We start from the raw sequence: 111,959 nt of genomic DNA, 5'->3' as shown, positions 1-111,959 counted from the left end.
TATTTATACAGCACAGTGCTTTACAGACAAAGAGAAGACATTTCTGTCCTAACCTTAACTGTAAGTAGGGAAAGAGAGCAAAGCACACACACACTGGCCCAAAAAAAAAAAAAAAACCCACAAAAAAAACAACCAACCAAGGTTGTGCTGCAACAGATCATGTAGTTTGGTTAATAATTCAGAGAGATGCACACTCAGGGGGAGTATATTTGACCGGAAGGCAGACAAAGTCAGTGCAGTGCTGAGGAAGGATACTTCCAATCAGTCCATCCATGTTTTGACTAGGTCTGTAAAAATATCTTGATATTACTATTTGAATAGCGGTAAGTATGCTAACAACTGTCATATATGCAGACAGTTATTAACCAGACATTGCGACACATCTGTCTTGTACCTGTTCATGCTCTATCCATACCAGGTCTTCCCTCCCCACTTTGGCCAGTATTGTATGTAGTGCCTCAGGATCCCAGCCCATGGAAGTGATAGCTTATATGATGAAAGATTAAACAAAATACAGACTATAATACAAAACAGTTACAAAATTCATCTACCAGTAATGTTGCTGTTCACTTTCTTTTTAAATAGCTATGAACTGTGCAGGGAGTGGATGGCTCAGGGACTGGCAAAAGGCTACATGAATGATGTTAAAGTCAAGCCCAAATCACTAGTAACCAAAAGTCTTGGTCATTTGATGACTAGCTGGTATCCTACATAAAGTGAGATTGTTCCACACTGGTTCTTAAAAGTGACAACACATCAAAACTGACATGCTTGGAATAGGGTTGCCATGGATGTAGAGGTCAGGTTATTGCAGTGCAGAGTTACATCTGAGGTACTTGTGGCATTTTAAACACACGAAATTTCAGGCACTCAAGATAACGCATCTTCTGCGATCTCAAAGGTGGTAGCGTGGATCTTTGAACTGACTGGTAAAATGATGAAAACCCTCTGCTTTAAAATAGGGGGTAGTTCGTGTTTCAACCTTTACCTTTTAAAAGTTTGTAAACAGAACAATGGATAAGTAACTGAGCGGGTGGGGGGCGGGAATCTATGTCTATTGCAAATGGAGGGCTCAAACCTACAATCCTAATGGAGACAGAATTCAGTGGTCAGTAATTTTTTAAATTTTAGCATGCAATTACATCTAATCTTTCAGACATTTAGTCATTTATTATGAGGGAAGGTTCTGACTTTGTAAGAAAGTCAGTGGTTTTTAAAGTCATTTAGTTTGTGCACTAGAGGCCTGAGGGAAGTGTTCCTTCACTTAGACATCCAACTTGGAAAGGATTTTAAATTTGAAATGAGCAATCAATCCATGCAAGTCCACTTGAAACAGTTTATGAATCCATCCAAAAATATATGTACATTAGGTTTCTCTTAAAATGTCACTACAGTATATAAAATATTACAATCTTGAGAAAAACAAATAAAATTTAACTTATTTACATACTTTACATCAATACGTATGGCAAAAAGAACACCACCTTCCTACTAAAAGTGTATTAACACATGGTTATTGCAGGCTTTTACCAATCAATATGGAGATAATACTGGAATGTGTATTGTACATTTGGTTTTGCAATTTGAGTATTAGCTTTTCTGCACTCTGATCTGATACCTTTGAAGGACAAGCTACACAAAAGTGAAGGCCACTGTTTTTAAGAGAATCAGGTCATTCCTTCATAGGATTAAAAATAGGTTTAATCAAACAGAATATTTTATTTTTCTTTGAGAAAGACCATGGATGCTGTCATTTTAATACAATAGAAGATCCTCTTAGAATGGTAAGTTTAATAGCAAAATGCCTGCTAGAAGTACTACACTCACCTCACACAAAGCCATTTACTTTCCTATATTTATGGCTTTAGTAGAGATGGTTAGCCTGTACACCAAAAGAGCTTGCGCATGGCTGCAGAAGATTGCTGAAGGGTGTACCAGGCCTCATCCTGCAGTTTTCTTGCATGCAGTAATTACTTACTACTTTCAAAAGTTCTGAGTGTGTGAAATACTGAAGGATCGATCCTTTTAATTCGCCAAACTGACACCACTCCATCACACATCTCTTTTCCTAGAACCACTTTGCTATGGCTAAAAACTGCCATTCATCACAAGGCAATTTAGCGTTAATCACTTTGGCCTCAAGAACACTGATTTTTAAATCCTATCCAGATGATAAATCAAGAGATCTTTTGCATTTAGTGCTTTAGGCTCCTCTCATGTTTAAGTAAGCAACATTAAAAAAAATTACTAAAGGTAATTGAGCAGCATTATAAAGTTCTTTAAGAAGAATGTGCTTTTGCAGTATTAACATTTGTTGAAACTTTTTAACCAATTTCAAGACTTTTTCAAAGTCATCCCAAACTTGTTGGTACAATTTTTTAAAAGCCGACTTATCTGCAAATGAATGCTTTAATATTTTGAGAGTTGCTGATCTCATCAACTCAAACCTTGTGCAGTGGTTTGAAAGTGAGTAAAATGATTTTTAGTCTTTGTCTAGGACTTCATGAAACTGCAGAAGCAATTTAGAGTGTTTTTTCCAGTCTTCTCCATGCTGTTCTTTAGGGAGTTTATTGCATCTTGCTTTGCAAGACACTGTTGCAACTGTCTGTTTGGGTTAATGCTTTTCAATCCCAATTTTCCCTGCATGTTTTTCTCTTACCCACCATGTCTCTGCAAGATGGGAAGGCTCAACATGCTAAGACAAACATTAGGCTTACTTCACAGGCTGCTTTTTTAAAGGGTGTTATATGAAAACATTGCAGGTATTCACAACCTAACTCCACTAGAAAGGTCTTCATTTAGGACCACCACTCAAGGCAGAGAGACTTTCAAAGGAAAGCAGTGCAGATCTCCTTAAGAATTCTCCTCTTTAGACAGGATCAGTCCACAACTTTGTGTAGAATCCAACAAGTGAAAGATACTACTGGTTCCAATCCAATTTCTAATTCCACTTTGGCAGTTGTTACCAACATTAGAAACTGTACATCGTACTTGCTGTAGTCCAACTTCATTTCTGTTTTTCCTAAACTCCACTAACGCTCATGTTAATTATTTCAATGATGGTCCTTTCAATACACTGGCATAACTGAACATCAGGGTCCATGCTTCCTATGTTCTTTAGTCCACTCTTATAAAATGAATCTTTACAAAGTCCTGATTCTTCATTTGGTTTCTCCTTTAGTTGCTGGAGACCTATGGAAAATTACATAGAAACATAGTTCAACAAAAACTGTTTCTTCTCCTATGTACACAGACAAGTGTGCATGTTTTCAGATGGTGAACTGGAAACAAGCTACCACCACGGGGACAGATTAAGGCCCAAGTATGCACTGGTTTAATTCCATCACCCTTTCTGGAGATACTGAGGGAACATTTCTGTTTGAGTCTACCCAATTTTATTTTTGGTTGGTTCTTTTCTGACAAGGACAATGGTTTTAATAATTCCTAGGGGAAGGGGACCGAAGCCTCACAGCACCCTGTGAAATGGGCATCCAGTTTGCTTTAGAAAGGGGAGGAAGCGCAAACCTTGAGTGACTTGCCCAAGAGGACATAAGTCAGCAGTACATCTGGGAATAGAACCTAGCTGTCCTGCGCCAGCCATTAGACACTTCTTTACCCCTTACAGATGCAGCAGACATCACCCACCAATGACATTCCATGACAGGCACATATATATTATTTTTTTGCCATTTTAGAATGTGAAGTACAGGCACTTATACTTTAACTTTACACACCTTTTCACTGCGAGTTACAAGCTAGTCACTACACAGAACCAGAATATTCCTTCTACAGTGTCCATCATTCCCTTTCCCCAGACTATTGTAAATGTTATTTCACATATCCCATAGGACACAGAGTTACAACCCTAACCAACCACTCCTTTCCTGCACACCATGATATTCTCCTTTAATTTCCAGAAAGATATGCATATTTGCTAGAGATATATAGTAAAACTACTATAAATTTGTACCTAATATGTGGATCAGCTTGATTTCAACTCATCTCCACTCTAACACCCCCCGCCCCAGGAAACACTGTTGTGATGGAAAAAGTCAGATAGTATATTAAGAAAACATAGCAATCTGAAGTGCCCGTATGAGATTTCTAAAAGTTTCAAGGCCAATAATTAAAACAACAACAAAATGCATGGAGTGAACTTTTGCTGTTGTTTTGGTTTATATAGATTAAGGAAAAAAAAGAAGCCAGGACTTTCCACACCCTTTAATTCATGACAATACGGAATAAATCTGCATCAGTCATGGATTCTGTCAGTGAACATCAAGAGCCAAGAGCAACAAATTCCAGCCAGGAAGATGAAGATACTTATTCTAAACCCAATGAACTTCTATAAATACAACGAAATGCACCTGGATAGAGAGGCTCTCTCAACAACAAAAAGTAAATTACAGATGCCATCGTAACAGTAAACAAGGAGATAACTGGCCTTTTTGGTGAAATTAAGTTTTCTTCAGGGGTGCATTAAATATAATGAATACTCATATCTCCTAGACAACACAGCTTGATACACAAAATTCTATCAAGTGAAACAAAGTTTATAAAGTTTGATAATTTAAGGGCAAGAAGAAAAGGGCCTAGTTCACAAGAAACAGTTCTCTTGATGTTACAGTTTCTTGTTTTCTTCTGCAAGATATACTTATTAGCTGAAAGGTCCCTTCTTCCTGGGATAATAACCATCTCCTTCCTGTTTCTAAACAGCGCACTGGAAAACTGAGTAAGAATCCAACTTTGAGGCACATTTTCAAATCACTGCATAAGGGTTTAATTGCACCTCATTAAATTAAAAGGAGTTGCACAAACAAACCTCACACAACTCTGGAATTTTACTTTGTAGAACAAGGATAACACTGTGGACTTTATTTCTTAGCCATGTTTCAAAGTGAGATACTCTACCCTGTTTCAGCTCATTTGTACCCTAGAAGCAGAACATCCAATTTCATTTATTCTTAAGAATGAAATAAGCAGTGCAACAGGTCCCTAAAATTTATTAGAAGCCAAAAGCCTCTGCTTATCCCTTTCATTCCAAGTCTGCTATAGCAAATAGCATATATCACATCCGCTTATGGCCCCATCTGCATTTAAAAAACCTGGGGGTGGGGGGAAGGTCACTTTCACAGTGACCTCAAAAATCCACTCTAACTTTTCAAGGTGTTAGAGATACAGTTGTCTTGAATTATACCATTAGTTTTGAAATATGCAGTGTCATTACTTACGTGTAATAATTGGATCAAAGTCTCTTGTCTGTGTAGCAACATCAGAGGCACAAACTTGTCCTATCTGTATCAGCAGAGACATAATATCATCATACAGCGGAGGAAAGGCTTGGCAGAAGGAGACCAAACAAGGCAGGGTCGGCATGAAGAAAGCGTAGCGTTTTGTCTGGGTTAAAACTGGTAAGGAAGGAGAAACAAAAGAATCAAGAGCTGTCATTACATTTATGATTGCAATCTATGTCCTAAAATGCCGTTTCATGTTATAATTAAACATATGTATTTCTTATAAAGCCAAAAAATCTTAGCAAACATGCAACATTATTCCATGCTACTTCCTGGTGCATTTAAAAGGCATAAAATGCCAATTACTAGGATTCTTCTGTGACATCAGCAAGATAAAGAGGATAAAGTTAGGCAATAAGTTTCGTTCCTGTTTTGTAATTAGGATGGAATCCAAATTTCCTACATGCTAGTCTCTTAAATGTTACTTAATTCTAACAACTCATTAGGAACTCATAAGGGATGATAGAACAGTTAAGCTGTTAGTTTGCATGTTTCTTTACTGTACCCAGCCCACCTGTCTAAAACACACTTATATAGAGATGAAAAATTAGGATGAATGTAAAGAACTTTTTTAATCTTGGTGTTTTCATGAAAAGACAGATTGGGATATCGAACGAGTGTAGCGGAATGTATATTTTCTAGAGCAGCAGGTCTCATACTGTGGTTTGGGACCCCAAAGTAGGTCACAACCTCATTTTAATGGGGTTGCCAGGGCTGGCTTGGACTTGCTGGGGCCTGAGGCCAAAGCCCAAACCTGAGGGCTTCAGCCCTGGGCAGCAGGGCTCAGGTTACAGCCCCCCTGCATGGGGACCTGTAGTAATTTTTCTTGTCAGATGTGGGTTAGGGTGCAATGAAGTTTGAGAACTCCTGCCTTAGAGTAAAATTTCAACCACTTCGCCACAAAAGTATTCCAGTGTTTTGATGTTATCTGGCTGTTCACCTGTTAGCAGTGTTCCCATGACATTGATAGCTAAGCGAGCCACACTGAGAGATTTAGGTAATGCATACTGGATACACAAATATGAAAGCAGCTGGATGGCAAATATCTGTGGGGGTGGAGAGGGAGAGAAACAGGTAAAAAGTTATTTTTAAGACAGATTTGCTTTGCACTTTCACTCCAAAGATCTTTACAAAACAATTAATTTGGCCTCTCCCCTCTGCACGGTAATTTGTCCCCATTTTACAAATGGAGAAACTAAGGCACAGACAAATGCAGTTACAATGTTCGTAAAAATGTTTTACTAAAATTAATATTAAGGAAAAACCATGTTCATGAATTTAGTATCAATGGAAAATGCAGGCCAGAGAAAGGTTTCTCCAAGGTTAAATACTTCCAATGCCTCTCAAACTTCATGGCCATACAGTACCTGTTTTTCAAGTTCAGGTTGAGCAATGAGCTCTGGTATGAAATCCAGACAAATATGCATGGAAGGAATACCTGCCACTGTCAGTGACAGAAGTTCACATGGATAACCCTATTTGAAGAGAAGAAAACTTTATTCAACTTCGTAAAGTCATAATAGAAGCTTAACTGCATTAAGTTTTTGGGTTTTTTAAAGCCCTTTGTTTACATTGTTTTAAACATTTTACTCATAACATTTACTCAGTCTTAACACAGACCAAGATAAAGTGTCATCCAAGCCGTGTTTGCTTCAAGACAATTAATTTGCTTGACTTTCCAGATTTTTACAAGTACCACCAGCAACTTCTGCAGAGACAATCTTTCTCCTCCTGTTCCCATACTCTCAGCCAAATTCAGGCTTCTAGCAGAGACATATATTAACAGGTTTAAAAACCACCATTAATGCGAGCCAATACACAGAATGTGGCCCTGAGCATAGATAGTTCCTGCTAAGGAAAAAGTAATCTGCACAAATGGGGGAACAAGTGGGTTGGTTATGGGCTGAGCACATTATAACATGGATTAGCCCCATTCCCCTGTAGCGGTGCATGGATACATATGAACACACGAGTGGTAGGGAGCAAAAGTTGCACCTAGCCATTTCCCTCGACCACTGCTTTTTAAATGCCTGTATGAGCACTGGAAGCTGGGTGTAAAATAACTACTGTACTAAGAAAAGTTTTGCCTTTGTTCTCTTTCCAATGCTGCATGAGTGCACCGGTTTTGGATTCATTCTGCATTGCCCTCGCCAACTATCACTTCCTGAAGAGCCATTACAAAAATGTGAAAATAAGATGTAGCCAACAAAAAAACTGACCTGAAAGTGAACTAGTTTAACAATGTTGGGATCTGCAATGTACATTTGATGCAGTAGGCAGCAGATGAGACACTGAACTTCTCGAAGATTACACAAAAGGCTATCTTCTTCCTCTTCTAGACCCTTACTCTGAGGTCCAATGGCAGCAGCACTTTGAATATTCTTTAGCAGACTGTGAGAGTTGCTGCCCTGAGCTCTCTCCTCTTCTGTAGGTAAGCAAATCTCTAAAAGGATCTGCACAGCAGCACTGTCCTGGAAAGGAGTCAAGCAGCGCAAAAGTTAATAAAACAAAATGAAGCATGAAGTATATATATGTGTACTCATGGAGTAACTTACATACAAACACACTGTGCCCATGGAAAAAGTAGATTAATGAATGAAACATTTGCTTGTTACATGCTCTGCCCATTCTTCAGATATGGTCAAACAATGTAACCACAGCAAGGCTGTTATCCATCAAATGTATGTGTTTTGAATAAGTTATGTATTCCAGTTCTCTCTCCTCGTTGCTATAATGTTCAGCTTTTGTTCACTGAAACTGGTAGACACTAGGCAGCTACCAGGGACTATTATATTATTCCCTAAAATCCTAATGTCAGTATAGGACGTAATCAATGCATCTTTACATAACTATATGCTGTCTGACTGTGTCAGTTAGTGGCAATGTAAGAAACTAAGGCATTAAAAATAGCTACAATTGTTCCCATACAGAAGCTGTGGATTTGCTTGTCTAAGACTGGAATAAAGGGTAATGAGTTATTTTAAAATAGAGAACAAAAAAAATTCATTAAAGTTTCAATGGACTAAATCATTCTCTAGAAATCAAATATTGTTCTACAGTGCACACATAGACTAAGGAGTTTTAATATTAAAACTTGTACACAGACTATACATGCAAATACATGTGCCTGGTATGCAAAGTATACAAATATCCTGGCTAGTGTAGAGATCTATACTTACAGCACCACTCTATAAAGAGGGAATCCAATCCTGATCTAAGCTGGTTCTAGATCAGAGAAGGATACACAAATGGTCATGCAGTATACTGCATCCGGAGGACAACAAGCTAACCACCCAAGCATGAAAACTTCTTGCTGGCTGATCAAAAACTATAGTGCTTGTGAAACTGACTGCTCGATCACTCTCCCAGCTGGAGGCAAGTTACAAGTGGTTAATTACACTTTGAGAGAGAAAAGAAGCATGTGTGTAAAATAAAAAGTACTCACAACAAGAGCTCCCGAGACATAAAGATAACCAAATCAACCATTGCCAGCCTTGCACTTCGTAAAGTTACTTAACAGAAGCAGCTAACATTGAAATGGCCTTCAGGAGGCTGTCACATTTTCTCATGCTCTGTAATTCCAATGCTGTGAGGGTATAAAAATACTCCTCTAGACAATGGGAGGGAGAAGATAAAAGGAGGTACATAAGCAGAACTCTTTTCTATTCTACTGACAGAGAAAGATGCTGTTATAATGGTCAGCCATCAGCATGATGCTCTGGGCTAGAAAAAGATGAGAGAAAAAAAGTTCAGGCTATTAGATCCAATCTGGAAGTTGAACAGAGTGTCAGTTTTCTACTTATGGTAGGACAAGTCAGTATAAACAGTCTCTCTGCTTTCGCTACTGTTTATAGTGCTTACATATTTTGGAGCTATTGTTAGCTTTGTATCTTCATTACTATCCATTTCATCATCATTACCTGGGCAGCAAGCAATGCATTTTTCAGTTCCTCTCTTGTAACTTCTGGGGCCTCTGGGCCCATCATATTTTGGGATGGCCTAATGTCCTGCTCAGCCGTTTCCTTTAGGTGGGAACTAAGGTAGGCTTTTGAAGCCAGGAGATATCCATTCAGCATGTGCAGAGTAATATCCATCAGAGGAGGACACCTAACAGATGACCAACAAAAGGCAGTTACTGGGTAGAACATGCACACATGCTGGATAAAGTTAAGTAAGGAAAGTGTGAAAACCTCTCTGATTGACAAGGCCCCTATAGGCTTTAACTCAAGCTGCTAACCCAAGTTAAACATCAAGTTGCCATGTCTTCACAGCTATTTTAACTCAAGTTAGCTAATCCGAGGCAAGAACACTTTTTTCCCCTTTGCGCACTGAAGACGTACGCTTGGTTGCAGGCTGATAATATTACAGCTCTTCCAGATGATAAAGCACAGCATGTTGTCAGCCAAAATTCCCCTTTAGAAGGCTGCCATTCGACTTTGCCTTCCACACACACAAACAAGTATATGAGTAAATTGCAAAAGAAACTGACCTATGGCAGCCTAGGAATGAAATGGAGCTGAAAAAACACCATTCATATGTGAGGCAGCCCACAGTTTGATGGTGGCAATGCCCTACCTGTATAGGCAAACATGGCTGACACCCAGCTCTCAGCAATTCCTCTCCAAGTGCTTGGGCATTAAATCCAAATTTGACTGAAAATTAACATAGGCCACTATTCTCCCTTGCATTTTTAGAAATGTGGCATCTTTAAATAGCACCTGGATAGCCAGGCAGACAGCAGAACGGGCTTCTAATATCTCACTCAATGGATGAGATTAAAAAATGATGTTAACACGAGCTTCAATGCCTGCAGAGGAATATTGAAGAGCCTGGAGTTAACTGGAAACTACTTACTCCAGTGGAATAATGGATCAATTACTAGGGAAAGAACTGAAGCTGGAAGAAAGGGGAGAAAAAAAACATACAAAAACCAGAGAACATTAAGACAAAACAAAAGGTAAGTAATGAAATTTATAAATAAGTGAAATGGGAGGATGGGGTGATGAACAACAAATTAAAGCTTGAGAGGATTTTAAATATTACAACATTTTACAGAAGTCATCCATGGAATACCATTACATGGTAATGCTTTAATTAAACTCAATGAATAATCTTATTTGCATTACCATAATGCCCAGGGGCCCTGGTCATGCACCAAGACCCTGTTGTGCTAGATGCTGCACAAAGAGATCAAAAAGTCCCTGCCCCAAAGTGCTAACAGTGTCTAAGTTAAGGTAAGAGACAATAGGCAGATGCCGACAGATGGAAGAGTACAAGGAAACAATAAGTCTATTGGTCAGCATGATAGGCGATGGTCTCAGAACACATGAGTATTATGAAAAGTTAGCTGGAGTTCACTTACCTGTGAACTCTCTGATCACATCTTAGTACAATCAGAGGGTCAATCATCAGATCATTCTGAGTGTACTTTTGCTGTCGGACTACCTTTACGGAAGGCTGCAACGCATTAACAGTCATCACCCACAACCTACAAGGACATTTTTTTTTTTTAAATCTAAAAGCTGCTGCTTAAGTAAAACAGGATCACACAGATTAACAGACAACAGCTGAAATAAACGAGTGCCAGCTAATTACACATTCTCAGCCTACAGTTAAAATCTTCAGTTTACTACACTGATTATGAAGTATTAATTAAATTAAACAAGACATCGTCTTCCAATATGCATTTTCTGGAAAGCCATCCATCCAAGATGTATTTTCAGAGCAAGACAGAGAATCTACTTGTTCTAAAAAGCAAGCTGTCATTAAATATATTTTTCAGCACCTGGGTCCTAAATTTTATATTCAGCCAGCCACCATAAATGGATGCATGCTATAATCCCATTCTTAAAGTGTATGTGAAGACAGTTGTAGGTTTCTACTCTTTTTTTTTTTTAATGTGACCTTTGTTCCTTTTTACTTATCTGTGAAGTCTTTTATAATGGTAAGAGGTACTTTTCTTTGGAGAACAGGTACAAGTTTAGCTCCAGCAATGTTGTTATAATAAGGACCTGATCTCAGGAGGTGCCGAACTAATTTCTGGGATCAAGTCCATAGCCTACCACCATTCACAACAGCAGTGTGTCAAAACCTAGGAAACAGGAGGTGGCATTCTACCATTTTACCTGCTGTGTTAAACTGAACAGTAAGCTGAATCTACCTTCTAGGCATCACAGTGTTAAGGACCATCCAAAGCTTATTGACTGTCTGAAGAATTCTCCGTGGGACTCCAGTATTCAGCAGTTGGTTCATATTTGATGTCAATACCTCTGCATAGGGAATCAGCTCACCAGCAGACAGCAGTGTTAAGTGTTCTAGAATCTGCATCACCTGAGTGTGATTTCCTGGGAGCATGGAAAATGCTACAGAAAAAAGCAGTGGGAAATCTGATCAAACTAGCCTTCTGCCATTTTCCAAATCCATGTTTAAACTGAACTATTTCTAAACCTCAGTGCTAACAAGCTTGCTGCTGTACAGTTCTAACACCACCACCCAAGTTTGATTAGACATAGATTTGTGCATTTTATTTTGCTTGGTGACTTACTTAGTTCTGTCTGTTACTCTGTGGAACCACTTAAATCCTACTTTCTGTATTTAATAAAATCACTTTTTACTTATTAACTCAGAGTATGTATTAATACCTGGGGGAGCAAACAACTGTGCATCTCTAGCAGTGTTACAGAGGACAAACGATTTATGAGTTTACCCTGTATAAGCTTTGTACAGGGTAAAACAGATTTATTTGTGTTTAGACCCCATTGGGAGTTGGGCATCTGAGTGTTAAAAAGAGGAACACTTCTGTGAGCTGCTTTCAGTGAAGCCTGCAGCTTTGGGGCAAGTAATTCAGACCCTGGGTCCTTGTTGGAGCAGACAGGAGTGTCTGGCTCAGCAAGACAGGGTGCTGGGGCCCCAAGCTGGCAGGGAATGCAGGGGTAGAAGTAGACTTGGTACATCAGGTTGCAGCTCCCAAGGGGGTTTCTGTGATCCAACCTGTCACAGTGGCTCATTTGGGAATCTGATCTAGGGGTGTTTTTCCTATCTAGCTATTATAATCCTCAAACACCATGCACCTACAAACACAAAATGAAGGGAGGGAGGAAACAGCTACATTGTATATCACATGCACATTTTCAATGTTTATGTAGGCCAGACAATTAAACTATTAGGAAAGAAACCAGGAACGGCCTAGTTCACAGATGAAGTTATTATTTACCTTCTTGGAGTTGTTTGGAAGAATGGTTTTTGGCAGTGTTGGTAAGAAGCATCCGTCGCAGCAAGGCATCAGTACCCGTGATTTGCTCCTCACAGATCCAATCGTCCACAATACATAAGTGTGGGTAGTTAGTAGCAAGGAGGCGCAGCAACGCAGAATGCAAGCCTTCAAAAGTTAAAAAGAGCTCAGAGACTCCAATCTAAATCCCAATATATTTTTAGCTAAATAAATTGTGTCCTTATCACCTCAATAACAAAGTTTCATTGAATGAGTTATTGGAATGTACTAAAGTACATGTAGTTCATCTCATCCATATTAAATAAGCTTGTGTATTTACAGCCTCAGATTAGAACTCAAGAATCTACAATACAAAGGCAATTATGATGGTATCTTCTACCTTTCCAAAACGTCTCACGCTGTGTCAGGTAGATTGAGGGAGACAGTAAATTAAAAACTCACAGTCACTTTTACAGAACATTTGATGTATGTCAGGATCCACTGAAACAAATGGAAGTTTGTTCCACAAGTTTCAGACAGGCGTACCTTACGGTTATTGTTATATGGTAGCTTTCTCTAAATACGAATTTATGCTCACTCTAAGCTGTTGGCAGATTTTAAGACAGGTAAAAGCAAAAAGATAGCATAAATTTGAAGTCCTAAAGATAGGAGAACTGCAAGTTATCCAAATATTATTAAAAACATACCACAAAGCAGAAGAAAGCTACTCTCTTATAGTGCTGCCCAACAAACGTAGGACATCAGAAAACAAAGATTATGCTCAGTTTCCCTTCTTATATGTTAGGTACTCAAATATACCTCCCAGTTCCTGCTGCAGTCCTTGTGCCTGCCGGATAAGGTACTTGATTGGAATCTGATCCATCAGTGCTGAAGAGTAAGATTTGGGCTTTTTTTGCATGGCAGCTGTAAGGAAAGATGTTTAGAAACTAATTAAGAATTCCTACCACTATCAAAATCTTATGAGTTAGACTAGAAGGCAAACGCAAATTGAGAGCTCAGGCTGCCAATCTACTTGCTTATACTGCAGTTCATAAAGACAACTGAATCATCCTGTTTTAAGGACTACTGATAAGTGGCACTATTTAAATAGCAATATGGAGATACATGGGGATGAAGTCAGAATGAACTTTTAACCCAACCACATTTTCCTGCTCTTTAACATGAAAACAGAGCCCTACCCAAGCTCTCTCTTTAAAAAAGAGAAAAAAAAATAGTAATAAACTCACCACTTCCTTGCATTTTCATAGCATTTCTCCCCCAGCCCCACACCTTGAATGACCACAAAGTGCTGTACAATTTGTACATACAGAGTTTTTGACCCACCAATGAAACGCAATCACTTCTGAGGCAGCCATTTTGTGCCAGGAATATTATACAACAATTACTGCTAGTAAACTATAAGCTTTGTTAGCTGAAGTTGCAATGAAAATTTCAAGAACCAGATTAGAATTATTCAAGATTAATTTTGACCAGGACACTTAAGGTAACACTCCTAGTCTTGTGAAAAGTATCAGGGGATCCTTAATGACCAGATTTCAGAGCAGTAGCCGTGTTAGACTGTATCCGCAAAAAGAATAGTACTTGTGGCACCTTAGAGACTAACAAATTTGTTGTAGCTTATGCTACAATACTCCTATTCTTTTTAATGACCAGAGGACCTCAGCTCTGCAGAGAGTTTCACCTACCACCTCTCCCTTCAGTTCATGGATTATCACTGGATTTCTGTGTCACTAGTTTTGACCAGATCCAACCTTATCTTACAAAATTACAGCCCAAGTCTGAATGTTCTTTATTCAAAGAACAACATGGAAAGATGGTACAGTACTACATATTCTGCCAGTACACACCATATTCTACAGCAGTATGCAAGCTATCAGCATGGGAGGAAGCTTGATGAATTTTAATATGCCATTGTATTCTCACATAATACTAGATACCATAACAAACATTCAGTTGATATGCATATTGATAAATGCTGGAAGATTTGCAAGGTAAAATGGTGGCTGGAAATGCACACCATGCTTACCAGCAGGTTTCCACTGAAATCAAATGCGAGTTCATGAATTGTAGAACACTCAGTAAGTGTTGGTTTTAACTCCCTTTCCTATGAAAGACTATCACCCATGTCCACATTTGGGGGGCAGGGGGGGAAGAGAAGAAACACGACACCCACAAAGCCAGAAAATAATTGCCAATAATATAAATTCATTGCCATGTGAAAAGAGCATCCAAAGCTACCAAAAATGTTTTGGTATTTTCCTCACTTGGAACACAGTTTATTATAGAAAAATTTGAGGTAACTTTTCTGCCAAGTTTCACTCTGGCTAGATCTGAAATGGATGATTCAGAATACAGACAACAGAACCATGGGTTTATAACAGAACCTATTCTGGCTCCTACTCCTGACCTCGAGAGTCTTCTGACCAGCTACATAATATTGTGTTAGATACAACAGTCAGTGCTAGCTCTGCCAGAGTGAATAGGAACACCAGAAGGTTCTTACTGCTGTGGTCATTACTACAGCAACTGAAACTGATGTCATGTGATCTGTTTTAGGAAGTCTCAGTTCTTGTTGTAGTCAGATTCTGACATTTGTTCGCACAAGTTCTCTTTAGTTTCCATTTGACTTTCAGTCACAATGATGTCCGCAACACTCACCCACACATACCTAATGTCTTTGTGTTAGCCAGGAGGGCCTCTTCATAAGAAAGGACATAATAGAGGACAAGCAGCTGGGCTGTGATACTGTAATGCTGATTAACACGAGCATTTTCTCCCTGCATATAAAACCATACAGAGGTCATGTTGTTATATTGCCCTTATTCTTAAAGGAAATGTTTGGACTCAGCAGAGAACATAGGGGGGAAGCAAGGCAGCCAAGCTTAAGTCAAAGTGACATTGCAAAGTTAAATTTGGCCCCAAGGTTAGGGTATTTTTGTTTTTAAAGAAGTAATTTAGAAAACTTCAGACCTCTAAAAATGTTTTGACATCTCGGGCATTTCTACAGTTAGAAGCAAGTGCTGATTTGCCTTGGGAAGCCTGGAACAAACCCTTTATGAAAGTTTCAGCCTCCCATTCTCACTCCACATGTAAACAACTGCTTCCCAGAAATGTAATATAGGGCCCTTCTAATTAAAATTTGATCTTTAACCTGGGAGCATACAAGACAATGCAAGGATTGTTACTGTGAACACCAGCTTCATTTGCCACTTTAATTTTTTGCTGGAAAGAGAAGTAATTATCTCAAACTCGCGTATTTAGCAAAGGCAAAGGTTGGTGGTGCTGCAAAGACAGCAAGTTCAGCATTTTCCAGGGAGCAGGGCAAAGAGTGGCAACAATAGGATCTGAAGGGAACCTTGTCTGACCATCTTTGCCAGAAAGGTACACTTTAGGACATGGGGAGTAAAAGCAGGGAAACAAAAAGGCAGTGGTCAGATTTTCTAGCAAGTTTCCATTCAACATATTGAAGACGTTTCTGAATTGACACTTCTGAGAACAGACATGCAAGAAGTAACAAAAAAAAATTTACCCCAGTGAGTCCTTGAAAAACATTCAAGATTTCCTGTTCTGTGACTGGCTGATTTGTGGCTTCTGGGTTGGATTTAGAAGCGGGAGTAAGAATAGAGTTAATGTAGACATCAATAAGAGGAAGTAACTGAGGATGAAGTGGTGTGGTGGTTTCACACAGCTGTCTATAAATCCAGTCCTGGAACAAACATGTTACACTTAATAGCAGCATGTGAAACTAAAAATACTGTTCCTACTTTTAGGTGCAATTACAACTTTATTTTAACTAAATGAATTTATTTAGATCCACTGGACAGTTAAATTCACACTTTCAAAATTAACACTTTGGAAAATAAAGGAAAAGCATCAGCTCTGGACTGAGTGAGACATCGTATCTCAAGCAGTGGGAGAGTTTCCCCATGCTGCATAGCTCTAGTAATACCTCTTGGTCCTATTCAGCAACATTCTTCCTCTTCCTTCTTCCTGACTAGGATTTTAACAAGTGTACAAATGGAAACTGGGATAAACTATAAGTGACTTAATTAGGTTGTGAACACTGGTTTACAGAGCTTAAAGCCTTGCACGCCAACTCAACGTACTCCACAAACCCCAGTTACCAGATAATGGTCACTCACTAGCTCAAAGATTTCACTCAGACTGTAAATTTTTATTAATTGATAATACACAAACAGTAGAAATCCGTATCCCTGTACATTCCAGTTAACAGCAGGAACTATAAATGGAACCTAAGCCCAATCATCATGTAGTTTTCTGGAATGTGAATGGAACAACTCTCATACCTTTATGGACACTTTGTGTTTGGTGAATGACCGGCTCCTTAGAAGCTGGTAGATACAGTGAATGGGCAAAAACCCAGTGATGGTGGCACTCAGATTTCCTGTTACAGGTACACGAACTGCATGGGCTGTGACAACCTATGGGAAAAATTATAACAATATTCAAGAAAACTATTTTCTTTCCTTCTCCATCAAATGATTTTCTAGAGTACTTGCATAAAACCAGTTTATATAAACATTACATATAAAGAACTCTGTTAAAAGATTACAGAATCAAGCGTTCAACAGTCAGGAAATGCCAGAATTAAAATTGCCTGTGAAATTCTAATTTGGCCACTTTGTGCGTATGCAATATGATCATGTAATTAATGGCAGTATCACAATGCATATGCACAATGGACCCAAATTAAAGTTTCACAGACCATTTTAATTCTGGCATTTCCTAAAATTTGAAGGCTTGATTTTGCAGCCTTAATGTTCTTTAAAGCCCTGTGTGTATGTGTAATTTCCTAGGTTTTTAAAAAGAGAAAACTATTAAAAAAACATGCAGAAATCCATCATTTGGCATAATAATGGCACCCACATGATTCATCAGCAGGGCTGGAACCTACAGAGCCACTGCACAGACCTCATCAGCTGAAGTGGCAGGAGTAACTGATAGCAATAGTAGGTTGTCATCCTCTTTATGGACCAACACTAGCAGTGGACGAGACTTGGCCAGTGGGTTTCAAAGATGTGTTTATGGTGGAGGAACAGTGAGATTCAGGAATCTTAGGTTCCATTCCAGGCTCAGAAGGGAGTGTGCTCAAGTTGACAAACTCCCAAAGTCCATTTCCTCCCTCTGACCCCAAGATCCAAAGCATGAGAAGCTCCAGCACCTCCAAATGTCTTAACTATTTTGACTTAAAGTTTAAAAAAAAACCACCGGAGGCAGAAACCCAGGATATAACATTTTAGTCCAAACAGTTAATGTTTAGCAGTTATAATAATCTGAACACAAGGTCTTAAAATGAGAAAAGTTGTACCACGTTATGAATGGTGCAATCAGCTCTGCCTATGATGTTTCAACCAACGGCCTCCTTTAAAAATGGTTTGCTCTTTGAAGAAAGATATGCCTACAGTCCTTTTTTCCACCTGTGATGCGTTTGTGCAGACATGGATTACCGTAGGTTTTGGGTTTGTTTGGTTTTTTTTTTAAAATCATCATCTCCACAAAAATAAGCAAAAAATTTAAGATCCAGTTCTGCCAGTCCCACTCATGGGAAGCAGGGCCACACTGAAATCAGTGGAACTAATGACAGAGTAAGATACTATTCAACAAGGATAAGGATGGCAGAAACTGGTCCTAAAAGATCTTCCTACTCTATTAGATATGCTACAATAACTCTGCAAAAAGAGTGACTAGTCCTAGGTAAATTTTTAAAAGTTCATATTAGCCTTCAGAAGAAACAAAGTAGAAAAAAGTGTGATAGATTAAGATACCAAAAGCAAGTGCAATAGTTGTTCTGAACCTTTTAAAGCAGTTGCATAGTACTACAAATAGAAATTAAAATGAAATGGTTTAAAAAAAAAAAAACAAAAACCCGAAGATTACCTGTTCAGTGAAAATCTCCTGTGTAAAGATGGTCTTCATTCTGCTCAGTGAACTGGGCTTAATAACAATCTGAAACAAATAACGAGGTGTTTGCTTTTAGGCTTCAAGATCTGGCTTGTTCAAATGTGTAAAACATTATAAATAGCTTTTAGTGTTGATCCTATTTCAGCCTGCGACTATTGGAATCTCCCACTGCCTTTGGTAAGGCCATATTTCACACATTAAAATAATACATTTGCAATTCAGTTTCTTTTACATTCCAGTGTCACAAGTTCAAGATTATGTGCATCTTCCCCACTCTGAGAATTCATTGCTGGTTTTAAATTTAGTGAAGTCAGAAGCTCACATAGGGGAAAAAACTGAATCCAAGACTCAGCTGATAAGTAAAAGAGGCCGATTTTCAGATATTGCTTAAGAAGTTTACATGATATGAGACTTCTCTACGTTTTTTTAAATGAAAATTTACAGTCCCTTCTAGAAAGGACTCTGCATTAAAACTTGCAAAAAATGGAGTCTGTTAGTGCACACAGTTTTCGTCTGAGAACACACAGTTCATTCCAATAGGACAATTCCTTTTGAAAATACTTAGTTTGATATCTTACACAATTTTTAGCACACAGAAGGCTATTATGTTAACAGGCATTCATGTTTCAATTCTACTACTCGATATACATTTTGCTTTTATGCTAAGGAAATCTATTTATGTGAAGATGCTTTATTTAAGGATACATTTGTTCAAGAAAACAGTAGAAACAGATTTTCAGTTGTCTTTAGGTATAAAAGTCAGATAACACTGGAATAAAATTCACTTATTGATGTATTTATAAAGAGAAAAAAATTCATTTGGAGGAAGGCATTTAGAAGTTACCTTCATTCCCAAAGTAGAACAGACCAAATCAATGATTGCACTGAGCTGATTGCTGTGGAAATACATGGCAACCAGTAAGAGCATCTCTCCAAAGGAAGCAGACACCCCAGAAATGCTGTTGGAACAAAGATGAACAAGTGAGTTTCCAGAGAGGACATAAAACCATGGCTTATCAGGTTATTTTGAAAATTAAGCTCTCACCTTTCAAAGTAGGCTTCTTCTTTTATCATCCAGCTCAGCCACATTACCATCAGCTGCTCCTGTTCTGGGGTACTAAATAAAGAAATCCCAAAGCTGTTTCATTTCTGGAGCCACACATAATTTTACTAATAATCAGCAGACCCAAGGAGTTAATATTTAAGAACATATAATGTCAGCACAGTGCTAATAAACATGAGTACTTTTAAATTTGATAGCACCTACAGCACAATCTGTATAAAAGTTCATCCTTATTAGGTAATTTCCTGTTTTGAGAGCATACCAAGGGACCCCCAAATACAAGAATTCTTGCTCTACCTTTATTAGAAGGCCACTTCCATTAAATAACTATTTTTTGTCAACCCTTTGAGTGGTGGCTTAAGATGCTCACCAAACACATTCAGTGGAAAAGGAATACAGAAGGCCTAGTCCAGGGGCTTTATAACACTGCAATATCACAAGGCAACGCAGCCTAATGCCTGTACTCCACTTCCCAAAGCACTTTGCATTAGTGAGAGATGGAGCATCAATCGATTTATTAACCCCACTAGTGGTATAATCTCTTTCTGAAGAGGCTCCATGTCCATAGAGAATTGAAAGAGGAAGAACTGGTGGAGAGCCCACATGCTTCTGTCTGGGTTAGTGCTGCCCTGGCCATGCTCCACTAATATCTCTTGAAGGCTCTGTCTCTATTGTTCCAGGTACCTGACAAGTGTGGAGAAAGCCAGGAGCATGCAGAACGAGAGCGATACAAAACGAACACCAGCTGGAGTCGCAGGAGGACGGCTTGTCATTAGCTGAAGTAACTGCTCAGCTTCCTCATCAGTTGGTCTAAACAAGAACAAAAGAAATAAAAGATGTTTTCCCCCCCTTAAAAAGGGCAATATATCTTAAGACAGAACGCATTTCCAACCTGGCTACACTGGTTAGAGACTATCAATATATGGTTATAGAAATCACTTGGAATTAAGTCCAGAGAGAACTTCCAAGGTCGTTGTTCTAAAGCAGAGATTTTTATAATGAAATCTTTAAAAGTCCCAAATAACTAGATCGCTATCTTATGTACTCACAATTATATACTCATACAACTAGAAGCCACATAAGAAGATACTGTGTTATCATTAGTCTAGCCACAGAAACAAACCAATATAAAAAATTAATTCGAAGTGAAAGCAATGTATTTTGTGACATGACCCAATATAACCAGGATTTTCAGCAGTTTTCTGACTTAAATACTGCTCCAAAGACAGATTTCTAATTTTTAAATTGATTCTATAGGAATTAATTTTATTACAGAAAAGGAACCAAGAGATTTCTCATATGAAACTCACTTTAGACAGTGAGACTTCTCACAAATGCATCCACCCTCACCAGTGGACAGAAAGCTTTCCTGCCAAGGACGTAGCAAGAAAGGGAATTACACAGCTGTTTCTGTGGATTTTAAGCTATATATTTGTTCTGTCCAAAACAAAGATAAGGAACCTTTCAACAAGCTAGAAATTTCAACTCCAAAATAGGTGAGGAGACAAAGCAGGACAGAGCAAGCAGAGGGTATTCTCAGTCTTACGAAGGCAAGTCCCACTAGGTATGGACCCACGACATTATGGCAGAGAAGGAAAGCCCAGATTGGAACTGCCTGATGTTCCCAATAGTTGAAAGGTCTTATTTATTTTCAGATGGATAAACAGCTAGTAAGAATACCAATAGCAAGAAAATATTGATTACTTCAGACCAGCAATCCCCATCAAAGCACAATAGAGACGTAACAACGCGCTGGCTTTCACTACATGCTCTTCTTTCAATCCAGAATACACAGATACGTTTGGTTCCATGTCGGCATCTGCTTCTTCTACAATGTGTGTGCTGCGAACAGTGGGAAGGATCCCCATTAATTCCAGGAGCAGCTGTCTTCTCATTTGCCAAAGCACAGAACTGACATTCTCCTTTTTTCGCTGTGGGAAAAGGTGAAAGAAGCAACAGTAATTCTAGGAAAACACATCAATCTGGCCATTTTACTAAAAAGTACATTCCTAGTAGACTACAATTTTAGTGAAAGTTCATGCAACCAAGTTAACAACAATCATTTAATTGGGTGGGCTGCGGCCACAACAAAACTGCATTACAATGCTCTATTTCAGTGCGGTACAGGCATTAAAAAATTGCAACAAACCAATGCATGACATTCTACTGCTGGGTATGAAATAAATTGTGTGAGACTGACAATGGGACTATGGTCTAAAACCATTTATGATCTAAAACCTTATTAGATCTATGGTCCCGCAGTCCATGTCTATGAGACTACTGTAAAATCACTGAGACAGCAGAGAGGGACCACCAGATGGCGCTCTTCAGTGACCCTAGTCTAGAATTGGCAGACCCAAGGAGTGGCATCCAGTCCTTTTCAGCTAGAGGAAGGTTTCCCATAAGTCATGCCTTGCAGCAAGGTGTAAAAACAGGATTACTGGGAACAAAATACACACACAAAATCCAAACTGTTGAACTTTATTTTTACCAATTCTCCAGGAATTCTCAGATTCTTACCTGTTGTCCATTTCGGATAAAAGTCCCAAACCACGTCCGAACTTTTGCATTCGTTCCAAGAAGTAATCCACTCACAAAACATACCAGGTCACTCACTCCATCATCGGAAGAGTCATTCTTTGTGTGATCCAGTGTCAAAGCCACCCCAAGGCCTGGTAGATGGCACTCTTCCACCTAGCACACAGCCAAAGAAAGCCAGTCTCCATTTGACAAGTGATCCTTAATGAAATATTAGAAAACAATTAGGACTCGTGCCATTTCATAATGAACTAATCACAGGCTTACCACCATGCCTCGGATCCTCAGGGCCTGGGAAGGGTTCATTTTACACAGGTGACGAAGCGCCTCTGTCCTACGACGGCCTCCAAGGCTTTCCTCATCTTGTCGTTCACCATTCTTAATCAAACCTCTACAAACTAAACATTACAGGGGGTCTCAAAAGCCATATTTTGCACTGGACAGTCACACAGACAAAGCTCTGAGGAGCTATTTTGCTCATCATTATTTACTATATGTATTATGGTAGCACCTAGCAGCCCAAGTCATGGACCAGAACCCCAGTGTGTAGGGTGCCACACAAACAAAGGACAAAAAGGCAGTCCTTGCCCCAAAGAGCTTATCGTGTCACTACAAATTTAGGCATGATCCAACTGACCTCAGTGAATCATACCTGTATCCCCGCTCTCAAACTGAAGTCTAGTGATGTGCAGCAGAACCCTGTTTATCTGGTTTAATCGGGACTGGGGCCAGATCAGATCATCAAAACTCCAAATAAAACTGGAGAATGGGAAAATGTGATGCTGCAGTGCCATCTAGCAGCCACAGGAGAGATGGCCGACTTCTGGTCCTGGAGTCCTGGTTGTTCAGTAAATGCAGAGAGCCAGAGATAAATGGGGTTCTACTATATTTGGCAGTCCTGGAGTCTCCAACAATGTAAGTGATACAGAATGGACAACAGCAGTATAAGTTTCTCCTCTACTCCCACCTCACTATGCCTCAGGCTAACCTGAAAGGAAAACTCACAGAGGCAAAAGGGAACGACCACACATTCCTTGGCCTCTCTAATCAGCATGAACTTTGATGAGAGCTTTCTGATAGCGATGCTCATATACTAGGAACTGGACTGATTTAATCTACTACCTACCAGTGGTGTTTTTGGTCACTATTGACTTGGGATTCAAACTGGCGATCTAAAGATAAAAGGCTGCATTTTAGGAACGCTGTAACAGGCAGAGCAGTGAGTCCCAATTAGGCCTCCTTGGAGAGAAGCAGTGGCCATACCACAGGAGAGTGTGAGCATTAAGTGAGGGAAAGTAGCAGGACAGAAATGCCCCTAAGACAGACACAGATGTATCCAAACTAAATTTCTGCATGCAAGTGTCTACTAGAACGTATACTACTTGGAATGAATTTGAGCCTGGAATGAATTTTTAATGCTCAAGTTGTTATTAACTCCCAGAAAAAATAAGGTGAACACCATAAATTACAGCCTACCTTCATTAAAGCTATCAGGAACGTTGGCCACTAGGAGACACAGGAACCAGGCTCCATTTTTAACATGTAGCAGAGCTTCAGCCACATCCACTATGGGCAATAGCGAAGGCAGTTCTGAATGAAAACAGGGTTTTAGAAGGTCTAAGGTTCAATCTCCAGTTAGCATTGGGCTTTTAGGATTAACGAATGGGCCATTTCTCCTTCAGAAGAGCTGGCCATTAGTTTTAAATCAGTTAAGATGACTCCAGAAATTAGGGTGGACTTTTAAGTCTAAAACCATCTAGGAAATTAGAACCAATTTAGTGGTAGAGTGAAACACTGACAAATTTAAAAATAGCATTACTCAAAGCTTCAGAAATACAGAATAGCGCACCTGCTTGTAAAATACAGAGAACATCTGCTGCTTCCTCCAAATAGACAGGACTCTCGAAGAGTTCAGATGACTTGAAGAAAAACTCACCATTTGTCTCCAAAACCTACAGTAAGAAGTTGTTCATCATAGAACAAGCTTAATAAGGTGACTAAATAACACAGCCATTGGTTTCCCTCAAATTCACACGGATTTAAACTCAATAGATTGTGTATGTTAAGAATGGTCAATAATAAATTGAATATTTTGTCAGTAATCAGTTTTGCTTTTACAAAATTTCTCAAGAACCACAGAGTTGCTCATAAATATTTGAGCACGCAACTGTAATTAAGTGAACAAAAGCAGCCTCTGAATTTTCACATGAAAAAGAAAAGGTACCAACACTCTTAGGTGGTTCTTAAACTGGGGGTTCATCTTTTGAGAACAGCTTATTAGTCTAAAAACCACAGCTGTGATTAAAACCAACAGCTCATCATTAAATCAAAATGACACATAGGGTATTAAAGAACCTCAAATGCCTGAAACCTTGTATACTAATATATATTTTATCTTGAAAAAAATTAGTTTTCTATTAACTCACTATGCTTTCTGTTAAGTGTTCTTAATACATACACTGTAAGTACAAAATATTGCAATGTGGTCTAGTAGCACAAAAGGTAATTAATCTGCTTATATCAACATCAATAAGGCTATGATTTTGTCATGGATATTTTTAATAAAAGTCAGGGACCGGTCACGGGCAATAAACAAAAAAATCACGGAAGCCATGACATGTCCCTGACTTTTACTAAAAACATCCATGACTAAATGGGAATGGAAGAGGATCTAGCATCCTGCCCCACACCCTGCAACAGCTGGGAGCTGGAGGGACCCCATTGCCCAGTGGTTGGGAGGGGTCCCCCGCCCGTGGACACTGAGCAGCTCCGGGGGTGCCCCGGCTGCTCGCAGAGGCTGAGATGCTGAAAGGGGAACCCTTGCCAGCGACAGCGGCTAAGCAGCTCAGAGGTCACCGCTAGTGGTGATGGCTGGTCAGTTGCGGGGGATCCCGCCACCTGCCGTTGCTGAGCAGCTGCTGGAGAGTCCCCCACCGTGCACGGAGGCTGGGCCACTGCGGGGTCCCCAATGTCACAGAGGTCGCTGGAAGTCACGGATTCCATGACTGCTGCAACTTGCGTGACATAATCTTAGCCTTAATCATCAGTTATAGCACAACCATCTGCTGAATTTTGGATCAATCGTGCTGCAACGCTATAACAGATGTGTGCATTTTTTATGAGAAGATGGAAAAATTAATTTATAGGAGAATAATTACTGTACTAGTTGAAGTAGAGTTATAGAAATAGCAATAATGCCTGCTATATATTTCAATTGAAATTACTTTTTCAAACTTAAGAGCACTGTCCACTGACAGTTGTATAAATCTGATAAATTCCCAGGTGGAAAAGTAAAATAAAGACCAATATGGAGGGTGGGAGGGGTCATGCAACATTTGCACAATAGGCTATGAGTAAAATTTTCAGGAGTGCCTACATCACTTCAGAGCTTAACTTCCATTTTCAAAGGTGACTTAGGCACTTAAAAGCCTTCGGGCTTTTGCTGTTAAGTGCCTAAGTCACTCAGAAAAATCTTATCCTTGGCCTTTCAGTTCTAGAAAGCTGGATTCACATGGGGTTTAAATTACCAGCAGAGCTAGTCTAGACAATTTAGCATGATTGACAGTTTCTGCTTGACAGTGGCCTGGGATTGGGGGAGCTAAGGGATTGGATGTCAGTATTCAGATGCACCGGCAAAGCCAAATGCAACATGCACAACATTAGACTGCTTTTTGCCAGGTTCTCAACACTGCCATCTATCAGGGATCTTCATTTGCACCAATACCAAATTTACAATCACTAAGAAATTAAAAAAAAAAAAAAGAGACAAACATTCACCTTATTCATAATCGCCAATAATTCACTAAGCACAAGACGAAGCCGACGAGGGGAATCACTGTGCTCGAACTCCAACGTCAGACCATGCTGAAGTTGTGACACCAAGATGCTTTCTCCACCGCCTCCTCCAAGTTTGTGTCTAACAAATAATTAAAGGCAAAAACAGCTGTTTAAAAAAATAAGGCATAGAAACCAGTAGCCTTTCTAGTTATTCTGTTCTGTATAGGTTCTTATACATTCTCATCACCATAGTATCTCAGCACTTTAAATATTAAAGCAAGAAATAAGACAACAATCTACACTTGTTTCGCCGATACTATGAAACTTCCTTGATAGTCTTCTCAGGCCAACAGAAGAGTTATCATTACTTTATGACATTTTCAAATCTCTTTCAATAGGGGAAAAATGCACATGACAAATGCTCAAATGCACTGTAAAAACATAGGCGCCTCTATCCCCACTCAACACACAGACCACAGCCAAAAACAACAAGAGCATTCTTATGGTTCCAAGGGATGCCATCCACATTGAGGATGTCCCTATTTCCCATACACCCTCAAAAGCCTTGAATTCCAACACTTAGTCCTTCTGGTTAAAGATGATTGGATAGAACTGCCTTTGGAGGGCATCAGTGCCCCCTTGTCTAGCTTTGGAGTGGGGAGAGAACATTAAGTTACTGAGAAAAGCAGTAAATCCCACCTCCATTGCTACATGCTGACCAATTAAGCCCAAGGTACAAGAAACTTTCATGGGATGTGAAATAGCATTTTAGCACAGTGCCACTTGAGCATCAGGGCAAGTCAAGGGCAACATTCAGATGAAATAGTCGTACATACACATTTCTAAACAATCGTGTTTTTTTTTAAATGTATACTTTTTGCTACCTAAGCTGCTGCTCTTTGTTCGCATCCTGCTCCAAGGCATGAAAATCCACAGACAACAAGGCAACAATTGAGTTGACAGCTTCCACTCCCGAAAGGAGTCGAAGGATAAGTTTTTTATCCTGCGCCCAACTTTGGCTCTGATCAGCTGGGGCACAAAGAGCCATTCGTACCAGGCAAGGCAATAAAAGCCTTAGCTCTGGGTCACTTAGTGCTGCCAAGCGCACAACATCCACCTTCTGCATTGCTTCAAATGCATAGGGGCTGACAAACTGAAGGCCAGAACACTCTGCCATTTTCACCACCAGTCCTAAAGACAAAACAAAGATACAATTATCAGCAGAAAAAAGATAACTGCTTCATTTGCATGGGGTGCATCACAGCTTTTGACAGCTCTAGGCAAGTAAATGTAATCTAACAATTAAAGCAAAGAACTAGGCATCAGGATTACTGGGTTCTGTTCCTGTCTCTGAGGGTCCGTCTGGGTCTAGAGGTTGGAAGAGGGAGACCACATCAGAACTCCTATATTCTATTTGCAGCTCTAGAAGGGGAGGAAGGTCTAGTAATCAGGGCTCCCAGATGCTATTTTCAACTGTTATTAAGAGCTCACATGAAGTTAAGTTTCTGAGCATCTCCAAAATGGTTTGAGATCCGGGGGCACCAGATCTCCAGAATGAGACATGCCTCCAACACAGCCAAGAAACCCTTAGAAGCCAAAACAGTGATTTACTATAACTGCATTCATCTCTGCCGCTTCCATGACAGCACCCACACTGGGCTGCTCAGCAGCCCCACCTCGGGCCCAAGGCAAGGAAAGCCAGAGGCAGCAGCGCCAGTGCCGTGGGAGGGGAAGTAACATGACTTGCCCAAGGCTGCAAAACGAGACAACAGGGCCGGACACCCTCCTGCAGGGGCTACGGGGCTCCGCTCTTAGCCCTTCACTGACAGCAGAAGCCAGGCGTCCAGCCCCCAGCTCTGAACCGCCCTCCTTCCAGAGTGGAAACAGGACCCCGGCGTCCGGGCCCTTGGGGGGCTGAAGAACCTTCCTCCTCACAACCAGGCCCCAGGCGTCCGGGACCTCCCCAGTGGAGCGGGTAAGAAAATCCCCGACTCCAGCTAACCTGTGACTCGTCCCCCCCTCACACCGAGGCCAGGCCAGACCAGACCAGACCGGCTCGGCTCGGCCCCGCCCACGCCGCCGCCGCCGCCGCCGCTGCTACTACCGCTACCTTCCGGCGGGGGAAGTCAGACGCTCGTCCCCTATTGATGACATCACACTCGCCCACTCCAATTATATTGTACGTGTCACAGGCGCTCCTAGCTAACGTCAGGACGTAGGAGGAGGAGCCGTGGGCGGGAAAATATTGAAACCAGCGGCGGGGCTGAGAAGCCGCGAATGGGCGGGACAACTGGCAGGCGCTCAGGAAGTGACGTCAAGCGGCAGCATCTGCTCTAGCTTCAGTGGGGGCGGTGGTGACGTCGGCAGATGCCGTTGGCGGGGAGGTTCTCAGAGGGGGCACGAGCCCAACTGGCGGATTTCCGGGGTCGGTCGGAAAACGCGTCTCCCCCATCGCGTGAAGCCCGGCTCAGCGCTCGCCTGGTCGGCGACCCGCCTCTCCTTAGCGTCTGGCATGACGTAGAAAAAGAATAAAGTAGCGTCAGGGCCCACGTGGCGTGGGGAAGTGAAAGCAAGACTCCGGTTTCACATGCTCCCCCGCCGCCCCCCCCCCCGTTCTAAATGTTAAAAACGTACCTAGTACTTCACTCGTTCGGCACCCAAGGAACCAGGGTGGCAGGAATAAAGTGACCAGCAGCTCTAGGTGCTGCGTGTTGTCTACGCCCTTTTTAACCTCGATAGTAAACTGTTCCCCCAAAAACGCTAAAGAGAAAATGTTTTGTAAGTGAAGTGTGGTGGCAGTAGGGCAGAACCAGCCCGGCCACCGAGGGTAGGGTTGTTCTTTCAAACTTTTACGCCTGAACACTGACTTAATACAGTTTTGAAATTTCATTAGGCGGAAGAAAAAGGGTACTTTTAATCAACTTAAATTTAAATGAAACAAGCACAAAGAGTTTCCTTACTTGGAAAAATTCAGATTTGCCCCTTTATTTTTCTAGTAGTTTACATTTAACACACTACAGTTTTTTGGCCTCTGCTGCTACCACATTACTTAGTTCTGGTTCCACATGAGGGGGGTGGTTGACCAGTCAGCTTGTAATGCTGATCTTCATAACACTGAGGTTCTACTATATAATGTGTCTATGCTACATCTCAAAAAAGGCCATTATTTTGGTCATTTTCAACCCAAATAATAAAAAGCTACAGCTCTTCTCTGTTGCATAAAGAAAGGAGAGTGTTGGAAATAAACAAACAGACAGCACAATCAAGGCTTCATGAATAATTTATTCCATTTGATTTTTTTTTTAAAAGTATAAACTTTTTCATTTCCTCAATCACAATTTGTACAACTCAGTGTTTATGGCATTCGGCAGCAATAGTGTTTGTTCCTTATTTGATTTTATGTCATATTAAATAAGAAGACTTGGACCATTAAATGTCACTGCTGAGTGAGACCTTAAAAACTCCCCTTAAAGTGACCCAGCTGTTTTGAGAAGATTGATGAAACTGACATGTCCAGTAATGATGCCACAATTTGCAATTTAAACCCAATAGCTTTTCAAGGTCCTCAAATCCAGTTTATTTGGATAACCTAAAGCTACATTAAAACTTCCTGAAAAAGTGACCCTGAGGATTATTGTAGGTCCCAAATCCAGTTTTACTGTAAATGAAGTTTCACTTCATTGAAAATAAAGAGTAACCCACAAATAAGATTTTCTAAATATAAGACATAGTTCTGAATCCTTCAATTAAGATGGAGAAAATTAATTTTCCCACCTTAGAATTTGTGTCAAAATAGTTAGTCACACAATTTCATGAAAACTGAGAAACTGAGTTCTCAGAGGAAACCCAGCCCAAAACATTGTTTCATGTAACATTACATGGATATTAACAGACTGATATGCTATACCATAGACTGTTGCGCAGCAAATTATATGGTGCAATAGCATTTAAAAAACCTTTTCATCTATTAAATTTGAATGTTTTTAAATAATGCAGCAACATAATATTTTGATAGTACAGTATTAACAAATAGTGCTTGATTAAAGACATCTGCAAATCTTTGTAGAAACACATGACGTTAAAAGTCACCATAGAAGGTAAATATGGAGATGAAAAGAATATAGTAAGAGTAATCTGTGCCATACTGACAGCTGAGCAAGAATATAGCTGAGGATTTTAGTGATAACTTTAATTTTAGCCATTTCAGAAAATGTTAGAAAGTTTTAAAAATTACAACTACTTAAAAATTTAAGGATTGTATGTAAGTACACTTGGTGGCCCACTGGCCAAACAATAACGTGTACAAGAATCTAATTCATACAGAATTAAGTCCAGATGAGTGAATGGCTTGCATAAAGAGAGTATGGCTAGATTTTTTGACTGGCTGGAAGGATACCGTATGTGGCTATCATTTGAAATCCAAAATACTTAATAGTGAACTTCCACAAAATACTACTAAACAGAGAGCTGCACAGACCAACACCAGGAACAAGCATTTTGAGAAGCTGCTGCCCAAACTGTCAATGATCTGTATAAACTCTGCTATAAAGCTTGCACCTTCTGATCAACTCTGCTGTTAACAGGCTGTGACAATATAATTGTTGTCAGTAATTTGTCATGTCCACTTTAAGAGAGGAAGGGTTAATCATTCCAAAGGAATTTGATTCATAAAAGGTGAAAGGAACTTATTTAAAAGTAAGCCAAATATGATAGATAGCTCCTTGGCGCCAGCAGTTTTGATATGTACATTGCTGGCAATGAATGCCACTAGGAAGATACAGTCTCCTAGTACAAATGCTTTCTAAAAAGAACATTTCAAAAAGGGGGCTTCTGATATTTTCTAGTGGTTAATTTATCAGTTTATATTTCTGACTGCATTTGAAAAACTTTTACTGGCTGTTTTTCTATACAGTTGAGGAATTTCAGAGTACATTCATTTAGCTATATAGTATGAACTGGACCTCAGCATTCAGGCAGCTGGCTCACTTATGAATACAAGTCACTGTCAGATTTTAAATAGCCCACTTCCAACAAGTTCCAAGCTAAAGAGGTGTGTTAACATTAAGACAGGTTTTAAAATCAGCCATCTGGCAACACTGAGCTAAAAATATTGGATGTAAGCTTTGAAAATTCCAGGCTTAGGAGCATCTTTTCCCTCAAAAATCTCAGCCACATTGAAAAGAAAAAGCTGCTATTGAACAAAATATGCTAGTCAATATGTGGTGTGTTTTAGCATAATCAAGAAAAATTAATGCAGAGACCCAATTTTTTTTTTAACTTTAATATCAAAATAGGCTGACATCTGATTGCAGTACTGTTATTTTGAAGAAATGATTGAAAAAAAAAATCTGTCACCAATTGTACATTTTCTTTATACAAAGTAAGACTGCTAATATTGTATATAGAGAATATTAGCAAAGAGGTTATGTTTGTTCACATGAAGTGATATTTCAGGAAAATATTTTGTAGTTACAAAACATGATTTTCAGTAAGATACTAAATTTAGTTTTGTAAATACAAGTGATTTTTTATCCTTGTAGAGGATTAACAGTGGGTGCACAAAGGGATTTTAAAACTGGCTCCTTAAAAACTTTATGAGCAGGATGGATAGTTTAAGTTGTCCAGTGAGATCCAGGTGCTAAACTAACGTGGGTTCTCACATCAGACTGACAAGGGCACCGCAAGAGTAAGTTTTCTGTCCGGCAGTCAGGGGGTGAGGAACAAAGGAAGGAATTGCTCACGAGCACCCGTAGGGGCCATTTTAGAGCATTATAGATTTGGCATGTGCAAGTCAAGGAAGGAAGTGTTAGGTGAGGGGGAAATGGTGATTGTAGAGGAAGAGGCATACAGAAGTCCCATGACTCCCGAGTCCCTTCCTTAGGGAGGCTTGAGCCTCATTGGCACATGCCCTGGCTAGAATCTGAAGGGGAAAGTCGATACACTGGTGCCTGGGACCCTCACCACAGTGCCAAAAATAGATTAAAAAGGAAAAGGAAAATGCTTCTTTCACCAGTGGAATAAAATCTGAATACCAGAATTCACTGAAAATCTATATACACCACATTTTAGTCAAACACACACCAATCTTAAAGTCAAGATTGACTGTTTTTGCATTTGTAAAATGGCTAGAGCTGGGCGAAACTTCAGCCTACAGGAGGATTCTTTGTGGCAATTTCATTATAATGTTTTTCTATACCTACATGTTCCATCTGATTTGTGATGAACACAAGTCTTACAGAACGTGATGCAATTCCCACTATGCCAAAAATTCCTGGTTACCTACATTGGGTAGCAAAGATTCTTGTAGTAATAAATCTTTCCACAATAAATGGAAAAAGGTCTGAAAAATTGGCCACAGCCCTGAGCCATAACACAAAATTAAACTGACGAGTTAATTCATTTTATTCTCACTACAAGTTAAACCACCTACAATATCACTTATATATTGCCATTATGTTACTCTGTAAAGGTGTGATATAAAATGCTGTAAGACCCGGTACCTTTTCAATTTATATAAACACAGTGAACTTCATTACTGTACATGTACTCTGCAACTACAGCTTAGCTGTAAATCCCCCACACACAATGGTATGGACATTAACCTCTCTATCCCCATTAAACTGTACATCAAGACAATACAAATTTACTGTCCCCACCCACTCCCTTACAAAAAAATAATACTCTAAAAGCAACCTACTGCAACTTTTAATTAAGACGATTACATATATTTTAGACCAATTGCTTTAAAGCAAGAAGGCAGTATAAACCTTCTAGGAAAATTTTTATAAAAGAGGTTAAGAAATATAAGACAATTTATACATTTAAAAACTTACAATAAATAAGAGATGCAGGCATTTTCTGAATACTAGGTACTATAATCCGATACAAGAACATCTTGATGTTCTGAAGCCATAGGTTGAAACCTATTGTTCCTCACGTCTCTTCTCGTCTCCATGCTTTTAGTATTCATTAAACATGACTGGGTACTATGGCTCATTACTTTTCACAAATACTGTGACTGGGAAAAAAGGGTCAATTTTGCCACTAAAATGTTATAATACATTTTGACTGATCAATCATCATTCTAAAAAGAGTCCTGTAGAGTCAATGAAACAAAGACAGCAGGATTATGTGCCCCTCAGAAGTCAAAACAATATTTGTTGGAAGTAACAAGAATTATACCCCATCACAAATAACTTGAACTGAGAAGAATTAACTTAGTCCTGCAGTGAAATATCCCTTTTCCTTGTTCTCTTCTTGCAAAGTTCAGATGAAGATCACAGCATATTCATGATAAAGTTATACAACTGATTCAGCACCACAAAATGAACTGGGAGACATGACCGTCTGTCCTGGGTTGCGGGATCACAGGTTAGCCAGGAGAGTGCATTGTACTGTTCCAAAACAAACCTGTAAAGCAAAAAGACTTCCATCAAGCTATACATTTTCCATTACCATAATTTTCAGACAGTGTTCGACACAATCTCACAACAAACCAACTTCTCCAGCAGCTAAACAGTTAAACTAGCCAGGCTTATGAAACAGCTAGCCTTCAGAGTCATTGTTCTCGAAGCAGATCAACAAGGCTAGGCAAAATTGTTTGCCATACAGACAAAAAACATCATGCTACCCAGATGTTCATGTCATTATGTTTAAAAAATAAAATCCAACAAAACTAGTTTATCTTCTATAGATGTCTTCCTTCTATATGATTACATGCCTGCTCATCTCTACTCTGAGCTCTTCCTATTCCTGCAGCACCTCCAAGCCTCTTGCCTAACTGCTTCCTTGTATCCCTTTCCATTCATCAATAGATCTTCTTTCACCAGGACCCATACACCTGGAACTCCCTTCCATTAAAATCCCACTTCTTCTAATGAGCCTACTTACAATATGCTAAAAAGTGATGCTCTTTAAAAAAAAATAATACCACTACTTCATGACTAAATGCATATTTTAGCCACTCAGAGCACTGCGTCTGATTTGTGTTGTCCATGAAGTACTAAGCATACTCAGCATTCAATTAATAATGAATAAACCTTACAGAAAAAGAGCCAAGTTGATATGCTGCAATAAAATGTGGTTATGCAGTTATATTATTAAAAATATTCGGTTTCATTTTTAAGTAATAAAGCATCAATACCTGAGAACATCAGAAGTTTGATTAGAGTCAAGTGGGTGGGAGTGTTTACTGTGGAGTAGCTCGTCTGATTGCACTGAAGGCACATGGAGGTGCAAAGAGGCCTAAAAAGAGAACAGGCACATCATCAGCCATCCTTGCATTAGTTACAATTTAGACATCCCTGTTCCTTTACAATATAACCACACCTTCCTTGTAATTACTTCCTAGTATCTGACACAAAGGGAAACAGTGCATTCAGCTAGAACAAGAATCAGAAGAACCTACATATAATTCTGGTATGTTTTATTTTTTGATTAATGCATTCTGCTAAAATTATACAGGTATCTTAAGATAGGACGTAAGGAATCTCTTCCCCTAACTCATTTCATTGGGTTGGGAGATATGGCCAAGATCACCATTTAAAACAAAAAAAGGGACTGAAAGTGGATGCGACTCCACTAAGTTTATCCACTTACACCAGGGAAGTATTTGGCCCAGGATTTCTAATTGACATCTTACCAAGACTTTGTATTACTGTTGCTGCCAGTAAAGTACCAATATCTTTGTAAATTCTAGCAAACTGAAAGTAGCACAATTTACAACAGAAAACAACTACACACATTAGGAGGTGCAAAAAAAAAAGCCACAAAATATTCTAACCTTCAGAGTTCTCATTAGATCATATTTTGGTACAAAGTTTTGCATATTCGAGTCCTAAACCAAAAGTGAAACTAGCCTATTAGGAGCCTTCCTAATCCAACTGTTTTTTTAATTAGTATACCACACAATGTGCGAAAAAGAAAAAACAGCAGCAGCATCCATATAATATAATGGAACTTCTGCTTAACACATGGCATGGGGGAGAGCTACTTTTATTCATCTTTGTTTCAGGTTAGACATATCTGTCATAACAAACAAAATTATATGTATAATCTTAGATTTGAGCAAATCAGAGTTTGAAGGTACAGCAGAACTGACTTGATTGTGCCAGACAAGAAAATGGAAGTGACAACATACACATGATGCGAGAACCTCTTCTGGATAGATGAGTCAATGTCTACCTAGGACTATTCCCCACTTAAACTCTTCCTTGAGGAAGACCAAAACAGAACATATGGATAAAGCATAACACCTCTCTCTGTACTAGACTATATTTTCCAAGTTTAACCAGGTAGTTACACGATACCTTTCTTTTTTGCATTGTTTCTAAGTAAGAGGCAGAGGCAAATTTGAGCCAGTAATCTGGAGAAGTCTAGCCAAACATTTAGTGTAACAACTCCTTGCAAGATACAGCAGCATACACTTATTAAGAGAAAGAGTAAGCAAAGCTTCAATTGTAAGAGGAGGGGGAACATTATTCTTGTGAAACAAATATGTAAAGAGGCTGTTCAGAAGAGACCACCACTTCTGAACTTTTCCTGTTCCTGTTAAAAATGCCTCATTTTTGTAGAAAGGGAACAAAAATATGCAAATTGGACCGGTTTCAAAGGAAACCGGAAATTGTGCGTGTCTCTTGGAATACAGTTAAAATTACTGTATTCATTTGTTTTAAAAAGAGTTCAGAAGTCTAAAATGTTGCTATTCAGATCCCACATTACACATTTATCTCTAAATGCCCACAATGCTCAGGAAAAACACTGTACAAGTTCCTGAAGTACAGTACCTTAAGAAACAGGGGACACTGATTTTGTGCTTGAGGACATGCTGACCAAAACCACTCAGGCAATGGACCGGCTTTGGCAGTTGATACAAAGTAACCAAGGGCCAATGGCTGTTGCAGGATATTTGTTACTTCATCATGAGATTCTGTTGAAAGCAATCTATCTGTACCTTGACCCTAAAAGTTGACAAATATCAGGAAGAAGCAGAGTTAGTGACAAAAATGGAACATTTAGTTATGCTATTAAATCTGCAGCTTTCCAAATTCTTGGATCTAATTGGATTGAATAGATGAAGGGCAAGAGGTCAGAAGAACCTGGTATTCTACAAATGAAATCCTAATCTGAGAAACCTAAACTGGTAAATTCTGGTATTTACTTTGCAATAGTTACCTTGCCCATTTCACCTCCATGGGGGTAATGGGATCCTGGTGAATGTACAGGGGATCCAGTAGGGGATGCAGGAAGGATATTAATAATATCAGGATCAAGGTCATCTCCAGTGTCTAACAAATCAAAGATACCCATTCCATCTGCTCCATCTTGAAAAAATGAAGAACAGTCAATTTCTATACCTCCATAAACAGACAATATGAATAGATCTTGTTTTGAAGTCAATAGATTTGCATTTAGTAACCTTACTCCCCAACATACACTTTTTCCCCATAACACACACACACACACTAACCATTGTTTGTATTGAAGGCCAAGTCCAAATTTTCAGTGGTATAGGTCGACGATGCTACTTGCACAGAGGCAGACGTAGGAAACACAAGTATATGAGTGCATGATGTGTCCTGTGGGGTATTCAGCTGAGATGTCTGCATATTTAAAGTAGTGCTGCGTCCAAATACAGAACCTGTTGACACCGAATCTTTAAAGAGAGGAAAGAAGAAAGAAAAAGAAAAAATATTTTTCTTGAACTTTATATTGTTAAAAGAAACAAAGTCCCAACAACCAAAAGAAAGGTGCAGTTTTACAAATACCTGGCATAATAACAAAAGACCCTTGTGGTTCCATTGCCACCAAGCAAGCACTGAGAATGCTGGGAGAATCTGCAGCAGATATACCACACATCCTACACATATCTTTCAGTCTCTTGCTGAGTGACTGGAGGTTTCGGCGACTCAGCAAACAGCTCCAATCTAGGGATATTAAGTGATATTAATTTATCTACCAAGAAAATAGTTTGTTTTGAACTTTGTTTCATAGAGTAGAAAACACAAGACATTCAAAATAATTCATTTACATAATGACTTTTCGTTTATACTAATCTTCAGAACCATTCAGCTGCGAATTTATGAAGGAATTGTCAAAAGATGTACTTATGTTAGTTTCAAAGGGTGGAAAAGTCAAAAAGTCAGACTTTATTTATCTTTGTGAGTTAAACAAAAGTCAAAGCTTTTAAACCAAGTTTCTACACTCAACAGCTCTATTACCTTTTAATTCTCCATGACCTATCCTTCCTAAACGGCCTATTACAACTCTCCAGGGCAATGAACTCATCTGCACAAGTCCCAAGCACCATTCCCAGAGTTTTTGGAGACCAAGCCTGCGGGCAGAACCTTTTTTCCTACGAGCTCTAGGATTGTGAAGGGGGGGAGGGGTTTGGAAGGGGAGGAGAGAGAGAGAGAGAGAGAGAGAGAGAGAGAGAGAGAGAAGGAGAAAAAACAATAAATGAAAGATTTCTACTCACACTTGGACTTAAAATGTTTACACATCTAAAACACTACTACTTATTTGGTGTTAGCCTGAATATTATCAGCAGACACAGGAATGGTGGTGTTCAGCCACAAGTTTATTTTTTTGTATATCCTAAAATATTAGGCAAAGTTTACCTACTGAATTATGTAAATATTAAATATCAGTATAGTATATAGTTTCTTTACTGGATCAGTGTTATAATACTGAAATCAAAGTGAGAGAAAGCTTGTTCTGGCTTTCCTGTATGATCAGCCTTCTCTTTATATGCCAGTAAAAACAAGAAAAACAAAAAAAACACACCACCACAGAAAAACTGCATTAAATTCTTCCAGAAATGTAGTTCCACAACAGTACCCAGATAATATTGCTTATATTCAGCTGCTTGAGTTAGTTTTGCTAGATACTGGCTCCACAAAATTAATCAGAAGTATCTATACAGAACCACTATACTAGAAGAACTTTGATCCAGGAGAGAGTGTTGCCAAGTTCTGGATATATTCAAGATACAGGTGCTGAGTGAACAGAAAAGCTTTGGTTCTTACCTGTTTGGTACATCGATATTAATTATGCAAGTTTCTAGCAGTTCTCCATAGAGATCTGTGCATGACGCAAGAAGCCATCTTTGATCATGAGATAAACAATAGCCCACAAAAAGCACATTATATTTCTGTCCAGCCTCTCCAAAAGTTTCTCCTAACTCTGTTTGCTTGTCCTTTACAGGAGCCAATATAAAAGGGGGTGTATAGAGTCGAATACACTCTGGTCTCTGTAAGAAATGCAACAGAAAATTTAAGTACCAACGGACAGCTAATCATTAAGAACTATGATTCTTTAATCATTAAAAACAAATACTATTTACCTAAAAAAAGATAAAGTCATGGAAATGTACATGCAATTCTGCCATTATTCCCTAAATGTTTACCAAAAGATCAAGTTAATCTTTAGCACTTTTTGTAACCTCCAGATACTCACATCAGGGCTCTTAAGAGCAGTTTCCATTGCTAAACCTGGGCCAAAACCAGTCAATGTTTTGACATTGGTTGAAGTTGGAAGTGGTCTCCGACACTGTGTAAATGCTGAAAATGCTAGAGATTTTAAGTGTTGGGTGTAGATTTGCCTATCTTCATGTTTCACAGGTTGTAACAGGTACTGACAAGGGACAATCTAAAAAAGAGATTGAAAAATAAAACATTACCACCAGTGTGTAATTTACACTGAAAAATTACCACTATCTCCTCTTCAAATTTTAAGTGCTTTTTAAAAAAGTTCTTTGGCTAATGTTTTTAATATTATTCTCCACAATCTGGCGTCTCCAGTTCCATACAACTTTCTGGCTTTCCTCCCTCCATTCTGTTACAGGATGTGAGGCCCTTTTAAGCAGTCATCTAACTGGATGACTCAGACCAAGAGAGTGTAAGCACTTTCACAATAAAAGCCTCTCTCCATTTACAAGCCTCCCAGCTGCCTAAGGTCTTTTATCGCTACAAACGTCTGATGTCTGGAAGTCAGGAGTGCTGGATAAAGCTTCTTAATACAGTCAGTCTGGAGGTAGGAATTACTAATGAAGGGACATCCCAAGGCTACCTTTCTCCCCATTTCCATTGGCAGAATGGAGCACGAGCTCCATTGTCTAACGCCAGACTAAAGTTAAAGGCGACTGTTACAAGATTAACTTTTGATCAGTGTAAGATACTAAAATGCTCTTGAAAATTTTATTGATGACACTTCTTCCCACAAATTTAAACAGCAGAACAATGATAGATACTGAGTTCTTTGGATTCAATTCACCATGAGGAAAATACTATCTTCTTCAAACCCAGCTGAAATGAACAGTAATTTTTACCTTAAATTTTTTAGTAAACATGTTAACTACTTACCTGCACAGAAACTGTACTCCTGATATTAGGAGGAAGAATCTGAACCATCTCTAGAAAGCAACGAAGAAGCCCAAGGGTCCACACATTGGATGAGTTGCTATGCTCATCTTTCTTTTCATACGTAAACGGATCAATTATATAAACTACAATTGCAGGTGGATAGGAGACAGCATGTGAATCTCCATCTGTAGGGACTCCAACTTTATCACGATCCATAGTGCTGGAAGTTAATTTGAAACCAATTGCTATAAAATTTTTCTGGTTTATAAAAAGTATATCAGATTACACAGTACGTATTACATTTAAAGTGGAATTTGATGGCACCCTCTAAGTGAAAAGAGCTTCTTTGCCTTGAGTAAGATATGAGGAATGATTCGATCACATCTTTACTGATTTCAGTTTAGTGCACAAACTCATCAGCTTGTCAGTACCATTAACTTTTATTTTGTTATTTAGCTCTGCAGTTCACCCCTCTCCATCACATGAGTTCATAAGCAATTTGCCCCATTGCTTTAACTGGTAGAAGAAGTAAGTAAGGTATCAACCAGTTCCCAATAAAAGCAGTCTTATCAGTACAGCTTTAACACGAAAACCAGACTTTATTCAACAATGCAAGTTTTATTCTCTACTTTCTTTCTTCCTGAACATATAAAAAAAACCTGCTTATTAATTTGGTTGGAAGTAAACTTTGTGAACATAGTTGCAGGGTACAGGGTTTGCTATTTTTTGCACCCCAGCAGCTTTTCAAACCTCTTACAAAAAGGTTAATTTTTAGAGTTGGGACCCAACCTGAAAAACTGGGTTCCAAACCTTCAGAGAGTCTTAGGGTTGTAATTCAGGCCAAACTTTATAGAACAGTTCAGGCCAATCTTTCTACAATACCTGGCATCTGAAAAACAGCAGCTTACATCTAACTGTCATCTTCAATTTTTGAAGTGAAGATGTGAAAAAGATTAAAATAAAAACAGAGCATTGTGATCAGTTGTTGTGTAGGCTGTTTTTGTTTTTTAGATGACAATTGCACATTAAATACAACAGGTTACCTACCTTTCAGAGACTTCTGGGTGTGGCTGTGGAGGGGCAGATGAAGTTTCCCCAGATATCGTAGCTGCTTGAAGAGCTGGTTGTTGCTGCTGTCCCCCTGTCTGTCCATTCGGGGCTGTTGGAGCCTGTGTAGGCAGGGAGGCAGAAGTAGTACTGTTCATGCCACTAAAAGGTGGAAATGAAGGTTTGTTTGTTGATATCCCGCTGCCTATGTTGGTGGAAGAAGATGAGGGGGCAGTAGTGGTCAAAGTTGAATTAGTTGTAGTAGCTGCAGAAGACATGGCACTGTTTGAAGTCACCGTCATGGTACTACTGGTAGCAGCTGCAGTACTGGACAATGGAGTGTTGGAATTTCCAGTGTTACCTGCAACCAGTGGCTGAGTGGATGCAGACTGACTCGTGAGGGGAACTAGATTTGGCTGAGAAAGTAAAGAATTGTCTAATGGCTGAGAAGCAAGATAAGGACCTAAAACAGAAGAAGTAGTAGTAGTTAATTAAAAAAGTTGGAATTTAATTCTTTCAACCTGATATAAAATACCAATAAGAAAATCTAATAATAATTTTAGCATTGATTTTCCTTTGTATCTTACTCAAAACAAATGAGAACACCAACACTTAGTTTTCAGATTCAATTTCTAGAATAGGTTCACTCCACTCATCCCTTTTTCATAGAAAATTCACTAACAGACTTCAGGGACTAATACAGAACTCTGGTTGCAGTTACATTAAAATTGATCCAATAGCTGGGCAGCAAGTCTAAATGCATTACCATACAAATGGTCAGCAAGATTTATCATGAAGTAGTCTGACAGACTTGCCCTAAAGATTTTACCAGTGGCTAAGAGTGTGTCTATATGCATTTTTGTCCAGGATTTTTGCTGACAGTATTTGGACAGTGTGCTACACATATGCTTTCTTGCCTTTCACCTCTATAATATTCCTATAAATAACAGAATCAGATGAAACAGGGAGAACTAAAAATATGCAGTACCCAGGTCATATCTGCAAACTTGAGCATAGAGCTTGAGTTTGGAAAATGCTTCATTGTTGGCATTAGTTGCCTGAGAAAACCAGTCTGTGACCGACTTTTCAGAAAGTTTCTTTGAAGCAGTGGATCCAACTCTCATGATCCCATCAGAGAGCAGTTTACAGATAGGTCTATGCTGACCGAGTCTGCAAGCCTGAAAAAAAGTTAAAAGATAAGATAAAAATAAGACAGTAATGAGTTCACAGACTTTCAAAGTTGCAAGGTATGACGCATGGAATTCACCACAAAGAAATAGCTTTATGTCTGTTTGGGTTTTTTGCATGTTCAAAAACACACACTACAATTTGGTTAATCACATAAATTGAAATGCTGCTTTATAATTCTAGGAAGCTAAATGGTTCTGCAATATGCATAGCCTGTTTTAAAAGGTTATCAACAGGTTTACTTAAGTGTAGGAAAAAAACAGGGCCCATCATATCTAGCCTAACCTTCTTAACCACAGCTCAAGGAACGCAAGTGTTTAACTGCAATGAATTAATATTTGGTTGCACTTATTAAAAATAGTAGTACACAGTTTACCACTTGATGGCATTGATAAAATAAGAAAATAGCCGCTTGAAAAAAAAAAAGCTACAGCCAAATAAGATATTGATGAGCACCAGGATGTGCCTTTATCTTCCAAATGTCTACTTCTAACATCCATTTTAGAGGACTCATTGAGATGGTACTCTGTGCAGGAGTTTCCACATAATTTGGGATCCAAGTTGACAAATGACTGACTATATCAGAGGTAGGCAACCTGCGGCATGCAAGCCGGTTTTCAGTGGCACTAACACTGCCCAGGTCCTGGCCACTGGTCTGGGGGGGGGGGGGGGGGGCTCTGCATTTTAATTTAATTTTAAAGGAAGCTTCTTAAACACTTTAAAAACCTTACTTACTTTACATACAATAATAGTTTAGTTATATATTATAGGACTTATAGAAAGAGACCTTCTAAAAACATTAAAATGTAATACTGACCAGTGAAACCTTAAATTAGAGTGAATAAATGAAGACTCAGCACCCTACTTCTGAAAGGATACTGATCCCTGGACTATATACTAATAATATTCTTTATACTATCCCATTATATTGCTGTCCCTCACACATATTGTACCTCATATACTGCAGTCAGATCTCTAAAGAAGCTTTTTGCTCCATTCAGCAGGGCCTCATTCTCAGGACACACCACAACATAAGCAATGTCTCTTTGAGATCCATAAGGTTCCAACATCAGCCTCTCCCAGTATGGCAAGGCAAATGGAGACAGCACCAGAAAATCATAATCGTATCCCAGCAAAAATGTTGGAATTGGCAGTGGTTCTGGGGACTCATCAGTTCCTAGATAAAGAAAGATACATTTTCCAATATATTAAAAGGAAAACAGGAATATGGCGGAATCAATATTTTGCTTTTGGAAAACAGGAGTGAATAGAAACACTCATTTTTATCACTATCAAGAGTGAAGCCAAAATTGATAATAAATCAAGTTCTCTTTGCCTTAATAAACTTGTGTAAGGCATGCATGATCTAGCCCTACATATATGAGTCAACAATTTTTTATTGCTAGCTCCCAGGTCCACAAGAAATGCTTTTATATTATTATTAAATATTGGTATCATTGTCAGGGTGGATAAAAATCAATGATTTTTGTAAAGAAATTGAAAATGAATTTTTTGATTATTTAATTTAAATACATTCCTTCCTTTAAACAATAAGCCTATATAAAATTTAAATTTATGACAACCTATGTTAAGACCTCAATCTACCATAATCTGTTAAAACAATTTAAATTAAATAAGAATATTAAGCAGTACATGTTTGCAGCCAAAGTCAAAGCCACTGAATTGAGCGTTACTGACGAAGCACCTGAAGCATGTTGAAGTGCTAACCCAGGCTTTGACAGCAGCAGCTTCTCCTGCAGATGCAGAGACAATATTTTTGTCATTTCACTTTATTCAACTAGTTCAGTTCAATGACTAGTTCATTGAAAAGTTAAGAAACTGATTAGGAGTCGGGGGGGGGGGGGGGGAGAGGAAGAGAACATGAAAGCTTTTTTCCTCTTCCAATCTATGAATCAGAACTGTGTGTGAATGGAAGAGATCTACTAATTTTAAAATCTTGAAGGACATGATGACCACAAACAAATCCGTTTAGTTTACTAATTACAAATAGCACATCCTTTGTTTAATAAATCAGTTAGTTTTAAATGCAAAATGTGTTGACAAATTTTTTCTTATTAAGTATCCAGCACACTTACAGCAGTTTTAACTAATGAAGTCACAATGCTGTTTTTGCATTTTTAATTTAAATTCAATTTCTCTCCAAATACAGCTTGACAAATCAAAAGTTAAAAAAAAAATCTAGTAAATATCAATCCACCCATTTTCTAACAATAAAAATATAAAATTTTAGAATCCTTATATACGTTAAGCTATATAATTGCTTAAATAAATGTGCACAAATATAGTGTATTTTCCTAATTAGAAAAAGTACTACCAAATTTAGCATAAAAGCTATATTTAGTTGCAAATCAATATGTTTTAATGGTTACCAACCACTGAGAATCAATTTTTCTTTATGAAAGTACAAATGCAAAACAAGATTAAAATCACTAACTTTAATCAGAGGTTCCTGCTTGCCACTTAAATCGTAATTAAAATTGGTTATTTAAATCACTTTGATTTTAAATCAATCCACCCAGATTATGGTAGTTAATAGAGGACCTTATCAGGAGCAGTCTTCCATCCAGCAAGGCATTCTAGAAACCGTTAAAAGCAGCCCTCACCTCAAACAGTTTAGAATCTAATTAAGATATGATGCAACAATGATGTGTGCATCAGTCAGAGAGAATGGGAGAAAGAGGACAGGGATGCAATGCATATATCTATTATTGTAAATATCAAAAGTCTCTTGATAAAAGGCCATCCCTCTTCCTTATTAATGAATACAGCACTGTCTGAATGATGCATCATGGTAACATGCCAATATGCAAAAGGACATTAATAAAGCCACCAGAACTAAGATACTGGGTTGAATACTTAACATATATAGTATCTCTGTACATATGGATTTCAAAGCAAAGCTGTTCTGTGCGTTTGTTTTTCTGACTTCCAGTCCATAACTCTACCACTATGGATAAGATTCAGTGGGATTTAAAAAACACACACAGAATTACTTTAAACATTCTGGTTTCTTAATGTCAACTGTTCATTCCAGCTCCAATCCCATCATCACTTTAAATAACAACTTCATGTAATCCTTCATTCATAAACTTTACAATTAAAGCAACTGAGTGAATTCAAATATATTGATATTTTAAAACCACTCCTCGTATATTAGAAAGGTAAATATTTTCTGTGTGTTGTAAAGGAAATAATACCTCTAACCAATGGTTCTCCCTATTTTAAATTTCTTTTGGTTGAATCACATCTAGAACATACAGGTTTGGTAACCTATACCAAGGACAAATTAACCAATGGGAATCTATACAAGTGGTTTACCATAAGAGCCTCGGCCAGCCATTTTGTGAAACTGCTGCCACGTGAGGGGGCCCTGCACACCCCAAGATCGGACTATTCGCTTTTTCTGAATAGCATCCTGAAGAACTGGCTGGAGCGACAGAAGCATGCGAAGGATGTCCTGTGAACACTGCATGCTCACATCCACAACTGAAAGCGAACAAAAATGTAGTCACAGCTTAAATAAAATTATCTAAGAAAAAACTTCAAAGAGTTTAAAAGGTCCTAAGTTTAGGTGAATTTTGGGGTTTAAACAAAAAGTCACTTTCTTGAAACATATATTCTGTTCATGTAGGCCAGACAACTATTATCTTCAAGTCTTTCCCATAGTTAAGGGATAGCAATTAGAATCATAGTAGCAGTTCCACTATGCTTTGATTTTCCAGTCTGTACAATAGTCCCTTCCTTGAAAACTTCAGCTCTCCATCTTCTATCTTTGTATAAAACCATAAAACTAAAAACCACACCTATAACTCAATTGTTAAAGTATTCAAAATATCAGGACTTCTCCCGCCACATAGATGTTTAGAGGGAATGCCAACCATCACTGCTTTCACAAAGTCTTGGGGGAAATCCTATAAACAGTATTCGTTATTTAGCCAAATTTGTCACACTTCTTAGCTGTCTGTGACATTCTAATACGCACAGTTTATGAGTTTAAAAAAAAAAACTAAAGCTTTTAAGATGAGGGTTAGAATTTTGTAGCCTTCTTTTAGTGAAATGCCTCACCCCCTTCCCCTTTATCAATATTTTCCAAAAGAACATAAGCCTCAGTATTACTATGTGCCTCAAAAATATTTTGATTTGTCTACAGGAAAGCTTTCCAAACTTGAACGGCCAGTGATCACACAGCACCTGGTGGTGGTCTGCAGAAAGTTGGCTGTCTTCCTCCTTGCTAGCTACTTTGAACTGCATTCAATATTGCCAGAATACCACTTTTCTATGTGAAAAATTGCTGTAGTCACCACAGAGACGTTGCAAGATCATTAATGGAAGAAGCGGTGGGTCTGTGATTATGACTGTGAGGAGAGGTGGTCCATGAGACAGTGGATTAACATGAGATCTACTCTTAGAAAAAGCTTCATGATATATTATATAAAAGCTGCATTGTTTTAAAAAAAATGTGCATTTCACAAACACCAAGTTTGTTACTGAATTTTCAACATTATTAGTGTTAAGGGTTTATGAAAGAAGTAGGCAGCAGAAACGATAGCAGCACCACATACTAACAGTTTTGCTACTGACCAATGGCAGCATGCAGATTAGAATGTGTGAATGGGTTGAAACAAAACCGAGCTTTCATTAAAAATAATTTCTGTAGGAAGGGTCATGAGGGTCTCCAGCATATGCAAGTTATTCAAAATTCAGGCTGCACAGAAAGCAAAACAAAAATGTCTGTGCCACAGAGAAACAGAGTATAGGATTTAAGTGTTCAAAATAGGCAGAAATGTTGTGATATTGTGACCTCCAAGTATAAGCAGACCTCAAATTTATTTATGATTATTAATCATGACACTAGAAATGAATGATAAAGATGCAAAATAAAAAAAGTTACAGATTTTTTACCGCTGTAGATAGAAGTGAACACTTTTTAGAGAGCAATTGTTTGATTCTTTACAGATGCCATTTAATTTTTGCAAATCCAAATTCTCCTACGTTACTTTAACTTCAGAAGCCTCTCACCTCCCTCCCTCCCCCTTCAAAAGTGAGATTTAAGTACCATATTTCCTTGTTATTTCTATTTAGGTAGCTTTTTATTCAATTTCTACAGAAATTTAATGCCCAGAATCTGTAAAGTATCCATCATATGTATCCCACATGTAGCTAAAAAGACCTTCAAATTCCAATGAATCACAGATACTGCACATTCCAAGCAGAGGTAGTATTAATACTACAACAACTGCTCAGTATTACCTAGGTTTCCTAAGATTCTGCTCAGTACTTCATAGGTAAGTTCCCAGAACACCAAAGAAAAGACTACACTATATAAAATGCCTACACTGTGGGACACCCAGACTATGGGCTTGCGCAACATTTCAAATCCATATGGCAAAGAAAACCTAGTTAGTATATTGATTTAGTACCTACAAGGCCAGAGGCTAGGAACAGAGCAGCAATGGAAATTTACTCAAGTGTATATGTAATGGAAATAAGTCAATTGGCAATCTTAACTCCCCCTACTCTTCATGCTATCAGATGCTTAGAAGCAAGACAAGAAAACAGATTTGCAGAGAAAAACAAGTATATTTACCATTTCTTTTTGACCAGTGATGCAAGCAAGTACTTTTCACAAGTGCTTCATCAACTTTTCCTCCTGACATATTGTCCATGAACTGGCGCCCATGTTCTAACGCTAAGGAGCAGTCATTGCAACAATCCCTTTCTTCTACACGTACCAGGTTGTTAACTGCACCAAATTTGGCTACAGGATCTTGATCTGCTGCTCCAAATGGTGAAAACAAGTTGGTGCACTGATCTTGCATCAACAGCATCAACTCATCAGGCAATTTCTCAGGTTCTTTCAGTCCTCGCTCAACAGAAGTAGCTCTAAGAGCTTCAAAACGTTTCTCTGCTTCTTTGCCACACTCTGTATTACGCCCGAGGATATCCAATTCATCTTCAAGAAACAATCCAGAGTTGTTGCCAAACTTTCTATTCATGACAGCACTGAAGCCACAGGTACACCTATATTGAGCCTCTTGTGTTGGATCTGGAATGTAAACTCCAACATCAGCACCTTTGATGTTCATGTTGCAGACACAGATGCAGCAGCTATCAAAGTTACAGTCTTTGAACAGATTCATTACTGACTCTGAAAGGATGAGATTCACATAAAGACTGTGTGCCTCAGGGATGGATGGTACAGTTGCAGGTTCAACTGAATTTAGTGGTCTACATGTTGATGGTGTGGACGCTGGTGAATACAAATCAGAATTTTCGTATTTGACTGAACCTTGAGCACTGGCAGGTCCACCAGCTCCACGAGGGGTACGAGGTGTCCTTGGTGTTCTAGGAGTTGGGAACCGAGGAGTGGAAGGAGATGGGAGAATTCCTGTTCCACTATTGCTGGGAGGTGCACTACTGGGCGGCATCCCAAATGGAGTATGAGTTTGTGGCGTGTAGGCAGGGCCATACTCTTGATCCATAGTGCTTCCATCACTAAAAAAAGCAATAAGGAAAATATTTTTAAATGAAGTATGTTTTTGGAAATACAAGAATATCAAATTTCAAGTAAACACTGTTCAGATTCACATTTTAAAACAAAAAGGTAGTACATATTAGTGCAAAAAGTGCAATCAAAGTAAAAATGTTTGGGCCTATTTGTTCTAAATGACTTTTCACTCTTTGTTAATATTAAACAATATGGCGATATGTATCACTAAGAAAATACACTGGCTTTACCAGCAGCAAACTCTGCTGGATCAGTGAGGGAAGTATCACTTGGAAAACCTTCAAATTTTCCTTCCTAGTCACTGAAACATCTCCAAAGACTTATCAGGCTAATGAGACCTGAAAACATTGTTTCTACACAGATCTGACCCAAATAGAAGCAGCCCGTTATACTCATGCTGTGGTTTAAATCATAGCTTGTGAACCAACAACCGCCTTATAAATATATAGCCCACGTCTCCTAATCCACCTGCAGAAGGTGCACGGCAGAATAAATATTCCTCAAGGAGGAGAGAAATAAAACGTGATTTTCTAAATAACCAGTCAGTACTGAACACACAACTACTGTTACTAAGGGTCTGTCTACACTGCAATTAGACACCCATGGTTCACCGTGCCAGCTGACTCAGGCTCATGGGGCTCAGGCTAAGGGGCTGTTTAATTGTGGAGATGTTTGGACGTGGGCTGCAACCTGAGCCCGGGGACCTACCCAATGTGCAAGGTCCCAGAGCCCAAGCCTGAGCCAGCTAGCACCGGCCAGCTGATGGTTTTTAATTGCAGTGCAGACATATCCCCTGTCATCACCAGCAGATGTCACATCAAGCACTGGTTTCTAATTGTAAAGGACAAAAATGAACATGGGAAGGGAACGTTTTTAAAAAACTAATTAACTAACTAACTAACCCACCCATCAGTAGAAAAGCTGATACTGATTAAGAATTGAATTCTAGGAAACAGCAAGAAGAGCACCTGCTAAGCCCTTGTAGTAACTATGATACCACCGAAAGAACATGGAGTCCCAGGCTTGTATTTAATTCAATTGTTGCAATCTTCATTGCTTATTACAATTAGATTTATACCATCAGGCTTCCCTAGGAAACCCTTTAATGAGACATGAATAAAATTTACATAGTAAAGTAGCTATTTTAAAAGAGGAATTTTCTCTATTTAGATACAGTTTTTAGTCAATTTTACTTTAGTTTATCAGTAATTTAACGAGTGTTTTTAAATATTTTTTACTATACTTTCTAAATGGAAAAAACTATTTATCTCATTTAAAAATATTCTAGAACGTGGCTAATTTTGGTAGTTTTATACAACTTTTTAAAAAATAATGAAAACCTATTCATCATTCACTAGCACAAAAGCATACCCCTCTTTGATGAATGGCATGGTGGGTCCTGGAGGAAGTAACTCCAGTTTTCCAACAGTCCAACTCTGACGGTAAATGCAGTCCTCTGGCAGCTTGACAGGAGGGAGACATTGGCTGGGGAGAGTCTTTAGTGGGGCAAACATGGAACACCCCACAAAAGCCTGACTATTCTCAGGCTTATAGACATAGGAATAATCCTAGAAATTAAACAAAGAAAAAACACTAACTAGTAAATACAGTCGATTATATAAATCCGGCAACAAAAACGCTACTAAGATTAAAGTAATCAATTAAAAACTTGTTACTAATTTGATATTATTCTACATCTAGTCCATGCAATTTACATTTTTACAATTAAAGAACTACATACAGCATTGGTACTGCAACTGATTACATGCTGACATACACACAAAAGCCAGAGCTTATAATTTTAATATATTTCTTTAGTTTACTAGTGACTAAACAAAAGAACAGTTCACAGTAATTCAGTATATTTCAGAAGTGAAATAATGGGTTTCACTTAACAAGATACTTCATCCACTTCTATGTCATGTAATAAACAATTAGTAACACAGGAAATATGGCGAGAATTCTAGAAATATTCAGTTTATTGCTTGAATTTGAAAAAGGCATTTTATCAAAGTTACGCAACATTGCTTACCTTGATTTCAGAAGGTTTTGGACTGCAGAATCCTTCATCTACTTCAATTCTAAACTGAATGCCTACACTAGAGCTATTCCCTTCAAGTATAGTTCCTCCAAGCGTAGCATCCATATTCCCATATTCCTTATTGTTCATATTCATTGGTGAAAACCCCATAATATGTTGTTCCAATGATGGTGGTGTTGGATACATTTTATGAAGATCTGCAGTACCTGTTTCAGATTAAAAATGTACTTCAGAGGATACTCCAGGAACACGTGTTTATTATTTATTTCTTTCATTTGTCTTATACAAATTTCAAAACTTAAATTTGCAACTGTACACAACATAATTTAAATGTGCCATTTCTGATATTAGTAACCTAATTAAGGGAGAAAATGGGGAGGAGGACTTACTTATGCATGACAACGGGTCCAAATTTCCTGCTTTTGACTCTTTGCAATTGGATTTATCATCTGAGCCATTCACTGTTCTTTTAGATCCAGGCTATAAAAGAAAAAAAAAAACAATTAAAATTCCCATCTGAAGCATTTTAACTAACTATAAACAAAACTGAACAGTAACAGTACATAATACCTCAAGCTTGAAAAACAAAATTCCCCCCCTTATTGAATGCCTACTGTTTGAACTTAAATCTTACTTAAGGAATCATAGTCTAGTATTTCATTTGTTAAAAGAACAAGAGCATTGACCCAATAGTAAGAGGCCAACACTTACAAGAAAATGCACTATATTTCCTTATCTTTGCCAAGAAAATAATGAAAAGTGCCAGTTAAAAAGATCTTCCTAATTGTAACGTTTACATGTAATTAAAAAAACAAAAACAAAAACAGGACTATGCTGAAACCCTTGTTTGAGAAGTGATATATTTAACCAGCTGCTTACATCTTTATGCTCCTAACACATAGTTAATAGCCATCTGCACTTTTCATTATGAACCTTTATTTTCAAGAGATTCTCTCAAACGTATTCATGTTCTCAGACAGGCAACGTTTTTTCCCTCCCCACAAAAATGTTAGAAAAGTACTCTCCAGTTCAAGATAAAGCTTGTACTAGTTTCAAATGCTTTTAGAGGTTACTGAGATCTAGTCTACACAAAGACTTTGTATTAGTACATGTCAAGTAGGGGTGTGATTTTTCTGTAAAAGATTCAGGTGCCACCTGAGACAGCAATAAAATTATTCCAAGATATTAACAGCTACACTGAAATGATTTGATAGAAGAAAACCCCACTTTAAAATTTCCCAAATTTTTCATTGTTTTAAATATTTAAAAATATATATATTATAGTGGGTATGTTGCCTAATCAAGTAGAGTCTGGGCTGTAATAAGAATATAGCACTGGTAATAATTATAATGTGGTAGGTTTAGCTCTATGTCAAAGGCAAGTGCATTCTCATTGCCCAATAAGGATGTAACGTGAAAGTCAGTTAAAAGTCTTATAATATATTATACTTTTATATTATATAATAGACTTATTATATACCAGTCAGTTACCAGGAAAAAATGTATTTTAAAAGTACACTACATTTTTTTTTTAATTTCTCTGCCACACAATGTACAAGTCTGAACAATTTTTATCTAGCAGCTGATTTTACTTTTACAAACCACTTACTGTTAGTTCATCTTCATCAGAGTTGAAGAGATTGTCAAGGTCAGTATAAGAGACTACCAGGTCTGTTTCATGAAACAGGCTAGTTGATGCAGTGCGAGCGTGAGCAGCAATGCGTTGTGCATCTATAAAGAATATGAACATTTTATGCTCGCCATTTATTTAAATTGGGTATTTATTTCTTTTTAAATACTATTCAACTGGAGAAACCCAGATGCTATGAGCTCTTACTGAACTAGCATATGCATAAGTGAGGCTCCTTCACTTTTTACTAACTTATTTTAAAATTTTATATCCAACGTATTTTTGAAGGTACAATACTGAAAGTTACCTTCCTAAGTAGCTTCTGAATTCTGAAAAAGATATAAATACACTTTGGAAGTTGCATGAGATGTTACTAAGAACTGCTCTGAATTCTGTTATCCATTCTGTAAGTCATTAATATGTTGCATTTTGAAACAAACATCTTTACCTTGCTTGACAGAAGGACTAAACAGTGACATAGCATCTTCTCCTTCATGGGATAAAACTGTAACATTAGAAGTCCCATCTTCAGCCTGCAAAAAGCAGCACAGGTGATATATGGAGGAGTTGTTTGTGTTTAAAAAAAAAACAACACCTATATTACTGTATTCTTCTCGAAACAAAAGCTCACTGTTGTAAATACAATAATCCTTACATGGCAAGAACCTGTAAACTTGTTAAAACTTCCCAAATAGTTCTTTTTAAATCTACTGCACATAAAAAGTATTGAAAATGTTATAAAAACTACCAATACTATATAATATAGTTCTATCTTCTAGCATAATTAATACCAAAAGACACAGCACAGATACCAATGTAGTTAATAAACTATTACAGCATTAACATGTGTTCAGGTAAATAAGCAGTCCTATAAGCCATTCAATCTTTACTTCAAAAGCAAAAAAAACTTACAAATCAGGGTTTTTTCTGTACTGTGTACTTTTACTTATCATTTCTGCTTGAATGCAAGCATTTTTAATGATAAAGGATTTGCTAGAGAAAAATTACATACTACCATCTATGCTCAGCATAGTTTCAGAACCATTTCATTATTAAAATTAAAGCAATTTGTTTTCATCCAATTATTGATTTATGCCATCATTCCTTTACTCACCTTGTGTTTTCTCCCAGCTTCTCTTTCACTGTTTTGCCTATCCTTTTTGTTATCAGGAAAAAGGAATTCCACGTCACCATCAACAAATGCATAAGGATCAATTTCAGGTTCTTGGTCAGCTTCAGACACTACTGCTACTAGGTATTGGTTTTTACTCTGATATTGCTGCACCAGTTCATCTGAAACCTTTAAAGGCTTCCTACACTGCACCATTAATCTGCACGGAAGAAAAATATAATTACAAAGCTGTATCACCATCTATGGCCTAGGTTAACGTATGAAATATCATCTGCTTTTATACAATTCTAAAGAACTTTATAGTTAACACAGATTCTCTTAAAAGTTTTCTGGGAGAAGGGTTAAGCAATCACTTGCACAACTTAGTCTTTTTATGACCAGGTCATACATAGTACTGCAGCCAGCATAATTTCTTCATTGTCCTTTCCAGAAACCTTAACCCAGACAAAAAATGAGAGATGGTTCAAAGTCTCACAGCAGATTAAATGTCTGCCATTTCTTGAACAAGTACAAAATTACCAAACCAACTACAGTAGCATCTGCTGAACTGCAGTCTACTAACAATGACCAAGATGAAATTATCAGAGTAATTCACTAAATTGGTTTAGCAAGACTGTATGTTTTTATTAGAGTCTAAAGTTCCTGAGCATTTCACTCAAAATCACACAGAGAATTGTGAATTTAAACTCTCTTCGGGACATGGGTGGATCTGAAGAGTAACACATGCAATTACTGTACGCAAACAGTCACAGATGGCTAGTCTTTGCTTGTTTTATGAAGACATTGAGGTATTAAAAAAAGAGAAGACTCTTACAGCATGCATGTGCCACTGGGTTATTAGTTTAAATAATAATGGAGCTTACAAAGCATGTAGATAACACAAATAAATTTGTGATAGGAGTAGCTCAGTAAACATTAAAATGTTCAACACTCTGTTGCGTTTATACACAGTAGTGACATTATCAGCAATTTTTTTTTGCTGGCACAAACAGTTAAACCTATGAAATTCATATTCCTGAAGACAGAGAGTAAATAAGCCTAACTTCAGAAATTGAAATTCATGAGCATAGAAAACTTCTATCTTGAACTTAAAAAACAAAAAAGTAGAAAAAAGTAGGAAACAAACAAATCTGTAGTATGGTTATATACACATCCCCTTCTTTGCACTGTCTGCCCCAAAATAGGTGACAAACTTAATCTGGCAACCATTCACCAAAGACAGGAGAGGACGTGAGCAAAATACAACCTTCAAACGGCAGGAAAGTACCAATAACCTCAATACTAATGTAGCTGTATTATGTCTGCGCCAAACTCAGATACCTTTTCTGCTTGAAAGTTGTTTCTTCTCCAAAGCTCGATATAATGGCCAGTGAGAAAAGTGGGTGCATCTTCAAGAACAGGTTTGCATAAACCTCTATTAAGTCCCAGCTGCACGAAGATCACGGAGATATGCCTTGTTGCTGAATTCATTCATGCCATATGCTCAAATGGTATATGAGCTGACAAGGATATTCATGGTACTTAAGTTTCAGAGCAAAATCACAGCCCTGTCAATAAAAATCTTCAACGCACTTCTATCTTCCCATTTTTCAGTCAATGCTATCACATAAGAAAAGCCAAAGAGACCCCACAACTACCATTGCCTGTTTTGATAGCCTAGGTTAAGAGTAATTCGAGTGTGGAATAGGATAAATTTGTGAGACACCACAAGGAGGCCTACAGAAATGAATAGAGGATAGGACAAGCCATTTCAGGAATTACGTTTATTTAAGGGAGGAACTACCTTAACCTCTGTACCTGAGAAGACACACTGATACTCTCAGGCTTCCCTCAGCACCTTAACATCTTCTCAGCATAAGACAAAACAGTGGATTGGATGCAAAAGCATAACTTAGCAATTTTCTTTCAATCAAGACCATTTTGAAATAGAGCACAGTCCAACCTGACTCTCAATCCCATAACCCTGGCATTATTTAGAATAGCTTCTGTGCAGCATCTTACAGCTAACAGGGACTTCAACCCATCCTTCTCAGGCAACGATGATATGCTTGATCAGATCTTGTATCTCCAGGATTATCCCCAGGCAGGCAATGAACTTGCTGTGATTGTACGTCAGACAGCTGGCATTTACTATTGGAGCAACACTTGATACAGCTGGAGTGCTTTTCCATTTTCCAACATCCTATATAAACTAACACAACAAAAAGACTTGGAAAACTAACTCGTTAGAAACAAGCAATTTGAGTAACAAGACAAACAGCTAGAAGAAAGATTTTAAGTATTTGCTTTCTTTTTTAAGCATCCAGAGGAAAAAAATATATAGTAGCAAGCTATTCTGGAATAATTATAGTCAATAAATTGTTAAACTAGGGCTATAAAAAAGGAAAGATGAAACTTCTTACTCTGACAAGAGTAAACCTTGAATTAGAATATATATTTCTTTACTGTCTGGAAGGGTGGAAGAAACTGACAATTGAATGTTGTAACACTACACAGGCTACGTCTTGAAAGAATTCCCAGACCCTGCTAGCTGGAAAACTAAAACTATCAGCCAAAGGCCAGTATAAAAGATAGAGAGAAGAGAAGCTCCAGTACCTCTGCTGCTGCTCTCAGCATTTCAAAACAGCAAAATAGTCATGATAGTTGTCAGTTTGACTATTACACAAAGGGTGTGAATAGCCAGTGAAACTGACAGTCTTAGTTTCACTCTGCTGCTGTGGTAGAAAGCTATAAGCAGTAGACAAACTGGCTACAGTAACTCCTCACTTAAAGCAAATTAGGAAACATGCTCATTTAATGTGGTGTAATGCTCCCTTCTAACGACATTTGGCAGCCACCTGCTGTGTCTACTGCTTGCAGGAAGAGCAGTCTGTTGCAGCTAGCTGGTGTGGGCTTGGAACCAGGATGGACCAGCAGCCTCCTATCAGCTCCCTGCTCTCCTAAGTTCCCTGTGCAGCAGCTGCCTGCAGTTCAGCTGTGTCCCCACCCCTCCACTGCCATGTGCTGCTCCTGCCCTCTGCCTTGGAGCTGCTCCCTGAGACTCCTGCTTGCTGTGCGGGGGGGGGGGGGAGAAGAAGGGGGGTAATGTCAGAGTGTCCCCCTCCCCCCTGCACCCCACTTACCATCTTCCATAGAGCAGGGTTCAGGACAGAGGGAGCTTGTAGCATCTGTGGTCTCAGCAAGCTGATCTAATTAACAAGGCAGTGTACTTAAGGGAAATGTGCATATCTCCCTCCATTCCTGCTGCCTTGCAGAGTGAGAGGGTTAACTTTGAGGGCTCAACCAATTGCTAGTTCATTATTTAGCAGTAAGGGATATATCCCACCCTCTGACTCCTCCACCTCAACCAAGCTTCACAATCGTCATCACTATGTACCAATATTAAACTGTTTAAAACGTATAGTGGGGGGGGGGTGTCTTATCTGGTGAGGAAAATTTCCCTGGAACCTAACCCCCTCATTTACATTAAATTCTTATGGGTAAATTGGATTCGCTTAACATCATTTTGTTTAAAGTTACATTTTTCAGGAACGTAACTAACTACAACATTAAGTGAGGAGTTACTGTATTTACAATCTCAGCAAAGAAAACGGCAATTGTTTGCATGCAGTTCACATTTGAAAGGTTTTCTTTTCAACTATATGGGCTACAATTTGAAATTTTATACACACACACACGCTTAAATTTTGCTGACATGGATGGATCAGGCACCTTCTTTCACCAGGAGAAGCTCCCTACAAAGTGGTGAGTAAGTTTTCAAGCCCTGTATTTTATTTAAATGAGTACAACAATTAGAATTAAAAAAAAATTTAAGAAGATTAGTTTAAGTCCTTTTGGTGATTTATTTCCTGGCAATACTTCCTTCTGTGAGTTCCAATACCTATCCTTTTTTAGCAAGCCAAAGACAAAATGCTTGTATGACTGCACATCAAGAAATTGGTACATTTCCATCAAGTTAACACTTCACATAGTAGTAAACACTGGAAGAATATGGTTCATACTGGAAATAATACACAATCAATCAACAGGCTGTTCCTCAAACACACTTCTCTACTGTGAAAGTCATCAATACTTTCTAGAGTCAGTTTCTGCTGCTACATGAACTTGTAGCTACTGAGTTTACAGGAAGGAAACATTTCGCTTTCTGCACCATTCTTATATCAATCTAGGAGTGTTTCTGAAAGAAGCAAGTCCACAAAAGAAAAAACTGGCATAAAAGAGTATGTAAATATATCCAGAGGACTAGTTTAATATATAAAGAGCAGAGATGCTATTATTTTGACTCAATCAAATTAACTTTAAAACTAAAAGCTATTGCCTCTAACTCGTTCCATAATTTATCAAAACTATGGAAGTCTTAAGAGGGCGAGGGGGCAGAAGTGATGAAGTGAGCTGCAGACAGACTCAAATTAACATTTTGGGCAAAATGTTAAAAATCTCACTACAGCTAAACTTCTAAACCAATTTATAAAATCTGAAAGAATCTGTACCCTTTTATCTATTTGGAACTGAACACAGTCTTTCTTTAAAAAACCCACATAGCTCAAGCTTTCTTACAGTGCTAAAATACTACAAGGAGGTAGCTTATGGTGGCTTGAGGATCATTTTACAGAGGGCTGAAAAACCAGTTTCCAAAAGAAACCTAGATTGAGTCTTATCCAAATAAGTTTGTCTGCCCTGAAGAAAGATTATTTAAAAGTAAGCATTTCCATGAGATTTGTGGGCTATTAGCACCAACAACAGAAATCTCAATAGTTAGCTTTCTTTGACTGATAACCTCAATCTCTTTATTAAGGCATTTTTCTGCAATACACAAAAGAAGTGTCACATTGAATAAAAAAGCACTGATTGGAGCACTGCAACAGAGATAACTGAACAGTCCCTTGACCTCAACAACCAGATTGCAGATATTTTACAGTAGCTGTGGCTCCTCTCAAAAACTGATGTCTTCCAGGCAGCATGACTGACTCCTCTTCTGCTCTCAGTAATAATACCAAGTATGTACTTTCTAAAGGTCACTCAAAACAATTGCTTTTTCTCACCACAGCTTCTGAAACACTTGAAACAAAGGTAAAACAGAGTATATGAAGCTTCTAGAGTTTAACAGAATGAGGCCAATCAATTATCTTCTACGAACCTACAGATATCTTCTTTATTTTATACATACAGAAGACTCAATATGAGAAGAGGAAAAAAAAAATGAGTCTCTGGCTCACACTTTTTCTTTGAAAATGGAATCAAATGTCCTCAGACAAAAATTCCCAATACTTAGCAAGTCTGATCTGAAGCAGAGCTGACCTTCCAAGCTGAACTGCTGTTAAAAATCTTTCAGCTATTTCCCTGTCCAGTACAAGAGAGTTTCCATTGCTGGCTTCTTGCTCTATATCCCTTCAATGTGTAATACGGGCTAATGCAACTATGTTGCTACCTGAGACTAATATTTTTAGCCCCCCCAAAAAACTTCCAGCATTTTAGATAAAACACTAGTTTAATGTTAAGGTAGCAGCACGGAGCAAAAGCCATCTTCAGCATGCTTCTCTGATCAAGTATTTCTAATTATACAAACAGTGGGATGAATCTGGATCTCCACCTAGAAAGGACTATCAAAGCAGTCCTACTTGCAATATAACTGACTATAGAATTCTAGCTTACAGACAGATCCAACTATCAAGAACATGTTTTCCTCTTCTGTGCTAGGTTCTTCTGATCACAAAGGAAGAGGCAGAAGGACACAGAAGGGTAGCCCATTATGAAAAAAAGAGGCAACGCTAGAACACAGGCTGGAGTTGCTCTGAAAATGCTCCTGCACACATTTATATGGAAAATGATTTGAGCTTTTCAAAAAGAGTCAAACAAGAGGGAGAATTAAACAGGTATTCAAAGGAACATATATTACAGCATATAAAAGCTAGTCAGACACATGGACAAACATATACTGTTTCTATGTATTCATCTATTAAAACTGGAACTACAAGCATGTTCCCACACCTACAGGATTCTCTCGGTCTGAGACCTTCTACAATGCATATGATGGAAGTGGGGGCAGAATGGGACTTACAGTGGACCTGAATCAAAGACTTGAAGATATCATGACCACAGAACTCTTATCCTGTGTTCACTTAAAAGCAGCAGATGCCTTTTTGTCTAACAGGCTAATTTTTTACTAATGTGCCTTCTAGTGGCCTGGATCACACACAGCTAAACTCAGTAATGTGGAAAAATCAGAACTATAAAAATAATCAATCCAGTTTTAAAAGGAGAATTTGACCAAATAGGAAAGTCAAGTTTCAGTTCAGTCTCTTAAATCATGAACTATTAATTAAGATTTGAAAGTTGTTACAAAACTCAAGTCTGTTAGAAAGATACCAATCCTTCTACTGGACAACTAGGAATCTATTTGGGTCCACTGGGTGGGAAGGAGTAAATACACTTTACAGTCCCAAACAGGCACAATTCATCTGCAGAAGAGAGATTAATGATGGAAACATGAACAGTACCCCTTGACTGTGCTCTTCAATTCCTCCTAATTTAAGCTGTGAGTTAGCAAGGTCCTTACTCATGTGCCTAACTTTATGCAAGCAAGTAGTTGTAGTAAAGTCAATGGGACTACTCACACTCGTACGTTTAAAGTTAGTTGTGACTTTAAGGCCATTATATCTTGGGCTCCAGGTCAGCAGACAAACTTACAGTACCAATTCTGTTTCATGACATATTTCCACATGGTAAAAAACTCTTGACTTTTGATTATAAACATACACCAACCTTTCATTTTGGAGATTCAGCTCTGTGATAAAGAATCTCAAATTATTACAATGCACTTTTAATGGTTTTTCTCTAAGGACACCAACATTTTCCAAACTCAGACAAATGAATGCTCTCTCTATTGCATGAATGGAGTCCCTAAAGGTTTACTGTGAAACTCAAATGTCCTTTCACAAAAATCATTGACATTTTGAATGAGATTGCAGTTCAAATACCACATACTGTATTAAAGAAATTACATACTAGTCTGGTTTAAAAAAGACTATTTGGCAATTTTATAGTGAGTTACATTATTGAGTGCTTTAAAAAAAGTACCTACTCTGTAACTGATGTTATGTTGTCCTGCCCAGTTGGTCCTACTGGATCATCTCTGAATTTATCACTTGGAAGTTGTGGTGGTAAGAATTCCACATCCTTTTTCTTTGGAACTTTGTAAAACTTCCAAGTAGTGTTAGCATCATCTTCCTCCAAATTCATTGCAGTACCAACATACATTGTAGGTTCTATAACTTCTGGGAATTGAGGTGGAAAAGGCTGAGACAAGGGGTCTATCCTGTCTTCCATTGTTTTTGTGGGAACCAAGGGATCTGGTGTTGGCATCTGATAGAAATGCTGGCTCTGAGGAGTAGAAGGAGTTTTAGTTACCCCTTCATCAACTACATCACATGGGTGGGGACTAAGTGGTGGTGGTTGAGGTGAATTTGCCATTTCACTGCCATGCATCTGAGGAGTCTTTGCTACATCATTATTAGTTCTGATATTTGAAAATCTCACTTGACTGTCTGGTGCTGTGATCACAAGCCTCTGACTTGCTGAATCTGCCTCCATGGCAACATCGTCACTAATAGATGCACGATGGTGAAAAGGAGTCAGAGGGCGTTTTTGTGGCTTATCCCCCTTCTCTTGCTTCTCATTTGTCTTGTGCTTCGGAGCTGCTTGTTGTTGTTGGCCTACAGGTGGTGCCTGCCCCTGCTGACCCGAACTTCTTGGTTTAAGATTTTTGTGCCTGGAAAACAAATGGACAATAATATTTCAATGAATCCCTGAAGTATATCTACACTTATACTTCATTTTATATGAACTAGATTTTTCTTTAAAAATAAATACATCACTTTGAGAAATTTTAAGTATTCTAGAACAGTGCTTCTCAAAGCCGGTCCGCCACTTGTTCAGGGAAAGCCTCTGGTGGTCCGGGCCAGTTTGTTTACCTGCCGTGTCTGCAGGTTAGGCCGATCGCGGCTCCCACTGGCTGCGGTTCGCAGCTCCAAGCCAATGGAAGCTGTGGAAAGTGGCGCGGGTCAAGGGAAGTGCTAGCCGCCCTTCCCACAGCCCCCATTGGCCTGGAGCGGCGAACCACAGCCAGTGGGAGCCGCGATCGGCCGAACCTGGAGATGCGGCAGGTAAACAAAACCGGCCCAGACCACTAGAGGCTTTCCCTGAACAAGCAGCAGCCCAACTTTGTAAAGCACTGTTCTAGAAGGTATTAAAAAGAGTGAAGCAAGAAAAATATGGTAGCCTAGTTTTGAGAGAGAGAGACAAGTTGGGTGAGGTAATATCTTTTATTGGAAGACAAGCTTTTGAACTACACAAAACTCTTCTTCAGATCTGGAACATATAATTATGAAAACCCAAGTAATCCACTATTAATTCACACTTTTAGTTAATTCAGATTAACTTTCCTTTGTGCCTGTGCAGATAAGCTCTTAAACTTAATCATTAACATCACAGCCACATAACATTTGATATTCTGTGTGGTGTAACAACAAAAAAAGTCCAAAAAGCCCCAACCTAGGCTACCACTGGGATTAACAGTACTTCAATTACATTTGAAACACAACTGTTAGTATGTTCTCGAAACCTTTTCCCCCACACTTTTCAAAGCAAAAAAAAAATATAACAGAAATCTGGAAATTAGAATACAAGGTTTTTCCAGTGGTCTCTAGGTATTGTGCGATGTTCACTGGAAGCAAGTGCTGCTTAATACTGTTAATCAGCCATAACAGGGGTTTCCAATCCACTCACCTTTCTGGAGAATGCAGATACTGCCCCAACAAAGGGAAAAGTATCTCCTTCCCAAATCCTCAAAGCCCCACACCAGCTCTCTTTCTGACTTCTTCCTCCTATGCCTGCCAACACCACATTAGGATTCTTTGGCTAGTGCAAAGATTATGGATGCTCCCTCCCACTAGGGAAGGAGCATATCGCATCTCTAGTCCCAGGCCTTACGTGCCCTCAGAACTCCACATTTGAATTCAGAAATCCACATTAGCTGCCATTAGATCACTGTGCTGATCCATGCAAAGAAAGAAAAATCCACTTGTTAGTCTAACTGTAAGTGTGAGCCCTTCACCAAGAGTCTATAATGGAGTTCAGGACTCAGGATACATGACCTAATAAATCATCATGTAGGTCCTGCACAGTACTGACAGTTATGGTTTAGTATTCCCAAGTCCGTCATTAAAACCCTTCCCGCATACTTCACTGTGTCTACATTATTGGACAAGTCTACTAGGTACTATACCTTGAGCAATTGCAATTTGTCCTCTGTGTGGCTTCAACAAAATCCCAGGATGCTACTTTGTCAGCTGTCTCTTCAACACATAAGCCATTTGACGTAGCAGAATACTTTCTCCTACGATTCAATATTGGGGAGTTATTGTTAACTAGAATGTATGTTATCTCGTAGTTTTTACCCTCTGCTAAATGTTAATAGATACAAGAGTCAGGAAAGATAATAAACGTTATACTGAAGAAATAAGCCATGTGAGCTAGCATTTGCAGTAAGTTACTTCTTTAAAGTGTTTCAAAAGTAACACACACACTTTGCTGATTAACAACTGGCTTTAGTAGCCTTGCTTCAAACTATTCTGTGCAGCAAGAAGCTATACAATATTTATATATAATTAAGGCATATATTTAATAACAGCTTTAATGTCAGTTTCAGAAAGGAGTACATACTTGTTCTGTGCTCTGTTCATATTGCATTCTTGCCAAACTCGATCCACCACCTGATTGGCTAGTTTTCTAGGGATTTTGCCACCGTGGTGGCTAGTACTGTCAGAGCTAAATCCATCAGAAACAGAAGAAAATTTCACCCACTTCTGGGCTGACTGAGCATCAACTGAAAATAGAAAAGCAACATAAAAGTTAAAAATAAATAAATAAATAAATGATTTTAGCCAATCGGGCAACATGACTCTAGAGGTCCATACAACTAAAAAACTGTTCCAGTCGATGTGCAAAACAAAACACCATCCTTTGAGGGATGTATTTTGTTACATATTTTAAAATTAGGAATAAAAAAAGTAGGAAAAAATGTAGGTATACATGGTGTACAGTGAGACAGTGTCATGTCATACAGAAAAACAGCATACAGATTTAAACTGAAGTGAGTTCCCATGCCACCTCAAATTTCTTTAGAAGCTACATTGAACGTTTAATAGAATCTCACTCCTGCAATAGGAACACTATCGAACCTATCCAAGAACAAATGTATTTTGCATTTTGTGATCATATTAAACAATCTCTGCTGTTTCCCTCTTTCATGTGTTATCACAAGTAGAATGACTCTCTCCCCCCACCCCCTAACAAGGTGTATTACTCTGTAGTCTCTGGTCAATATTTTTCTTCATGAGCCAAATATTAGAAAGAAAGACCTCCTCCCCTAGAAGAAAATATATCTCTAGGAATACTGCACCTCTTTTTCAAGGAACAAGTTTAAATATACATTTCAAACTAAAAGCAGCACCAACAGGACTTCTTAAGCATATATTTGTGTGCAACTTGTGTGTGCGCACGCGTACTTTATATAGATATAAAAACACCCAAAAACATGTAAACTGTATAAAAATAATTCTTAATCCTTCACCATATACAGTTTGATCCAAAGGCCACTGAAGTCAACAGGAATCTTTACAGTAACTTCAGTGGGTTTTAATTCCATCCCTTAACATGGCCTTCTGCAATTCCTATTGCATTCTGATATTCTCCAATTATCTAATATACTATTCATTGAGGGAACACAGATGAATAATTAAGTGCAGGTATATAATGTAACCATTTTGAAGGATGTAAATTCCAAAGGAAGACGACTTATGTAGAATGGTACAAAGGGCATGATGCCTTCTGCATTTACTAAATTATATTTTTACTTGTGATTTGTGTCGTGCCTGCATTTGGATGAAAATTGGAATTTAATTAAAAATGCACAAACACACCAATATTTTATTAATTAAATACCTTAGATGTGCTGGATATGTACATATCAAAAACTTTATTCATGCGTTGTATGTAAAACGGATTTTTTGAAACAAGAATTATTAGTTGGGAGTTAGTAAATTGGCTGATTAAGAAACTGGCCCATGACAACCCAAAACAAAGGTATTTAGGTACCCAAAGATGCAGTAGGAATTTAAGTGCCTAATCCCCACCGGAATCAATGGGAAAGAGATCCAAACTTGTTTAAGATCTTCTGAAAATCTCACTAGACACCTATCTGCATCTTTAGGCACCTAAGTATTTTTGATAATCTGTCCCTATGTGCTTCAAGTTTTTCGAATTAATAGAACTCATCCCCTGGTTTTTATTCACAGATTGGAAGAGGAAGGGGGGGGAAAAAAAAGGCAGCTTTCCCCATCGGTTTCTCAATTCTGAATCAATTAGTCCAAAAGAAAATATTCTCTCTGCACCTGTTAGCTAGACTGAAACCATAAGTAATGAATGTGGAACCTTCTCTACACAACAAAAAAAAACAAAAAACCCTCACAGTACTTACATTTGGAAAAATGTAAATATCAGCATTTCCTCAACCGTAAAAACTGAAAATACAGATGCTTAATGCAGTACATAATAGTGACATTTATAAAACTTGAGCTGACCTCAAAAACAAAAATGTTTTCCTCTAATTCTGTATGTAATCAGAAAAGCAACACTAACTCATTAAAAGATGCAGAGGTTTCATTGACACAGCATATTTTTTTATTTGTTGTTTCAATTATGTTCATAGTAAATTTAGGTCCTTAATATAGGCTAAAATTAAGTTTATCATAATTTCAAACAGCGTTATTTTTAAAAAGAAAAAATGCAGGACTTAAATTTAAAAATATCTATTTTAAAAATCATTGATTTTTATTGACCCTGGCTAAGGAGGTATTCAAAAGTCTCAAGGCAGTGACTAGACTTTCATTAGAAGAGCTCTAGTGCTAACACTAAGACTTTCCCGACTCTTGAATTCTGAGATTTTTAGCCTGATACAGATTGACAACTGAAAACTACACCTGTGATTGCTCACAGATGAGAAAGTAAGCGGCCTTCTCCAACATTATCAAAATGCTCTGGAATCAGCCTTTAAGCAATGTAAAGAGGCTGGGAATGTCACCTTTTCACTCGCAAACCAGAGTTTCTGCATAACAGTTACAAGCACTGTCCACCCAAACCAACATTCAGGTTTTAAATTACTACCATTTTGCAAATATCATTCTTGTACTAAATTAATATTTTTATAAAAAATTCAAAAGTGTGAATGATAAAAATCTAGTATATTATTACAATTCAAATAGTTTTAGGATTAAAGTGACAGTTAAAGGACAACACACTGGAGGTTACAAATCAATTGTATAGAGTGCTCTGAATACTATCTAAACATTCAGAGAGTTTATTTTAAGCAGAAACCTCAAGACAGTTCTCTTTCTGGAAAAGGGAATATTGACTATACCTGTCTGAACTTCCTCTGGGGACGTAGGTGGAGTCAAAGTTACAGAAGACATGACAGGATCCCTTGTGGAAACAGGCACTTGGTGGACACCCAAGCAAGTAGTTGAACAGTGAGAAATCCCCACAGTGCTAGGAGCAGGAACGTCTGTCTGAGGAACTAGAACAAAGCATGCTGGGTAGACCATTCGCACACCAGCTAAAAAAGAAGCATATAGTCATTATATTTCAACTCAGTCATTGAATACCAGCTACATGACCAAATATGAGATTCTCTCTCTCCAGTCTTTAGGTTTTTGGTTTTGTTTTTTTTGTTTTTTTAAAACACATTCCAATATTAACTACTGCCTTATATATTATATGAGAGAACTAAAACAAGCCAGAAAACTTGAGGCCAATCATGTAGCTCCTTTCACTGTTTCATAAATAATGACTGAATAGCAGTCATTCTGAGAGGTTTGGTTTAATTATGTTAATGTATGGTAACTGTTGCAGTACCAGTGACAGTTCTTGTTCAGAGGTATTCTGATGAAGTCTAAAACCATTTTTCTATACAAGGTGTTCCAACATATAAACGGCTATTATGCCACCAGTTACTGTGATGAGTTTCAATACCATTACAAGCTCTCCTTTCTTGTAATTATCCTCCTGTCCACTGCTATTCTAAATGTGTTACTTGTCAGTCATTCAATATAATTTACTCTACTTTTTCAGTTTCTCCAATATAGCAACTTCATTCAACAGCAGCACTCCTTGTCAATTAATTCATACTTGGTATTGTGGCAACTTCACTTTGGTAGAAGTTTCTTCATTTTAATCTCTCCCACCCCCAAGCATTTGCTTCTTTGCTACTATTAAAAAAAAAAAAAAGTCAGCTACAGTAAAATTAAGGCATTTTTAATAATTTAGCCTAGCAAATAAAGGTCACATATTTGTGCTGGCTTAATAGTGAAGTCAGGTTCTCTTTTTCACATTTCCTTCCATTATTATTTTTAAAGACGAGTGGGGAAGAGATTACCTTGTATGTCTTACTTATAGATTAAAAATTAAGCTGTTAATTATAGAAATAACTTGTATAATTAAGATTGTACAGTATGTCATCTGTACTACAATCTCTTTTCTGTAAAAGTTCAGTCTCCTATGAAACTTTCGGTACAGAATCTCAGCTCAAGATAGGATATAGTTTAGGGAGGGAGAGTACAGACATAGGCTTTGTATACGTTACTTGAAAGAGGGGGGAGGTGAAACTGGTAGATAAAGTCAACAATTTCCAATATTTTAAACTTCCTAAAAAGCTGAAAATATATGCTGGGTTTCCTTAAATAGAAATTTCACAGGCTAACAAACATGACAGACGAAAGGTATCTGAGTATTCAAGTAAAGAAATTCAAGAGATTCCAATTAAGTTTATTACAGTAAGATCTCTGTCCTGCCTAATAGGACCTCCTATTTGATCCCCAGTTTTTTACTTCAGTTCAACAGGGGCTGTAAGTACAGCGGGAACAAACACTGGGAATGTCTTAGATCATTCAATGATGAACTCTCTGGTCAATTGAAGAGCACTGTTGACTGGCTGTTATGGAAAGAAGTTATCCTTGGCTTCGTGTATCAAATCCAGAGGCTCAATGCTAAAGTTTATGAAGGCACTCTTTACAATGCTGACCAGTTCAGCTCACTGCTTCCTTGTAGCCCTCACCTGTTTGTTATAAAATAATAGAATAATATTTTCTAAAGTCTTATACTTAGACTTTAAACTCTTGAGGGCAGAGCATCTCTATTATATTTACACAACTATTAGCAAAAAGGAGGCCCATGTCTCTAAATGCTACCTCAATTATATATACATAATGGAAAACTTGGGAAGTAGAAAATACACATAGGGTTCTAAGAGACAAGAAAAGATACAAAATCTATCTCCAAAAGACTAAATTTAGAAGATTTAGAAAAGGGTGATCATGCATGTAGGTTAGTTTTCCCCACACCTTCAATTACAATTATATTACATACAAAACAGTAAAAGGACATTTAGATTATAAAGTCAAGCACTCAAATATTAGCAAATGCCAGATTTACAGCTGCCTATGCAACTGTAATTCAGCCTCCTTGTGTGTCTAGCCTGTGCACAAATGAGGCTGCAGTCCTGTGGAAAAAGACAGTATGCCATCATATGATTAAAGGTCATGATGCACAAGCTAACAAATTAAGCTTGCATGGCTCACCATGAATTTGGCATTTCTCAACTCTTCTAGATTTTAAAAAAAAAACAAACTGAAGGCAAAAATATTCTAATATTTACAACAAACAACATTCCCATCGTGAATCATGATCAGGGTTTAAACCCAGAGCCTTCACATTACAGCACTTGAGGTCCAAAAATAACCGTATTAGATGGCAACATTCCAAAAGCTCTTGACCCATAGGGCTCTGCTGGGTCAAAACGTTTCTGGTCAGAGTTTAGCTTTGGAGAGTGGGGGAGGACACAGTGGACAGGCCTTAATTGTTCTCTAATGCCTTGGCCTTCATTTTAAAGCTACTAGCAGCCATAGTTGTGAAGAAAACCATGAAGATGTGACCCAAGTACTGTATAACCAAGGGGTAGGCAACCTATGGCATGTGTGCCAAAGGTGGCACATGAGCTGATTTTCAGTGGCACTCACACTGTCCAGGTCCTGGCCACTGCTCTAGGGGGCTCTGCATTTTAATTTAATTTTTAATGAAGCTTCTTAAAATTTTGAAACCTTATTTACTTTACATACAACAATAGTTTAGTTGTATATTATAGACTTACAGAAAGAGACCTTCTAAAAAAGGTTAAAATGTGTTACTGGCACACGAAACCATACATTAGAGTGAATAAATGAAGACTTGGTACACCACTTCTGAAAGGTTGCCAACCCCTGGTATAACCAATGCAACCAGGTCTGCCCAAGTATGCAGAGAACCTGAAGCAGTAGCTCGGAGAAGTGAAACGCCCAGTTCACCTCACTGGGTTTAAATTCAGATGCCAACACGGTTACTTTAAATGTCAACATTGTTAACTATTCCAGTCCACAACTCGCACAAGAACCAGTATATTATGAAGATCAGCACAATCTACTGTGAACGAACACTCATTTTGCATAGGCCTTGAGCGTCACATAGCGAGACTGAAGGGGAGATTTCATTTTTCTGAAGGAGCCTTAGCTTTCGAAAGTTTGGGAAGAAATACTATTACATCACTCCTACAGCAGATTTCAGGACAGACATTTTCAACTGTCATTTATGTTCTAGCTATAAAAATGTTCTATAGGACCCAAAATAAGCTTCTTACCTGCACCAGGTAATTGAAAAGGATTTGTCACTTATAGAATCATTTTGGCTGGTACAGCAAAATAAAGGCAGCTAAAAACTATTTTCAAAACAGTGTATAACATACAGAAAGGAACAGAAGTCAGATTCAGGAATGTCTTACATTCAAAAGGTTTACTAGATCACTGTTCACCTTTAAAATAAGCCAGCTCCTACTTGGCCAGAGAATTTCAGTAAAGAAGCAGCATGCATTAAGATTACATACCTACAAGGACTTCCACAGCAGCCAGAGAGTCATCTTCCCAATCCATCTCTTCTTGTTTTTCCTCAGAACCCTCCTTCAGGTTAGATGTGATAGGATAGAATTGTTTCCATTCACCAATCAGCTTTTTTGTAGATGAATCTGAGAGCTTGAATGACTGTCCTGTGAGTGTGCCATTTAATCCAAATGGACTTAGGATAACTGGATATACAAAACAAATAATTTTAGGATATACCTAGAGAATGATTTGCACCTCCTCCATGACCAGGATTTCGGCCAACACCTACTACCAAATAATCCATTTAAAATGACAGGTTAGACTGTACCTCACTACAGTACAGTATAATAAGAAGAACCTTACACTCACATCTTAGAAGAAGAATTTATTATACCTCATTAAAATGTATATGTACTGAAAGAAGATGAGTTATGTAAGAATTAATGTACCATAACAGCAGTTAGAAGTTAATCCACCTGAACATCTGTGACAGAAAATTGCATCATGGATAGAAAGGAGTATGCAGTTGTCTGTGCACATGAACAGGTGAAGGTAAAAATGAATTTGTGGCATCTGAGATTCTGGTTTTGCTTTCTTTGCGATAGTGTTAACTTGCTGCTCAATCGTCTACATGTAGTCACCTCCTCATTCTGTTTGTTACAATGAAATTATGATAGACATTGATCAGACTGACTACACATAAGGAAATATGATAGTCTTGCCTACATTAGGAAAGTTACCTGTTTTCAATGGGCATCAGCAGCAGTGCAGTTAAACTGTTTCTGAACACAGTTTAACTGCAAACATAGAACAGGACAACCCACAGTCAGCACCATTTCTGGAACAGTATTAATAGACAAGGCTAATGTGTTCCCACATAGAACCACTAGTTATAGTAGCCAGTATGGGAGCCCATTCTCTAGGATAGGGGTGTCAAACATACAGCACACTGATCAGATCCAGCCCCCAAGCTCTCTCTTCCCATCTTCAAAAGGAGCCAGCCTGCGCTACAGCTCAAGCTAGTATTGGAGAGGGAACTCATGGGAAAAAGCAGCACAGACACCAGAGCGTCTCTTCCTGTTCATTTTCTGATCCTATTGCTATGCAACAGCTTTTGGAGATGTCACTACACAGCTACCAAGTTTATTCAGTCCCATATGTGTGATGTTTTATGCAATTATTAATTAGCTAATTTACATATGACCATAAACAATAATATACTTAATGTATGACATGTAGGAGGAGCTGTAGGAATGCAGACAGGGCTCCCAAAATGTACGAGTGTCACAGGTAATGTGCACCACAAGGCAGCCCTGTCACTGCTGCCAGAAGGCACCAGATGGACCAAGAAAGGGCTTTTTTCTTGACAAGCTTGCCTTGCTAACACTGCTGAGTCTGCAGGACTGGGCTCCTGCTCTTTCATCGCCCAGCCCCAACACTCCTGATGCCACCAATGCCGATCCCCATGGCAGCAAGCTTAGAGAATAGCTGATTCTTCACATCTCCACCCCTCTAAAGTGCCAAAAGTGAAGGAGTTCCCAAAGGGGAAGACAAATGGTTTGTTTCAGAGGTGGGGAGCAGATAGGTGGAGCAGGAATGCCCAACTAAGAATGGGAATTCTGAAGTGTTGAGGGACAGGGAGATTACAGGGGGTGATAGATGTACAGAGAGTAAGTTAATGGACAGGAAAGGAAAAATTTATAGATTTATCTACTTTTCCAACATTATCTTTAAATGCAATATCTAATCATCATTAGGTAAGGATTCTGCAGTTGGACTAGACCAGAAAGTTAGTTATCTGACCACATCACAGAATGAGTTTGACGCCCCTGCTTTAGGCCAGTTGATACACCAGAAGATAACCTTCATTAACCTTCAGGAAAAAGGATGACGACTTAGCTACTTCTGATCAGCTTTATCACAAAGTTTAAGTTGTGAGAGAACCAGTGGCCAAAAATGAATGGAACAGCACAGAGTCATACAAATCCATAAACGTACTTTTCATTGCTGCTCCCTCTCCCCGCTTTTGGCATCAATATTCCTTTTGTTCTTGAGCAATCCTTCATCAGCTGATCTAAAGTATTAAAATAAGTCACAGAAACCTACCTTGAAAAGGGCTGTTAGACTGCTGGGCAAGGGTAAGATGTTCTTCACTCAGAAGATATACAGGTTGGTGCTGGTTGATTTCCACACTGGTACAAACATTGCTGTCCCCATGCAAGAAAAAGGTGAAAGAGCAAGACAAGTGCTCACTGGAAAAAGAGAAAGAGGGTAAAACAAATACATAGTATATTTACACTGAAGCCTTAAGGAGAATTGCTAAAGATATTAAATTGATTGTTTTGTTAACCCCTATTTATCTTCACTGACTAAAAGATTTTTTGGGGAAAAAGGGCTCTCTGTTAAGGATTCGAACACTGTCAACCAAGTTGCAAAAAAGGAGTTCACACTAAACATGTTCTTAAACATCCAGAAGGTCATCAAACAAAGGCAAGATCACGTTCTTGATTTCTCTCTAAAAGCAAAAGGAAGAAGAAAAGAAAGAAAGAAACCCCCCCAAAAAACCCCACGTCATCTTTGGATGTCAAAGCAGTTTTAAAAAAGGTACAAGCTCAATCTTAAATGCAAATCCTTTGAAGATCATCTTTTAAAAAACAAACTAAAAATTTTGAATATAAAGTTTAATGCTGAAACAAGAAACAGGAAAAAGTTTATAGTCACTTGATTGAGAACTACTAACTAGGAAAAATGATTATGTTTTAGAATATTGAATTCAGAACACCTAAAAATTATCTTGCAGATACTACTGGACAATGCTCTTAAAATTTAGGGCTTCTGTATAAATATTCCCAACTGAATAACACTTTAGAAATTTCACTTCAAAGTTTCTACACTTTCGACATTTTCAGTTTGACTGTGCCTTATGTGGCATGCAGCAAAGTGCTTTCAGAAAATTAATTGTTCAGTTTCCTAAACTCACTCTACTGATTTAAATGTAATTTGTATATTATAGACAAAAGAGGAAGGTCCTACCAATGTAAAAGTATAAATCACAATAAAATTCTTAGTGATAAAAGAAAATGATTTCAAAACAGGCTCCCAGTTTCTGATGCATCTTGGGTCTATCACACGCCTTCAAAGCAAGTTCAAAGTGTTAACATGAAGGTTCTTTATAGATTAATTTAAGCTACTAAATTCTGTAAAGATAAGATAAAAAAAATTTAAATGTCTCCTCAATACAACTCAAATAAATTAAGACATGATTTATAGAGAGTGTTAATACAGTGAATTAAAAAGAAAAAAAAAATCCAAGCATTACAGAGTCAGCAATGAAACAGAAGTTTTTCCACCCACAGAGATCAGACCTCAGAAGCATTTCTCAATTTTTACAGTTTTGTTTCTCTATAACCACACAATGGAATCTTGAAACTAAAACTTATTTCCTTGGATCATTTTTCGTCTACATACAACTAGTCAGTCACTATTTTAGCAGGACTGATAATAAAAGTACTGAACTGTGGACACTGTTTTTGTTTGTTTTGCCTTTAATTATGAAATACACTAATACCTAGCATGTAATTACTCTAGTTCAAAAATGCATACCTTCTTACAATCACATGAGAGTTATGTGGGATAAACCACTCCTTTGAGGTGGAGTGTATGTGAGATATGCTTATCTGATCTTAATTCACAAGAAAAGAGAGAGACAACTCAAGATTCCTGCCAACTTGCCACAGGGAGACCATTTTTCCCTGATCTGGGAAATTAAAGAATCTCTGATATGGTAGATTTAAAACAAAAACACATGATATAAGCAGGCCAACTTGTGAGCCACGCAAGCACCAACTTAACTCAAATGCCTGCAAGAAGTGAAAGCAACTAGGACAGTCACTTCTGATGCCAAAGTGAAAAGCAGAACAATCATATGTTCAGAGAGATAGATACCCTAAATTTGCACAGGACAAAATTTAAGTTCCATTAAAGCTGTTCAATGCCACATGGAGAATGTAAATCAAGGAGACCATTAAGATTCCACCTCCTAAGCAACTGAATGAGGGTGTAATGCCCATCCAAAAGGAAGGTGATACCAAGCATCTGGTAAGTCTTCATTCAAGAAAACACAAGCAAGAAAAAGTAATTCAAACTGGTGCTTTACTGAAAATCCAAATGGAAAACTATTTCCACTTTTCAGAGTAGCAGCCGTGTTAGTCTGTATCCGCAAAAAGAACAAGAGTACTTAGAGGCTAACAAATTTATTTCAGCATGAGCTTTTGTGAGCTACAGCTTTATTATACATGAATTACAATATTCTAAAGATGGTCTGATGAACCTCATTTAACAACTGTGAGGCTTCTGCAGCTCAGATCTTGCTAAGAGAAGGAAAGCAGAGTAACACCTGCAACTCTCTCCAAGAGAGAACTTGCATGTCACTAAGTCAGTGAGGCAACGCCTGCGCAAGAGTCAGGTGATCAGAATACCTGAACTGGCAAGCCCATGAAGGAGGTCTGGGCATAGCGTGCATTCTGTCCTCACCTCATGAGATACTTTCATCTGTTAGCCTGAAGCAAGGGAATAAAAAGGAAGTTATGTCGTCTAGTTGAGAAGGCAAGCATTGAAGCACAGATACTGGGAATCTCACATGGGAAAGAGGAAGATATCTGGAAAGCCCAACTTGAATAGTGTCTCCAATATGCATTGTTGCAGGAAACTCTCTTCTTCACCTCTTTCCTTATTAATTGTCATTTTCTGAAGTTTCTCTCATGGAAAGTAGATATTAGAACAGGAGACCCAGGATAGATTCTTTCAGAAACTAAAAGTTTGAAGCTGTTACTACAAGTAACTGCACATGGCACAGCTGAAGACTAGATTGGACAAGCCTTCTTTTTACCACTGGAAGGATGAGGAAAAAGCAAAAAATTTCCAACAGGATGCCCAACGTTACTATAGTGTTATTGCAACAATGCAAGACCGAAGGGCGGGGGGGGACGAGGGAAGGCGCTAGTTTAAACAGTTACTGTGCAAGTTCAATGTGCCACATTCTTGAAAGACCACCACAAACTAATGCACTTCTGCAATTGAATATTGCACAAAACTTTAGGTCACATGTTTCATTTAACAGAATACTGTATCACTTATTTAGTGGGGGAAGAGGGCACAGTTTTGTAAATGCAGTTGTCCTGCAATTCCGAAGCATTACTAGGGGAGCTGAATGCCAGACTGAGAAGTACACATCTTTTAGAGACAAATATTAGCCTACTTAAGAATGCATTTCTATCTTTAATAGCAAAACTAAGAATTTTATGAAGCTAAATATACTAGAAAGCTCTTCACCATCTGATTAGTCAGTCTATCATGTTGAAGTCTTCAGTCACAACCAGAGAACAATTGCATACCCCTAGGCTGGGCTGCCTGAAGGGCCCAATGATTAGTCAACGGCCACAGGGGCTAAAGCAGGCGTTTTGGCTGCCTCCATCCATGAGATGTTGTTTGAGACCCAACCAAGTTATAATTAAATTAATAATTAATAGTCTGGAGGGGAAGATAGTTACTTTTTACAATTTATCAAGAAATTTGATAACTTTTCTAAGATGAAACTAAGGTTTGTATTTTCTCTAAAATTATTCTTTTTGGAACATTAAAGTAAAAAACAAATGAAAGTGCTAGCTACTATAATATTTTCTTCACATATTTATGATTTTAAAAAGACAGGAAACTCTAAATGTTTTGAGCAAAAATTCCAGTGCATGCAGTTATACAGAGGATAGAGTTACAGAACATTAGCAGATTTGAATGAAGTGGGTTAAGTTTATATTTCCTTTTTTACAGAAAAATAAGCCTTTAATTTTGCCAATATCAAAATGTGACCCATTTCTTATGTCATTTGTTGGGTTAATTCTACTGAAGTTCTCATCACCAAGCTTGAATAGTACTAGGTCAGTCCTGAACCACGTAGACAAATATGATTGACTAATCTGAGCTTGACTTGGTTTAAACGTTCAACCTTACTCAAGGTCCACCCACAATCTTGAAGAGTGCATGATTAACTAAAAATAGCACATGAATTACTAAATTATTAAAAGAGTAAGTGATCAACACTGAAGTCAACTGAGTGTTTTAAAGTTCTCTATAAAGTATATTTAGAAATATTCTGTTTAAAAATTGTTCTTCTGTGTTTCTCCTTCCCTGCTACTAACACGAATTTGCACAAAACTGGATCTTTGTTTCCCAAGAGTTTATATGTTCCTGGTGCATTCCCACCACCACCTGAAGTCATAATCCTATAAAACACTAGCATCAACTAGTTACCATGGAAGTGATTTAGTGTCAAAACAAAGGATGATGATTTCACTTGGGATGAAGGACAGGAAAAAGATGTTCACATAGTATATAAAGGTCCTGCTTTTATAGAAATCTTAGTAAAGACTAAAGGGGAAGGGAGGAAGATCTAGAATTTTCATATACATGATGTTTCTGCATCTCCAATATACCAATTTTGAAGTACCTTCCTTGATAGAAAGGTAATTTGTTCAACTATTTATTAGCTTTATAACTTCTAAGTGCTTCACAAAACAACAGATGCACTGGAACCTTTAATCCACACTTAACTAAACTGCCCACTTCAAATCTGCACCAAAAGATTAGAGTCTCTCCTAGCATCAATCTAATATCAACTGCTATAATGAGGTCTTTAATGTGTAATATACACATCACATAATGGCACATTTACCAGTAATCTATGAATATCAAAAAACACAACTAAATCACAGCTGCCAAAACATATATCCTGGCTTTTTTTATTTGAATTGTTTAGTCACAAAACTGAGTAATTTGCCGAGGACTAAAGAGGTTCTAATGAAATTCAGTTTCCCAGTAATCTTTACATGGTATGTAATTATCATCCCCATTTTACAGAGGCAAGAAGCAGACACAGCAAGACTAAGTCATTTTCCGAGTTCAGTAATTGGCAGAGCTAAAATCAGAAGTTAGGAGGTTCCTGTCTTCCAAGCCCATGCTCAAATCCCTAGAACATTCTGCCTATTTGGGGGTAGGAACTCTAGCTGATATGTTTAGGCTCTCCCATTACCATACCTCCGTTTCTGAATGCTGTGGAATTTCCATCAGAGTATTTGGGCGACACTGCCAAGACCTAGAATCCTCAGTACCAAAGCTGTGGGGCATTTTGACTGACAAGCAAAGCCATCATTCACTGACAACAGCAAGCGACCAGCAGTTCCAGAATGGTGCATCATACACTGGCACAAGTGTCCTAAAATAGTTATTTTTAAAAAGGGTCTACAAGTCAAATGCTTTCAAATACACCAAGGAAGTTCTTTAAATAAAATAAAAAGATCAATTAGACTTGAGTGACATTCTATTTAAATAGCCATCTCCATGGAGGATGGGGAAATTAGGATTTATTTATTTATTTTTTTAAAAGGCAAGAAGTGAGGAAAAACACACATTAATTTTTTTCTAAATACAAACAATCTAAAACATACAGAAAGTACATGATCAGGGTTGTCAATTGACAGGAAGAGATGACATTAGTCTGTAACATAAGCATCAGAGAAAAATAAGTCTATAGGAATTATACACCGGGTCACAGGCTCATCATCATATTATCCCCTCTTCTCTTCTTGTCAGCAAAACCACAGGTGCTATGTTGAGCTAACAGAAGAGGAGCAGCTTCCTCAAGACCACCTGCTTACCTATTTCCCCAAGAGGAGCATTTGTGGAGAAGGACATATGGCTACAAACCTCACCGAAGATGATCCCTGAATAGGTGCTTTCATGCCCTGCTGGACTAATGAGGATTAGTAGCAGGGCAAGGACTCATTTGGACAGCTGCTTTCTCTGTGGCCACCCACATCTGTACAGCTCTGGTAGCACTTTTTACCATCTAACTTGGCAGCTCCACTCCATTTCTACGCCATGATAACAGCCCGGCAGCAGGAAGCTCCATGGACTTTATTTGGGGTGGGAAGAAGCAGGATTTTACCATTTTTTAATTTTCATAAGAGTAGTTATTATATGAATATGAAGTTGGATTGTGTGTATGAGAAGCTTACTGGATTTGTATTGTGTTTTCTTTTGCCAATTAAAAATTCTCAGCCATCATTTAGATTTGTTTGTTTTGAGTGTTTTTTAAGTCTGGGTTGGCAACCCTGAATTATGGTACTTTTTTTTTTAATTTATTGTAAAAGCTAATGCACCATCTAGTTCTCTAGGAAGAAAACACCCAGTATGAACAACATAGAATACTGTAGTAATAGACTGAATTAGCATGGTAAGTAGTATCAAATCAATTCACAATCATGCCTTTTCTTGCCCTCCGCTAGCAGCTTCTCTATCACATCAGGCTTCACATGATCTTTACCATAAGGCCTGCTGTCCACAAGGACACAGTGACTATTATTTATCAGTAAGCGTTTAAAACTGCTATACTTTAATAAAACATATGTAACTTAAGAAAAATACATATATTCACATGTCCAAATGATTTTTAAAAAAATGTGGTATGCCTTCTCATAAAGAAATACTATATTTTTAAATATGAGATGCAAATATACCCAAACACTTGCAATTATAAGCAATACTTAAAAACAGTGGTTTCACGGCCCTGTATCTCAAATCCCAAAAACCAATATTAAAGCATGTATTTATATTAGAGCCTTCTTTAATTATTCAGAATATAAATCTCAATTATCTCTTGATGTTCTAAATTGCAGCTTTCAATGTGGAATTTACTTTTGCTATACAAAATAAAAAAGCCTGGACAGGAACACAGTTTTGGAAGACATAACCAAACATTGTTCTATTTGAGGATAAATATACCAACCTTCATTAAGTGCTTTGGCCTATTCTGGAACAAGTAAGTACATTTAGTAAGGCAAGAACTATCTGTTCAAATAAGAAAATTCAGTATACGCTGCCTTTTGACATACTGGAAATTAAGGTAATGAATATCCTTTATATATGTTTATTGTATAGTACTGTTTGGACATTAAAAAAAACTAAAACATGCACTTGTTGTTGAAGCGAACTAAAATCCAGAGCCATCTCATTTTTTAGATTTTCCAAGTGTGTCACAACCATTTTAACTTCTGTTAATTCAGACAAGGAAAAACTGCTTTCTTATGTCAAGTGCTAAATTTGTCTGCTAGCGGTCTCTGTAGCAACCCAATATTCCAAAGAGACAATCATGTGATCAATGCCCTCAGCTCCTGCTGTTTATCCTGCACTGTCCTACTTACAGTAGTTCTCAACTCCAGCTGTCTACAGTAAAAGGAAAATCACCACCTGCTCTCCTGCCAGTTCACAATGCCAATACAGTCTCAGAGCTGCTTTAAAATTTGCTGACATTGTTTGATTTGAAGATAAACATTGCAAAAGGATTTGCATAGTAAGAAGAGAGAAATTATTTTTGATACAGGACATATTCTAAGAGTATAGAAATGCGTGAGTAATTTGGTTTCATCACTCCAAATATTGAAGCACTAAATAAGAGATACCCATAGGATTGGATTTAGCTATCAGTGTGTAGTCCTAACTCCTCTGTCAGCTGTGGAAGGGAAGAAGAGTTAGTCCTTTGATCCCCTTGGCACTGAGATGAACTCATCCACCTACCGCCCCAACCCCCAAAAGGTATAATTCAGAGTGACCTTTCTGAAGAGGGCTGCTACCTTGGAGCTATTCCATATCTGCCAGAGGGATGTTGGTAGTAGACAGCAACAAGGTACGCAGCCTCAGGAGTTGCAGGAATGTGTGTTCAAGACCCAAACTATGACACTCCCTCCTTACTTTAAAAAGGTAGTCAAGATGAACACTGCAAAAATAATTTCCCTCTAGAGTAACTCCTATTACACTGCAAATATAACTTCTCAGCTAGGCAGCCAGACAAAAACACAACATACCATAATGGGGTTCACCATGGATGTAGGTGTGCAAACATAGCCACGAACAAGGCTATCCCTTCAGTTGGTACATCTGCCCTCTTCTTTTGAGCAAGAACAGGGTGGTGAAGTAAGTTATTAGTTTCAGAGAGCTAGGACATGAACACCGTGAAATCAAGATGTAGCCTAATTTTAAGCCTATGAGCCTTCATAATGCTTACATCTAGAATAGTTTTTTCAAAGACAACTTATGGTTGTACAATAATGAACTTCTCTATTCTTTAGATTATATGATGCAAAACAATATTTTTGTAAAAGCTGTATTTTATCAATATCCAGTTTCCTGCATTCCGACAGTAAGATTTAAATAGGATTACCTGTTGACCTTGTGCAGCTAGTTTTGTTTCCCATCAAAAGAAACTGTAGTTATATTATGCCCTACTGCCAATTTACACACACACTTTTTTAAGTCTGCAGTCTGTTTTCACTTTCCTATGCCTTACAACTGAGCTGCATAAGTAGTTTCATTTTAATCACAACTGCTTAGTTTTAAAAAAAAATGCAATATTTAATGATGCTGCAGTTTGTGCTGTAAAATTCAGCAAATTGCATTTATTCCTAATACTTAACAAGACCCATATCACTATACATCAGCACTTGTTTTTAACTTTTATTTAATAAATCAAGCTGGTCCTCAACGAAGAATCATATCTGGGATAACATTTAACCAATTACTTCAATCTGATTTATTCTATGATTATGTTAAGGACCATACAATAATTATTAACAGAAAGGCAGACCCAATAAAATGACAAGTTTCAGAGCATTCCAACCAGAGGGAAGTAGCAGTTGTGGATTTGGAATATTTAACTCTTTCCCTCAAGTCTTTCATAAGGACACAGGAACTTTTACATTCATAAAGTATACATTAGCTACTTTGTTTTCTGATGGAGAAAAATAGGGAGGCAACGTACCCTAATAGCACAGAGATTCTCACTTGTGTATAGTTTAACTACTTTAGGTTTTGCCAAAGGTACAAGTGCCACTCAGAGGAAAGTTGGCTCACTTCAGTGTGTTTGTTTGGGGGGTTTCTTGGGAGAACATACAGCCTATTGCCTTAAGGCTATGTCAACAGGAGATTTGAAGGACACAAAAGTAAAGGTAAGAATATTTAAAAGGCTAATCATTTTATGTGCTTTCAGTGGTAAGACTTCTAATGAATTATTAACTTACCTAATAAAAACTATCCAGGTCATAACACTTAATTTGGCAGAGAGAGTATCAGCCATGCAACTGTTATTTCCTTTATCACCTACTCATTTACAACCATAGAATCAGCCGCACGGGACCTTAAAGGATATACACCTCTACCCTGATATATCACGACCTGATATAATACTAATTCGGATACAACGCAGTAAAGCAGTGCTCCAGGGGGGCAGGGCTGTGCACTCCAGCAGATCAAAGAAAGTTTGATATAATGTGGTTTCACCTATAAACGCGGTAAGATTTTTTGGCTCCCGAGGACAGCGTTATATCAGGGTAGAGGTGTAATATGAAGAGATAAATCCTTATTTGGTTAGTTTAAACTGATTTTGCTACAATTACACCCTGGGAACATGTACATCAGGATGCAATCATGTAAAATAGGAGTATAACAATGTACAAAACTAAGAATTTGCCAAGTATTCTATGGAGCACAGATGCTCAATTTGAGAAGTACCGCTAAGTTAGGCAGGCAGCTAAATCCCAAAACTGAGGTTTCTGAATGATCTTCAAAAAGGTTTCCCCATGTAAAGCATGGAGCAGTAGGTCAACCTGGAGGTCAAAAGTATGGTAACTGGCAAAGTCTGAAACAGAGTCACCGTCAAAAAACTGCCTAGCCAGGTACACTGGGGGGGAGGGAAGGGGAGGGCTCCAATACATCCCTCCCCCAGTGTAAACCATATTCATCTTTGGATACTCCCACTTGCTGTTACTACTACTGAAACACTGTTAGAGCAAGGGTGAACAAAAGCAATAGTTTGCCCCAACACCACCTCTACACCCCCACTTGAGAAACTGATTTTCTTTACAAATTATATAATTAAAAAATCTAGAATCTACCAACCAGTCATCAAAAGGTACAGAGAAGTACTGCTACAACCCTTGGTAGAAGTGCTTTAAATCACAATAGTTCTGTGAATGTGGCATGCACCACATATAAATCATAATTGTGCATGAGAGGCATTACTCTGTCATAAATGGTCAGTTTGAACCTAGAGATGAGATAGGGAAGAAATACTGAAAGAAGGTGGACACAAGTTTTCCTGAAAACTATTCCTTTCTTCTCACATCAAAAAGTTACTGTGCCAGGTAGCTTTCAGATTATCAGGTAGATATCTACATTTGCCTATTGTAATCAAAGCAACATGATTTCTTCTTCTGAGAGGTGTGAGGAGAAGAAAGAGTACTTGATTCAGCAGGAAAAAAAACACAAACAGTAATGACTTATGATTTGGGAGATTATTCTGGGGTTTTACACACACAGCTTTTTAAAAAAGATTCTAGACCTTAAAATACACTTTTCCATATTAATCTAAGCATGACTTTTTAAAACTAGCCCCATGTTAAAACAGTGAAGTTGTATACTACATTCCATTTCACAGTAGTAAGGCATTTACTCGAGATCAAGATTATCACGCAAAGAAGTTTAACAGAGATTGGTTAATCAAAATTTTAGCTATTTCACTGCTGTTATACAGGTGCTTCCATTAGTTTTTCCAGCTGATACATGAAGTTAGTGATCATTACACAATTTTGACAACTTTTACTGGATTATGGTAAGATGTGCAGTAGCATAACCAAAGACAAATTTAAATGGTCCTTGGAATTACCATTCCTCAACATTGGCCATGCCCATAACTATACACTCTTTTCCAGTGTTCTACATATCCTATTGCCAGCAAACAGGAGAAAGGACGAGGGCAAAGATGCCTCAGAGTGAACAGAAGTTTAGACTGAATAGTATGGCACAGAAGAGGAAAGGATGCCTACAGCTGAAGGACAAATTTAAAAATTTTGAGTAGAGCGCATCAGCACAGAGGAAGTAACAAACAGGCATCAGAAAAGCCTGCAATTATGAATGAGAAAGAAGCCTACTTTCTAACCTTGTTTTGCCATTTACTGCTAGGCAACATTGACAGGGTCAAGCCATTGTTTGAACCAAGCTGAAAAACTGCTCCAACGAAGATAAAAAATTAGTCTTTTTTCTGTCATTCATGAAATTCTGGGCACCCTTCTAGTAGAATACATTCCCACACACACAGCCCTGTCTCTATCAAAGAAGTGCTGAAAGTGGCTCCCCCTTCAAATGCCTCAGGCTAGAGAGCTATGTGTGGCTTATCCTTTTCCCATGTACAGTCTTTAAAATGCTCCCCAGGCCCAAAAGCTACTTGCACAGAGAAAAAGGCATCAGTGTTGCCCTTAACTCTGAAACTGGCCAGTTATGTTATTTGTGTACCTCATCTCCTTTCTGTGAGTCTCTGCTTCACCTTATCTACTCTCTGCCTGATTGCAAAGAAATCCTGCCCAGGAGAAATCTGCTGCTGCTTTTGAGAGGGTAGGCAAACATCAAGACATTGCTGCATAGTGGATATCAAGTTTGATTCTCAAAAGAGAAGACAAAAGGCAGATTCTCTTGCAAGAAAATTTAAACGAATGTGTAGAAATGTGGCCCAGGAAAACACAGAACCCATGGTCCCACACCAAGTTTATACCACAGAGCATGCACAGAAAGTATGAGACCATGCCAATTAACTATTTTCTTCTCAGCATGTAGTTAAAAACCACCACCCTAAGCAGTAAATTAAGCAAGTGAAACAAAATTGAGAGATAAGATAGCCTACCTTTTATTTATAGGTTTTTCATCTTTCTCATAAGGCTTCACAAACCACTTCCCAATGCGCACAAAATTTCGGTTCATTAGACACCTCTCCAGCAGGTTGTGAACTGCTTTGAAAAGCAGAGTGCGACATTCGTAAGACAGTCCATTCTCCCATATGCCGTCTTCCTCTTCTACAATGCAAAAAAAAAAAGGAAAGCCTTTACGGTGTTGTTTAATTTTTATGTCTATTAACCTTTTATTATTTAAATACGCCAACTCCAGGGTTCATTTAAAGTTCATTTACAGCATAAATGACATTTGTTCCACTATGAGTTTCTAGAATGTCATAGTATGCAGTTTAAGGAAGGAAAAAAACCACACACCGACAATCCAAAAAAAAAAAAAAAAAACCGACCACTTACAGTTAATCCAAGAAGCATGAGGCCTAAAAGTAGTGGACATTTATTAAGTAACATTCACTGTATCTTTATTTTATTAGCATAGCCAATATAATTATCTAGGGAAACAACATTATTCTTGGGTTTTTTTTCTTTTCCAGAGTAAACAAATTAAAAGATATTTATACACAAGAGAAACACTTAACACCGCTACATTACGAATCTTAACACTGGCTTGCAAGTTGGTTCAGACGTTGCCTAGCATGCGCTGCTTACCCCAACAATGAACAGGCAGTTGAAAATTATGCTTATTAAATAAATAAATAATGGTCTTAATGTTTAACATCATGTTGTCCAATAATCGCACTACAAAATTAAGACGGGGGGTGAGGGGAAAGCGACCACAAGTTTTGGAAAACACAGCCTATCACTATTACCTGTCTTCCCCTTCTTTCACAGCAAACCTTCAAGTCTAGTCTCATAGCACAGCAAAGTAAAGAAACTTATTGGGGAAGGAAAAGTATTTACATCAGACAGTAAGTCAGTCTTCCTATCCACACAAAAGCAAGACATTTAGTGGACAAATTTTGGCTCATGTAGCAGATAATATAATTGTTCAATGCTCAACTCTTCAAAAACTTATGTAACCCCCGGTCTATCTTAATAATCTGGTCTCCAATAAATTCATTTGTTCTTCAAACAGAAGGACAGAGAAAAAATAAAAAAAAATTAAAGAAAAACCCACCCCTTACTTTACAGGCAAATCAAAAAGCAAGGATCACTACCAAAAGACTAAATTTAAAATTCTAGTCTGGTCACTGTCCATTCTGGTCCAGAATCAGTGCATGAAAATACTAACTGACCCTAGGAGTTTTTGCACTGGTCTGCAGTTTCTAAAGCCGGCTGGCCACAAGATACAGAGTCATAATTATCACAATACATTTATTACAAGCATTTTAAGGCAGCCCTCACTGTCTTGGCACAAGAATAAGATTAAGAGAAAAAAACATTTCCCAGGTAAAGGTAGCAAAAATACATCATAACCTCCAACAGCATGATGATAACAGAGAACAGACAAGACATCTAGATCCCCCCCCCCCCTCGCCCCCATTCACAACTGTTAGAGAGTCCAGACAAGACGACTGGCATAGAAAATGACAAGAAAATACATCTGGCTGTGCTTTCACAACATAGCTAGGCTTAGGTTTAGATTAGTTAATTCCCCAATTAGAAGGCTAACAAGCAAGAACAGTCTGTTCATCCATCCCTTTTGTTTTTCACCCTTCGGTTAGCTTACCAATGAAACTGTACCTTGCATGACAGTTAACAGAGTTCTGCCATGTAGCTGGGCTCCTGAGTTGGTTTTGGGTTTTTGTTTTGTTTTCTTTTTAAGACAGGGATCAGCCCCTTCAGTTTCATCTTGAGCCTATAAACAACCACTTCCGAATACACAGAAAAATGCACTCGGAAAGGCAGTAGGAGTCCCCTTCACAATTAGTCTCAGGGACAGCATGTGGAACAGCTACAGAGGTGGCAAAATGACACATGACTATGGCCAACATCTGTGTTTGAACGTAAGGGCACAATGTGTTTCAGCCACAGAGGAAAGGAAAGAAATTTCTGGACAGAGTTTCTATCAGAGAATCGTGAAACAGATCTAGATATGGCAAGTAAATGAAAGCATCTTCCTATCTCAAAATGCTTACCATTATCAGATCAACACCACTTTTTATTTATCTGATAGGAGTTTAAGGTAGTTACATTTAATCCGGATCCTGTTCTCTGCCAAAATACTGGAAGAGTAATTAACTCTCTCCCTTACAGCCCCCACAACTGATAAAGATGAGCACAAACATACTGATGACACTGAAGCACGTTATCTCACACCAATTAGGACGAGAAGTGACAAGGGGAATGAGAGCCCTCTGGGAAGGAAAAAAGTTACCTATCACTGTGTTCTGGGATCCCTCCAACTGAAATAAGTAGAGCTACTTTAAAAATATTTCTTCTCAGTCACACCATGATAAAAGCATCTCAGGGTCAAGAGTATCAAAGGCTACTGAAAGATCTAGTAATATTCACTACCAACAAACTTCGTTAGATCAGTGTTAAGGTTACCTTATCCTGCCATGTGCCATTCCAGAATTGGTGGGAGGCTAAGCATAAACCTCCGAAACCCAGGAAAGAGAGTTAAGGTAATGTCTCCTTAACTCAGCCCTGTTTGAGCAATGCAGCCCAACAAGTCCCTGTGAGAGCTCATAGGACTGTACCCTCCCCAAGCATCTGGAAGACAGCAGAGAGGGTGAAGAGTTGTGAGGGGAAAACCATTTAGACTTTGTACTAAATAGGATAAAGTCCAAATTTAGGTCCAGCTTAGTGAACACAAGTTAGCTAAGGCTAAACTATACCACTTGATCTATTGAGAACAAACCAAAGACTTGCCATGTAAACATCTATTAGTCTCTATCCTTAGCATTTCCGCTGCCTTCATTAGGCTCTGACACACTTGTGGAACACTGTGATGTATGTGCCAGCAAACAGTTGGAACTCCAGCAACAGTGAAGCACATATGGCAGAAAGGAAGCACAGCAACAAGTGAATGAGCACAAATGTGAAGTTCTGGTTGCACTGAGAACATGCAAGAGCATGAACAGGATGAGGCAATTTTCTGTTCCCTTTTATTCACATACTTGGTCTGTGTTTGTACAGCACCTACCACAGTGGAGTCCTGGTCCATCACCAGTGCTCCCAGATGCTGTGGTTCATACTAACCAACTAGTCTCTGAAGGCGATAGTGGCAGCCATGATAGCACAGATGTTTAAAATTTGAAGCCCCACACCTTTCAGATAGACATTCTTAGATTTTTAGAACCAATAGGGCCAGTGTGATCATCTATGCAAGCCTCCTGCATAACAGTGCAGAGGGGGACAGATCCCCAATTATTCTGGTTCCAGCTGCACTTACATCCCTCCTCAGATGGCAACACGAGCTCTGGCAACTTGCTGCAATGACTCTCTGGATCAATACAGCTCAAGCTAACCCAGTTATATGTTCACTGAACATATAAGAAGAGGAATGACAAGAGAATTGTGTTGGACACTACACAGCACACCACTGGAAGTAGTTGATTTTGTTAGGGATAGGTCAGGTTTGTTTCTTCCCCTACAAATGACTGCTGGGAGCTCCAAGGAGCAGTTATATTTATGATTGTGGAGACTTGTTTGAGAGCCATTACTTTAACTCTGTATTTCCTTGTTTTCAGAGTAAGTTTATTAGTAACTGCTGTTCCAAGAATTTCAAAAAACACATATTTGCTTTAAAAGCCAACTAGAAAATACAGTAATCCACTAAAGAAACCAGGGTGGATAATAATGATTTTAAAAAATTGATTTTTATTTAGAGATCGTATTTTTGACAAAATGCATAAAATGCATCCAGCAATCATCCCTCCATAATGGCAACTATCAAACTTCAGAGCTAAGGGTCAACCATTCAAGAAATATATGTTTGCTGATGATGTTTTAAAGAAAGTCACACCAGTGAACTGGTGGAAGTCAATAAGCACTTGGATTCAGAGACTGTTGAACTGATAATCTCACTTTTAACAGCAGTAGCTTCTTCTCCCGGTGTAGAAAAAAATATTTTCTTCCTTTGGACTAATTCATTCCAAATCGAGAAATTGTTTTGGACCTGAAAAAGCAGGAAAGCTTGTTTTCCTTTTCCAGATTATGAACAAATAGGAACATGAAGGTGAAGACAACTGAGTTAGCTGCAGAAGCCAACATTTTAAGTTTCTCATGTTGACCTGGCTGACAGTCGATTTAGTTTTGGGGTTTTTTTTTTGTAAATATTTCATTTAACTATTTCAGTTAAACAACTTTAACAAAAACAAACCTGATTTTAAACAACTTGAATGTTTAACTAAACTAAAAAATGCATATACTTGCTTTGTTCATTATAATATGTTTGCTGTTGAAGGGAAAAAACCAGAATACATAATGTCGTTGTTTTAGTTAAATAAAACAATATAAATGTCTGTCTAGTGATGTTCTCCTCCTAATACAGAATGGTAAGAAAATCCTCGAAATATTAATGTTTAATCTGTTGAATTGGAGATATTTATGAAGTCATTGGGAGGTGAACTATCTGCTTCAATTACCTTTGGTAAATGAAATAACCAAAAACAAACAATCATTCATTTTCTGATATAGCTGTAAAACTAATCTGAAAAGTTTTCAAAATAAATCATTTTAAAATGTATAATGTGTTCCTTTTAAAAATGAAACCTATAGCTATCTCTGAGTTGTGAAGAATATGTATTAAGGTTATAACCACCAAGAATGCACTTTTATGTAGAAATCCATGATTAAATCAAATCTTCCTGACTAGTGATTTAAATCAATTTGCTTTAAATCAAATCCACCTCGAAAGAAACAATTTACAAGTATTGGTCTGGAATAAGGGCACTGCAATTGTTGCTCTTTATAAGTTTAACAACCGTATGTTATGAAAGTGTTCGAGCTAAGGAGATTCTTCTTTTTCTGTGTTCAGAAATTATGCAAATACACTCTGGAACGAACATCTTATCTTATATGCAGCTTTGCAGTTCAAAACAGACCGATCAAGCTGTGGCAAACACAGGCAACATCACAGAACAAACATTAACCACAAAGCTTAATGGTATTGGACTTTAACTGCACAATAAACTCTGCACCATTTCAAAGGTTAAATGGCTGATTTCTATATAGCCCTTTAAATGATCTCAAATTTACAATAAAATCTTGTGCATCAATTAGAAGCACCATTTAAAATAAGAGGTATTTTCAGTCTTTATGCCCCATTTTGTTTTGGGGTAGTAGTCTACAAATAGGGGAAGGAAAGGTACAGAAATGAATCTTTGCCGCTATTGCAATAATTCAGGGTCTTCATTTCAAATGGTCAAAAGTGTGCACTTGAGGAAGGGAGTATTTTTCCAACCACATATTTTCCTACACATAACCACTCTCTCTTTATTTTCCTGCAAAGCCACTAGAAATGGTTAGTCTATCAACAATAATTTTGGTTTAAAACTACAAATATATCCATAAGCAGAGAGTTTGTCAACATCAGAATTTAGCAGGCTATCAGGATTATACAAGTATTCATAACTAATCTAGTCTGCATCAACTCAGTCTCAATGAGACCTTTGTTCCTTGAGGGCTGTGCCTAAAAAACAGATACCCATGAAGATCCAATCTCAAATGAATACTGGTATATACTAAAGTCATAAAAAGAAGACTAGAGTTATAAACAAACTTGCTATAAACTTTCATAACAACACTAGCCAAATTCTAACATGCAATCATTTCAATAGCAAATTTAGACAGCTTCGGTGTGACCAGACAGCCATGTTTTGCTGTGAGAGCATCTAATTTCACCTATCACGTTAAACAATGTAGATTAAAGACCTTCATTACAACTGACTGCAAATTACAGGCACTCTGAATCAGACTAGGATCTATTTTAAATATTCTTTCCCTTTATCTAAAATCTTTGGCTCCTGAGAACCATTTTGCACAAAGTGGTTACTTTATTATTACTGAATAGCATGTGCAATCTTAAACCAGGGTAATTAAGTATTTGTGTTATTAAAAGGTAGCCCCTCCTCCACCCCACACCTCAGTGTGATCTTGATTGTTTGCCAATTAAGTGAAAATAATTCTCCCTGACGGGAACAAACCTAGAAGATAGATGGTGTCTGAATTATCTCAATGTTCTAATATGGTATTTGCTAGTAAACTAGATTTTGAATTTCAGAAAGGAATGCCCGTGGGATACTTTCAAACATTGATTACGACATGCAAGAATGAATACACTTTTAGGCCAATTCAAAATACCAATATCCAAATGTTTCTATTCTTAAATAAGTGGTTTCTAAATTGTACCACAAAGTGTTCAATTCCCCAGAAATCAGAATGCAAGTCATCTTTAAAAGGCCTGGGATAAGTTTAATATAAATCTTTCTAAATAAAAGGCATTGTACAAAATTTGGAGGGGGAGGGAGAAGTACTTCGTCAGCCATATGTAATATTTCATCTTTAAATTAAAATTAAACAAACAAAGCAAAAAACCCACAAGCGAGACTTCTGGCTGAACTTAATGTCCAAAACAATTTAGAGTAAAGGAGAAGAAGGTGGAAGATATTTAATTACCTGGAGAATATTAGGTAAAACTTGATGCTTTCTGTGAGGGTCTGTTTTGCCCCCAATGGGCATGCAACTCTCATTAACATTAATGGGAGTTTATGCACAGAGGGAGAATAGACTCCTCAGTTAGGGAGATCCGGAGACAGTCTCCCAAGTCTAACTACATAGTAATAATCAAATGCAAGACATATGTATCTTGCAAAATAAAGGCAAGTTTACATCATCTTGAAGGCACAGGGAGGACTTAATGGGTTTAAAATCAAACAGCTTTCAAAAATGCCATATATACTCAGTTTAACATACCATTATATTTGTACAAATGAATGAGAAATTTGACAGATTTTGGAATTAACATTCATAATTTTAATTCAAGCTTCAACACACAGTGCCAGGCTTGTCTTTAAACAGTTCATAAGACAAGGCTACAACACAGATCTGAACTCTGTTTACTACATAGCCTCCACTGTTGCTGTCTTTGGTGGAGCAATACAGGTCCCAGTTTCCCTAGTTTAGGGAAGAGCACTGTTTTGTGGAAAGGGATTAACAAGTTGCTAATGTTTGCCCAGACAACAGAAGGTTGCAGTTTTAGAAATGCTCCAGTAGATATCACCTTCTCCATGCCAAAAGAAGAACAAAAACCACACATACAGTCCCATACGTTTTCATTAAGTTTTGAGTAATTGTGGCATATGCTATGTGATTGTACAGTGCCTAGAATTATGGGGGCCAAATCTAGCTAAGACCTCTAGGAGCTACCACAAGACAAACAGCAGGAACAGGAAGACAAGCTAGCACAGACACCAGAAAATCTCAATCCCAAGTACTTAAAGCACTCAAGTCAAATTCCAGTTCTGTTCCCTGTATAGAGCAAGGGTCGGCAACCTTTGGCATGCGGCTCGCCAGGGTAAGCACCCTGGCGGGCCGGGCCAGTCTGTTTACCAGCCACATCCGCAGGTTCGGCCGATCACACCTCCCAATGGCCATGGTTCGCCGTCCCAGGCCAATGGGTGCGGCGGGAAGCGGCGGCCAGCACATCCCTCGGCCTGCGCCACTTCCCACCGACTCCATTGGTCTAGGGCAGCTAACCATGGCCATTGGGAGGTGTGATCAGCCGAACCTGTGGACATGGCAGGTAAACAAACTGGCCCGGCCCACCAGGGTGCTTACCCTGGCAAGCTGCGTGTGAAAGATTGCCGACCCCAGGTACAGAGGAACTGCTCAGCTGGTTTAAGTTTCTAAAAATTAGGTTTTATGGGGATACAAAGTTCTGTTTTGCCATGAAACAAAGTTTCTTCAATTAAAAATATAGTCATAATCACTATAAATTACTGAAATATTTCCTTTTTAAAACTTTAAAGTAGTTGTTTGGACTGGCTGTCTTCATTCTTCATCAGGCAATCAGTGTGACATTCTCAGATGCAAATAGTTCAAGGCATTAATGACCTTGAGAGATGTTCCATAGATCCTAATAATAAAGTTATTTAATCTCTGCACCTGCAATTATCTTTGGAAACAAACAAAAGAGTGGTTCTATAAAAGTGACCCTCATTGATGGAACAAGCATAGAAAGTAGCGAAGCACAGAGCAACAGTCTCTGCCAGAACAGCAGCAAAACTTGGCAAGACTTTTCTTGAAGGAAACCTGCAGCAAATCCTTTACCAAAATCATCTCTTTCAAAAATCATGAATCAGACTCCCAAACCTCATGAGAGTGTCTTAAAAAAAAAAAAAAAAAACTCAAAAACATTAAAAGTTTATTTGCCTTCTGGTTTTTGAGCCTTTGAGGTGCACTCATCACAATTTTAAGTTTTTCTCTGCAACCAAGAGGGCAAGAAACAAACCCTTTTTCTCCTTAAATGAATGCTGAGATCACCACATCACCTGTGACCAGGAACTGTGGCTTTAAGTAATAAAATATCATGAGAGTTGGCAACACTGCTTTGCTGCAGGTTTTTTTAAACTGATCTTACCCTTCTACTCTCAGAAGCACAGCATGAAGAAAAAGAACCTCAAGCCCAAAGCTAGATATGAAAACTGTCATCTAGCAGACTACACCTGAAAGGACACTGGTTTCCAGGATGTTGGATGCAAAATTTTAAGCATAGTATTTTCAGGCTTTAAAATGAATGGGTTTGAGACAAAATCTCTCTCTAGGCAGTAAATAGCTACAAAAAGTCTGTTTACTTAGTCTGAATGAACTGTATATCCCTACCAAAAAAAAAAAAAAAAAAGGAGGGCTAAATAACTTTTTTTTTTTTTTTTTTTTTTAATAAATAAGCACACTCAAGGTTATATATACACGATCAGGTTAACCAGCGTAAATGAAAAACTAATTCACATTCACAAATGTGCTTGAAGTCCATGTGAAAAAATAAACAACTTGAACTAAAGTTTCAAAAAAAGTTTTAAGCATACCATCAGCCCAAGTCACCCTGCCAACTTTTTTACATTGGTTTAAGTTTCTCTTCCAGGTTGCTCTGTGTCTCACAGCAACAGAGGAAGCCAAGTAACAAGGAAACAGTGAAACTGACTGTACACAGTCACGTCAAAATGCACAAAGTAAGCCAAATAGGAGGAGGGAAAATATTTGTACTCTAATCTATTTCAGTTAGTATAATCTTAGAAGTTACTAGTAAATTAAATTTAAGGGTAAACAAAAAAAAAATTTTTTTAAAGAAAGAGAGAGGGAGGAGAGGGTGTTTTTAAAAGAAGCCTTGATGTCCCTTTAATCCTATTGAAAACACTAATCTGAAGCGCTGTACGTGTACACAATCAAGTACAGCATCAAGAACTATACCAGGGGTGACCCTCCAAGCCGCATATGACAATCTTCAGAAGTTTGAGAGCCAGGGCGTGCCTGCTGGGCTTCAGGGCTTCAGTCCACAGGAAGCACCGGATGGGACTCAGGGCTTCAGCCGGGCTCCTGCTGAAGTGCTGAGCCCTGGCAGGTGAGCCCCATAGAGATCAAGCCCTGAGGCCCCATCTCCCCACTGGACAGAAGCCCCTACTGCATCACTCCTCCCCTCTAGTCCTGTAGGTGGAGAATGGGGGAAGTTCCATGAACCACCGTTTAATGGTAAAAGAGCCACATGTGGCTCACAAACCACAGTTTGGCCACCCCAAACTATACTGTTGCAATACAGGCACTCAGTGTGCTATAAAAATAGACGAACTGCACAAGCAGTAGCAGTTTAATGTTCCAGAATAGTTATGTAGCATAAATAGTATGTAGGGCCATACCAAATTCACGTCCATTTTGGTCAATTTCACAGTCATAGGATTTTAAAAATTGTAAGTTTCATGATTTCAGCTATTTAAATCTGAAATTTTAGGGTCTTGTAACTGTAGGAGTCCTTACCCAAAAAGGAGTTGTGAGGGGTGGGGAGGGGGTTGTGGTACTGCTATCCATACTTCTGCACTGCTGCAGGTGGCAGCACTGACTTCAGAGCTGGGCAGCCGCTAGCCAGGAGTCCAGCTCTGAAGGCAGAGCCACTGCCAGCAGCAGCGCAGAAAGATGGCATGGTATAGTACTGCCACCCTTACTTCCGTGCTGCTGCCTGCAGAGGTGGGCCCTCAGTCAGCAGCCACCACTCTGCGGCCCCCAAGCTCTGAAGGCAGCAGTATAGAAGTAAAGGAGGCATGGTATGGCATTGCCACTCTTACTTCTGTACTGGGGCTGGCAGGCGCTGCCTTCAGAGCTGGGCACCTGGCCAATAGCTGCCGCTCTCTGGCTGCTCAGAAGTAAGAGTGGCAATACCGCAACCCTTCCTAGAATAATCTTGACACCCCCTGCAACTCCCTTTTGAATCAGGACCCCCAATTTGAGAAACTCTGGTCTCCCTCATAAAAATCAATATAGTATAGGGTAAAAGCACACAAAAGACCAGATTTCACGGTCCATGAGGTGTTTTTCAGGGCCACAAATTTGGTAGGGCCCTAATAATGTGGTGGTGAGGATAATATAGGCACCTGTCTACTGGGACCTGGACTGAGACCATCACTTCACATAAGCCATTGAAAAGTCTTCAGATGGTAAACCTTCAAATAACTGGATTTTTTCTGGCAATCCTGACGTTAAAATCCACCTTATCACTTTTACCAGTCTAGTCTCTCTCCTCCCTCTCCCAGCAACGGTGTATGCCATAATCCACGAAACAAGATTAACTTTCATTTTGCTTCCTTTCCCCTGGATTAATACTACTTCATTCCCAAACAGTACTGCATTTAAACTTTGCCCCACTCTGAACACATATCTTTAAAATTTAAAAAATAAATCTAAGTCTTAAGTGAAATTAAAATTATAAAATGGAGGGAGTGTTACTGAAAACAACAGCCAGGACAAAAATAGTTCATATTTCATATTTAAGTAAACTACTTATTCAAGTTGCCACCACCAGAAACTGAACCGAAACCATTTTAAAAATCTAGTTCGCTTTCATCAGATTTCTCTTTACTCTCGTTTACTTCAGTCTAGACCAGACCCAATGAAAGTCAGTTTCATTTTTGTTTACAGTCCATTTTACTTTTAGGTACTCTAGGATCAGCTTATTGCAGCAAAGTGTAGAAGTATGGTTTGATTAATGTAAAACCTTGCAGACAGCTTTCTTCAAAACTTACATGAAGTGTTTCTGACTCAGATTTTGTAAAACATTTTGCTACCAAAAAAAAAGAAAGAAATCTAGATTTGTGGCCAAACTGTTACTTGTCAGCATCCTTTTACTGTAAGCCATCCTTTGCTTAATGTATACTTGGAGTAATATAAAACAGGTTTGAAACTTTAAAAACCAGTAACATAGGACTCGAATATTCAACGTGTTAAAGAATAATTTCCAAGAACCCATCAAAATCCAACAGCTTTATTTCCTCCAGTATGTCAGGACTTGTCTACACTTACTGCGCTGCCGTAGGACTTAGTGAAGATGCTATCTATGCCAATTAGAGAGCTTCTCTTGTTGGCACAGATACTCCACCACACCAAGAGGTGGTAGCTACGTTGATAGAAGCCCTCCTGTTGACATAGCACTGTCTACACTAGAAGTTTGGTCGGTATAAGTGCATCACTCAGGGGTGTAGAAAATCCCTGATTTTGTTGTGCAGACCAGGACTCAGAAACAACACCAATAGACATAGTTGTTGCAATCTCAGCTATGAAGAGGATAAATAAATCAGGAAGCTATTTTTACATTATATTCAGCATTCAGTATTTAGTTAACACATATTGAGAGAGACCTCAATGTGTTTTAAGCAACAGCAAGCTATGCAGATCACAAACGACTTCACCTGGCACTTTGAACGACCATTTTAACATTATGGGAAAAACAAATCACTTCTCAGCATGTGTGTACATTTTCTTGCATTTACTTTCTTGTATCAGGTTTTACGCATAGCCTTTAAAAAGCCTATTGCTCACCTTCCCTCTCCACAGATCCCTCAAAATAACAAACTTCCTTTAAGACAGTAGTGGGGAACTCACGGGTTGTCAGAATAATCCACTGGCGAGCAGCAAGACAGTGTTTACATTGACCATCCGCAGAACTGCGGCCACTGGAAGCTGCGGGCAGCCGTGCCTGCGGATGGTCAGTGTAAACACTGCCAGTGGATTACCCTGACAAGCCGCAGGTTGCTCAACACTGTTTTAAGAGCTCTCATTTAATAGCCCAGTCATAAATATAGACTGTATAAATCAAAGTTTTGCCTTAATCAAACCACACACCGTACTAAAAACTCAACTTATGGTGGTGGAGGGGACAGGAGAGGCTGTCAGCTGACACACTTACTACAATTTCATTCTGCATCAATATACAATAAAGCCTTAAGCCAAGTGCTACAATTTAAAACAAAACAAAAAATATTCCAAAATTAAATCAAAGCTTAATTTACATTAAGGATTAAATGTTGGAAGATACTGACCATTATTGGGTTTAAAAAGTAATAATTATCTAGTTAACTTGAGTGACAAAGAGTTCAAGATTCTATTACCATCAGAAAAAGTTGCAATAACCTCCTCTGATCTGCTCCGCTTCCTTCTGTCCTCTTCTCTTTTCCCCCCCTCTAAAGTTTCCTTCTGTTATAGACTCATAGACTCATAGGTCAGAAGGGACCAATATGATCATCTAGTCTGATCTCCTGCACAAGGCAGGCCACAGAACACTACCTATCCACTTTTATAACATTCTTTTACAACATTCTTTATAACTGTTCTTTATCTTATTCTAATAATTTTTTTCAACCTGTCTGTACATGAAATAAGGCAGAATAAGATTTGAAACTAATTGGATTTTTAACTATGTAATACAAATTGATTTATATTTTAAATGTTCATATTACAAATCAAATGTTTCAACTATAGTTAAGGTACCAAATGGTTAACACAAGACTTATGTATTATACATTGTTCCTGTTGGTGAGGGGTTGCGTTTTTTTTTTTGTTTTTTTTTTAAAGTAAAATATTAATAGGGAAAGAAAATATTATACTACATCACTTATTATGAAAATGGTAATTACTGTGTATTACACACAGTAGATGTTTCACATGTAAGAACAAGTTCTAAGTACGCCCAAATGCAGCAGACCCATTAAAAAATGCATTTAACAACACACTTTAATCCTATTTCTAGGAAAAAAAAGTATTTGTGTTCCACACAACAGCCTCTGGGCATCCATACTTTTTGGACAGTTTCCTTGACTGAGAAACAGTTCAGATATAAGCTACAGTCCAAGATCATATATTCTACTAAAAATATATCATACCATATCTACTGTCACTATATTTGCAACAAGACACAAACTAAACACTTAAGTCAAGTCTTTGCAAAAAGTGTGAATGCAATGTGTATATTACCTATAGGTGCATTCATCAATATTTTTTACCTTCCCTACACATCCTCCCAGAGGAAAATAAAAGCAGAATATTTACACTTCTGGAGTACATATTGTGCTTGCTTATAGGGTTTTTAAGATTGCTTCAGTCCTTTGTAACTTTTTCATGAAGATCAAGTTTAGCTTGTCAAGCCAGACACAGCAACATTGTGTTTTGACACTGTGCAGAACACACATATGCCACACTGAAGAGAAAACTGCAAGCAAGTGTAAAATATAAACTGGGACATTTAGCCACATCAAACTTGACAAAAAAAATTTTTTTTTTTAGTGTGGAGAGTAATTATGCATACAGATGGATTTCACTTACACTGGAGGAGTTTTGATAAACACCATCCTCTGTGATCAAGGAATTTTTCCCTGAATTTCTAAAGTCACATTCTGCATAGGATATTCAATCTGGAACAACTGAGCTGAAAGTCCATATTTGCATGCAGTAGCAATTTTCACCTTACTCCACAGATGTGAAGCATAGACATGTTATCGCCAGCACAGCAAAGCGCTGGAAAGATTTAAATCAAACAGCACCTTGAAGCTATTATGCATATCAAGTAGCAAGATACAAAACAAATAAAGATGTTCTGTAAAGAGAATGCACAAACAGCACTGAGCAATGCTTATTAGCAGAGTTTTGGTTGAATTGACATGCCTCCACATGGAGGACACCAAAATGCTAAGAACATATTGTACAGTGAACTTTAATGGGCAAAAGATCTAGAAGCAGGCAGAGGATGAGAAAGATTTATTGCTACCTACTGTAACATACAGACACTTAGGCTCACTATATTGACACCTGGTACAAAGTTTTGTAGTGTGACATTTATCAAATAGAAGAGTATACGTCAAAACCAAGCCCTGCCAATAAAGTGAGTAAACTATTAGTGAAGTGGTTCTCAAAACTGTTTAGTGGACCACTTGCTAGGAGCTTGTAGAACAGTGATTGGTCACATGATGTTGGCTATTACACTGGTTTCTGTATTAGAAGCTAAAAAGATACCTTAGTACTTAACTGGTCCACATGATTTGGAAGTGGAGTGGAGAGGATCCATGGGACATACTGTTACAACACTGTCCCTATTATGAAAGTTTGAGAATCTGTGCACTATTCACTTCCTTGCCTAAGATACAGAAATATCTGCTGTCATTTGGAAGCCACAATAGCTCAAGACTGCTTATCATTTTTAACATGAAGGACAAATATGCATGTCTGCATAGACTTCTGAAAAATTTTTTAGATATCAACTGTTGTCCTTCCTATAGCTTGCACCTTCCCATAAGTCTAATGCAGAGCCAAGACTAAACAGTAATTTATAAATTACTCCCCCACCAAAGCATGCTGTACAAACAAGGAGTCTAGTACAAAAAAGGATGAAGTTTGTAAATATAGGGCCAAAAGTAGTGAAGAACATGCAAATTAAAAGGATAGTTTTAGTAGTTGAGAGATATGAACTGAGCGAGAGGGAGGGAAAAAAAAGAGTTTCACATTATACCACTCACCACAATAAAGGTGTAACATGCTGGCCAAAAGCACAATGGTGGAATCCTTAAAATGTGAGCGAAACTCAGAAGTACAACTATTGCCTCAAAATTAGGTCTGAGCACAATCTGGACCTATATAACACTTAAAACCCAACATTATCAACTTCAACCCTCGTATTTATATAGTCAGACACTTTGAAGAGCACAGAGAAGGTATAATATAACTATGGTTGCTCAAGCCAGTGAGATCAGAATGCTGCAGCATTCTGAACAAGCTTATGTAGTGGAGACATTCTACTTTAAGCCTTGCAGGGAGGGATTTATTATGGTCGCGCCTCACTGTTGCTACAAGACAATACCATTGCAAAGTTGCCACAGGTACAGCAGATTAAATAGTTTTCCTAGAACATTTGATATTGCACTTTTAGAAAAGGTGTGACTGAAAGACATGAAAATTCTTAACCAGAGTCACTACCTCTGAATAAATCCCCTCATAAATTGGGGAAACAAGGAGTAGAGCCCCTCACATCAACAACCTCTACCAGCAACAAGACTTATACCCAAGGCTCAACGTAGAGAGTTCAGATACAGCCAGCTGGCAAAATCATTCAGACAGTCTGCCAGCGCAGAGAATGAACTTCCACAGGGCAAGAGATACACAATTGCATGTCACATAAAAAACATTGATACTCCACTATGTTTAGACATTACCTTGCCAGGAGACCCTGTAGGTTTTTAGAAAGATCCTTGAGGGATATGACATATGGCATCCTTCAACAAGTTGTTCATCACGAAAAGCACCTCCAAAACACAAGCAATGTTAAGCTACAATTCATGGCAAATCAAAAGCTGCCAAGAAGTCTCACATGCCCAGTGATTTATGGCCCCTTAACAAGCAGTTTCAACTCCAAAGGGAGGCCAGACAATCTAGACTGTTACTGCTATCCAAGCAGGACTGGAACTGAATAACTGTTGCCTTCTCAAATCATTTTTCCTAAAAGAGGATTGTCACTCAGCAATAAGTGGCATATTCTCTAGCATCAGAAGGATGTTTCTTAAACATAAGGGAGTTCCCCATTCCTCCTTAACGATGGTCAACACCTTCAATTTGCTAAGCAATAGCATTGATAATGCCTAGTAATTCATTATAGCCACACTCTGTTTTCACCAAACAATATGAGCAAGGATCAGAACAACAGATAGCAGGCCTCATCCTGGAAGCAATTTATCTTTTCCATGAGCAGCGTAACCAGGATGGAGCAGAATGGATTAAAAAAAAAAAAATCCGCTAACCAATAATTCACTGCTATGTCTATGGATGAGGCCAAGTAATATTGTTTGGGCTCAGTTATAACAAAGTTTTTGCATAGAAAAAGGACAGGGTTCAGGCAATGTCCCAGCTACCCCCTCCCCAATCTAACTGCTTCATTTCTTATAGATCATCTATGTAATTGCTCTGGTTATAAGGATCCAAGCTGACTAGAACCTTGTAACAGCTGATAATGGCTTTTGAAGGCTAACTTCCTTGTTGGAATGAGAGGTCAGGCATGTTTAACCACCAGGAAGATCAAAGTCATGAGCTGTTAGCCTCACAATCTGTGTGGAAACCAAAAATCTCTTGTGCCAGAACTGGTATGGAATAGAACTTGTACTGAAATGCAGACAACAATGATCAAACATCCCCAACCCAAACAAATTAAATATCCAAAACAGACCCAAAGATAAGATTGAGCAAACAACCAATTCTGGATGAGCGCCTCACTAATTCTAGACAAGACATATGCTGGCCCATCTACTCTGAAGTCTGGAAGACAATCTGTGAACACCACAGACATTAGCTCAGAGAATTCAGCTACAAGCTATCCCCCAAGAGGCTGATGTATCTTTTACCAGGTTCCTCCTGATTACTACTTTAAGTGAGTGACTTTAAAAAATGCTAGATACTGACCAAATAAAATGTATCACACTAAATACAGCAGACATGTTTGGAAACTTGGGCTCAGTCCTATGTGAACCTGTGATTTAACTTTGTGCTCATGATCTAGTAAAAAAAAAAAAAAATCTAATATTCTTGTCTCACTCGATGCCATAACAGCCAACACCATACCCAAAACTTACACTGACACTTTTACGCAAGTGTTGGTCTTTACTCAGTAGTAGCCCAGCACAAAAACAGCATGGAATCTAAGTTACATCTCACCCAACAAAAGATGGCTCCTGCAGGTCTGGGCAGATGACATTCATAGGGAAAACTACACAAGTTGTAGCTGACTACTCCATAAGAGAAATTTCCATTTCCAGGATTGTTAGTAGTAGCAACACTATTGCAATTCCTGCTAACTCAAATACAATATCGGAAACATCTGTAATTTTAGTACTTGAGTCTTTTCCAGTACATAATATGTTTTTGTTGCATAAAACATGAAGTTCCCTCTTATAAACTTGCTGTACATATGGAAATTCTACAGATTACAAGACTGTTTCAAATCAGATTGGTTCAACTTCATATTTGCTTTTTGGTATGTCTACAATTACAGAGACTACTAGTGTATTCTAGTTCTCTCAAGTACCATTTATTCAAACAGAAAACGTTTCCCTGAAAAGAACAAGTTCTCACAGACTTCCATTTTCATCAAAAGCACTACATACCAAAACTAGACTTCATTTTAAATTCTGCAATATGAATGCTTTTCATTATTCTAAAGTCTAAGAACAACAATATGGACTTCTTAATAATTTTGTATAAAAATAAGTATCCGTAAGCCTACTGGAGAAACTGTAGACAAAGGTAGTGGTTTAAAAATTAGCTCTCCAAGCAAAAACAGGAAGCAGTTATCTGTCAACAAGATTATATTAAAAAAAAAGGTGTGTGTTATGATTTTATTTTCTAAGCCAAAATTTTCAAAATAAGATACCTAAAGTTAGGCACCAAAATCTAAATTCAGACACCCAAATAAGAAAGGTCTGACTTTCAGATGTGTAAGTCATCATCACATTTAATGGTGACAGTAACTTCCTTTAACAGACACAGCACTTCTGAAAGAAAACAAGGAAGTCTTAATATACAAGATTCTCAGGATTCCCTGCTCCCTGAGGAGCCTTATTTAGGCACCTTTATTTTGAAAATTTTGACCATGTTTATACTTCCAGAGACAACTCCATCTGGTTCCCTAATTTTTTCCCCTCATACCTTAAAAATGGCATGGAGATTTAAGATAAATTCTGATCACCTACAAATGAGTTTATACCAAAACATTTTAATAATATTAAATCATCCACACCTAAGCCACTGCCACAGAGTCATGCATTTCTTTGTTTTAAAGAGAAAATTCTATCCAAATTTGACTCACTTTAGTTTTCAAAAAAGCATAGGATAAAAAAATTAAGAAGCACAAAAAATTTCTCCATGAATATCTAGCACCACTTCTCTCAGTAGAAACAGCCACCTTAAATACTGTATCAGTACACAACTCAAGACAGAAGTTCAGTTTTGATAAGATTCCACAATCATAGCAAATTAGGTTTCCTAGAAGACCCCCACTCACCACCATAAACTCAAGGCGATAGAGGTTGTAAGTATGACACATCATTACAGAAAATAAACGGTATATCATTATAAAACCTACAATGGATAAAAGTGGGAACTTTTTTAGTATGGAAGATAGCATCCCTTTGTTGACTGATTGATTAGATTTTGTTCCCTTTTACCTGAGAGGTCATGATGAATAAGATCAGTAAAGTTGGGGTCATCGCCCCACCAAAATATCCACAACTCTCTGCGTCCAGGTCTCTGATCGCGCCGCCAAACACTCAGTACATCGGCTTTCAGACAGCGACTGAAACTGCTCAAAATGGGATCCTCCTCCGTTACCGGAAAGAGAATTGGGGCAGATGTTGGACCTTGCCATACGTATCGTTTCCATTTAATCCCAGTCAAGTCAGCCTGTGGAAGAGGAACAGAAAAAAAAAAATTAGGTGAAAAACGTTTGGGGGAAAACAAGGTTTACTAAAATCCTGAAGTTACTTCTAGTTCCTTGATTAGAAGGAAGTTGCAAATAGGACACTTGGCAAAAAGCTACCAGATATAAACTCTACTTCTGTGATTTTAAAATGAGAGAAAAATAGAAAAATCCACGATCCTATGCTTTTAAGCAAAATTTACCAAAATAATTTCTAAAATGTATTGTACTCTGTTGAATGAGGATGATGAAGACATCTTATATCCTAAACCAGGGGTAGGCAACCTATGGCACATGTGCCGAAGGCAACACGCAAGTTGATTTTCAGTGGCACTTGCACTGCCCGGGTCCTGGCCACCAGTCCAGGGGGCTCTGCATTTTAATTTAATTTTAAAGGAAGCTTCTTAAACATTTAAAAAACCTTACTTACTTTACATGCGATAGTTATATATTATAGACTTATAGAAAGAGTCCTTCTAAAAAAGTTAAAATGTAATACTGGCACACAAAACCTTAAATTAGAGTGAATAAATGAAGACTCGGCACATCACTTCTGAAAGGTTGCCAACCCCTGTCCTAAACTATGACCTGCACCTTGCTTTACCTCTATCTTTAAATAATCGCTGAAAGTATTAATATCCCAGAAGCAAAGTTTCAATAAAACTGACCAAGTTCTTAAAATGTTTGCACTGTTGTTGTAGCTGTGTTGGTTTATGCAGAAGAGACCTGAAGAAGAACTCTGTGTAGCTCGAAAGCTTGTCTCTTTCACCAATAGAAGCTGGTCCAGTAAAAGATATTACCTCACTGATCATGTATCTTGGCAAACACTTTTTTCCTTAGCCTTGATCTTATGCATGTATGCTCACTCTGTACATTTTAAATTACACAATGCTTTCAGGAAAACTGTATATAATAGATCTACCTTCAGTGAACACCCTTAACAACCAGTGCTTTGAAAGATCTACTGGTAACAATTCTTTATTTTACAGAGAGGGAATAGGTCAAGTTGCAATTTTTCAAGTGCACCCAAGGCCATCATATTCTCCCCTTCTCCCACTCCCAAAATTAAATCATGTTATTTTTCTGCAAAAAAAAAATGCATTTAACTTAAGTCTGAAACTGAAGTTATTATCCTGTTAGCCACAACAATTTGTTTTGCTCTATATCTTCCTATTAGCACAAGTAATCTCTATTCTTGAACTATTGTTTACAAAGCAACACTGTACCAAAGAGATCAAGGTTTAAACCCTGACCACTTCTTAAATGGAACAGTGACTCAAGATGCATGGCAGGAGGAGCCAAATGGATTCAGCCTTATAAATAAGCATATTCAAGGGGGGGTCCTTGCTAACACCATCCCTCCTTCTCCCACATGGTTCTAATCTCTCCTCTTCCCCCAGATATGACACAATAATTAAGATTATTGCACAGTTTTATCTAATAGGGTAGCCTCCACCACCGCAGTAGGAAGATAAGGCTTCGGACTCAGTGTTGCTAAGGAATTTGCAACAGTTGGTACTTCTGAAAGACTTACAAGATGTTGCTCATACCGAGCTGCAGACCTGATGCAGCCTTCATACTGGTATCCTGTAGACATGATCAAGCTGCCCAGATTCCACTCCCCCAAAATACACCAGCAAGAACAACCAGACACAGGGTTTACTTAAAACAGCCTCCATAATAATAAATACCAGTCAGCCTAATACAAAGTAATTTGCATTAAAAGGAAAATGAAACAGGCCAGCAATCCCCATAGCCAAAAGAAAGTGCACTATATTCCAATCCAAAACAAGTTGTCTTTAGGAGCTGTCAAACGTGAAGATTAACAGTTTAACGGTAAAAGAACATAAAGATGTGAAATGGTGCACAACACAAGTATAGGATGGCATGTGCATTTGTAAAAATAACACCAAAACCAGTTTAAAGAGAAAAATGATAGACAAAAGAAAGCAAAGAAAAAAGTGGGGATTTAGTTGAGATTTTTCTGGGGCGTCACTACAGGGGGAGAGGAAGCAGAGAAAGTTTGCCTGAGGAAAGGGGAGTAGTGGAGCTACATACCACCTCCTGCCAGGACTAAAATAAAGATATGAGAAGGTATAGCTAAAAAGATTAATAGGAAGCAGAAAAAGTTGGGGAGAAGGAAACAGAAGAGGAAAGCAACGTGTTGGGGTAATACTAGCCAGAAAAGACAAGAGAAGGAGGGAAGGACAATATTACATAGCCAACGGGGAGGAGGGGGGGAGAGAAACAGAGGGACATAGAAAAGCTGGCTGGTTCCAGGCAGGGCCTACTCTGAGGACTCATCTAGCAGAAGCTATGCTAAAAATGGCTGCTTTGCTTCCACTACCCCTTCCATCCCCCCCACCTCAAAAAAATCTTTCCTTCTGTGAATAGTGTGTCTGCAGCTGGTGGACACTTACCAGACAGAAAAGGTTGGAATGGCAATCCTCCAGGCTGGCCCCGTTCGGCACGAAGCAGGAACTCATCCTCACAGCCACAACCCACACGCCATTATCCCACAGCCTCCGACAAGAAAGAAAGAGACAGACACAGAGAGAGAGAGACAGAGAGATAGAGGGGAGGGAGACACACAGAAGGAAAGGGGGGGGGGGAAAGAGGTTGGTTACACACGCACAAACACCACAATTAAATAAGGGATTTTACACACTGAGACACAAACGGGGGGGGGGGGGAGCAGTGAAAAGTGGGCAAAAGAGTCAGAATCTTTCCTCCTCTTCTGCCAAAACGGGGTAAAAACAATAACGGGGAGAAAAGAAGGGTCAATAATCCAACGATGGGAGATTAAGAAACACAATCCTCCCTGCTTCTCTTGTCTACTCAATCGAAGACCAAGGGAAGAGAAGACAGTAGCTGATCCAACGAGGGGAGAGAAGTAGGGTAATTAATCCAATGGGGCAGGAGGTAAAATGGGTTCAAGCCCCCTCCCTTTATCTCAGTAGCCAAACGAGGGAGTTGAGGAATAAATAATCCAACAGGGGAAATTAATCCAGCAACCTCCCTGCTCTTCCTCTTGTTTCTTAATCGCCAGATGAGAGGGGCAAATAGTGGAATGACTAGGGCTGAGTGGTTGTGGGTCGGTAAGAGTCCGAGGGGAAGAGTAAAGCGGGGGTGTCAGATTCTTCTCCCTCTCAAAATATATTCCAAATAAATTAAAAATTAGATCAGACAAAAACTTCAGGCATCAGAAACTAGATAAATCTTAAGAATTCCCAAGAGTGGGGTAAAATTCTCCCGGGGGTACCCCAAAATCCGCCGGAGGGGGGTTCTTGAGTGAGAAGGGGACCCCGAACGCCCCCTCAGCAGCAGCCCAGCGAGGTATGTTTTCTTGTGAGCATAACCCTCCTCGACAATCCTCTTATCTGAAGGGTGAGACCCAAATATTCTCCGTTGTGCGTGAAGGTCCTTGGCTGGGGGGGCGGAAGAGAGAAACTGTGGCGACCCTCAAAGTCTCTTCGGGGCAGATCTTCTCGCGGGGGGGAGCCCCAGTTTTTTCAGAGAGGCGGATGAATCCCACGAAGTCTCTCGGCAGCAGGGGCCTACCCCAAAGTTGAGCCGAACCCCACGAAATCCCCACAGACAGGTGGGTCTCCGAGCCCCACCAAGGTGCCGCGGCCGAGGGGTTCCCTCCGCGGGTGCAAACCCCGCAAATCTTCCGATGGAGACGTCTCGTGATGAGGGCTGAACCCCACAATCGCCCTAGCTGGGGAGGGAGGGACCGACCGCAGAGTCTCTTCAGGGGAGGGCCCTCCCGAAGGGCGGGCTGAACCCCCAATCCTCAACTGCGGAACCTCGGCGGACGGGGGGCCGAACCCGCAGATCCCCCCAGCCAGGGGCTGAACCCCGAGTTCTCCTCAGCCGGGGGGGCCGAATCCCACACGCTCCGGCCCCGCCGCCGAGCGCGGAGACAGAGGGACGCGGCGGCCGCAGTCGGTGCCCTGAAGCCCCCGCTGGCGGGTCTCCTCTCTCAGCGGTGCCTCTGTCGGCGGCTGCCCGGCCGCGGCATCCTGAGCGCCCGGCTCCCGTCAGCGGGTCACCCCCATGTCGCGTTCCAGGGAGAGGGGGGGATTCGTCTCCCGTCTAATTCCGAGCCCCTTTTTCTTTAATGGCGGCCACAGGGACGAGAGTCCAGGACCCCTTCCGCTCCCTGATTGGTCTCTGCCGCGTCACGTGGGCTTGAGCAACGATGGCCGCCGTTGAGGTTCAGGGAAAGAGGCTGCAGTTGCGCAGCCCGGCCATTAGGGTCTCCGGCAGCGCTAGGGAGCTGGGAAAGTCGGGCTCACTGCTCGTTGAGAGAGCGCCATCTAGTGGGGCGAGCTGTACGTTTGAAATTAATTTAAACCTCAAAGTTCTGGTTCGAATCCTACTTTACCACAAGGCCTCACATTTGACAATGGGTTGAATTGTGTCTCCCCAGCTCCTACCATGCTGGGGTTTGACTCCCCACTCAAAGTGCTAATTCAAATCCCCCACAGGAGTAATCCATTTTTGCATCCCCGCAGCATCCAAGCAGATGTCAAATGTCAGAGGGGTAGCCGTGTTAGTCTGGATCTGTAAAAGCAGCAAAGAATCCTGTGGCACCTTATAGACTAACAGATGTTTTGGAGCATGAGCTTTCGTGGGTGAATACCCACTTCAACAGATGCATGTAGTGGAAATTTCCAGGGGCAGGTATATATATGCAAGCAAGCTAGAGATACCAAGGTCAGTTCAATCAGGGAGGATAAGGCCCTGTTCTAGCAGTTGAGGTGTGAAAACCAAGGGAGGAGAAACTGCTTTTGTAGCTGGCAAGCCATTCACAGTCTTTGTTTAATCCTGAGCTGATGGTGTCAAATTTGCAGATGAACTGAAGCTCAGCAGTTTCCCTTTGAAGTCTGGTCCTGAAGTTTTTTTGCTGCAGGATGGCCACCTTAAGGTCTGCCATAGTGTGGCCAGGGAGGTTGAAGTGTTCTCCTACAGGTTTTTGTATATTGCCATTCCTAATATCTGACTTGTGTCCATTTATCCTTTTCCGTAGAGACTGTCCAGTTTGGCCGATGTACATAGCAGAGGGGCATTGTTGGCATATGATGGCGTATATTACATTGGTGGACGTGCAGGTGAATGAACCAGTGATGCCAAATGGGTTCAGATTCTAGGCCCAGGTCCATCACTCACCAAACATACCCACCTATAGGCTAGGGTGACCAGATGTCCCAATTCAATAGGGACAGTCTCCATTTTTGGGTCTCTCTCTTATGGAGGCTCCTATTACACCCCCCCCCCATGCCCTCCATCCTGCTTTTTCACACTCGCTGTCTGGTCACCCTTGTTGCCAGTTTTGGTTAGCTGTATTCCTGGAGATCTCATCACATGACAATCTTTAATTCCTGGAGACTCCAGGCCAATCCTGGAGGCTTGGCAACCTTACCTGTAGCATCCGCTAGTAACCCAGGGATGGGGCCCAAAATCCAAGTCTTATCAGCTCCTCCTGCACACTGGAAAGAAGTGTTAATCTTTAAGTTGCCACCAGACTCCTTGTTGTTTTTACTGGAAAGAAGGACTCAAGTCTTTTCCAAATCTTGGCACAGGCTGATAAAGGTCAATGCACAAGAGCAAATCGGTACTTTGCACTTACAGAGTGGGTTTTGCATCTTAAAATTCTTTAGAAATTATAGGCACGAACAGCACTCTATGTATTCCATGATTCTATAGCCATCAAATCCAGCCTGCTGCAGAACTGTGCTTCATTTTGAGAAAAATATTTTTTAGCATGCATGGTAGAATAGGCTTGTTCCTATGGTAGTGAATGGATGTAGTTGCAGAAGCAGTACGAATTCAGAGTTCAGAAGTGGAGGTACTATAGTAACATAAAAAAAAAATTTTAAGATAAAGTAAATAGTCAACATTTTATTAGGCCTATCATCGTGGGTCTATTCTATCACATTCAATAGACTGCAGGTAGAATACAAACTTTAAAGCTTTATTATTTTATGTGACTCCATATATATTATTGCTATTAGCTATATTTTAAATCTGAAAAAGTGGTTCCAGCAAAGGAAAGATACCTTCAAATATTTTGGCTAGCATTTCAGGACTCATGAAGGTGCTGAATGTCTACTTTCTGCAAGTCTTGAGTGGGAGGAAAGGACACTCTATAAATAAGTTTATAATATAAAAAAAGACAATGAGCAGGTGTAGATTTATATGTTTCTAAGACAGATAAACTTTACTTCTCACACAAAGACTATTTTTGTATGTCAGTGTATGCAAGCACGATTTTCATTTATTTATTTTAATTAGAACTAAACTGGAATGTTTTTAACCCAAGAGACTCATTCCCTCACTGCTGTTGTAAATATAGCAGCTAGGGACAGGGATGGGCTGGGAGGGAGGGTACTTTGGAACAGAAGCCCCTTTCCAACTCAAAGCAGAAGCAGATGGTTTTCTCCACAGTGACTGAAGATGAGGACAGCAGTAGCAAGATCTGTGCTGCTGCAGTACTCAGAACTGACTCCTCTGGGCTGCTTTGGGTACTTAGACGCACACAAAAGACCTCCAAAGTTTCAATGTAGCACTTTGGTCGTTAGAGTAATTATCTCCCTGCACAGAGATAAAGAGTTGTTTGCAATGTTATTAAGTCACACATCCCCAAGGAGAAATTCAACACTTTGAAGGAGCTAAAAGAAAGAAGAGTTCAGCATTCACACAGAAGTACTGTTGTGGTTTCTATCAAACAGCATCTTTAGGAAAAGATAGGATTTGATTGAGGGAATGGAAACATGGGAATACGACACACTGTAGAGCAGATTTTCAACTGTGTAAGTAGACCTCTCTATTGATTTAATTAGAGTTAAATCAGCTTCCATCAGCTGAGAATCTGGCCCTGTCTCCTTAAACAGCACATACTAGTAGAGCAAATCTGGAGTATAATACTAGCTTTACCACTGATTCACTATATAGTCCTGGGCAACTCACTTAAGTTCTATGCCTCAGTTTACTTATCTGTAAAATTAAACTAATAATTGTATTTAACTATTTCATGTCATGTTAGTTAATATTTGTAAATACTTTGCTATCCTTATCTAAAAGGCGCATTATAGATGCAAAATATCTGTCCAATAATATTGATATAAACATGCCACCTTCCTAAGAGGAGGGAGAAATAAAATGTATTTAAAAATCTTTATCTGATCTATCTCTTCTCTTTTTCTAATTTGCCATCCCCCTCCTATATTTTATCTGAATTAAATTATAACATCATAAAGCCACTAACTGACTTATTTGTTCTATGAAGAGTCATGCACACAAATGGGGCTGCATAAACAATATTAAGATATGCTGGATAATAGTCCATGTTTTCCTAATCATGTATGGTCAATTTTGTATCGTTAGGTAGTTTTGAGTTGAATTTAATAAATACAATTTGAAAACAAAGCCTCTTGAAACATGCAAGAAACAAAACAAAAAAAGCCCAAAGATTTTGTGAAATACTGGTGCTGGAGATAGTACAGTGATGAAGGCTGTCTAAAATAGAATGTATCTGAGCAACTTCCAGAAATGCATTAAGGAACATGATTAGCATCTGTCACATGTGCTCTTTCTTTCTCTTCCTCTCCCAAGAGGGAAACTGTATGGGATTTTTTATTTTTAATGTAATATCTTATATGTACACAGTACACTGTGCTTTGTGCTAGCAAAGGCAAGGTCAAAGAAACACATCTTGCATTTAGAGCAGAAGGGAGTGAGGTCTGTGGTGATTCTAAGGCTCAACATTGTATAATAAAAACATCAAGAGTTAAGAGAATGTTGATAATCCAATTTAAAAATTAACCAGTCTTCGGAAAGGAGATAATGGGGGAAATGTTCAGCATTGCACAAGATTGAAGCCAATGAAACTGATAGGAGTTGGCAGTTGAAACCCAGTGCAGTACCTTAACATTTTACTCATTTATCCCTACATATTATACCCCCTTCACTTTTCACTTGGCTCCAAATCACCATCTAAATATCAAGCCAAGAAAGTGGAGGAGGAATATCTTGTTTTCCCTGTAGGCAGAGGTGTTTGTTTCAATAATAATAATGATTTGCGGAGAAGGAACAAAAAGCAAATCCTTCTTTCCCCAACATTGTTTGCATTTCTAAACTGTTCCAGTTTATGCTCCCCTTTCCCTTACAAGATAAAACATTCCCCTGTTGAATAAGAAATGTCAACAGATTACATACAGGCTGTCCTGAGGAATCTCTCCATTGAATGATTTTGAAGAAAATGGTACATTTTGAAAGTAAATTCTAAAAACGCAGAGAAGGCATCCAGAGGATACCAGCAAGAGCATAACAAACACAGCTTGGGAGGTGAACAACATGACCCATCATCTCTTCCAGTAGCACCATTAAATGTTTAAGAACAAGAGATGAAAAATTACCCAGATGTAACCAATTTATGATTGTGAACCAGAGTTGCAATAACTGGCCCTCCCTTCAAGTGCTACAGCTGACCATTCTCTCCTCAGCACTGCCTCTCCCATCACTCAAATATCAAGTCTCACATCTTCAAATCTGTCTCAGTAATTTTTAATGCCCTAATAATCATAAAATATATGAACCACCAAATAGAATTGCCTCCCATCTTTATTCCCCTCCAGTTCCCAATCTGCTTCCCTTCAAGAATTCATATTTTTTTGTTTACAATAGCACTAATACACCTTGCACCAACACCACTTTTTATCCTTTACTCTAGACACATCCTAAGTGGCTATAAGAGAATATGAGGGGATGTCTATACAGCAATGTTATATCTGTATAAACGTGAATTTAAAACAATATAGTTATACCAGTATAACTCCCCAGGTTGACACTCTTATTCAGGTATAAGAATGCCTTTTCTTGTACATTGCTTTGGAAGGGGTTTAAGCTAAACTGAAAAGGCACTCTTATTCCAGAATTCATGTAACTGTATCGGTTTAACTATACCGTTTTATTATCCCAGTATAACCAGTAAAACTTCCTGTGTCAAGAAAAGCCCTGAGACAAGTGAGGGAAAGGGAGTCTAATTAGTTGTTTTTCCTCCCAAATTACAAAGTGGAAAAAATAAGAAGAGTAACTTAAAGTGCCCACATTCCATCTTAATTTACACCTTCTTCTGGCTGCTCAGTATGCAAAGTGACACTAATTTAGACACCCACTTAACTACCTGTAATTTACACTAATTTACCCACCTCTAAATTTCATCCATTTACTTTTGTTTCACCATCATTTTTAATGAAAATCGTTCAGATACTTTTTGGGCACATGCAAATGACTATCTAGATAACACAATGTATTCTGCTAATTGAGGTACATGGGTCACATGCCAAGTAGCCAAAGTTACAGCAGTTCAAGTGATTATTGTAATAGTCCATCTGAAGCATATGTCAGGTCATATAAACTTATGACAGATTTATGCCAACAGTTCCCCTGCCTCCTTGAAACAGGGAATGCAATCATTGCTACAGAATAATTAAAGAGATCACAACATTAGAAACAATTAAAAGGACTAGTAATAATACAGATAAAATATTATAAGATTAAATCTGTGCACACAAGAAGTACCTTGATGCAGACTTTGTTCCTAGTGGAATGAGAATATGGCCAGTGGTTATTTGACAGCCCCAGTCAACAAGGGAAAATACATTGTTATTAAAAGATTACCAGAATCCCTCCTCACTAATTTATTTTTCTACTAAATGATTTAAAACATTTTCTCTGTAAAATATATCTTTTGCACAGTAATAAAAATGCTGTGTTTTTTAGAGAGTTAAGGTTATGATAAGAAAAGCAAAAGACAACTGAAAAGTAACAATGGCTTAATTAAAAGTATACCACTCCTATTTACACAGATTTTTTCTGATTTAGTTTCACTATCTTAAAATATATATATTAAAATATAAGGCAGAATTTCTACCAATCTATAGACATTTATAAAGTGCTCCCCACTGTACTTTTTCAATCACTGATCCTGCAATTGGACCCCCATGCAAAATGGTCTTCCCATGCTGAACTGAGTGCAGGATTTGGGCCTAACTTTGTACCTTTCTAGTAATCTACAGTTTGTATCATGAACACCATCACCAATGGCTAACATTTAATTTCAGTTCAAGCTCTCTTCTAATTTTTCTAAGTATTTCATTTCACATTCATTTTATTTGAAAAACTGAGAGTTTATAGGTTTGGATATATTGCCAGCTAGCTGGGGTATGAGGTGCAGACTGAGCACTAAAGCCCCAGCCACAGAGCTGGTAATTATTGTAATTGGTCCATTTGAAGCACAATATATCAAATGGTACAGAGAGTTCAAATTCATACCAGTCAGTCTCCAGTTGGCACAGGCAGTACTATCAGGAGGATACAGAGATCTCAACAGGATTTATTATTGGCATCTGCTCAACAGTTCTCTTTTCCAAATGGCTTTAAAGGGGGTTGCGTGGAAGCTAATTTTTAACAATGTAAGGTACCTAAAATGGATGGATCCCCACAGCCACATAGTCTGCAAT

At 38.6% G+C, this 111,959-nt stretch overlaps 2 protein-coding genes across 4 annotated transcripts; both read right to left on the bottom strand.

Moving 5' to 3' along the window:
* Window positions 1-1,322: 1,322 nt before the first annotated feature.
* INTS2 (integrator complex subunit 2) lies at window positions 1,323-28,554 on the bottom strand. 2 transcript variants are annotated; one of them, XM_030536557.1, is made up of 25 exons: window positions 27,936-28,554; window positions 26,710-27,016; window positions 25,826-25,964; window positions 23,898-24,000; window positions 23,525-23,638; window positions 22,316-22,446; window positions 22,031-22,204; window positions 21,215-21,441; window positions 20,195-20,320; window positions 19,493-19,564; window positions 19,292-19,406; window positions 18,424-18,492; window positions 16,833-16,967; window positions 16,055-16,231; window positions 15,194-15,302; window positions 13,324-13,428; window positions 12,508-12,672; window positions 11,455-11,656; window positions 10,657-10,782; window positions 9,215-9,401; window positions 7,514-7,765; window positions 6,662-6,769; window positions 6,235-6,340; window positions 5,232-5,408; window positions 1,323-3,192 (listed from the first exon to the last, which is right to left on the bottom strand). In XM_030536557.1, exons 2-25 carry the CDS (start codon window positions 27,000-27,002, stop codon window positions 3,023-3,025), a joined length of 3,582 nt encoding a protein of 1,193 aa, XP_030392417.1. In that variant the 5' UTR covers window positions 27,003-27,016; window positions 27,936-28,554; the 3' UTR covers window positions 1,323-3,022. The 2 variants fall into 2 exon arrangements, with proteins under 2 accessions (XP_030392417.1, XP_030392418.1); XM_030536558.1 differs by lacking the exon at window positions 27,936-28,554 and adding an exon at window positions 27,828-27,920.
* A 533-nt stretch (window positions 28,555-29,087) lies between these two features.
* Window positions 29,088-105,577, bottom strand: MED13 (mediator complex subunit 13). 2 transcript variants are annotated; one of them, XM_030537092.1, is made up of 31 exons: window positions 103,851-105,577; window positions 101,180-101,414; window positions 82,553-82,721; window positions 70,879-71,024; window positions 68,778-68,975; window positions 65,229-65,423; window positions 62,474-62,636; window positions 62,037-62,147; window positions 60,290-60,521; window positions 59,835-60,133; window positions 52,736-52,952; window positions 52,070-52,154; window positions 51,601-51,722; window positions 50,381-50,471; window positions 49,983-50,197; window positions 49,322-49,518; window positions 47,030-47,937; window positions 44,761-44,928; window positions 42,375-42,598; window positions 41,222-41,411; window positions 40,234-40,696; window positions 39,187-39,406; window positions 38,282-38,473; window positions 37,852-38,075; window positions 37,045-37,187; window positions 36,592-36,750; window positions 36,294-36,479; window positions 35,999-36,147; window positions 35,611-35,784; window positions 33,969-34,069; window positions 29,088-33,235 (listed from the first exon to the last, which is right to left on the bottom strand). In XM_030537092.1, the coding sequence occupies exons 1-31, from the start codon at window positions 103,914-103,916 to the stop codon at window positions 33,103-33,105; spliced, it is 6,375 nt and encodes a 2,124-aa protein (XP_030392952.1). In that variant the 5' UTR covers window positions 103,917-105,577; the 3' UTR covers window positions 29,088-33,102. The 2 variants fall into 2 exon arrangements, with proteins under 2 accessions (XP_030392952.1, XP_030392951.1); XM_030537091.1 differs by having other exon boundaries at window positions 59,835-60,521.
* Between the last annotated feature and the right edge of the window lie 6,382 nt (window positions 105,578-111,959).

This window comes from Gopherus evgoodei, chromosome 17 (genome assembly GCF_007399415.2).
Source record: "Gopherus evgoodei ecotype Sinaloan lineage chromosome 17, rGopEvg1_v1.p, whole genome shotgun sequence".
NCBI lineage: Eukaryota > Metazoa > Chordata > Testudines > Testudinidae > Gopherus > Gopherus evgoodei.
Note: the sequence above shows the minus strand (reverse complement) of the source record. Positions and strands in the feature narration are given on the sequence as shown.

Bases quoted from the DNA above. Each gene is read 5' to 3' on its own strand.
- INTS2 (XM_030536557.1), bottom strand. From the start codon at position 27,002: ATGGCAGAGTGTTCTGGCCTTCAGTTTGTCAGCCCCTATGCATTTGAA. The intron at 22,447-23,524 runs GTAGGCTGTAAT...TGTAATGTTTAG, and splicing joins TCCTGATAGCTTTAATGAAG to TTTGTAGAGGTTTGATTAAG. The intron at 12,673-13,323 runs GTATATTTGAGT...TAACTTTTGAAG, and splicing joins ACTGCAGCAGGAACTGGGAG to GCTTGCATTCTGCGTTGCTG.
- MED13 (XM_030537091.1), bottom strand. From the start codon at position 103,916: ATGAGTTCCTGCTTCGTGCCGAACGGGGCCAGCCTGGAGGATTGCCAT. The intron at 39,407-40,233 runs GTAGGTAACCTG...ATTAACTTCCAG, and splicing joins CACCCAGAAGTCTCTGAAAG to CACTATGGATCGTGATAAAG. The intron at 36,148-36,293 runs GTTAGTGTGTGT...CATTTTTTCAAG, and splicing joins GGCCTTCAATACAAACAATG to ATGGAGCAGATGGAATGGGT.